A 144,179-nucleotide genomic window follows, 5' to 3' on the forward strand; every position below is an offset into this window, starting at 1 on the left:
AACCCAAAGCATAATAAACACTTGGAGCAAAAACTTCAGTTAAATGGACTATGGGAGGTGCCGGAGTTAGTGAGGAAGAAAATGAAAATGAAGTAAGACTAGATTGATCTAGTCTTTTGGGGGTGCAGATACAGACAGTTTTAATCCTAGACATCAAAGAGAAAAAATAACCTTTAAAAAGTGTCCTAAAATTGTAGAGTGTATTGTCCAACACACAAATAGGATTTATATCTTCTAACTCATAGTGTAAAAATAAGTGGATCTTAGAAAAAATACGAATTTGAAAATACCATGCTTTCAATCTTCCTCTTGTACCTCTGAGGTTAATGCCAAATGTAGTCACTTCTGCCAAGAATGCACTACCTTTGCTGAAATGTTTTCTAGCTATTTGTCTATTAGTATATTATTTTACAATATATGCTACATCATGTCATGATGCCAAGAATTCCCTGACAACTAACAATTCTCTGAAACTAAAGGGGATTATTAAATCCATCCTGGACAGGCTGCCATGTGTCTTTGCCTTTCTTCGAACTGACTCAGTATCATTGGTGACTCCACTAGATGCACTTGAGAAATGTCTAGAAGAACTGCTAGCCCAGCCCTCAGTGGAGTATTGGGCTCTAGCTCAGCATCTTGATTTTGCAAAGGTACGGTTCATACAGTCTAGCATAACGAACTGCAATTGGATAAGTAGCTCATGCTTTTCATAGATGAAGCATCTATCCTGATAGGTAGAAACTAGTCTTCGGGGTCCCTGGGTGGCTCACTCGGTTGAGCGTCTGCCTCTGGCTCAGGTTGCAGTTTAGGGTCCTGGGATCGAGCCCCGCATCAGGCTCCTCTCTCAGTGGGATCTGCCGATCCCTCTCCCTCTGCTTACTTGGCCTCTCTCTCAAATAAATAAGATATTTAAAAAAAAAAAAGAAATTAGTCTTCCCTTATGTCCATTTAGATACAAGAAAAAGAAATTCAGGAAGGGGAAGTCACAGACAGTTTCAGTCGCCTCACATCATAAAATGCAGCGATTTACAAAAGGATCTTGTCTCTCCTTACTTGTCCAGCGAAGGGTTCTGACGAAGGTGGGACAAAAGTGAACTCTTTAGCTTTCCATTCTTTTGTGAAGGCTCCCGTGTACATGTGCAAATTTAATAAAATTTGTATACTTTTCTTATTAATTTGTGTCTGTCAATTTAATTTCCAGGCCCTGTCAGGGACTCTGAGAGGGTGGAGAGAAAACTGTTTCTTCCTTACAGTGTTCATCATCACTAGCCATCAGGGAGATTCAAACTAAAACCACATTGACATATCACCTTACACCAGTTAGAATGGCCAAAATTAACAAGACAGGAAACAACATGTGTTGGAGGGGATGTGGAGAAAGGGGAACCCTCTAAGAGTGTTGGTGGGAATGCAAGTTGGTGCAGCCTCTTTGGAGAACAGTGTGGAGATTCCTCAAGAAATTAAAAATAGAACTTCCCTATGACCCTGCAATTGCACTCCTGGGTATTTACCCCAAAGATACAGATGCCATGAAAAGACGAAGTCTTTACAGTAACTACATGATTCTGTAAAATGCAACACACACACACACACACACACACACACACACACACACGCTCCCGTCTACCTCGCTCACTTCCCTCCAGCCACACTGGTCTCCTTGCGGTTCTTTGGGCAGATTCAGCTTGCTCTAGCTTTCCAATCTTTGTACTGATTACACTCCATGTCTGAACTTTTCTTCCTCCAAGACTGCTGCAGGATTTTTTCTCCGTCGGTGCCCACGGTTCTCTGTCACGCCACTTCAAAGAACGAAGAGGTAGACCAGACAGAGGTGTGGGCAGCAAAACAAGCTTTATTGAGCGATAGCAAAGCGATAGCACAAGGGTCCCAATGAGGGAGGGGACCTGAAGGGGTTGCCACTGGAATGTATAAGTCTAGGGGTTCTTATGGGGCTTGTTGGCGGGCTGTCTCAATTTGATGAGCCCTCCATGCACCTGTCATCCAATCAGGTTTCTGTCACTGATATATCACGTGGGTAAGGGTAAAAGGTTTCTCCAGGGTGGTGTAAAATCCTTTTAAGGGTTTAGGGGTAGACAGTTTGTCCCTTCCTATGTGCCTTCCAACTATCCTTTATCAAGAGCGTTATGATTAAATCTCTCACCACCTTCAAGTCTGTGTTCAAATATCACTTTCTCGAGTTCCCAGTACCTTATTTGTGCCTGTGGAGCTTCCCACCTACTGGGGGCTGAGCTGACCCCCCACCACCCAGTGTAGACTTTCTAATACACATATCCTTTCTTTTCTCCATAACACATAGCATTTTCCAAATTATATATATGGAAAAATGTGAGGCTATATTCAAATCAGAAAGACATGAGGGGTATTTATTATCGCTATTGCTAATCTTTTGTCTCTTCTCCCCTCCTAGAACGTAAACTCTGTGAGGGTATGAACTTTTTATATTAGTTTACTAACGTGTTTCATGAGCTATGTTTGGAATATGATAAATTCATCATAAATACTTGTTGAATGAATGAATGAATTTAAAATTCTAACCATTAATAAATAAAAGTTTTTCAAAAAGTGAAAATCCAGAGGTACATTTTTGTTATTCATTTTGTCATTTACCAAGATCAGGGTCCTGTGTCTCTGAGATTTCCTCGTCTTTCCCTCAATCTTGGTTGCCTCAACAGTTTCCACATGGTTGTTGCTATTCAGGGCATGTTATCTGTGGTTGAAGCAGGAAGGATGAGAAAGCAAAAAAGGGTAGTTCTCCTCAAGAGAAAAAAAGCTTTCTTTCCCTTAATCTCCTCAGTGGACTTCTACTAGTTTATATATCGCTGATCAGAACTAGGTCATAGGCTCAAGTTCAGCAGTAGAGAACCTGAGAAAGGGGAACAGGGTTTCTGTAATTGATTTAGACCAATCATGACTCTCCAGTTTTAGATAAGAACATAGTCAGAGGATCCATTCAGTTGTAAAGGGAAGGGATGGGAGCAACCACTAAAAGGTTGCCACAGTCGTGCTCACGTGAGATCTGCACTCTACTTGCTGAGTCTGGAGTTAATGCAGAGAGAATAAAACTATAGAAAAGGAGACACAAAGTGTTTACTTCATGGAAGTTCAGGGAAATCAAACAATTCACATGAGTTGGTAAATCAATCAAGGTATTGTAAAGGAGGGAGTCCTTGGAGTTCATCCTTGGAAAGGAGAAGCCTCCTCAGAAAGACAGGACGTTGACAGCGGGATTGGGGCTCAGGCATGGAAGTCAGAATATCAACTCCATCATAAACAGAGACAAAATTCAAACTGATACATATGATAGATATATATATACATATATATGAGTATATATATATATATATATATATATATATATATATATATGTAAAATTATGGCAAGATTTTGCGCCAGTTTTTACAGAAACATGGCAAAAAGAAAAACCACAGAGAAAACAAACCATATGGCACTTGACATGTCCTGAGAGGCTTTGGGGCTTTTAGGAATAAGGCTGAACACCAGTGATCTAATCCAATGATTTCATTACAATCACGAAGAAACTGAGGGCCAGAGATGTTCATTGGTTTCTCTAAGGTCATATGGTAGCTTTCATGGCCAAGACAGGACTACAACAGGATCTTTCTATTGCATCATTACATTTCCTGAATTTAATTTTAGCATGAATATCTGCCCTTGAAAAAAATCACCAAATAGCAATTTGTTATCAACAAATAACAAGATCCTATTATTCTCATCCTGGCCTTACTGTGTCTAGTTCTAGCTGAGTTGCATGTAAATAATGAAAATTTGTTCAAGATTTGGATAGGCCATTGTAAAGAAGAGTGCTCAGATGTGTATCAATAAACTCAGGGGGGAAATTGGATAAGAAAAGGTCAGTGTTTACACAACTGAGTATAGCTTTCACTGTTGACTGGACATCTGTTAAATCTAGAGCTTTGTATCCCAGAAAAATATTCAATTATCAAAAGGGCATTCACTCACCAGCTACACATTGTTAAGATTTTCTAATATGTAAAAGTCATAAAGGTTACCATACTTAAAGAGATATTCTTGAATGTTACTGTTCCTTCACAGAAATTGACCCTCTTGTTATTTATTCAACTATTCATTCCATTGAACTCACAGAGGAGAACCTTACTGCAAATATTTAAATGGCTTTTGTTAGAGACAGAGTGTATCAGCCCCCAGTAGGCTGAGGAGCTCCACGGACACAGTCTGAAAACAAATATTCAGAATAAAGAGCCCAATTTTACATCCCGAACCCCAGCCTCAAGTTTCCATTATCAACAAGTCTGAGTCCTCGTTCGTGGTTTATGAATTCAAGATGTGGAAAAGGCCCATTATAAACTTAACAACTACAAGAAAAAGTACTAAGAAACTGGTGCGGGGAGGGGAGGGGTCTTAGGAACAACCCAGTTTTCCTTCCTGACCTCAGGCACACGGTTGACTTTGGAGCTAACAATGACCTGCTCAAAGTTACTTCGAGTCGAGTACTACCTGGTTTCATGCTGCTGAACATTTAAAGCACAGGAACAGAAGGGTTCACGAAAGGGGGGAAAGGCTCATGTCCATTTACATTCTGAAATCTCCATCTCTCTCAAACAAATGTAAATATTTAGATGTATCTGAATCATTCATTTTGAACACCCAATGGAGCCTTTCCTGCACGAGTGGGACACATTAGGGCAACAATAACTCCTGCTTTGCTCAACTGAGCTTTAAGACTGAGCTGACAAAACTGCTTTTGCAGGGGTTCCCGGTGGCTCTGTGGGTTAGAGCTTCTGCCTTTTGCTCAGGTCATGATCTCGGGGTCCTGGGATTGAGCCTCGCATCGGGCTCTCTGCTCGGCAGGGAGCCTGCTGCCCCCTCTCTCTGCTTGCCTCTCTGCCTACTTACTATCTCTGTCTGTCAAAAAATAAATAAAATCTTAAAAAAAAAAAAAAAAAACGCTTTTGCAGAAATCTCCCTTGCTTCCTGCACCTAGAGAACTGAAATGTCCCTCTTGGTTACGGTGCCAGAGAACCACAGCAGAAGGGTCAGGGGAATCCTAGTAGATGGGAAGAACCCGAAGCTTCAAAGCCGGAGATAGGACCACATACCGACTGGTCTGATTTAAGTCTGATGATCATTTTCAGATTGAACTCATCTGCCAGGGACCAACTTCACCTGTAACTGTGGCCATCACCACACTGCCATCAGGCTGCTTAGCTTTCATGTGGTTACACATGTAGAATTAAAGGGCTCAGATTTTCTTGACTTGACTTGATGCATTCACCTGTTCGCTCATTTAAATTCTTACTCCCTCTTCCTTCCCCCATTTTTCCACCCAATGAACCTTTATGAGTAAAACAGGCAGGTTTGATGGTAACTGTTGGAGATGTGAAAGAAAACATATTCTACACAACCAGGTAGTACAGAGACAGTGGGGCAGGCTGAAATTTTGCCTGGGAGAGTTGAGAAGACGCTGCTTGGATCACTGACATTGAGAAGGGGTGGCAAGAAAGAAAGGAATTGATCAGGAGGAAAAGGCATTCTGAGCAAGCGGAATGGTAAGTGCAAAGGAAGATTAGCACAGGTCTTGCTATGCTCAAGAAAGAGCGGAAAATTTGAATGTGTCTGGGAAGTAGAAGGCATAGGCAAGATTGAAAGGGAAGAGATAAAAAGTAACCAGGAATTTGGAAGTTGGAGGACCAGTAAGATAGGTCACTGTCTAAACTGCTTCTCTACCTAGTGATTTCTCAGCCCAGTGTAAAATGGCTTCACCCCCCGCCCCCCGTGCCCGACCACTCCTCTGAAACTATGTCTGCCAAGGTCACCGATGACTTTCTTATGAAAGTCTTACTATCATCCCAATGCACCAGCAATACCAAGCAATGTAAGTATAAAATCCTCCTTCCCAAAATTCTTTTGTTGATCTAAGTTCCATGCAATTGCTACTTTCTGCTTCATTTCAATAATATATATTATTACTATCCAGGTATATTATAATATGGTATATTGTATATATAAATGTGCATGTGTGTAACATTAAAATAAGCATGCTTTTATTAGTTATCCTTTAGCAAATAACATATTCAGGAGTCTGCGGCTCACCTCAGACACATATGGGCTCAGCTACATATATTTATTTCAAGAGGAAATCCATAATGATTCAGAATCATTCGGGCTTGCTTTGGGCATGGTTTTTGTCTCCAGCCATACGGTATACATATTCCCATGTTTAATCAGTAGCTTCAAAATAAGCCATGACAACACGGGGATTGTAAAGACAAAGAAACAGAAATTGAGTTATTTTAATTCTGTCATTTTGTGTTACCACATGTTAGGAGTTTTTATTTGTATTTGAAATTGGGGAGCACTTGACTGGCTCACTCTGGATCTCAGGGTTGTGAGTTCCAGACCCACACTGGGTGTAAAGATTACTTAAGAAATAATAATAAAATTTTCAAATAAATAAATATATAAATAAAATTGGAAACAGCAAAACTGTGCGAACTTTGAGGTGTTACTTGCTTTGTAAGTATAAATTTTAATCTGTAGATGAAATAATTTACTGAGTGTTTTTTTTAATTCTTTAAAATTTTATTTATTTTTCATTTTTAATTTTAACTTTGTTTTTATTTCTGAGTTTGAATAGTACCTTCAAAGTTAAAATTTATTCTTTGAAAATTGTGCCCATTTTAACCTTAACAAATCAAGAAAATAAAGACGATTATGATCTCACCTGATGATGAGTACAAATAATTTCATCATAGGAAACAGGGACTCTTGCCCCAATATTAAATACATGGGATACTGATCAAGGCAACAGTCAGCATTTGGGACCATGGCATCCTTCTTCAAAAACTCCTTTTTGGCTTCCATGATATATACTCCCCCAGTTTTTCTCCTATGTTGTAGTTTCTTCTGCCAGATTCTCTTCCTCTCATCCCATAAGACGTCATATTTCTCAGATTCTGTCCTAGGTGTTCATCTCTTCTAGACCTAGAAAGTTCTCTAAGTATTCTCTGTGGCTCCCATAGCTTCAATAATCCACCGCTTGCTGACAACTCTTAAATCATACCTTTGGCCTGGATCTCTCTCCTGAAATAACTCGTTTATCCAACTCTCTGCTGAACATCTTTCCTTGAACATAACTTAGACATCTCCGATGCATTTGTCTGAAACTGAGCCCATTAACTTTACCTGCCGCTTGGTGAAGTCTGGGAAGCTAGGAGTTGTCCTTGATTTAGCCTTCTCCTGTTTCACCTTCTGCCTACTCAATCACCAAGGTTGACAAATTTATCTCTCCTAAGTATCTCTTGGATCATCCACTTACAGCTGCTTCCTCACTATCGCTACCACTGCCTAGGCCACCATCGCCTCTCCCCGAAATGACTCTGGCAGCCATCTTATATACTGTTGATACAGAGCTTTTCTTAAGGGTAAATTGGATCACATCACTAACCTGCTTAATGTCCTTTAATAACCTCCGCCATCTTTATTTACAAGATCCCTTTGAGGGACTGTAGCTTCAGAGTTCATCTCCCAGCCACTGTGATCCTACTTATGTATTTTAATATACTTCAAATTATCTCCTACCTTCAAGTCACTGCTCAAGTTGTTTCCATCCTCGAAGTTCCAAGGAGAATATTATTTCCTCAGCAAAGGCTTACGACCAGTCAAGTCTGAAGTTAGATGCTTTCCTCTGCTCCCTATCAGGGAACAAAGTGGTGATTGCCATTTGTTTCTCCTGTTAGTTTTGAAAATAATTAGATTTTAAATTCCTTAAGAGCAGACACATGATCAATCTTATTCCTCATTGTGTTTCTAGGAGCTTACACAATGATGTTATAGAGCGGGCACTAATAAATGTTTTGTTAAATGAATAAATATATATATGAACCATTTTTCCCCTAATGAGACTTTCTTTATACTATGGATCATGGCTGCTTTGTCTATGGCTTATAGCACCAGTAGTTCCATTTTGACTTATTTCATTCCTAGAAAACTTTTCCTATGCTTTATTATTTATAATCACATTAATGATTTATTTCAGAATATATAGTAGTATAAAAAATGATACATGCTAAATGAATTCTGGCAGGGTGGGGTTTTTTTTTTTTTTTTTTCACCCTCAGGAAGGAAAGGAAATGTAGATGATAAATACACTGAAAATCCACCATGTGGGGCTGGAATTCAAGGCTTCTGGCCAACTTCAGAATTGTCCTTTCGATTTTAAATCCACATACCAACAGAGATGATCATTTTAAGTCTCTCTTGGTTGGGAGCTTCAAGGGAGACTGTGTAGAGAGCATCTTTTCTGATTTCAAATGAAGAGATACACAAAAACTACCAAAGTCAAGGCATCTCATAAAGAAAAAGATGAACTGTCATCACTACAGAGACCCAACTGAAGTCGAATGCCAGGGAAGAGGAAGAGAGGGGCCTTGTCCTCTTCGCTAGTCAGCACAACCTTCCCTTCATGTTTGTATCCACAGCAGTGGCTGCCTCCTGGTCTGGTGTTTACATAAAGATGAGAGGCAACTTACTCTGGCTCCACGCTGGCCCAAGGCAGAGCTGGCAGCAGCAGGTAACAGGCACCTGGACGGGGCTTCCCACGGGCCATCAGGGGTTCTAATCAGCTTCTTTTAGCCGGCAGATTTTGAACAGTGGGTATGTTCCAAATGTGTCAGGGCGTATTTTTCAAACATCACTGCGGATTCATTTGTTATGTCTTGCCTTTTTTTAGACCTTGACAATAAAGGGACATTTTTAACCAAGGAAGGGAAAGAGAAGCTAGTGCACATTGATGTTTTATGACATGCTAGGATCCACAGTGAGATTAACCTATTTCTTTGAGATCTTTGGGGCCCTATTATCTGCGACTCCTTGTTATTTTCCTTTCCACGACTGCAATTATATCTCCAAAGGGGGAGGATTCAAACTACACTTTCATGTTTATGTGTTCTGAATTCTAACATATTTCAAAGTGTGTACCTCAAGGTGGACTTTGAGAAAACACAGGGCTCTGTACTCTGCTAAAAGTGTGTGTGTATGTGTGTGTGTGTGTGTGTGTGTGTGTGTGTGTGTGTTCTACTTAGAATATATATACCTCAGGCTTGAGAAATTTACCTTTTCTTTATTACTCCCCTCAGGCCAGTAAATACTTGATTCTTAAATTTTCACACACACATAAACAAGACACAGATCTCTCATGTAGTTTGTGCATGTTTACAGGAGTTTGCACCTGCCCTGGAAAGGTATTTGCAGAACATTAAAGTGGATTCCTTTGTCTTTCATTCATTTTTCTAGGCAGCAGGACAGGATTTCTAAATTTCTTAGGGCTTCTGGGACAGATGACTGCAAACTTGGTGACTTCAAACAACAGTAACTTATTCTCTTAATGTTCTGGAGACCGGACATTCGAAATCAGTTTCACTGGGCCAAAATTAAGGTGTTAGCGGGGCTGCCATCCCTTCGGAGGCTCTAGGGAAGAATCTGTTCCTTGTTTCCTCTAGCTCCTGGTGGTTACTGGCATGCCTTGGTTTGTGGCTCCAGCAATCCAGTTTCTGACTCCGTGATCTCATTGCCTTCTCTTCTTCTGCCTGTGTCAAATGTCCTCTCTGTGAGTATATTTCTCTAAGAACTCTTGTGATTATATTTCACACCCATCTGGATAATCTGTGATAATCTTCTCATTTCCAAATCCTAAGCTTAATCACAAGGTGTTTTGGAAAGGAAGAGAAGTTTCTGGGGATGGACTGGTGAAGGAGTGCCCAGGGCCAGGAGCTGTTTGTCAATAAAGCATTTTTATAAGGTGGGTGCTGGTAAATCAGAAATTGTAAGTAAATCCTGAAAACAACCAAACAAAGTAGGTATCTACTAAAGAATTCAAGAGCAATTACATAAATTTACAATGACCTAAACCAAAACTCTTTTGAGTTGAAATTTGCTTCAAGGTATGTTTAGGTTCAAATGAAACATCCCATTTTGGAAAGAGAAGAGAAGATTTAATCATACAAACTGAAAAATCAAATACAAAGTTAAAAAAATTTTTTAAAAGGAGCACCTGCATGGTTGGCGCCATCCATTGAATATCGGACCCTTGATCTCAGCTCAGGTCTGGACCTCAGGATTGAAAGTTCAAGCCCTGCATTGGATATGGATCCTACTTAAAAAAAAAAAAAAGTAAATACATAAAACATTAAAAATCATACAACCTGAAAAAATATCAGTCAATGTATATGAATAGACAGTTACATGATAGCACAAGTGAATATCTCTCTGTTGTTGCACTGAGCCTTGGTAAAAAGAACTCATCCTCATTTGTGCTGAGTCCTGTGATGTCTTCCTTACAGGGAGCCTATAGAAGTCTGTGTTACAACCAGAATACTTTTGTTTGGATTAGTAAATACTGTTTGAACTCTTAAGTTTAATTAATTTTATCTTCTGCCCTATCGCCTAGAGTCTGTAGAGGGAAGGTGAACTTTAAAATATAATCAAATTAAATTCAGTAATCAAAATATTATTGTTCTAAAAAAAGATTATTGTTCTATGTTCACATAAATTGTAAAATAAAAGTTGATATTGCTGAAAGCTCATCAATATTTCTGGTTCTTCTTCTAGCTACAGGATGCAACTATATTTCCTACACCCCTGAAGTTAAGCTGGCAGAAGCTTTGTTTCACGTAGTATGAAGTGTGGTGCTCAGCTCACCATGCTCTTTAGCTCTGCCATGGTAACCACCGACCTTTTGGGACAGTGACGGCTCCACCACCCCAGGTCCCAAAGCAAGCATCACCACAAACAAAGCCCTGTGCCAACTCAAGTCAGACACGTAGCAAGAATATGAAATAAACTGTGGTTATCAGGCACTGAGAGCTTGGGTTGTGTGATACTGCAGTATCACTCAGCCGAGCCAATTGATACATCCAATGAAATCGATGGGCTTGGAATTGACTGTTAAGCCCTGTTGGTGCACAGGAATGGTGGGAAATTTAAATCACCAGAAGATAAGCTCTGTCTCTGAAAACACATACCAAAAAACAAAAGAAAGTGCACACAAACACTTGTGTATTGATGTTTATAGCAGCTTTATGCATAACTGTTAAAACTTTGGAAGTTCCCATGATGCCCTTCAGTAGGTAACTGGATAAGCAAATGGTGATACATACATACATACAACAGAATATTATTCAATGATAAAAAGAAATGAGCTGTCAAGCTGCAAAAAAGACATAAAAGGAAACTTCAATGCATATTGCTAAGTGAAAGAAGCCAATCCACAGAGGCTATATACTGTGTGATTCCCATTTTACAACATTCTGGAAAAGACAAAACCATGGAGACAGTAAAGTGATCATTGGTTGCCTATCAGTTGCGGGGGAAAATGGGGGATGGAAGCAAAGGTGGATGAGGGGGCGAATAGGTGGGGCATAGGGAATGTTTAAGATAGTGAAATTGTTCTGTATATTGCTATTACAGTGGGTTCATATCATTATATTTCTGTCAAAACCCATAGAAGGTATAATAGAAAGAGTGAACCCCAACGGAGACTATGAACAACAATGAAGACTTTATCAATATTAGTTCATCAGTTGTAAAAATGCACTGTATTAATGCAAGGTATTAATAATAAGAGAAACTGAGTGAGGGAGTGTGGTATGTTGATATGGGGGAATGCTCATACTTTCTGATCTATTCTGTAAACCTTAAACTGCTCAAAAGATTCAGCAAGGGGAAAACAAAAAATAAAATTAAGAATAATTTGATTGAACTAAATTCAAAGAGCCATTTAAATTATTATAAGTTGAATATGAAAGTGTTGGCAGGTTGTTGTATTGAGGTTGATCTGGTGGATTCAACTGTGGAACATTTGATGGGCCAGGAATATTGTCCAGGCAGGATATGAAAAAATAAAAAAAGAAAGAAATGAAATTCTTGGAGAAAAGAGAATAGATTTAGGTAAATTATGGACAATGAGAATGAGGAAAAGAGTCTTTCAAAACAGTATGTGCCAAAAATGTGCCATCTTATGGACAGAAATAAAGCTTTAGCTCAACATTGCTTAAGCAGGTGACTCTGAAGAATGTGGCTTTGAATAATTTGGTGATTAGAAATAAGGTCAGTGGTAAGGACCCACTTTGAAAGTGGGAGCATAAGGCACCCTACAGACCCACACTCCCAAGCAAAACAATATAAACTGATGACTTTTTTTTTTTTTAAATACTCTGAAAATTTTCCTAAGGGCAGTGAGCAAATGAAGAAGACATTTGTATAAGAAAAATCTCTGTTAAATCTTGGTAAGAACAGTGAGAGTCTATGGCATTGAACCAAGATCGGCACCTTTTCCTCAGCCACGGTTTAGTGGGATGGAAAGTACCCTCAAGTTGGGTATGGCTGAGAAGATGAGGATCCCCTCCCCAATTCCTCTTTAAAAGTGTATCTCTGGGCTGCCTGGGTGGCTCAGTAGTTTAAAGCCTCTGCCTTCAGCTCAGGTCATGATCCCAGTGTCCTGGGATCGAGCCCCGTGTTGGGCTCTCTGCTCAGCAGGGAGCCTGTTTCCCCCTCTTTCTGTCTCTACGTGCCTCTCTACTTGTGATCTCTGTCAAATAAATAAATAAAAATCTTAAAAAAAATAATAAAAGTGTCTCTCCTTGGAAGGGCCAGGTCACCAGCATTTCTCATCTCCATAATGCTCTGTGTTACAGAAGCATAATTTCAGGCAAGTGCCAAATATCAAGGATCAGTCCTTGACTCTACACAGTCCTTCCTCTACATGGCTTCCACTCTAAGGGAAGAAAGTCTACCCTTGGTGTGGCGGGCCAGGAATGGTGGGCATTGGCTGACCTAACTAACCACTGCTCACTCAGGGGGTAGATGTTTCCCACCAGAAATGGTGACCAGAGAGCCCTAAAGACTATCATTTCTACCCAGAACCCTGCTTTTAAAGCAAGACTGTTAACTGAGAGAAGCAGGCCACTATCTCTGCCCCAGCAATGCAACAATAATGGCTCAGAAATTTTGCCCAGGGGAAGAGGCAAGCCATAAGGGCAGAGAGTTCTGAAAGTCTTCCTTCATTTAGAACAGAGTTAAAGAAGTTCAAGCATCATGAGTTCTTGAAAACAATGAGGATCTTGGTGGTGAGCAACCCTTCGGAGGCTGGTAGCTCCATGAGAACAAAAAGCTAAGCCATAAACCAGCTGTTTACCAGAGAGAATGAGGGCACGAGACTGCTAGGAAGAGCCCTCCCATGGAATAGAACAAATCTCAAAGACTGGCTTCAAAAATTACTCTTGCAAAAGGACCCAAATTTAATTAGATCAGACAATGGAGCTATTTATGCCCCAGGGCATTGTCAAAAACAATAGAGCAAGGATCAAGCAATTAGTGGAGCCTAACAGCTGGATGTGACACCAGAAGAAGCAGACGGTTTAACAGATCAGGGAAAGAGACAGTCCAAGAGAGTCCTGCTCAAGCCAACATTCTAGGGTGCTGGTGCTGAAAGAAATTAAAGCCTGCAATATATGAAAACACACTCCATGTTCATGGATGGGAGGGATTAATCTTGCTAAGGTAATATTCTCCCAAAGCTAATCTACAAATTGAATGCAATCTAAATTCCACCAATCACTGTTGCAGAAATCGACAGTCTTACTCTAAAATTTGGGTATGTAAATTTACAAAACCAACGATAGCCAAAACAATGTTGAAAAAGAAGAACAAATTTGGAGAACTCATACTTGCTTCAAAAATGACCACAAAGCTACAGTAATCAAGATGGTGTGTTACTGCATAGGATAATCATATAAATCAATGGAATAGAATTGAGAGTCTAGAAATTAACCCTCACATTTATGGTCAATTAACTTTATACTGTAACGATGTGCATATGTGGCTATGTCCAAGCCAAATTTTAGTTGGTTGTCCATTTTCTTTTTGAAAGAGTGACTACAGCAACAACTATTGTAGCACAATTATTCATAATAGCTAAAAAGGAAAACAACCCAAATGTCCAGCGACTGATAAATAGATAAAAATGTGGCATGTATAAAATGGGAAATTATTCAGCAAAAAAAAAAAATAATAATAATGCTGTACTGATACATGCAACAACATGGATAAATCTTGAAAACATTAAGTTAAGTGAAGGAAGCCATTCACAAAAGATCATATATGGTTCCATTTATATGAAATGTTTAGGATATATAAAAATCTACAGAGACAGAAACTAGATTTAGTAGTTAATCTAACACAATGGGAAGAAACGGAGTTTGTTTTGGGGGGGTGAGGAAAATGTGTTTAGAGATTATAGTGACTATACATATACTAAAATTCGTTGAATTATATACTTCAGATTGGTCTATTACACAGTATGTGATTGTACAGTATGTATCTATTATATTTTAGAAAGAGAGAGGGAGAGAGATTGAGAAAGCAATCTGATAAATATAAGAATAGGATGCTCTGGCCTATCTCCCTGCTTGAGTGAGTTCACTTGCTGATCACAAGGAGCTCTAAGTTCTCTATGATCCCATTCACCTACTGGCATCAATGTCATCATTATTTTAGGAAGTTATGCTTTGACTATTGCAAGACCCTGGCTTCTTGGAACCTTCCTCAGATGACTATCAGTCACAATTTTGAGGAAAAGAAAATCCTGGAGTGTATAGTGTGATCGCTTCGTCTTGAATACTCTTCTGCTAATCCTTAAGGCCATTTGGACATACAACAAGCATGATTTAAACTGAGACCTTATTTCTTCTCTTGGGGCTGGGAACAGGCAAGGTAGTTTTTCTGAATAAAATGCAATAATTAAAAATTAAAATTTTTATTATGTTAATTTTATATCTGAATAAAAGGAAATTACATGCATCTGCCCAGTTCCACACATGAAAAATGAACTTCTGCTTTCACATCAATATAACACAATTTTTTATTCAGCACCTAACAAATCACTGAATGTATGTATGTATTACTTTACAATACCCTTAAAACATGGTGATTTGGTCTTATACCTAAGTTGACACCATCAAAGCATTCTGATGTATGAATATTAATTTGGATGGACTAGTTCATATGTTGCCCTGGTTTCTTGCATTTCCACGCCATAGGGACCCAGACTGCCTTGAGAACCGGAAATAGCTTAATGCTAATTCCAGCTCCTTCCCTGATGAGGGTTTCAGCATCAAGGAGATAGTTGTACCACACTCCCCAAGACAACATGTTTTGCCTGGCTTTGATTTTGTAGAGTTCGAGAGTTCCGACAAATGTAGCCCTCTGGAACATAAACACATTCATGACTGGCAGGAGAAGCCATGAATTCTTGCCTCAGGCCTATCTCAGCAAAGTGATGCTTGGAAGGGTTGAGAGCTTCTTGGCTACAAGGCACAACTTCTAAGATGCTCCCTGCTCTTTGGAGGGAGGTACAGTACAACAGGTTATTAGACTTTTACTGGTCAAACCCCCAATTTCCATTCTGCTTTCAAGAACCAGTTTCTTTATCAGGAATTTCTTAGCAGGTCACATTTCTGTGGATAGAGAAGGCAGAAGGAAGAATACACGGGCTGGACCACAGAGATCACGAGCTCTGGGGCTAAAGGTGGCTGAGGAGGCTGGACATTGTTTCAGGGAAATGGACCCGTTCCTACATAAATAACTTTGTTCATGTCTCAGACTGGTGCGTGGGGGTCGGGGGGCAGCCTTTCATTTTGTGTGTGTGTGTATGGCAAAAAAATGTATTTGTGTATTTCATTCGTTTTCTGACGAGGTACACCTTTATTGAATTAGCTGCTTTGTATCAGGATTTGGACTTGCTACCGAAGGTCAGACTTAGAAGACACATTTCTCGCCTTTGGAAGAATACAAGGCATGTTGGCAAGTACTCTAAGGATTGCAACAAAGGAGGCCCGCACAAAGCATTATGGGATTACAGAGGCCTGAAGGGGCTCTGCCCTAGAGGACCCGCAGACGAAGGGCTTCTTTGAGGAGGTGATATTTCTTAAGTTGTAAAGACAAGTACAAGTTTATAAAGCCGGGGGTGGGGACAAAAGGGCAGAGGGAGGTGTTTTAGGCAATGTTATATGATTGAAAGGCGCTGATGCCAAGAAGGCAGATGTGTTCCCTGAATAGTGAATTCTTCTTGGGAAGGTATGAACATCATAATGTTCTGTGATGATGGGCAGAAAGGTATTAGCTGGTGGGAGAAGGAGCTAAATGGGAAAACGCAGGCAGGGCCAGAAGTCAGAAGGCATGCTACCAGATGGAACAGGGCTGGGTGGCACACCCAGTGGGGTGCTGACAGTCTTAAAAGGATTCTCGGTTCGATTGTAAGATTAGCTATAATGGCTGCCACAGGCAACGCTTTCAGTCTTCAGAGAAACCTGCGGTTTACTAAGAAAACCATCTAACTATTTTGTCCTTAAATTATTTCATGTTAATTAGCTAAGAGAAAATAAAATCTCCGTGTATTCGCACTTCGGCTCTCCTCTGTGGTCCAGCTGGTGGTTTTAGAAAAATATAGGCTAGGGGCATCCACCCGGGAGAGGCCACATCCTTTTACAGAAGTGATTTCACAGGGGGATGCTGGATCAGCAGATAGGACTACAGCACACAGTCCAGAAAGGTCATAAACTTCTCTCAAAGTTTAGAGCACCTCCCAATGAAACTTGGTAAAAGCAAAGACTGGAAAACAGAATTTGTCTAGGTATATGAATCACTGAAAAGGCTGTAAGACTGCTTGGAATGACTCAAAAATCCTCTTGCTCTGACTGCAGAAATACACGATTTTAAAAAACCAGGTTTGTTTGTTTGTTTGTTTGTTTTTAAGAAGAAAAAGAAAATTAAATAAAACCTTGGTTTATATAGTTATTGTCAGACACTCAGGGGAGCTCTTGAGTGCAGCAGCACTTCCTCAGGACTGATTTATTAAGTTTTCATTTATTTATTTACTTGTTTACTTATAAGTTTATAAGATTCAGATTTTATTTCCAATATTCTGCTAAAACTAAAGAATACATTAATACTGGTTTTTCAGAGGAGTCTTTAACTTACCGAGGAAGATGCACCTTAAAAATGTTGTAAATATTACTTTACCAACCATTGAGAGAAACGTAGTTCATGCTAAATGATACCAATAGCTCCCTCCACCAGCCCTTATGAGGTGCATGTTTGATACCTCTCTTAGCTTCATGGAATAAACACAAAGTGACATGTTTAATAACAAACATTTGAAACCTACTTTAATACATATATATGTATTAAAGTAGTATACTTTAGTAGTATATATAAAGTAGTATACTTTAGTAGTATATATATATATAGAGAGAGAGAGAGAGATAGTAGTATATATATATATAGAGAGAGAGAGAGAGAGATAGATAAAAATTATCTATAGATGATATCTATATCTATATCTAAAACCAAATAGGACACAGTTTAGTGATATCAGTGGTGGGAAAAAATTCTGATAATTAAAGACTTCATATTTAAGTCATGGGCTCTATCTTGTAGTCAAGAATTAGTAATTAGTTCTCTTATTAAAAATCCCTTTGGGGTGCCTGGCTGGCCCAGTTGGAAGAGCATGCAGACTATTGATCTTGGGGCTGTTGAGTTCAAGCCCCATGCTTGGTGTAGAGATTAAATAAACAAACAAACAAACAAAAAAATTCCTTACTGGGCAATAATAATACTCAGTACACTTATTATGCATTTTCAGAATATAAATCAATAAACAGGGCTATGCTTCTAATGATGGTATCTATATATCTGTATCTATATCTATACATCTATATCTATACAGCTATTCATTGCTATACATTATAGCAAAGTATAACTTCAGTGCTTTGATGATGTAGAATAGCTGAATGTATTTCTGCTACTTGGTGGTTTTTCAGAAAAGGCTTATAGACCTGTTAGGAGAGTAGCTGCAACATTTTTGCTGTTGTAACAGACTTATTTTAGTGCCAGAAAATAGACATTCATTTTGGGAAAATGTCTTCCTCCTAAATTATCATTAATAATCCTTATGCAAAAATAAAAGTTCCCAAGCCATCGGTTCACAGGAATTGTTTTTTTCCTAAATAAATTTGTCTACCTTACTTATTACATATTTTGCTTATCATTGTCAACTAGTCATTACCTATATACATATGGTATATATTTACATATGGATGCCTGGGCACACGTGTATATACATTGTTTTGGAAGATGACTGAAGACATTTATTTATGTATTTAAATATTTATGTGGTTTGAGAGAAAGAAAGATAGAGAGAGAGACACCAAGCAGGCAGGGGGAGGGGCATAGGTTGAAAGATAGAATCTGGAGCAGAGTCCTGGCTAAGCAGAGAGACCCACAGGGGACTCGATCCCATGACCCTGAGGATCATGACCTGAGCTGAAATCAAGAGTCGGACACTTAACAGGCTGAGCCACCCAGGCGCCCTGACCTTTTTTTTTTTTTTTAAATTTAAAATGAACATAACACTCATTGAAAATTGGATAAAACCCAATAAAATCTTATTTTAAAACAAATGTTTATCAAATCTTTATTTCTGAACACTTTACAAATTCTTCCACACTTTGAAAATCTACAGTCATCATTGAGTTACACACCAAACAATGGAATCAAGGCAACGTAGGCTGCCTGCCTCTTTGAGCTACACTTCAATTGCCCTGCCTCTAGATACATTAACTCACTGGCCGCCGCCTTCTTCATTTTCTTTCGGAGAAGGGTAAAGTATCCTTGAAGACTTGCTACTTTCGTGACCAGGGAGTTTTATATTTATGGAAAATCTAAAAACCAGAGAAAGCCCACAAAATAACAGTCATTTGAAACCAAAGACAATGCATTTTTTTTCTCATTTATTCAAATTCACTGCAGGAAGTAAACACTAAAAGATTAAAAAACAAAACAAAAAAACTCACACTGCAGTATGTACAGTTCCATGACATCACATGAAGAAATTAAATTTCTAATAAAAATGACAAATTATATTACGAAGCAGATCGCATCAAAATTGGTTGTGTAAACTCCAGAATTCATCTCATGAGTGGTAATGTGCCTGTATTCCAGCATACTGGGATACTCCTGGTAGAACAGTACATTTCCAATGGGATTAAAAAATTCATGAAAGTAGTTGTGTGAACTTGTCATGTTGAAAAGTGGTTGACTTGATTTTAAAAAGTTTTAAGACCCTTGGATTCAAAGCACATTCTTCCACAAAGCTTAAACCACAGAAGTCATATCCAAAAATGGAATACTGTCATGTTGGGATGAACATCTGATCTGACTTGTTAAGACGTTTTGCCAAATGCACAGATGCACAGGGTCCCCCATGCATTTTTCATGCAGCAGGTAATCACAACTTAAATAAAAGGTTTATTCTATACATTTGTCCAGACTTGCAACTGTATACATACATGCACAATTTTTAAACCTGTCTGATTATATTTACACTTATACATGGAATATACAGAAACCAAAGAGATTAAAAGGCTTTTCTGTTGCATTAGAACAATACAAAATATGTATTTTTCATTAAGGAAATCACTATTTACATCACCTTTAAAAACTGATTTTAACATCTTCGTGTAACAAGTCAATATATATATATACATATTATATATATATATATATATATATAAAATATATACTCTCACCAGTTTACTCTTCTGTAACATGTACCAGAGAATAAACAGGCAATGCTACCTTACTGTTGTCAATGAGAGCTGTAGTACCCTTTCACAAATGACTTCATTGGGAAGAAATTATCTAGTATCTAAAATAGTCCTTGAAAATGTGTATATGTGCATCCTTGTATCTACATATGCATAAACAAAGTGAATTTATGGATATGTGCCCTTTCTCACTGTTCTTCTTTAAGATCACCCTAAATTCAAATTGGGGACATTCTCTAGTAAATCAGAACATCGTTTTTCTGGTCATGTTTAGCTACGTATTATATATCCTCATTCCTTTAACTGTGAACGACGACAACAACAAAACCAACCAACCAACCAAAGGAACAAACAAAAATATAGCAATGCTGGCCCCTGATGTTCATTCCCCTGACCTCAATTTCCCTCCCTTGTGAAAGCCCATTTTCCCCCGACCAAAGGGGAATACCAACAATTTTTCTAGCATATCTCTAAGGCTCCAGACCTTTCATAATGTAGCAGGGAGAAAAATGACTTGCTTAAAAGCTTATTTATAGGATGTAGACAATAAGATTGTCACAAAGTCAATATGGGATGGAGTAGAATATATTCACTGGCCAGTGGGATTTTCACTTCAGAATAAGTGTATGCCTTCATCTCTCCATGATGTAGCATAATACTCACTCCAGACTATTGTTTTATAATATAATCCAGTAACTATTTACAAATCATTTTGAGAAAAAATAATCATTTAGGGTTTTAATTCATATTAGGAAATAACGCCCATTTTTAATATAAAAATCTTAGAAACAACTTCAAGTAGAACAACTTCAAATAGATTTCCTTCTAATTAATAGTTGATTATATAACAATTTGTTGATAGGTCAGTTGCAAACCTGGTTCACTTTTAAAAACAAAAATATTATCGGGTGACTGAATTGTGGACAATGAAAGCTGAACTTAAACATATGGACTTGTTGCGAGGTCAAAACCCCATGTGGCTCAATAATAAGTTCTTCCAAGATAATATTCATGTTTACTTCTAATTGCAATTTTAAAATAATAGGTCCAATGGAGTGATCGTGTACAACTCTGTCATGTCTATGTGCCCTTTGAACTTCTCTGTTTAGTCAAGCTGAGTTTAGTGCCTTCCTTGGGTTTGAAATGTTTTCATCTTTGTCAGCAGTGATCTTAGGACAATGATTTCAATAGAAACTAAGGATGTTTCAGGAGAAGTTTCCAAACCATCCTGGAATCACCTGAGTTTGGTAAGTGGCCCTGTTATACCATCCCTAAGGCTAATTAAGTAGATGTTACTCATTAGAACACATAAATAATCATAGATTTTCCTGAGATGCTGAGCCAGATATGAAAGTTGTCCCCTCCACCCAATTTTTTTTTTTGTCATAAAAAGTATTTCGAACCCGATTTTCCAAAGACAGAACGGTTATATATGAACTACAATATTGCAAATTTTGAGTTGATGTATAACTAACTGTACTGGGGAAAATATAGGCATCAAATAGTTGTTTTTTTTTCTTTTTTTTTTTTTTTTACAATCCTGTGTTCTGAGAAAAGTCATAAGCAATGGTTCTCAAACTTCAGCATGCAGAAGAAACATCTAGGGAGTGTGTTAAGATGCAGGTGGGAGATTCCCCGGTCCACTGAGCAGAGCTTCTTGATCTGTAGATCTGAGATGCTGCCTGGGAATCTGCATTTTAAAACAAGGGCTCCAGATGATTCTAATGCAGGTGGTCTGAGTCCAGCTTTTAAGAAACCCTGGTCGTAAGACTCACAGGTACCACAGAAATGGTGAGAAGTAACTTTTACAAGAGATGGTGAAAACTGTCCAAAGAAAAACCATTTTGCTTCTGTTAAAAACAACTTCTTAAATATTCACCTGTTCAGGAAACCACCTGAAGGTAAATTGTTAACTTTCCTAATTCTGTAAAAGGAGGACTATTAATTTAGTAAAGTAGCTAAAATACAAAAATGGAAATCTGCCTTTTTTGAAGGATCTATCAAACTCCCATCAATTGTAACCAATTTTTACTAAGTAGTACAAGGTTTAAAGAAATAGATATTGAAAAGGACTGGGGTAGGGCAGACACATTGGGAACCACAAAACCCCTTCCAAGAGTTAAAAATAAATATGTTGTTTTAGCAAAAGTGAAAAATGTAAGCATTTTCTTTTCTAATTTGGTTCTGAATCAGATAATGAGAAGTGAATTAGGTTTTTTTTTTTTTAAACTCAATAATTAACATTTCAAGAGTTATTTAACAATTTGGATTTAAAAACAAATGTGTTATGCAGGCTGACTTCTGAAAAGCAAAATAAAGTACCCTAATAAAGGCAGCAAAATGCGTTAATCCACTATGGATGGAGATTTACATTTTCATTTATGCCTGTTATCTGAATATAAAAGAATTTCATTCATAGGCTACTCACAGTTGTTGTCCGATGCATACAGAGTGGTAAACAACCAATTGCTAGTTCAGTAGTTTCCTCATGACATCTAACGTAAAGCAAAAAGCAGTATGCATATTTAAACATCACCAGTAACCAATACTTTTCAAAATGAAAAAAGTTTCAATTATACCATGCTTTTCTCAAATCATGCTCTTATTTATACAGATCGCAAGTTCATACTAAGCAGTTTTAAAAAGATCCGAAGCTGGATGGCAGGTACGTTTTATTCTGATTCTTTTTTTATTGTTAGCACGTTTCCCAATAGTCCGTAAACTTCTCCATTGGCGCTGTGTGGACGAGAGGCGTTACTCCCCATATGGCTATTATATGGGCTTCTTAGATTAAAGAAAGAAGCTTTAGTTTCTGTGGCGGGAAGTAACTCTTCTTTGACTGTAACCTGTGAGATGCTTTCGGCAGGTGCAGGCTCCCTCCAAATGTCCTTGTCCTGCGTTTCTCGACTGGTAACAGCACTGCCTCCCTTCTGAAGCATGTAATACAGTATCGGGTTAGTTTTGGTCAGCCTGGGACAGTCCTTCTCATACTCATTCTTATCCGCATCTGTGATAACCCACTTAATGGGTCCCTTCTCACCGGTCACGGAACACCCGTTCAAAAGCCCAGATTCCGGTCTAGACCCTGCACAGCCCAAGTGCTCAGGGAAAGGGGGACTCATGGGAGATTTCACTACTCCTGGGTACGGAAATGTCCTGCTATCCATGCAGCCGCCGGGCTGAGGGGAACCGTACATCAGTCCGTTCAGAGAAGAAATGCTGAATTCAGGTTTGCTATTGGTCACGTTATTTTTGTGTCCTTTCTTTTTACTCTCAACGACAGAGTTACTCCTGTGCTGGGACAAATCTCTTACACAGTTTTCTGAGAGAAGCAGCTGCTTCAGGACATTGAAGCTTTTGCTCTCCCTGGCCCAACTCCTATGTTCACTTTCGGGCGCCGCACCATGACTGGCAGGGTACTTAAGTTCAAGATCATTTTTGCTCAGTTTCAGCTCTTGCTGGTTAAGCAAGGACCCATACAGTCCTTCCGCAGCACTGTGACTGTTTGCCGCGTCGACGATGTTATTTTTCATCTTCTTAAATGGGTTTTCCAAAGGTTCAGTATAGAGCTTCCTTTTCTTAGGGACCATGCAAAGGTTCTTTGATTCTAGAATTGTCAGTTCACTGTTTCTGTGACTGTTGTCCAGATCTTCCGCCAGGTAACTCTCTTGATTTTGTCTTAGCAGTCGACTCAACAGACCGTTCTTTGAGAAAGAAAAATCCTGAGGTGAAACGGGCTCCGATTTAAAGTCCTCGGACACGGGTAAGGCAGCTGCGCTTCTCTGCACCGGGGGCGCCACACCCAAGAATGGGGCCCCCTTGGCGTCATGGGTCAAGTGCACATTTGAGTTGTGAGTATGTAAGTCATCGCAAGGCTCAGATTTGATTTTGACCATCAGTATTTGTTCACTTAAAGCTCTATCCGCGTGTTCCTGAGTACTTTCGTCTCTCACAGAAATCTTCTCTTTCTTTTCGCTCTTCCCTTTGTTGGGGTTTCCCAGGAGCAGCTGGAGGACAGTGCGCCTTTCAAGCAGATTTTCTATTTCAGAACCAGAAAGTCCTGATTCGGGACCTGTTGCTTGGCTGCTCAACGCCTTGTTTTCCTCCACCGTGTTTGTTTTATTTGCCAGCAGAGGACTGTTTAATCTGTCAACCATGCCCACGGGTCTATCTGTGTTTACACTTAGCAGCTGCCTGCTGGGTCTCTGCTCGTCTCCTGAGGTGGACTGCATTCCGCACTGAGCTAAGTTCTGTAACAGTTTACTGGCACTGAAAGTTGCGGAGTTTTGCGCGCCTTCATTCTGGACGGGCTTCTCTCCGTGCAACTCTTTGCTCTTCGTCAGGTCCATCAAGTGGCTGGATGCGGTGTTGGTGGGCTTTTCAGACTGAGAGCCGCAGGCGTATGGGGGGGAATTCCATTTGATGACCAGAGAGTGTTGGGAGAGATTGATAGGAGACTCTGGTTTCGTGGAGCCGAGTAACGGAGGAGTGCTCACGGGGGTAGTCCTGTTGGCACTGGGGCTTTCGATGACCGAAGTCCTCGTGTAATTCTGAGTACTGAACTTGGGCACATCGCTGGGTACTTCCTGAGGACTGCTGTTTCTTTCTACGTTTTCTTCATTCTTATGGCCAAGGAGCAACTGAAGAAGTGTTACTTTCTGGTGTGAATTTAGCTTAGAATTCCTTGAGGTATCTTGATCTTCTTTGATATCTACGGTGGCGGGGACTTTGGGATCCCAGGTATTTAGCAAGGACTGAGTTAAATTATCGAGAGAAACAGGCTGGTCAGGTTCCGGTTTCTCAATTCGATGTTTGCACGACAAGTCTATGGGCACACAGTTGGAATAAGAGCTTTCGTCGCCACTGCTGTCATCTGTAAAACTAGGGTTGTTATCAGAGTACTCATCAATAGTTGTGGGAGTACTACTATCCTCGAAAATGCTTCCTCTCTCACTATGGTGATGTCCGTTCATTGGCTTTGGTATGGTCTGGCTTTTAAGAAGATGTAGTAGCAAACTGTTACTAGCAGCTTGTTTGATATTGTTTCTTTCCAGTGAGTTCTTATAGCCTGCATTTTTGGGGGAAGAAGGAACGACACCCATTGGATTTTGGAAGGCCGTGTTTTTGCTCGCCATTAGTTTGCTAGACGATGTTCTTGCCTGACCATTGAGATGGCTCGACATTCCTTTCGAGAGCTGGAAACTGCCAACATCCTTCTGGCCGTTTTCTTGTAATCTGGCCATGGCAGCAAGTCTTTCACTTGCCGCTTGATTTGCATTTTGTGTTTTTAAAGCATGTTCCCGAGAATACTGCTGCAAATGGGCTTCACTTGAGAGGAGTAACGCTAACTGGCTACAAGCAACACTAGGTTTGGGTGAAGTGGCCGGACTAGCCCTTTTTTCCACCATGCTTGCGACAGCCTGTAATCGGGCAGCACACGACAAGGGTTCACTCATGACCTTTGTCCCGCTTTGTCCAACATGATGTGGCGACTCCACAAACCTGTCTCTGATGAGGTTTTTAGTTACATCGGGAAGATTGGTATCAGGCTTTTGATCTTTAGCTTTACTTTTCTTCAACAAAGTTTTTAAGTGACTTGATGCAACACCGTAGCACCTTAAATCTTTCTCCACTTTTAAAGAATCATGACCCAGTGCGTATCCTTGCTCCTTGAGGCTCTGCCTAATTTGTTGCGACAGAGCAACGGTCTGCAGCCTAGAGCTGAATGACTGAAGCAAAGAGGCCAGTAATGTGCTATCTTGTTTGCCTTTAGGCACATTGTCAACCATGCCAGCTAGCAAAGCTTCCTTCTTCACGTTTAAATTTACGATGGAATCAGACAGCCTCTTCCGCTTCGCGGCATTCCAGTCCTCCGAAGACTGTAAGAGTCTGGCTTTTTTGAGATGCAGCATGCCAGATCCCTGATAGGACTGTGCATTGAGAACTGGACCATTACTTTGACAGGTGGGAAATGCATTACCAGAAATGTTAAAGTTCTGATCCTCTTCATTATGCCCAGCAGACTTTTTGTCAACGGCAGTACCTGATCCCTCTGCTGCCTGATGCATTAGTAATCCTTCTAGGTAAGTTAAAACAATAGAATCCTGGTGCACATCAGAGCCAAGCTCTTCTCCATGAGTCATGTTCAATAGAAGTGTTCACAAGAGCTTGGTTTCTATTCACGTTAAAGAATGGTTTTCTGGGGGTGAGTGAGATGTAACTTTAATAAGTGACTGCCAGTTTATCACCTTCCATAGTAATCAGGCAGAGATGCCCTGTGACATTCCAACCAGGATTTCCTCTGGCAACGACAAGGTGAAAGATAGGCAAATTCCAAAGGAGCCTGACCACAGGGCTGATCAACTCCTAAGCAAGAAGGAGCAGAAGAATTCCTCAATACACAGGTCTGCAGCAGCAAGCACATAGAATCCTCAGCGAATATACTGCTTTTCCTTCTTCATCTTTTGTGTCCAATTAAATGCAAATAGCAGTGTTCTAGAAAAAGAAAAAAATAAATAAAAAAGTTAAGAAGGGGCAGAACTCGTGTTATGCTACTGATAAGCAAAAGAATCTAGTATTTGTAAGATTCTACATGTGTGTGTAAAACATACTTACATACGTAAAACATAATGTACATACACATCTATGCATTGTAGACAGCTCTTTGGTACATATTTTGCCATTCCTATTAAACTGCAACTTGCCACTGGAAATCCCATGAATCGATCCACATTGCAAATCAATTAGAGAAAATACTTTGGCATTATGTAACTGTCTTCCAAAGCACACCAAGTTTCTGAATTTTCATGAGCACTTTGCACAGAGTAATATGAATGCTAAGTCTCTTTTATAGTGATGTAGCTCTATAAGGGAGCTAGAATTAGCCTTCTTATTTTACTGGGAGCTTATGAGGGAACAGAAGCAGAGGTGCAGAAAAGAAAAGAGATCAGGTGACATGGACTCATCTGATGAGCTGGGTGTAGGGTTGAGTACTACTTCTGATAGCATCCTTGAAACATTGCAAATTCCGTTAAGTAATCTGTAGGATTTCTGTTTTCAAAGAAATGGAAGACTGACAAGTGTAAGTATCTTACAGGCCTATGCAAAGTGTGACAGTCTTAGTCATATTCATAAACACTGAAGCATAATCAAAGCTTCGTTTTTACCATGACCTATTAAAACCAGAAGAGAGTGATTCTCTACATGCTCATCAAGTCTATCAGAGGTTTAATGTATCCGAAATCTTCACTCATTGATCTAGGTAAAAATTTTAATGTGAGGTCCATTCCTAGCAGATGAAGAAGACAGGTTATGGATGAACTTGTAATTCTAAATTTCTAGAATGTTCCTCATAGAAAATACTCTTTTCCCTACCAATGCTATTTCTTTTTGTGTGACTTCATTATCAGTATAAATAAAGTATAAATAAACTATTATACGTGATTTGAAAAAAAATTTATAAGATTTTTTAAAATAAAAATCATTAATCTAGAAAAATGTGTCAAGGCACTTGTACCAATTTTTAGTTGAGAAAATGTGGTTACCATAATACGTGTAAACATTACCATGTGTATACAAGAGGCAATCACAGCGCCCTGTAGAAAGTGGGTAGGAAACAAATTTAGAATAGGCTTGAAGGGAAGATGAATAATTGCTTCCAGAAAATTCGAAGTCAATGTGGTTATTTTTCATTAATTTTTTTGTGGAAAGAAAACATATAAACAGCACCATTATGAAACAGGGAGGAAAGACCTTTTTTTAATAGGAAACCTGTTTTTTAATATGATGAATCTGTAAATCAAAGGCTGCATTTCCTGAGATGCTGCTTCAAGAGGCACTCAGTGGCAATAGCTACCATCGTGCTAGCAAAAATGAAATGCCGAAGAAAGGAGGAATTCTGAGACTACTTAAGGCTTGAATTCACTCAGATTCTACTATTAAAAACTCTTCAGGGAATTGAGTGAGCCAAATACTTTCTGATAACTTCCTTTTCTTTCCTTTAAATAAATGAAGCAGGAGAAATCATTAACAACCCTTCCTAGCCTTCCCAAATCTTGCCTTTTCATATTTCCATTATAAAGAATACAATTTAATTGACAAATTTAGAAAAGAAACAAGAGGAGGCAAGGTGACTGAATATGGTACATCTCCCAAACTACAGATATTAGGGTATAATGTAAAGGATTACCACGCCTAATAAATAAACTTCTTAAAGTTAAAATCATGTAGTTAGTATAATATCCCGACTCATTTTCTTTTAGCAAAAAGACAACCACATTTTTTAAAGATTTTTAAAATTTATTTGAGATAGAGAGAGAGCACAAGCAGGGGGAGAAGCAGAGGAAGAGGGAGAAGCAGACCTCCTGCTAAGCAAGAAGCCTCATGCAGGAGTCGATCCCAGGACCCTGAGATCATAACCTGAACCAAACGCAGACACTTAACCAACTGAGCCACCCAGGCGCCCCATCACATTATTTTTGAATCTTTGACATAGAGTTTGTTTGCTTTTTTATTTTATATACAGGTTACTTAAAAATACTGCCAGATGCTTAACACATATATTCGGTTAAAAATAACTAAATGTCAACACACTATTAAGAATTAGGCTTCTTGATGGGTGCCTGGGTGGCTCAGTTGGTTGAGCAACTGCTTTCGGCTCAGGTCATGATCCCGACTTGCAGGATCAAGTCCAGTATCGGGCTCCCAGCTCCTTGGGGAGTCTACTTCTCCCTCTGACCTTCTCCTCTCTCATGCTCTCTCTCACTCATTCTCCCTCAAATAAATACATAAAATCTTAAAAAAAAAAAAAAAAAAGAATTAGGCTTCTTGAGAGATTGGTAAGCAATATATTTTAAAACTGGAATATTTTACAAAATACTGTGATTCAATGGCCTACCAGTGGATCTACTTGCACGTCCATAATTTTGACAATGATTTATTAGAGACTGTGTCTACTTAAAGATACTCAATGGTCTTTTCACAAACACAATAAAGAAGAGACTTTACTTATATGGCATACACTTGCTAAGTGGTTTTGCAAAGGGAACAGAATTTTCCACAACATTTGGATTATGGGAGGTAAAAGAAAACCAAGAGCTTTGTAAAAGTAAGGAGGGGGCAGGGAAAAAAAAGGTAGAAAAAAGTAACAAATGAACAAATGCAGGCCTCACAAGTTTTGTAACTCTCATGAGATTCTGTAAAGAATTTTAGTTTAGAAACTAAAACATGTTATATTAGTATACTATCTTTAAACATTAGGTTGGTAGATATGACAGGCAAAGCCAAGAAAGACTTAATGAACCCTAAATGTGCACATGTATGAAGGAGAAAAAAATTAAACTTACCTAGTGATAGAGTAAAAGTTGATTGAATTGAAACTTAGTTGTCATTTTTATAAGGCGGTGCCACAGAACTTTTAGAAAAACTGATTTTAAAAAAGCTCTCTGTAATCTTTTATAATATATCAAGAGGTGACTTAATCTTCATTTTAGATTTATCATTCTAAATCAAAATCAGCTCTTTGTAATTTTAATGGATTTGTTTAACCCTCAGTGTACCAAGAAAAATAGGCATCACCATTACCATCTAAGTGCAACAAACATTTTACTAATATTTAAGTCCATTTATGAATAGTTAATAGAGTAAGAATGAAGGGATAATATTTTAAAAATCAGAATTTTAAGTAAAAATTTACACATTCTTAATTCCGTATCTTCCTGGTTTTGAAAGATAATGGTAACTGACAGCTCATCAACTGTCCTGCAAGAACCGGGAAACATCCTTTAAGTACCAATTCCAGATTGGTACATGTCTAAGGGGTAAACTTTATCATCACCTCCGAGTCTTCTTTTTGTACTTGTATAATTCAAAATGTGTTACTTTAGAGAACTCTGAAGGCTCATAATGACGCTGACAAGAGGACAGAAATCTTCCTTGTTTCATAATTGCAAAATACGTATTTTTTATTTTTAGACTTACTAACACCAATTATAATGACCAACCTAATGAATTATTTCATATCCATGTCATCTCTTTTCTTCTGATCTCTTTTATTACAAACCAGCCTTCAATATTTGTCTACTTAACGATCATTTCAAATAAATTTGGATGTACCAACATCATAAAAGAAGAATACTGTCATACTTCCTTTGAGCGAAACAGAACAGTTGAGGTTCTTGTCACAAAATAGTGAGTGATGAAGCCCTTCTTATTGAAGTCAACTGACCAGATGAAATACTGTATTTCCTTTTTGTTTTTAGAACTATAGTGTTGTGGGAACAATGTGAGGTGATGGGTATATTAACTAACTTTATTATGGTAATCATTTTGCAAAAATGTGCATATCAATTCACTACACTGTAGACCTTAAACCTTCACAATGTTACATGTTAATTATACCTCAATAAACCTGGAAAAATATAAAAGAACTATAACGTTGGACTATATTGTTCACTCACTGATTCCTGAGTGTGAAAAAATTCATTGAGGATGTTGTCATCTGAAGACCACGTGAGAGCTGTTGCTTATACGGTCAATGTCACCATCGCCATTCATGTGTGGAGTACTACTAATCATTCTCTTTGCAGTCATCCCCTGATTCATCTAATTGGAACATCTTCCCAGGTTAACTTTCTTTTCTTTGACATTATAGATGGAAAATGGAAAATGCTGAATTTTCCGTTGTGTTTACTAAAGGCTTAGAACAGGAAGACTACAAAGACAGTGTCTCCAGACTTTTTAAACATTCATGAAAAATGATACAGAATTAATGGACTATGCGATAAGGAAACTGAAGATGATATAATGATGGCTTATTTCACTACTGCATCATCATTCTAGGCACTTCCATTATTTTCTCTTGGCTTATTCTTTTTAGTCTTTATTTGGCACAGTTGGAAATAAATAATGAATTAATTCTCAAGACCAGAAAATGGCAAAATACTTAATGGTATGGGAAAATTAAGGTCACCAAGGTTCTGTAACATATCTTTGATTTGGCACATATAGTAACAGCAAGATAACTGTTCTTTTCCTATTAAAAACACATTGATTAAAATGTTAAAAGAAGAGTTAAAGACATGCAATATAATCCTTCCTACTAGATAGAAATATTAAAAAAAAAAAAGTTTCAAAAACTAACACCAGATCCAAAGAACCCTGCTTGACAGTATATCAAGGATTAATGCAGTTCCTGATGATTTAATAACATTCATGTAAAACTACTTTATAACATTAAAATTATAAACTGAATCTTCATTTTATTAACTGAAAATTATTTAGAAGCATGCAAATCTTTTAAATTTTATAAAGTTGACATTTTACTGCTCTAGCTAGCATATGGTTAAAAAAATTATTGTTAGATTAAAAAAAAAACTATTAAAGAAGTCCATGGAATCTTGACCATATGCACAAAACTGGGGAAAGATTCAAGTTTCAACACATAGGTTAGTTTAGTTAAATGTCTATCTAGTAAAATGTGTGAATTCAGAGTGTAGTTTTTTAAAGCTACATTTTCTTTAAGTACCTGAAAAATATGAAATTATGTTGAAGTCTAAGGTTTTTTTTTTTAGAACTTTAATCAATAAGATGGTTGTAAATAATTTGCATGTTAAGAGTTCCCAAATGAGTGTTATATTGATTCTTTGAAGTAGTTAAACTATTTTCATTGCAATGCATTTTGTATTCCCTATTTGGTAATGGCTTATTAAGGAAAGGGAAAATCTACTGAATTTTTAAGCACTTTTTAAAATGGCAAAACAGATTTTTATTTGGATAAATGAAAGATGAATCTAATAGAATTCTTGCATGTGTGACTACTTTTAATTGACAATAAATAAATTATGAGAAAGGTCTTCCTCCAGCTGTAAAGGATTCAGTATCTTATTTGCATCAAATTCTCCACTAGAAACACATTTCAATGACTAAACACCTATGAATTCACTTTTTATGGTTTTAAAATTATGTCTAGTGAATACCTCATGACTTCCAATTGTTTCCATGAAATCTCTTCCACTCTTTTCTCCATTATCAAGTAATACCTGCTTGAGTACTGAATTTAAAGGTACTTCTCCAATATCACTCTAATGAGCATTTTAAATTTTGGCTCTGGTTCCTCAAAATGCAAAAGTAACTGAAAGTCTACTGAAATGTGACATTCAAGAGTAACTCCTATTGGACAATATTACCTAATTTCCACTGTAGATTATTTTAGGAATGCTTTTCACCCAACAGGCTAAGAAAACTATTAAGATGTTTCACTAAGCATTTAAAGAAAAATATCTGAGTACTAGGAAGATTCCAAAGTCGTTATTATTGAAACTTCCATTAAATCAATACAAATCGGGCTAAATAATTAAGAAAACTCTTGGTGTTCTCTAAGGTGAGACTTTGAAAGAAAGTTTTAAAAGTTGAAAAGGGAACAAAAATCCAAGATTTATATTTATTAAAATTTATCAAAAGGACATAACACCAAACATCTTCCAAATGTATGAGATTAAGCTTTCTAAACCAAGGGCCAATGAGAAGTTATAATACATGAAACTCAACACTAAATTTCACAGAACAAGAAAGAAAAAAATAACATTTCAGATTGAGGGTCCTGGGACTTCCTTAAGAAGTAAAGACTACAGTCTTTATATATAAATAAAAAATTAGTTTTTACCCAAGTCAACAAAAACTATAAATAAAAAGGGAGATATTGCCATTACTGATACCACAGAAATGAAAGGGATCATAAGAAGTTATTATCAACAACTATACTCCAACAAACTAGGCAACCTATAAGAAATGGAAAAACTTCTAGAAACATACAACTTACCAAGACTGAATCAGGAAAAAAATAGAAAATCTGAAGAGACATTACTAGTAAGGAGATTGAATTAGTACTAAAAAATCTCCCAATGAAGAAAAGCCCAGGACCAGATGGCTTCACTGGTGAGTTTCACTGAACTCTGAAGAAGAATTAACACCAATTTTTGTCATACCCTTACAAAAAATGAAAGAGGAGGTAATACTCACAAACTCACTTTTTGCTGAGTAGTCCTCATATTTCTCCAAAGAAGATGCAGGAAAAAATATGCTTACCATCACTAGTCATTAGGGAAATGAAAATTAAAACCACAATTGAGACATCACTTCATGCCTGTTAGAATGAGAAAGCAAATGCCAATGTGGGTGTAGAGAGAAAAGTCCCTTGTACGCTCTTGGTGTGTTTGTAAATTGGTACAGCCACTATGGAAAACAGTATGGAGGATCCTCAAAAAATGACGAATAGACCTACCATATGATCTGGCAATTCTACTCCGGAGACTATATCCAAAGCAAAAAAAGATACTAACTTGAAAACAGATCTGCATCCCTGTTTAGAGCAGCATGATTAACAAGAGACAAGACAGAGAAATAACTTAAGTGTCTACGGATTGATGGGTGAATGGAAAAAGCTGTGTACACACACACACACACACACACACACACACACACACACGAATATTATTCAGCCACAAAAAGAGGAAATCCTACCATTTTGTGACAACAGGGACGGCCTCTTATGCTAAGTCAGACAGAAAAAGGCAAATATGATATGATCTCACTTATATGTAGAATCTAAAGAAATAAACAAAAATAAAACAACACTGCTGTTTGCTATCTAGGAAACTCGTTAAGAGAGTAAATCCTAAGAGTTTTCATCATGAGAAGAAATTTTTTTCCTTTTCTTTCTTTTTTTTTTTTTTTAATTGTATTGATATGAGAAGATGGAAGTTAGCTAAATCTATTGTGGTAATCATTTTACAATATACGTAAATCAAGCCACTATGCTGTACACTTTAAACTTATAGTAATGTATGTCAATTATTTCAAACTGGAAAAACTAAGGAATTCTAAGTATTTGTAAACATTTGAAAAACTTTGAGTTATTTCATCTAAAAAACTGTAAATATCATTTGTTATTCTTTTGATTATTATAACTATCATTTTATTAAAACTAAATCTAAAAGACTGACCCCCGCTATAAGAGAAGCATAATAAATTAGTGGCAGAAATGGGCAAAAGTCAGTTTAAAAAAAAAAAAATTAAGGAACAAAAAGTGAAAGAAACATTCAATTGCTGCCATTTCAAGGGGGAATAAAAAGGGTATGGTCAAAAAGGAAGCCTGAAATTTCACTTATCAGAATCTATTTCTCATTGAAAAAAAGGAATAAATATTTGTTAATGTCCTTTGCTATAATTTGAATCCCAAGATAGTAATTTTCCCTGTAGTAGTATCATCATCAAAAGACAGATGTGTGGTTGTACAATTTGATGGGTACTAGGAAAATAAGCTTATTTAAGAACACTCTGCGCTACTGGGGGCCTCAACATTAAATTAGAACATAAGAGCTTCTTGCCCTCTCCCAGGCATTCTCATTTTAAATGTAAACAGTCTTCAGAGATTGCTAACAGAAGTCACTGACACTGTAGTGAGGAAAGCAGGTGTCCAGATTGCTCTGCACCGCAACCTGAGGGACTTACATATTTTTGCCCAAGGCCAAATTTGCTCCTAACTTCCAAGTCCATCAGCTTTAACTTGCTGTCAGCTGCTTCCATAAGAGTAAAATAGTGTCACTCACACTCCCTGTTCAAAGAGACTCCCCAGGACACACTAGTGCTTGACTTACTCAAGTGTTTAATAGAAGGACATGTATCTGAGGACCTCTTCAACTCTAAAATTTTATTTCTCTGATTCCAAGTAATTTATCAAATTGTAGTTGATGAACGTGACAGCATTTTAATCAGAAAGATGATAATCTTATCATAAAGTTGTGGAAATAGTCCTAAGATGTGTTATAGTCTTTTTAGTGAATTCTGAGGGAAGGAAATGATTTTCAAAGAGCCATACACCTGGCACATCCAATACCCCCAAAATTATTTATCTTCGCTTTTGTCTTTGGGGGGGCACAGAATTTCAAACAGATATTTATTTAAAAGCCAAATATGAGCTAATGTTCAAACTGGAGTTTTGGCTTATCTCACAGTGACTACATACTACATAAAATGCAATACTAAAGATTTAGGATCCTTGATAACGTAGATAAAAGCATATGAGAGAGAGGACAATTATTTGTCCAGATGACAGAAACAGATATTCCCTATAACTGATACAGCAAAATAAAGAGCTTCTTTGTTCTGAAGGCTTTCAATAAAAGGATTTCAATAAAATCCACTATCCCTTTTACTCCGCCTCTACAGTTTATTAAAAAATTTATTTTAAATAGAAATTAAGATGAAAAAGCTGGAGGTTTTTAAGTCAAAAAAGGCTCACAGAATGAAAGGAGCTAGAGAAAGAGCTGGATTGCCCAATTTCTATACCAAAAATGTAATGCTTTCCTGGATGCTGGGCTGCATTAGCTAGAAAACTAGAATACTTTTAGCTAAAATGAATTCTAACTACAACTTTTAAAAACCTAGAAGAGAATCATTATATGATAAAGAATACATACGATGTTTATTTAGCATTAATATTAATGTCTGTTCACTGCCTCCTACTGTTCTTGAGGAAACAACAGTTTCTCTGAAGAAACACAAAACACTCACTGACACATTATTTTGGTAGCACATCAATGTGGGAAAAAAGTGCTTAAATATAAAATAAATAGAAGGTATAGGTTCTATTAACCTTTTTAAAGAGCTCTTCAAAGTAACTGGTGCTTTCTTTCTATTCGTTTTCAAAAGTATATTTTCCAATCCCTATCAAAATGTAAAGTATAATGAAAAATGGTGCTTTCTTCTCCTAGAATTAAGTGTTTACACTGTGTGTTTGTGTGTGTGTGTGTGTGTGTACATGTGTATGTATTATGTATACACACACACACACACACACACACACACACACCCCAGGACATCCTTTGAGATTGTAGCATAAATCCTATTAAATTCAACTATGGTCTTCCCATCCCCAAAATAGATTTGACATACAGATACAAGCACAAGGTCAAGGTCACAGATCAGTAAGAAAGATTACCAACAGAACTGATGTAACAGCTGGCATTTGATCAAAGCTCCTGAGGTTTTAAGTACACTTACCAGATACTCTGCATTTACTCACAGGGTACACTCTGTTTTAAAAATGTTCCCCATCTATGAAGACAAGATCTTTGTGCACTTTTTGTTATAAAGCATATTCTGCCTAAAATGTTGTACTGATCACAGAACATGAGAAGAAACTTGTATATATCTATGTGCATGTGTATGCTTGCATATTAATTTGTTATTACCAATCTTTGCCATGTGACAATTTGAAATTAATTTAACTTGCAGGACCCTGAATCATTCCCTGGTCCCCGACCCTTCATGCCTTTGTACCAGCTGAAATGGAAATTAATCATATAGTTCTCAATATTGGGCCACTTCTTCCCAAATACACAGATTTAACTGCTAAAAACTGGTTGAACCAGAAAAATTTTAGAACGTATCCAAAGTCTTCCATGATAACTTCCAAATTATAAGAAGAAAATTTTGTTACTGAAAACAGCAATAAAAGTGATTCTTAGTGGAATATATTATCTAACAAAACCATGCCTTTTGTTTTAGCTGTTCAAACAACGTATTGAATTTATATTAAATTACATTTATGAACCAAGAGTTATGTGATGAATGTTCCTGTTCTGATCAAGAAATCATCATTTTTGGGGCGCCTGGATGGCTCAGTGGGTTAAAGCCTCTGCCTTCAGCTTAGGTCATGATCCCAGGGTCCTGGGATCAAGCCCCACATCGGGCTCCTTGCTCGGCAGGAAGTCTGCCTCCCTCTCTCTCTCTGCCTACTTGTGGTTTCTGTCAAACAAATAAAATCTTAAAAAAAAAAAAAGAAAACTTATTAAAAAAAAAAAGAAATCATTTTTAAGGGCACATAGTGGTTTGGGGGTAGATTCATACTATAAAAGCTTTCCTTCTTAAATCCAGTATCACAATTATAATGTATGTACATGTAGACGTTCTCAATGATCAGATTTTCATTTTGCAAAATTATTTTTGATAATTAAATAGGTTTAAATGAAAATACCAGAATTGTACTACGGTAGGAAGACTGGGTTTCTCAGATACAAAGTAGAAAGATAAAAAATATATGTATCCAATGAAATACCACAAAAAGTGGAACTTCCTTTACCAGGCAGAAAAAGAATGTGGGTGTAGTAAAATGACTAGTAATGGATACTAATTAGTATATCAAAATTTGATCACAGAAATCTACTGACATTTATTTTCTTTTAAGTAAAGTTCCTTATAAAATACACTATTAATGTCTATTTAGAGGATCATCTATCAATTAATCAGTTCACCAATTAACATCCTTCTTTACATGCTGCCTGGATGAAAGTGCTGCTTTGCTATGAAAGGTCCATGAACTCTGACTTGATTTTCCAGAAACGGTAAACATCACAATATCACTCTTGCCTGTGTTGGCCCAGAATACAGAGCTTTCCTAATTGAAGATTTTAGTCAGCCTGAGGCAGAGAAACATCACTGGAGACACAATCCCTGGGCAGACAGACATAATGATGGTATCTGTAAGGAAAAGATGTCCATAGCCAACAGGGTCCCACCCCAGGGGATTAATAAACAAAAAACGAGAGTATGCACAATGTACCTGGAGAATTTCTGTCTTTAAATATTAAAGGGTAACATTAAATACGTTCTTCAACTAGGAAGATGGAGCTACTGGCATACCAACCGTCAACAGGCTATTTATTTAAATGGTTTCATTTTTATTGAAGAAATTGCCACCCATACTTTCCTCCAACCTGTCTTGTGCTCACTGGGCACGTAAGCAAATGTTTGCAGCAATCATCTCAGTGACTATAGGCGGTCACTACCAGTGTGAGCTCCAGCTGAGCTGCTATCCAGGTCTCGGGTCTGTTCAGTCCGTTCAGGGACAGTCTACTTGTGGCCTTTGCCGGGGTACCTGACACTCAGCCACAAATACAGACCCAGGTTGGGGGCAGGATAGTAAGGAGGCTTTGGAAGAGGCTCCTCTCGAGCTGGAGAAGAAGTGAGAAGGACAGCAGTAATAGAAGTCAGGGCTTTTCTGACTTCGCTCATTAGACCAAAGACATTTCAGAACAACTCTGACTTCAGCAATTAAGATCCTAAAAAACCACCACTACTATCTACCATTAGCATTACTTAATGAAATTAAAACATTTCTACATCAAAAAATCACACACTCTAGCTTTAGGAGATTCTCAGGGTATCATGTATATCATTCTTCTTTTTTTGACAGAATGATGATATGTGGAGTGGCACATATGCACTATTTCGATCACTTCTATGCTTAGTAGTTTGTTCAACTATAACATCAACGATTGAAATCCTTACATCAATACTTTCTACTATTTATATTTTGCTTGGTTGTTTGGTCCTTATAGTATTTTCAATTATGGCATTTATAAAATGAATTATTTGTTTCATATTTAAATTCTTGTCATTACACATGAATAAGACATAATAATGGGAGAATAATGGATAGAGAGTCAAGAACCTTCTACTCAGTGCCCCTCCCCCATTCACCCACACAGTCCCTACAATCAATCATCCTCGTCTCGTGAAATGTATCAGACATTATAACGCATCAGGTAATACATTTTTGAATCATAAAATAAGCCCCATTTGCCTACTCTCAAGCTAAAGGAATAAGACACCTCTTTTATTCTGTAAGCCTCAGCTGAGGACGTACCCCTTCCTTTTACGGCCTTCCCCGAACTCTGGAGGCTGAGGATAGTTTTCCATTTCTGGGACTCCACAGCACTCAGTAGATCGTTCAATCATCTCATTGCAAAATTGTATTTTATTTGTTTATGCCTGGTCCTCAACTAGAGGGTAAGCAACTTAGAGACAAGCATTACATCTTTGTCATCCTCATGTCCCAGCACCTGGCAGAGGTAGTGTTACTAGTAGAACATGCAACAAGTCAGCCTCTTGGAATCTGAGTCTGTAAAATGAGGGGCCCACTGTCATAACTTTAAAGTACTTTAAGATTTAAGATGATATGGGAGGTCTAGTTTGCTCAGTTGGTTAAGCGTCTGCCTTTGACTCAGGGCATGATCATTGGGTCCTGGAATGCAGTCCTGCATTGAACTCTGTGCTCAGTGGGGAGCCTGCTTCTCCCTCTGCCTGCTGCCCTGCCCCCCAAGCTGATGTTCATACTCTCTCTCTCTCTGACAAATAAATAAATAAAATCTTTAAAAAAAATGTTTTTAAGATGGTATGATAATGCTATTTATAATGTTTGGTTCTGAATTCAAGATATCCTTTTCCCCTTCATTCTGGATATAAAGTTATAAAAAAATAAATCACAAAATTACAGAGTAATAAAGTATTTTGTCCTATGCAGAAAGTTCTATGTTTGGAAGACAGTGTGACTAGTATTCTGTTAGAAAAAAACAACTTTTAAACATTTTAGAAATATATATCTATTTAGAAGATTTTAGTTTTCACAGGAACATCTTTTTCAACATGTTTATACATATGTATATATAAAAACTGATCATACTCATTGAATTTCCTTTAATTAGTGTCTCCCCAGTCAAGGTTTATAAGATCTAATATGCCCACAGACTATATCTAGAATGGGAAAATGTTTCAGAATACTGGTATCATAAAGCTTTTTATCATATTTCCCCCTTCAAACTGTACTCTATACTTGACAGAAAATTGATTAAAACCTATTTAACATTATAATATTATTTTGTTAAATTTTCAGATGACGGAGATATGTGAAGAAATGAAGTTACTACATTGAAAGATTTATTTCCCAAAGCCAGACATACCAAATCCTAAAAAACAGTTATGACAAACTGGGGAAAAGAAAAGGTTTTATGAATTAACCTTAATTCACAGCTGTATCAACCACAATTGAGAAACTGTTTCTCTATGCCCATTTTAAAGATCAATCACTGAAACAGATAATCATCATAAAGAACTTGAACCCTTTAAATGATGTGATAAAGATGAAATCAAATTGTCAAAGCTATTCTTAGGATAATCTTTTTCATTTGAACCTTTAGAGCTCTAAGTGTGAGATTTTACTATGTCTGGCTAAATAAAAACAATATCCTACCAAAGTGATTCAATTAGAGGACATAAAAGTAATTGAATTATTTTTTGAAGACTTAAAAACTAAAGAACTAATAACCAATTCAATAAAAACAAATATTATCCAAGCAGGTCTTGAATACTGATGCAGGAGATCAAGCTGTCACTGCTGTGCCTTTTCTACTTTTCGCCCTGTCTGCATGGTGCTGTTGGTAGTGATATAAAATCAGGACATTGACTCTTCTGACCCATGCTGAAGGGGTAAACTTCAAGTCTCTTCCTGCTTCCTGGTATAGTGTTAAAGCCTAAATAATGTGTCTCAGGTCTGAGGAGGCGAGGGAGTCACATGGGTCCAAAAAATTAACTTTGACGTAGACAGATAAGGTTTTGAAAACTCAAGGTTTCTAAAATGTACAGTAAACCACTCCTAAATATATGTTAAAAACAAAACATACCTTAATGTATTCCAAAAGCTATTTAGTCATTGGCTTTAAAGATACAGAGCTTTCTAATCAAATTCTCGTCAATTCATTATAATTTTTTTTCTTTTCCTGGCACTTTCTTCACTTGGACTCATGACTTCTTTTTAAAGCTAAACTGACCAACATCATAGTCTGCATAATATCGGGAAAACAAATTTATAGAATTTGTATAAAATTGGTAGAAGAGCTAATTTTTCTAAAGAGAAACCTATTTTCTTGTAATGACTCTACCTCTGGCTATCATTTCCCTAACAGTACGTCTTGCAAATTGATTCTACATACACTACAGGATGAGAATTTAATGGTTGAAAGAGAAGTGAAAGGTCTGCCTAACCAATCATTCCACAGAATGCTTAAGCTCCTTTATAACCCATTTACTAACTCTGATTGTCTAGTTTTTTTCCCCAAAACCTTCGGTGACCATGGACTGTCTTCCAAGGTGCTGTCTTTTGGAACCAGACAGCTCTCTGGGTTCAATTTCTAGCTCTTCCACCTACCAAACTATTCTTATCAATTCGTTAGTAAACTGTCTGACTTTAAGCAAGTTAACTACTCTTGAAAGTTTTATTTACAAATGTGCAAAAACCTAGTCGGAGTGCACAGCGCAGTGCCTGGGCACAGAGCAGGCACTCAGTAAAGGTTACCTATTACGTAGAGAATTTGTTTCACATTTGCACAAGTGCAACAGTATAAAAATTCTTCCCTACACTGGGCTATCCTCTTGTCTCCTTTTAGCCTGAGGGCTGGTCCTGTAGAGGCCTCAGAAAACTCGGCTAAGCCTGCAATTATCCTTCAGTCCGGAGAAAAGAACTGCCATATTCCACTAAGTCTAGCACTTCGTTAAGTTCTAGGTAAGAGAGTTAAAACTTCATTGTAGACAGGAGTCTAACAAAAAAGACAAACAAAAGAAGACAAAAGTTCTCAGGCTCCAGTCTGTGGTGGGTGCTATAAAGATTCAAGTCTTTTTTTTTTTTTTTTTAATATTTTATTTATTTGACAGAGAGAGACACAGCAAGATAGGGAACACAAGCAGGGGAGTGGGAGAGAGAAAAGCAGGCTTCCTGCTGGGCACGGAGCCCAATGTAGGCCTCAATCCCAGGACCCGGACACCATGACCTGAGCAGACGCTTAACTGAACGAACTACCCAGGTGCCCCAAAGATACAATTCTTTACATATTCCGGCTGGCCAAAGCAGTGTCTAAAAAGCTCCTGGGGGCTTTCTGCTACAAACTGTGGACTCCTTTGCTGTTTACTCTAAATTAAAAAGGCCCTGATTTTCCCCAAGTGCTTTAAGCCACATCTCCTCCTCCAATGAAATACCAAGATATATTTCCTTCATTTCTTCTTACGGGGTTGGTTAATAGTATATTATCCTCATTCACATTTTAACGAACAAAGGTAGTAAAGCTAAGAGCAATTGAGTGAGTGGTTAAACAGGCCATTAAGTAGCTCATCCAAACCTAAGTTGGTTCTAGCCTTTCTTATTAGCATGTAAAACTGCCAGCCAGTAGAGCGTAAGTGAATTTGGAAACATTTTGGTAAGGCAAATACATTTACAGCACTCTGAAAACTTTGGATTACTTTTTCTACTCCCAAATCTTGTCTCTATTGTCCTGTCTCTTGGTTTTTATTATAAGGGCCATAAAGCACAGTGGTTCTGAGAATTCTGTGGATTCCTGACTCTGTCATTCATCAGCAGGTGACTCTGGTCGGTCACCTATCCATCCTGGGGCTCAGATTCTTTAGCTGGAAAACAGGAATCACAGTATCTACCTCATAAAGCTGGTGTGAGGTTCCAAACGTTCATGAAGCTGTTGTCTTAAATGAAATACGCATGTAAAACACTTTAGTATAACATCTTTTTTTTTTTTTTTTAAGATTTTATTCATTTATTTGACAGAGAGGAACCACAAGCAGGCAGAGAGGCAGGCAGAGAAAGAGAGAGAGAGAGATGGGGAAGCAGGCTCCTCAATCCCAGGACCCTGAGACCATGACCTGAGCCGAAGGCAGAGGCTTAACCCACTGAGCCACCCAGGCGTCCCAACATCGGGTATTTTTTAATGTTAACTATTCTTTTCGTCATGGCCGTAGCACCAGATCTTTGCAAAAAGAAGAAAAATTTCTTTATTTGCCCGTCATCACATAAAGTTCCTTGAGAACTGAGATTGTCTTTTGTGTTTGTATCCTGTGCCTAATAGATTAGAGACACTCAAAATTATCTGTTGAATGCTTTAACATACTCTCTAAATATCCTGGAAAACTAACTAACTAACTAACTAAATAAATAAATGCTGTGTATCTATAAAATAATTGAATAACCTAGCTAATTTATTCCTTAATTTTCTAATATTTTATAAGACATGTTTTCATAAACCAAAGAGTTAGTTTAGGTACAAAAGATAGCGCTCATTTCTTTCTGCCCTAGACCTTTTTCGTCAAGTATCTGTTCCCAGTCCCCAGGGCACAGGGAAATGTGGGGACGTTTGGAACCTGCCTAAACTGGATTGATTCATTTCTTCTCTTGGGATGGGAAATTCAGTGAGATGGAAAACCTTCATTTTGGGTTGCTTTAATGAGGCCACAACACACAGATGACAATGCCGAGGCATCAGTATGCTGAAAAGAGGAACGAAGGAGGCGCATACAGAGAAGCAACGACGAGGAAAGCAAAAGGAAGAAAGAAGAGACAGTGCGGAGTTGTTGAATGGCTTTCCAGTTTCAAGGAGGTGCAACGCACTCTTGTCACTGGGTTCCTGAACTGACTGCATGTCTCTAGTGAAGCCTCCGTACATGTGTTGAGTGGGCCTCTGCCCTGTGCAACCAGGACATAATATTATAATAATACTACATAATTATACTACACAATTATACTACATAATACTACTGTACCTTTTTTTTTTTTTTAAGATTTTATTTATTTATTTGACAGACAGAGACCACAAGTAGGCAGAGAGAGAGAGGAAGGGAAGCAGGCGCCCTGCTGAGCAGGGAGCCCGATGCGGGGCTCCATCCCAGGACCCTGGGATCATGACCTGAGCCGAAGGCAGAGGCTTTAACCCACTGAGCCACCCAGGCGCCCCTACTACTGTACCATTTTATCGACAGTCTTATCTGCAATATACCAACACTCTCCCTTACTTTTCCTAGTGCCTTCCCCTCTGGAAGGTCTGAGAGCAACATGTATTTCCAATTTTCAAATGGGGAAATGTGATGACACGAAGAGGTAAGTAAGTTGTCCAAGGTCATACTTGGTTTGTAGGGGCAGAGCTGATAACAGAATTTCAAATTCCTTATTCCCAGGAGCTTGAACTCACCCATAAAGCAGCTGCCTCCCTTGATGGAAGTAAAGTATGCCAATTATCCAAACTGTGTAGGAAACATTGACCAAAACAGGGGTTAATTGGACATTGGTTGTTTTAATTCCATAATCAGCTCTTTCCCTGAGTTACCCTGGGAGTGAATAACATATCTTTTGCAGGAATGGGAAGGAGGCCAGCGCAGGCCATCTGGCTGAACATGTCCTTTCGTCAAGTTATCCCTGCAGCTGTGTGAAACTTACTGATGTTGAGGAACTTTACAGTTTAATTTGTTTTATCATTTTCCCTCCACTCTATTAAATTTGAAAGTAGATAAATATTTTCATATCCGCCAAGCAGCTTAACTGACTCTGAAGTTACTGAATCTACATGAACTTACATATTGTGTGTGTGCATACATGTGCGTGCGCAAAGGGGACTGATATTTTCTGACATTCAAACTGACTTCTCATATTCGAAATGAAAGCAATTCATCTAAAACATGGCCACTGGAAAGGAAATAAAGACCCACTGTTCTTTTCACAGGCAACAGAATACTGGTCTTCCTCTCAATCAAGAAAAAAGGGAACCATGAAAGAACACACGTAGCCCATTTCCTTCTCCACGATCCCGACTTCTTCTACTTTGTAATTTTGCGAAGATGACAACAAATCTGGACTATTAACCTCAAGAGCAGGTCCTAAGACCTCAAGGTCAGATTCACATCCATCAAGTCCGTTCAAATCCTGGTTCTAGCACCACTAGCCTAAGGCTTAATTCTCAAGTCTTAAATTAATTTTACTTGTTTCACTCATCAATGTTGCAGGTATTCACAGCGACAACGGTTCCTGGGGTTCACGGGAAAGTCCCATTCTCTATGCTGGGAACTGGATGTGGGAGTGGGACAGGGTGGGTTATTCGTAGTTAACACTGCAGATATTAATGCCTAACTATGACTAAGACTAGGGTTGTCCAAGCCCTAGATGATGGCCCCTGAACCTTTTAAGGCATTGAAAACGAATGTTTGGAAGGGGCGGGAAAAAAAAAAAAAAGGCAAGCTTAGAGGGAATATCTTTAATCCAATATACAATCTGGGTATTTTCTCTTAATTGAAAGGTAAGGGTCTGTGCCAGGGAATTACAGTAGGAATCAGACAAAGGTGATAAAATCTTAAGGAAGACACTTGTATTCAAGCTGTATGTGTGAGTGGATATGGAAAATGAATTCCTAAAGTAGAACCAAGCACGAAGGGTGGGTAGATGGGTTATTTTGAAGTTGGCAAGCAAATAAAGACCAGATGGTTCTTGCTCAGAGGGCTCGATAGCAAAATATTAGATGAAGGGATCTCGATTCAGCTAACCTCTACCATCTCTAAAAACATACGCCCCTATTTCTAATAGGGCATGGGTACAGCATCTAACAGTGGGCAGCCTCACACTGGGTAGTGCCTGCAGTCAAGCTTCGCTAGTGAAGTCAGGGTTACCCTGGCTCAGGCAAGCCCAGGCTGCACCTAAGGGCTGCAGATGCTGCTCTTGTTTCATCTGCTGCTGTCAACTAATGGATATCCACCTGCCTCCAATTCTTAAATAAACTTTGGTGGCTTCTGATCCTAGATTACAGCCTCGGCCAAAATGTTTTGACACTAACTGTCCAAAGGAAGAGTCAGAAAGAACGATTACTCCATGGTGGGATAAATGAGAAAAGAGGCAGAAGGTTCCTCCTCTGTGACCGTTCTCTGACTACTTCTCCCTCGATTCCTTCCTGCACATCACGTAGAATGCCTCTTCCTGTTAACAGGACCCGGGCACGATCAGCTGCAGAAGATACTGAATTTGGCCACCGGGACCAATTCCTGGAACCCTGGAGCTACAATGGATACTGAAGGGGGGGAAAAAGTGACCTCGTGTTTTTATCTCTTTGTGCCTCACTCTACTCATTTAAAAGGAGAAGGCTCAACAAGATCGGGTTTAAGATTCTAGCTCATCTCCCTCGGCTCTAGCTATTTTAGCTTCTTATTTTAAAGCCCTCCTTGAGAATGTTCTTAGTACAGCTAAGCCCAATCATTCTGCCTTTCTTTCTCTTCTCCATCTTTTAGGACTGATGCTCCTTTCAGGGGGTAAGTATATATGTGTTCCTACTCTAGATGGCATCAAATATCTTCTTTCATCTTCCTTCTTACTCACAAAAGGGAGACTTTTGTAAGTGTCACTCCAATTGTTTTGCAGTTGAGCTTTAGAGATAATTACCCTGGATTTCAAAAGGAAGTACAAATACTTGCATAAAGGGTACCAAATTTTCAAAAAGTGACTAGAATAAAAAGGTGATGTACTCTTCTGTGTATATCATAATCAGAGTAAACATGGTATGCATTACTTTCACTCTCCCCACAACACACTCTAGAACCCAGGCATGTGAGAAAGATTTGCCAAAAGTATTTCCAGTATTAAAGTGGGAGAAACTATAAATATTGTCCATTAACATCTGAGACGGTAAGAAACCGCATCCAGGATTCTTTTCCTGCAAGAATTTTTCCTCCTCTCCCTTGCTTTCCCCTGTTTCTCTGACGAATGTTTTCTCCTCTAGTCCGAATGCACTACTGTACCCAAAGAGACTCAGTCTATTTTGGAAATAAATTCCAGAGGCAAGGTTAACACTTAAACAATTTAACTTAAAAATTCAGCTTGAGTGAGGACAGTGGTTTAAAATCCACTCACAGAAATGGCTGATAAGTTTCTGTACGCATTTACATAAGAGAATACCATTCAAACTTTTAAAAGAAAAGACTCAGTGTTTCCAAAAAAAAAAAAAAAAGTCTAACTGCAAACACAGGTTTGCTGTAAAATAGTTACCAAAGTTGTCTTCCTAAGTACAGTGTCCCCTTCACCCTTTGAAGAGGTATGCACTATAGGAATACTAAGAGTATTCCTTCCAGAATTCTAGAAGAATGACACAAAGCAGGAAAGGGAAGGGGAGGGGACCCTTCAATATACTAAAAATATCTACGATGTATTAAAAAAAAGTCCCCAAATTGAACCATATTTTGGTTCTAACTGTATTATTCAAGAGTATAAACATTATGAAGTAAAACTGGTTGGAACACATGTCAGAATAAAGGGACTAAATGCACTTGTGTATAACCAGCAAAATCGAAGAATAAAATTATACATTAAAACCTGCATACTGGCACAAAACTGAGTAAGAATGTGCCCTGAATTTCTACTTTTAACTACACAGTCAAGAAAAACGGTCATCAGATAGTGGCTACTAGTCAAATCTTCTTAGTACACAATTATGACTGAAAAGGGAAAAAAATTATTAAACCTCCTTCAAATCTGTTCAATACCAGTTTTTAGTTGCTAAAAGAAATGCCAACAGGAAAAACACTTCTACAATGGCAGAAGATCACCTCTGTGTTTTGCATTATGAAGTCTTTATACTTTTGCGTTATCTGTGATGGGCCTGGGACAAAAGATGGTTGGATGGAACCAACAAAAATGGAGACCAGGGGGCGCCTGGGTGGCTCAGTGGGTTAAGCCGCTGCCTTCGGCTCGGGTCGTGATCTCAGAGTCCTGGGATCGAGCCCCGCATCAGGCTCTCTGCTCAGCGGGGAGCCTGCTTCCTCCTCTCTCTCTCTGCCTGCCTCTTTGCCTACTTGTGATCTCTCTCTGTCAAGTAAATAAATAAGATCTTAAAAAAAAAAAAAAAAATGGAGACCAGTAACAACAAAAAATTAGGACTGAGAAACTTAACTCCATGAACTGTTACACTGCCTTGGCTACTCACAGGACTAGATACCACTTTAATCGCAAAAGCTTTCAATGCCAATCCTTTAAAATGAAGAAAATTTAAGAGTCAGATTCTCCGCAGTTCACTTTGGAAAGAGCTTGTTTTACATCTTCAAATAATTCGTATCATCAAAAATTCCTTCCAGTTTTCATTTATAAAACATACTGCGAGCTTCAAACACAGGGGCACTGGGGCTCATCCACTAGCTCTGCAACTATGGGTAAATCTGTCTGCACCTCAGTTTAATATGTAGGGTATCAACTCATCGAAAGGGACAGTTGTGAAGACTGAGTAATGTATATATAACATCCAACACAGCGAGTCCTGAAGAAATGTTAACGTAGTTTCCTTCTTTGTGCTACTTATCTCTCTAGTAGATACTGCTGATAATTTATGTAATTGTTTTAACATAATTTTATATTAGTTAGGCAAAACCTGTCCTTTCCAAAACCAATCAATATAGTGGAAACTAAAGTAAGTTAGTACTATACTGTAAATGTTTTGGATACTCAAGTATTTTCAAGAACCTTTTATAAAATAAGACATAGCTATCTAACAGAATCTGAAATCTAAAGTAGAACCACATAACATGTATTTATTGTGACTTGGTATGTTAAGTGATAGGAAATCACTTAATCACGTATTGGTCCTACTGACTCCACTATCCTATTCTCTGTAAGATCATCCATTAAAAGCAAACTTCTAGATTTTTATGCTGTACAGGGAGAACATAAGTGCTGCCTTAACTGTTCCCCCCCATTTTCAGTTAATTAAAGGAAATAAAACCTTTAGTTTACTGAAAAGTATCAGCCTTTTCAGTGATAACACCTGCATCAACTTCAATTTTCTAAAAAAATGAGATTAAAAAAATATTTTATTTATTTGAGAGAGAGAGAGAGAGAGACAAACCACAAGCAGAGGGAGCGGCAGAGGGAGAAGCACATCGAGCCTGATGGGGAGACCGACTCCAGGACTCCAGGACTGTGACCTGAATGAGGGCAGACGCTTAACTGACTGAGCCACCCAGGTGCCCCAAGAACTGTGATTTTTACAAACTTAAGTTTAATTGACCTTTGCTTTTTACAGTGAAAAATACTGTTGACAGTGTAAATGCTTCATAACAGGGATACTGAGAAGATAACTGTTTCAAATATACCTAAAAAATGGGTAACATACTGAAGCTAAGAATTTGGGCTTTGAATCTTAGTTCAGATAGCCACTTTTCTGGGATTCTGGGAATAATGTTACCTATTAAATAAGGCTGTAAAAAGGATTTAATGACATAAAACAAGCAAAGTACATAGTATTGTGGCTGGTATCCTGTAAGTACTCATAAGCGGAAGCAGATTCTATGGTAAATAAACTGTATTCTTTCCCCAAAATTAGGCAAAAAAAAAAAAAAAAAAACCCAAACAAACAAAAAAACAAAAAAACCCCACCAAACCCAAAAAACAAACAATGACTAAAACCCCGAACTATATTGACAGGTCTTACATTTTTTCAAAACTATGAAAAATAATCTAAAACCTGTGCCATCACAGAATAACAGTAAAAAGCCAAAGTTATGAATCATTCCCATGTTATTATGTAAGTTGAACAGTGGTCCTTACAAATGCAGCTTCTGAGCCAAAAAAAAACGAATGATGAATCGAACTCACATACACACACACACACACACACACACACACACACACACACTACAGAAAAGGAGCAATCAGATAAGAGGAAATCACAACCCCTATCTGAATGATCGGAGGTTCAGGCCAGAAACTTACTTACTACCCTCAAACCTTGGCAGCCTGCTTAATTACTCTAAGTCTCCGGTGTCTTTTTGCACAAGAGGGAGAACAAACTCTACCAGGAGAATGGTCCGGAGGATTAAAGGCCATCCAGTCTGATGAAGCTTCTTAAGCCTGAGATCGAGGCTGCACAGACAGACCTGCCCCATCCACGATGTCAGCAGCTTCCACCATATCAGCAAGTAATTCCTTGAACCACAAAGTACTAAGAAATGTTTCAGGTTTGTCAAAACTCTTAAAAATCTTTAGAGCTATACGTGATTTGAGGTATTACCGTTTCCATGAATTACAGTGCTCTGGGAAGCTGGTAGAGATTTAATTGTGTAAGAATTTTAATATTCCATGAACATGGAGAAAAGAAAACTCTTACACATATAAACCTAAACCCATGTCTAACATCTACAGCTTTCTAAATTCCATCAGAAGGACTGAGAAACTCACTTATGATTACAGACACGACTTCTTATATAACATTATCTGACAGCTGTTGTGATAACTGCGTTAGCTGGGTGTGTGTGTCCTACTGTAGGAGCTTCCTAATTGGCTCCCCTCCAATACAGTCTCCACGTTGGAGCCAATGCTCTTTGTGAAAGGTAAATCCCCTTGGCTAAAAACCCATAATGGTTTCCTATTTCACTTCAAATCAAGTCTGAATTCCTCTCTGTGGTCCACAAGGCCCCGTATAACCTGGCTCTGGTGAATCGAACCAATTTTATCTCAAGCCATTTAGTTCCTTGTTCATTATACCCTACTAAGCCGCTGTCCAACAGAAATATAATGAGAACCAAAAATGTAATTTAAATTTTTTTAGTAGCCATACCTTTTAAAAAGTTAAAAAAGGTAGAGCCAACCTGAATAAATTTTATTAACCCAATATACCCCAAATATTTTGATACCAATAGAAAATTCTTAAGCTATTTTATATACTTTTCATCACACCAAGTCTTCTAAATTAACATATATTTTACACTTGGAGCGCATCTCCATTTTGACAAAGCCTGAGTGGCTCGCAGCTACCATACAGGACAGCATCACTTGAGCTACATGGACTTCCCTTGGTGCCAGAACAGGCAGTTCTCCCCGCCCCAGCTTCATGAGGTTCCCGTCTCCTAGAAGGCTCTTCCTTTGACAGCCTTCCCCAACTCTGTGTGTCCCCTCTCTTTCCAACGGCTTCACGCCCTAGCATAGTACCCAGAAAACACAGTTGTTTTAAGATTTCTCTCATTCTGTAATTTTTTTTTCTTGCTTGCTTTTCCTTGCTTTTTAAATATTTGTTTAACGCCTGTCTTTGACCACTATGCTATAATTATTGTTCCAGGAGGACAAGGATTAGTTTTATTCTGTTTGCCACAGGCATGTCGGAGACACTGAATTTTTGCTGAGTAAGTGGGGATCTATACATATTCTTAGTTTCTCTCTGACCACACAACTCTCATACTGAATAACAAATTGCAGCATAAGAAATACATATACAATCACTTAAATAATTTATCATGTAAGACAAGTAAAGACGTTTTAAAAAGTATCACTAAGAAATTCTTTGATTTTTATGATTTTATAAAGATCAAAAGAAATAATCACTTTGTTTAAAATTATAAGTACTACCTAATGAAAAAGTTAAATTTTAAACTCAGATCGATCATGAAGGATTTCTAATATTTCTCTTTTCTGTGCCTTCCAGAGAAAGTATCGTGTTAAATGCAATTTATTTAGCATTCATGTTGGTACACTTAGATCCCCTAAAGATCTACAAAAGCCTTAAAATTGCTAGGTAGATCCTACAACTAAAGGGAGAAAAGAAAAGTGTGGAAACTACAAGTGTCACTGGAAGAACACTAAACTTTTTAGCTAAGATTGAACCAAATTAAACTTTATCTCCTCTAGCTTCTCATTTTCTAAATTATTTGCTGTAATTCTAAACTGAGATCCATGATTTACTTCAGCATTTTACACTGTTACATTGGAAGGTGGTCATTGAAAATTATGCACAGTTTTTAATACATATTTTAATACAGCCAATGCAAATAAATACCACATAACTAACCAGTATGTATTTTTGAGAGGGAATAATATAAAATTACAGACCTTTTTTTTTTTTTAATGTTGAAATCTGAGACTAAGTGGACAGGTTAAAAAAAATGGGAATAAGAATATTTATACAGCTTCACTATACTGCATATAAAACACTATATCATTTATTTTAAAATAGCCAAAAGTTCTATCACATTGTATTATGGTTATCTTGTCAGGGCCTCTGTTATCAATAGTAGCATAAAGAATACATCTTCACAGGGCAAGGCTGTCTTATGTTGAGACACACAAGCCCCTATACACAAAAAATGATCAGATAATTTTATAATGGTCCAAGCACTATTCACGAGTCCTTTCATTTCACTATAATAACCTCAAAAGGTAGATATTTTAATAATGCCCATTTTGAAGATGGGCAAACTGAGGTTTAGAGATGTGAAACAGTTTGCTGGTAAACTTTGCTCTGTCCAACTGTTGAATCAAAGAGCTAAGAATGGAGATTCCCCACCCCACTCCCTGCCACCCCACTTACGGGAGAGAAAGGCTTAGGAACAGTTTATTGCAATTCCTCTGACTTGTCAGCTTTATATAAACTTGAATTTTAAGCATGAGACAGCCAAGTCCTCAAACCACACCTCCAATGCCTACTAGTTTTCCACTACTTCCATGTTTGGCCAGTTTGGTTTCCCATCAGTTCTCTAGTTCCTCACTTATTTCTCTGCTAAAAATAAAATGAGGTTATAAATCTCAGCACAGGTAGATGAAGGCGAGTCTACTCTTATCAGGCACACATTTTGGACAGACTTTCTCATTCTATGACTTGGATACTCATCTGACATGCACTGCTGGGACCGATCTGCACACCCTAACTCCATCCCCACGAGTCCGATATTTCCAAGAACAATCAGAATATTTCGCAAACTTGTCAATTCAGCATTTAATTATGCTTCAAGGAGGCCATGTGAGGCTGGGATCTCCATCTTGGAGGTTCCTATTACCCAACAAGAGTCTCTGTTAGCTGTTCTCTTTCTCTGCTCAGCCATTATTACACTATTAAGGAAAACACTGCCATAAATTATTATATAACAACAGATATTACATGTTTGAGACTGTACCTTTCACAGATTTATTCTACTATAGACACTATAATTTTATATAAAGGTTTTCTCCCTAGTTTTTAATGTCTTTTTTAGTAATATCAATATTTTCTCACTCTTTCTGGTATAGAAATATAGGGGGTCCACATTCATTGGGAGCAATCCACAAATATGTGTGTATAAAATGATATAACAGTTTGCTTTAATTTACATCCTATTTGGAAATGAATTCAATTTTGTTGTGGCTATAAGATTTCTCATTTGTTAAATGTATGCTTTATATTAACTGATTTCTAAGGTTCTTAGAACTCAAAAACTCTGGTCTAAGCTGAGCTAATGGACACCAACTAATGAAAACATTAACTCATTAACTGAGCTTAGAGAATTGTCACCCACATATTCAAAGTTGTCCTCATGAATGACTTTTATTTTATGGCCTAAATTAATAGTCATGATAACATGCCAAATGCTTGTCTTCTCCATATATTTCATGTACCTAGAAATCTCTGACCCAAGTTAACATGCAGTTTCCTTGGATGTTCAGTGTAATTTGTTGATATTGATTAATAAGCATAATGTACCTAGATTCACAAAATGAATCTAAATAAGAAACAGATTTCATAGTTTTAAAAAATTCAACATCACGGATCAGTTCTGATTTTCGTACTTCCTTGTCCTGTGTTCAGAGGAAGAACAAGATAAAGCAGTCATTTGAATTACTCTGACCGTCAGATAATTCTATAAACACGATCCCTAGGTTGGTTCTAGAACAATGAGTCCCTATTCCTTCAACACAGAGTACTTTCAGAAGAGAAGCTGAGGGACGCCTGGGTGGCTCAGTTGGTTGGACAACTGCCTTCGGCTCAGGTCATGATCCTGGAGTCCCGGGATCGAGTCCCGCATCGGGCTCCCAGCTCCGTGGGGAGTCTGCTTCTCCCTCTGACCTTCTCCTTGCTCATGCTCTCTCTCACTGTCTCTCTCTCAAATAAATAAATAAATAAATAAATAAATCTTAAAAAAAAAAAAGAAGAAGAAGAAGAAGAGAAGCTGATGCTAAGTACTCATTCTAGTCCGCACTGTAAAAACGGAACCGTAAATAGACAAGAGAGGAAAATCTAAAGTGTGTGTGCTGGGGCGGGGGATGGATTGGTTAAGCATTTTTTTTTTTTTTCATTTGACCAAGAAATATTTACTGAGCAGTTATTATGTGCCAGATACAATAAGAATTTCGGGTACTTTGGTAAACAAAAAAACCAACCTCCCACTCCACCAAAAGAGGGGAAGAACAACAACTACAAAAAGAAAAGAAAACGTAAAGACCAATTTCTTTTATTGGGTATCCCCTTCTCTATCTTCTCATTCTGAGCTGGCTGAACATTATATATACACATGCCATGAATTTCTTTTGAGAAGGTGAAAGATTCCAAAATTTTTAAAGTTTGTGAAGTAATTACAAAACTAAAATTAGAACTAGAGAAAGTTTAAAAGATGTTTTATTCTGGAATATATTCTGGTTCTTAGTGCCATGGTTTATTTTTCCTCGACGTTATCTCAATTTACATTTTTTCAATAGGAAAACAACTACAGAACTAAGTACATAAGAGTACAGCAGTAATCATTTGGATGGCTTATATTCCTCTGAAAACATCTCTAGTCGTCTTAAATTTGCCATCAAGTTTAAAAGTTCTTTGAAAACAGCCCTTCCCTTCATGGGTAATAAAGCCTTACATTAATTAATCACATCAGGATTTGGTATATTTGTATTTGTTATTTAACAAATGCTTAAAAATATTTCTCCATTTACCCATTATCTATAAAAGTCTCTGAGAGCAAGTCTAGACCAATGTCCGAGACCTCTGATCTTCTGTATCAGGATGTTTTTGTGATATAAAACTAAAATTAGATATGCAGAACAATTACACATTTAAGTGGAAGTGAAATGCAACCTAAAAACTGTAAAGCTATATACTAATTTCAGGAATGTTGTAGTAAACAATGGAAAACAACTTTCCTTTCATCTCTGAGCTATTCTGCTTCCTCTCTGACCGAAATCAAGGTTCTGATTCTAATCGAAGGATCAGGATGGGGACAGAGGCGGCAAAGGGCACTTGCAGTTCACATGTGGCAAGAGGCTCAGACAAGAGGAATTTCTCCTCTCCCCTTCACAGTACAGATTTATACGTAACCTCAAAAGTACAGCCACAACATTTCAAGAATGCCTGAAAATGGCAAGGGGTCAAATTCCAATCACAGATATTTCAACCATTTTGTGAAATATTAAAACATTTATTGAATTCATACCAAACAACCCTAAATTTTACACTATAATTATCTGACAGTCACATAATTAAAAAAAACCCTGAAAAAATGTTTCAATTTCCTACAACAGAATCAGTCCAATGTTCATATAAATGAATGAAATCAGTAAAAGAATAAAGTAAATAAAACATTTCTTAATTTACTTAATATAGTTAAGGCTGTACAGTGATTACCTCTTTTTTTTAAAATGAAAATCTCTTTTCTTATTCTCTGCACCACGTTATGTAGGACCTTTAACAAGGTAATATACTGAAAATAATTAAAAATCATTTCCTAAACCAACTAGGTTCTCCATGACTTCTCCCATTCATTTTGTGGTTAAAATCTTACAATATTAGCTTGAATTTCATCTCTGCCTGACACGTTTCAAGCAGTGAAGCAGATTAGTGCCTCAGAACACTTTACAGGGTTTCGTTATCAATCAGGGTTTGTTCCTCGTGACGCTTTCAGCAAAATTATCTTACTCGAATGGACTCTCATGGATGGAAGTAAACAAAGCTGTAGCCCACTGTTCTTGCATACTTTCCATTCATTTATTTCCTTTTTCTTTACTTACACTTAAAGCACGTGCCACAGAAAGAGCGCATGTTAAATATTCCTGGAGTGTCACAATATGTAATACAATAAAACAGATTACAACCCTACCTTTCCTTCACAGCAGTGGTGCCAAGCACAGGTACACCGGAGCAATCAATTTGTTCTGCAGACAGTAAGGCTTTCATAGAATACTAATGTAAAATCTCTTTTCTTTCTCCTTTGCCTTGACTCCCCAATGCCCGGGTCCCGACCAATACTAGGAGGAGGGCGGTATGTCTTCTGCTGAGATAACCACAACTACTAATCAAGTCTACGTGTACAAGGGCACAGGATTAAACCTCCACCAAGCTTGAGTCAGGGTTTGAGAGCAGCTAACACATGCACAGCACAGTCAAAATGAAACACACACACACACGCACACCCACCCACACATACCCACCCATGCACATGCCATGAAAATACAGATGTGTCTACTTCAGTGAACTAATTCATCACACTTTACCACTGATAGTTTCTTTTCTTTTCTTTTTTTTTTTTTTTTTTTAATTTCAGGAGCATAAAATTACCTCCTGTTGGACTGGGGGCTTAGATCCAACAGTACCCAACAATAATTACGTTTTTCCAGAAACGAGAATCATGATCAGTATTCTCTGCATTATACTGTTCAGTTTTTTTAAACATGGCATTTTTCTAAATTGGACTATTCAGTACAGTTTACATGGACTTATACTTTCAAGTATTAACAGAGGGTTAACGGACTCAGCAAAGATTCTTAGAATTTTGCACCAAAAAGTAATAGCTCACATCCACTCCTTCAAGAAAAGTATGTGCATTACCAACAGTGAAGAGATGTTCAAAAGAATTTCATTTATCTTAAAGTTTTCATATGAAGTATAAACACAAGCTATTTAAAAAAATTTTTTTCAGGTCTCAAAATTATTTAGAAAACATTTTTAACAAAACTTTATAATTATGGTAGTAGCATAGTGGTAATTTTGAGCTCCTAAATTCAAAACACTGAGGTTCCTTTCTATGGGGCATTTTTACTTGGCTTATTCTTCTTTTATCCAAAATGTGAAAAGGTAAGCCAATCATTGAGTAGGGTGATGACAGTAGTTGATAAATATTTTTTTAACAACACATATTACCGTTTTAATTTGCCTGCCTTAATTTTCAAAAAACTCCTCAAAAGTACTGACAGTCGAGGACTTGCAAACAAAGCAATAATTAGGGACAAAACACTTTAGATCATCAAAGAAACTTAACAGGAGGCTTCCTAAACCAGATCTATTTTCATGTACACAAATGCTTTAACACTGCTAGAAAACAAGTCCTATTCTGCACACTTTTCTTTAAAAAAAAAAAAAAAAAAGGCAGCAGGAACAATTAAGAAATACTAGGGCCTTCAATGAAGTATTGCAATAATGTTTGCAATAATGTTTAATCAATACTGATGCATTTGTCCTTGACACACTGACCATGTCATCAGGCTACTGTCATGTGATATCATGTCATTTCCCCACCTGGCTCATGACCTTGTCCTCTAAATGACCTAAAGCTTCCCTCAAGTAGCAGGAGGCCCCTCCCCGCTGTCTCAGCAAGGTCGAATGGGTCAGCGTGTCCTCATCTATAATCCACCACCATTTGTCAGCAGGGAGGCTGGAGGAGGCAGGCTTGCTACAAGGGGAGAATGCCCAATTAGGCAGCTGTCACACAAAGCATAGGCTGCAAAATTATCCCCTGTCAAAAGAAAGAGCAGCTGCGGGTGCCAATTACAGCAACCTTTCAACCCTTTAGGTACTGGAAACTACACAGAAGTAAATGAAGAACAATTAGTGATAACAAATCGATGAATTAGGACAGTGAATTAGAAATTACTAGCAGGTGAGCCTGGGTCATACATGACATAAGGGCACAGCAGACTCCAGGCAAGGGCAGGGACAGGAAGAATCACGCGGACCATCTTCTTGCATATAGATTTTCCCTCTAGCTTTTTCTTTCTGTAAACCTAAAATCCTTTAAAATACCCAGAACCTCAAAGAACACATACCTTCTTACTTTTCAGGGAAGACCCAAAGAAACTGTTTCTTGACTAGAAGAAAATCCTTCAGAACAGTAAGTCTAGTTAACTCTAAGTTGTTCTTAAACAATCTGTCACGCTATTGCCTCAAACTTCAATTTAAGTGTGGCCCACAAAATCTAAAACATCAGTTCAAATAATCACCCTCAAAACATCAGCCCTCTTCACCTAGTGCTTGCCCTGATTCTACTTTAATCACACTCACAGGGAAATGTCTCCAAGAGAGTAACCGGGTATGAATTCTGAGAAAACTGTGATGTGGCTATCATTACGCCGATGTTAAATTTCTGTACAGGGTGTGATTCTGTGTACAGAGAAGTAACTGCAGGGTGTGCTTCTGTGTAGGATATGTATCTAAAAAACCAACTATAAATTACGCGGCTTATTCTGCATTAGGTGTGATATGCATTAAGTCCCAAGCATAGGAAGCTAATTCACTTGGATCTCTCCAAGGAATGTCTTTGCTACTTCACACTGCAAGGCAACAAAGGAGGAACAAAATTGGCAAACAAGCCCCACAAAGGAGAGGGAATCCAGTATGGCTCAGTGTTCATGGACATGGTTTCGTTGTGCCTCAAAAAAGTTCTGTATGGTTAGAAACAACTTTCTGAAAGTCCACTTTAAACTGACACTATTTTTTTTTTCTTTCCCTTAGGAAAAAGCATGTAACTTCCCATACTGATTCTTTGAGAGTTGAGAAACCTGAATGAATCTGTGCTACGATTTCTAAAGAAGCAGGGACCAATTGCTCAACTAGAATTCTAAATCACAAATGGGCAAAAGTGAGGGAGACAAGGTGAGGCAATAAAAAGCCCTTCGCTCATCCCCTCCAACACATTATAAATAAATCACGGTTGCCAGAGGGAAAAGTTCATAATTCCTGGCTCCTAAATCAAGTCATTGGATAAAATTTCCAGGAGGGAATTGTCATGGGAAGAAAACTTCTCCATTAAAAGTTTACCCAAGAATTTGATTCGTAAATTACATTTCACCTTGTTAAAAAGTGGGCATTTACACATTTGCTTTAGTGCAGAAGGCAACCTTCTCAAGTCAAACGTAAGAATTCAAAGAAAGAAATGGCAAGTAGACTGGAATGAAGGAGTTAATGCCTTTAGAATTCAGCTTCCATCATACATGGGTGACTATCTCTTTAAATAATTTAAATCCTCTCCATCAACTACAAAGCTGTTTTGAAGCCATTTAGCTTTGTTCTTTACATGTGTTCTAATTAAGAAATGACCTTGTCATCACACACACCATAAATCCGGGATTATTTCCTACAGCAAAAAATTCACAGAGTCCCCAAAAAAAGAAAAAGAGGGGGGAAAAAAAAAGACTTCTTCCTCAGTTCCTCACTAAAGGAAGTTGTTGGTTGGCTAAACGCTGAAGCAGTTTCACCGCATAATTTTTTTTTGTTGTTGAATGTCACAGGGCGGGTTAGTGTGACCTTGAGCTGCATCAGCGGCACAGCAAGGGTCGAGATGCCTGCAGGCGCCCTTGTACTGGATTTGCAAGACAAAAACCTTCAAACTGGCTGAAGGACATCTTAAATCTCTTCAAAGGTTTTCCGAACTAATCTGGGCTGCTCTTAGCAGGATCTGTGCCAGTGTGAGAGGCAAAATTAAAAACAAGGTCTTTGACAGGATGTTGTCTCCTCTTAACCCTTCCCGAGCAGAACAGAACAAATCACAAGCTTTCTGGAGAAATGGTTTACCTAGAAGCATTCTTTCATAACAAATTATGTAAGCAAGCAATCACAAAGGATGGGGCAGCTATTAGCCCTCAAAACTAAACCTCCCCACTGCACTTATTTAAGAATTTGGGTCAATTTTCTTCTTGCCTGCATTTTAGTGTAGTGAATGTAAAACTTAAAGCTCTGTTTGTTTGCTCTTAGATCTGCAGAACAGTCATAGGTTAAGAGTAAGGAAGTATTTCCATCAACGTTAATCTCTAGAATTTTCTTTCTTTCTCTCTTTTTTTTTAAGAATAAGCTTCTAGCTGGTTAAGTTGCAAGCTTCATAAGTATTACATATAGCTCACCACAATTACAACAGGTAAAGAAAATTACATCATACATTTACAAATTTCTTATATCTAACATGATGGATACACTGCTAAAAGGAAGAAATCAGAATAGTGAAAATGAACATACTTTAAACAAAGCAATGTCAGGCTTGTTACAAAAAATCAGTATCAATGCCAGCACAGGGTGTGAGTCTTCCCTGGCAATGCTCTCAAAGTTTAATTTAGTAGCTATGCTCCCAATAGTCTAAGGGAACAAACACTGTAACACTGATTTTAAGATACTGCATTTTAAGTATCTCTGCACCTGTAACATGTCTGTTTGTCATCATCAGATATAAGGTATATCATAATTCGTTGTAAAGAGCATTTAGTAAAAGGTACAGAATTTGTTAAGGTTCAATAGATTTCAAATCATGCCCTTCAAAAAAAAAAGACTAAGTAAACTGAAGATTATGCTGAGTAACAAGGACACTTTCACTAACTTGAATTCTTTTTTTTTTTAAGATTTTATTTATTTATTTGACAGAGAGAGAGAGATCACAAGTAGGCAAAGAGGCAGGCAGAGAGAGGGGGAAGCATGCTCCCTGCTGAGCAGAGAGCCAGATGCAGGGCTCTATCCCAGGACCCTAGGATGGGGACCTGAGCTGAAGGCAGAGGCTTTAACCCACTGAGCCACCCAGGCACTCCCACTAACTTGAATTCTGATAGGCTTTCCTGAATGGGACAGGAAAAGGGTAAAGCAGTACCTAGGTAAGTAGATAACGCATGAGAAAGTGAACCATACATATGAATTTCTTTAGTACCTGTGCAAAAGGAGAAAAGAGTATATATACTGTGCTAAATGCTTCAGCTAGAAAACTGGTGTTAAAAAAAAAAAAGAACTCTAAGGATGCAGAGTGAGCAGTAACTAGGTTTTCCATTCACAGATACGTGTGCCCTAGGTGATGGTCCGTGATCATTAAAAAACAAGGAAGGTCTGGCCAGGGAGAAGAGAAAGGCGCCACTCTGGGTTACATAAATAGGCAGGGAAGAGCTGAGTGTGATACAGGAAGGGGGTGGTCCAGTGTGACTAGAGATTAGGCTGAAAATGCAATTGGGACCAAGGACTTTGAATCAAGGCCATGCCAAGGAGCTAGCCTTTATCTGGTGGGCAGTGGAAGGTTTACAGGCAATGGTATGATTAAATGCATGCCAAAAACAAAAACAGAAGTTGTAGAGTCGTTGATGGCTTGGAGGGGAGAAATTGGGATGAATTTGTGCAGAGAAGAAAATATGGTCAAAATATGACAGGGGCAGGAATGTTGAAGAAAAAAATTAACTGAAAAATAAATAAAGGCTGGTCTGAATATTTAGAAAGCAATTTATAGAACATAAATAGTGCTGTAAAAAAGGGGTTGTTTTTTTGTTTTTTAAAGATTTTTTATGTATTTATTTGACAGAGAGAAATCACAAGTAGATGGAGAGGCAGGCAGAGAAAGAGAAGGAAGCAGGCTCCCTGCTGAGCAGAGAGCCTGATGAGGGACTGGATCCCAGGACCCTGAGATCATGACCTGAGCCGAAAGCAGTGGCTTAACCCACTGAGCCACCCAGGCGCCCCCAAAAAGGGTATTTTTAATAGTAAATTCATTAAGTCAAAAAACAATGAAAATAATTATTATATCTGAAGCCCACATTTGTAAATCATCTTGTTGACATGATTTGTACAAAGTTTCATGATAACTAAGAACTCCTTTAGAGGAATTTAGGGAACAGTCAGAATCAGAATTCATTGAGATTTGAATTTTGTACATTTCAAACCATAATCTTCATTAAGTATCAGGTAGGGATTGTTGTTTATGAAGGCAGCAATATGTACCTTTTCAGAATAGTGTGAAGGCATATCTCCCTTGGGTATAAGACAGAGATGTCTGGCTTAAATCATAACGTGGTTGATGAGGCTACCATATTATGAAGCATTTCATCAACACTAATGAGCACAAAATTAACTCTGCAAACATTTATTGAGTATGTACTATGTTTAGAACTCAGAATTAAAAAATAAAAAGTCCCCAACATTCTATCAACTTTGTGCTTCTAGTGTGTCACTTACAATGATAAGTCCCTAAATTATAGTTCACACCATCACACCATTACACAATAAAAAGCCTATTAGTAAAAAGAATATTGAGTTTTCAGGGAATCAGTTCTCAACTAGCAGCCATCTTGGTATTCCCAGGCAGCTGACAAGGTATACAGAGAAATCCCAGAACTCTCTGGGAAGACCCAGTACCCATGCAATTTGAAGAGAGTCGTCAAATTCTCTGGAGACTGACTGTCCTGCTAAGACCTCAGAAAGAATTTAACAGAGTATCAGCCAAAGTAAGAGGGTAGGGAGTAAAAAAGAACAGGAGTCACCAGGGCCAAGAAACTATCTGCCAGAGAGCAGACTGTACTCTCAGAAAAGGAAAGCCAGCATCAGGGATCAGGTTGAGGCAAGTGGAGGGGAAGGTCAAACAAAGGAGAGAAGAAAGATTCTGAAGGGAGTACTTCTCACTTCCCTGAAGAAGAAGCAAACTTTACTCTGTGAACTCCTTAAGAAATGATGAAGTCTCCAAACCCTCCGGAGGAAGAATCATCATCACAGGAGATATATTTGGAGATTCACAAGTCATAAAAAGGTCTAGCAATTGAAAGCCAGTATAGTGAGAGGGCACAACTAGAAATGACCTTCCCAAGTATCTACAAACAAAATGACTTCTTGACTGAGCATCTCCACCCTAGCAGTAATAAGTTTCCAGCACACTGGATGTTTAGTTATTAATATGGGGGTGGGTACTATGTTAAGACTTGTAGATACTAAACAAAAAACAAACCAAAAAACAAACAAACAAAAAAACCCACACAACTTATTAACCTACAAATGCAAAAGCTATGATACATTATTGAAGTAAAAATACAGAATATTCTGTAGGCAATTAGACAGTAAATTCCTATAAAGCAGTTCTTAAACCGTGGTCCAGGGATCCCCAGAGTCTCCATGATCCATTTAGGAGGTGCATGAGGTCAAAACCTAATCTGATACCCATTTTGTCTCTCTCATGAGTGTGCAACAGTGTTGTCCAGGGGCCATGAGATGTGTCATGGCTAATGTGTTAATGGCTCATGGAGTGTAGCCTTGTATATTCTTGTGCTTTACAAATTTTCTCAGTTTTAATTTCTAGTATGGTAAAATATTGGTTGATATGACTCCCATAAAGAAAAGCTCTCTTGGGTCCTCAATAATTTAAGAGATTGAAGGGGTGCTGAGAGGGAAAAGTTTGAGAGCTGCTGCTAGTCTACTCTAATAAAGTTAAGAACTTCCATCTTGGTTTCAATGTTCAAACAAAATCTCTACTTTCTAATTTTCAAGAATTTATGCTATAACTATGCCAGATAAGTACTGTTCTCTATGCAGAAACGTCTCGGAGAGCTGAGTAGGGGGGAGAAAAAAATGACCTTTAAAAAAGAAAATTAGTAAGCTAGAGACGCACAGTTACTACTCTTCTGAATTCACCACGCCAGAAGTAACAAATCCACAAATATTTATAAATAAGCTGGTGTGTGCCGAGAGCTGAAGACGGGACAGGAGGATAACTAAGTAACAAACGAGCCTTTGGTAGGCCCACCCTGTCAGGAAAAACGTAATCCACAACCCAGTGAGATACTAGTGTAAGAAAAGGCCTGCGCAAAGCCAAAAGAGCATGGAAGGGCAAATTCTTGGGAGGAAGACAGGCAGGGAACACGTTTGTTAGTGAAGGCACTCTGCCACGGAGGTGGCATGAACTGACTAGCAAAAATCAGGCTTTGCCAAATGGAACAGAAGTTAAGGAGCACTCTTCAAGCAGGGGGAGGTGCGTCGGTCCCAGCGGGAAGAGGAACAGCACACAGATGTTTTAGAGACTTGTTTAACTAAGTTTCTAGTAACAGATAACGGACCTCTGTTCAAGGCACAGAAATTGTGAATAATGACACTTTCTAGAATTCGATAATGTAATATGATATATCAGTTGAAGTCAATGATGGAAAATTTGGACTTGTAAATTTGTAGGCCTTTTTCTTCATTTCCAATCTGTCCTAGATAGTGGCTTTTTAAAAAAATACAATAACAGTAATTTGTTAAAAAAAAAAAAATGGAGTGTAAACAAACACTGGTCCTTTGCCATAGGCATTTTGAGAACCTTAGAGAACAAGCTGCAGGATGGTGGGATGGAGGCAGGACAACTGGAGATAAAAATTTCATCATCTATTTTGCTTAGAAAAAGAGAGGACATGCTCATATAGGGCAGGGCAGGAAGAGGGCAGGGAGAGGGAGAAGGTGGGAGAGAACGTTGGTCAAAGCTCCATGCCCAGTGCGGGAGCCTGTCCTGGGGCTCGATCTCACAACCCTGAGATCATGACCTGAGCTGAAATCAGGAAGAGTCAGACACTCAATCGGCTGAACCACACAGGTGCCCTATTAATAATCTTTCTATAAGTAACTGCAAATAACTAACTAACTAAATAAATAAATAGGGTTTGAAAATTACTCTAGTATATGTAGTATATCTCTGATCTAGAATGAGATAATTCTGGTTATCTAAATAACATGCATAAGCTGTACTGTTAGCATCACACTAACTTCAAAGTGCAAACCTCAGGCCGTGTGGTTGGAGGGCAAACATCGCAGAGAATCAAGGAGAGTATCAGGTTCACTACAATTATTTTAAGTGAGAAAAACCAGAGTGTGAATAAGAAGAGAAAGTGAGTGGACACTCTTACCAAGACATTTTAAAATTATTTTAATTATTTCATTTGAAAATTTTCATGGGAGAGAAAAAAACCTGAGTTGACATGGAGGCTTGGTGTAGTGGGGAATTTCCCTCTCAAAATGATGCTGGTTGTATCAACTAAGGTACTAAGTAAAAGACTTTAAAAAAGCCAATTCTTTAATGACATCAATTTCAGCAAAATATTAATTATATTAACAGTTCCCATTGTAACAGTGAATTAGGATTAAGGAAGGCCTGTCACTTTCCTATGGTCATTATATTATTGGGATCACTGAATTATTTTATCAGAGAAGTAACAAGCAAATTGGAAGTTTTAGGAAAATGTGGTAGTTGTGGAGACAAGGCCTAAGTAAGCAGGCTTCCAGCACAAGCATTCCAGATGAGGTATGCACTCGGAGACAAGATGCTGGCTGTGGGAAAGGAAATTAAAGAGTAGGTAGAAGCAATGCTGGAAATCAATACTTCATTTGAGCCCATCACCCAAATTTTCGTGCCCAGGTTGTCCACAAAGCCAGGGAAACATCAGCTGAGAAAGACAACTTAGTTTATGGGAATTAATTCCAACTAAAATAACTCACCTAGATTCTGGATTGATCTTGGTTTCACCAGTACCACAGTCTTCACTGATTACCTTGCATAAACACTTTTTCAAAGTGTTATTTCCTTCTTTCTTTCTTTCTTTTTTTTTTTTTAAGGTTTTATTATTTATGTGACAGAAGAGATCACAAGTAGGCAGAGAGAGAGGAGGAAGCAGGCTCCCTGCTGAGCAGAGAGCCCAATGTGGGGCTCCATCCCAAGATCCTGGGATCACGACCCAAGCTAGCGGAAGGCAGAGGCTTCAACCCATTGAGCCATCCAGGCGCCCCTGTTTTTTGTTTTCTCAAGTAGGCTCCATGCTGGGTGTGGAGGTGGGGCTTGAACTCATGACCCTGAGATCAAGACCTGAGCTAAGATCAAGAGCCAGATGCTTAATTGACTGAGCCACCCAGGTGCCTCTCAAAGTATTATTTCTTAAATTAAAAACATGACTTTAAGAAATGCTTTATAAAGTTTGGGGAAACCATTTCATGGAGATGATTAGACTCACTTTACCACCTACTAAAATAGGTCACTTTACTGGTGACCTATTCTGTTAGAACCAACTGAGTAATGGCCATTGTCTTTTCATACAGATACTTCTATCACTGATCGAAAAGTTCTAGCACTTAAAACTGTTTTGAAATAGTTATGTGCATTGAAATAGCTATCACCAATGTAATCAAACTAGGGAAAAAAAAAACATACATTAAAGAACTCTTCCCAGTGAGAACTCATGAGATATAGTAATAAAAACTCCACTTAGTGAGAAAAGGAGTATATTCAAGTACTTAAGGTAAATTGATTTATGGCCAATTATCTAATTCTACCGGAGACAGTCACTGTTTTTAATATTATCAGTATTTGCCAAAATCAGCTAACAAATGCTGCACTCTGAAATAAACAGAAGACAGAAAGAATATGGAGTTCTAAAAACCAAAGAAAAAGGTGATTTTATTTTATGAGTTATGTGGGATGATTACTTTTTCTGTTCCAAAGCAGGAGCTGACAGGGGAGCAAAGGAGATCTCGCTTCAGGCCCTGAGAAGCTTCAGAAACGCCGCCTGCTTTATATGGTTTGCAATATTCATTTAATCCGATTCTTCTCCTTTTTTCCTAATCACCCTCCTTGGCCTCTCATTCAGGACATTACTCTACTTAAAAAACACGATGTACTGGGGCGCCTGGGTGGCTCAGCAGGTTAAGCATCCAACTCTTGATTTTGGCTCAGGTCATGATCTCAGGGTGGTGAGACTGAGCCCCGTATAAAGCTCCCGAGCTCGGTGTGGGGTCTGCTTGAGATTCTCTCTCTCTCCCTCTCCCTTCTCTCTCTTCCATTAAAAAAAAAAAAAAAAAGTGACCATACCCGTTCTTGGAGTGTAGCTGTATGACAGACAAACCATAGTAAAACATCATGGAATATATTAATTCAGAGTCTTCAAATGCTTTTCTATCAAATACTAGTCTAAATAAGACCCTCCTTTTGGAAACTGAGAAGTCAAAGGCTGGCTCATGGAATGCCTACTGAAAAGATATTTTATATAATGACAACTTCTCCCAAATTTATTTGACCATGAAGTCTCATTCAAAACACAATTTGGAGTGCTCGCTTCGGCAGCACATATACAAAACACAATTTGGAAAACATATACTTAACATATTCCCTTTCAAATCTTGAAAAAAATTTAAATATACATAAAAAATGATCACAAATAGCTCATTTGTATATGCTTTCCAAACTATTCATTGTACATTCTAAAAAATCTGTCTTTTCTATCTGGGAGAAAGATCTAAATCTGACCATTTTTCAAGGACAACTTATTGGCTAAGTAAATTTCTCAGCTGGCTATGTATGATTTATTTATCCAACTGGCAAAGTGGTGGTCGGTACTTGGAACAACAAAGGCGTTGACAAAGAACAACAACAAACTAATTGTATCTTGCAGGTCACAAGAATATGCATGATTATAATTTTCATTTTAGTGAAATTAAAAGTTGGAGATTGGGGTGCAGTAGCAACTTAGCTCATCAAATATAAAAATAGATTTCAGACTATCAGTCATTAACACATAATTATACCTGAATGAAAGAACTCAGCATTGAACAAATAAAAGTCTGGCTGATTTAAAATCTTGATTTAGGGGAAAAAAAACAGTATGTGAGTATGTGACGAATGACGAGCAACCAAATAATTATGAGTAACTAATTTTTATTAAGTAAATGTTTTAAAGATTTTCTTGCTTAAACTACAAGAATAAACAGAATTAAAATAAGAAAGAGGTAGAATGCTTAAATAACTTAATTACTAGGTTTTCTGAATATAATCAGAAGAGTAGAGAAAAAGGAATTTGTATTATCACTGAGCCAACCATATGACACCTTAGATAAGGAACAAATTTGATTCAAAGTTGCCATTCTCCTTTAGAAACATCAGGGTCCATTAAAACACCATGAAGTTCAGGATATCCTATCTGCTTTCTTCTAACAGGAGTTTTCAGCTAGCTAATTGAAAGTGAACTCTTCACAACGAATGATGAGCACAATAATTAATCACTGTGTCCTTTCCCAGTTTATTTGGAGCGCTTCTCTGCCCAGGCGTAAGCAGGCACAAAGTCCAAGAGCTTAAGATATGACAAATTCATTTAGGTTCTAGTTCAACTAGATAACAGGAGTGTTAATCCACATAGAATTAGCCACTCACCCATCTCTTTCTGTTGTGCTGTCCACTTACTAGTGTTAATTTAATCAGACCATTTTATCGCTTCTCAGAAATTCCAATATACTATTTGCCTTATAAGAGGTAACCATTTTACCTAATTCAAAAAGTAATCATTGACTTAGACTATAATAATCCCACAATAACCAAGCATGCTTCTATTTTTCCTCAAAACAATAATTAACTTTTTATCTGAAATCAGATTGCTATTTCGGGTTTTATATTAACTGTTCATTTTCTCTGTTTTTTGGTAAAAACACATTATCATCAACACAAACACTATTTTTAATTTCAAGCTTCCCAATACCCCACTCCACAAGTAATCTAGTCCTTTGAATTCTATAGAATTTTTTTTTGTTGTTTTTCTTATGGCGTTTAAGCTCTTTCTACTACTTGATTAAATTTATCTCTACTTATCCTTTCTCAGTAAGTTCCTTAGGATTGTATCTTATTCAGTATCGACTTTTTTGTTGGTTTGTTTTAAACCACATTGTGCCTAATGAAATAATTTGCACAGATAAAACACAAAACATAAATCTGGTGATTACAAGCTAATTTATCACTAAGAAAGGATTCTCTAAAATATATTAAAATCACCATGATTAAGCCTTAAGAAATCAGGAAGAATATTCTCACCATCTGTCTCTACTTTCTGAGAAAGGAAATGGAGAAGGCTGTTGAAAAGGAGCTCTGGTGTCATCTGGAAACTTAAAATTCCCCGTTTCTCCTCCGGTCTAGTGTGCACCTGAGGAAAAGGAAAACCAGATTCTGGAATATTTTTTGTGGAGTTCTGTAAACTTTTCCCAGTATATTTTCTGTTCAAGTTCAATGTAGAAGTAGTCATTTAACAGAGGAATATAGTTTATGAAATAGGGATCATTCATTAAGGGAAACTACGTAACTTTTGCTTTCTAGACAATACATTGGATAGAAGTAGATGTTTCAAGGCAAGTGTGAGTAAGGTTTACAGTTGCTAGCTTGTGCTTATTAACCTCTGTTAATTTCAAATTTCTGTCAAATTATTCCAATTAAGTTACATCTAAAAATTCTAAATCCTCCCAAAGGTATATTTCAAAAAAAAAGGAAAGAAATTAAAAAGAAAACTAAAAAGGAAAAAGGAAAAATAGATGTTCATATTAAGCTTTTCCTGTTACAAAATACTCCGTATGTAACCTTCTAGCACAAAATTTGTAATAAATATCAAATGCCTTATGTCCAGAGACAGACTTGCACACCAATCTCCAAAACAGCTTTATTTTAAAAAGTCAAAAATTGGGAATAACTCAAATGCCTTTCAGTAGGTAAATGAATTATGGTATACTCATACAATGGGATATTTACTACTCAGCAACAAAAAAGGATGCACGATTGATATAAACAACAGCACGGATGAGTTTCAAAATAATTATGCTGAGTGCAAGAAGCCAGACAAAAAGGAATACACAGTTTGTAATTCCATTTGCATAAAACTGTAGAAAATGCAAAGTAATCCACAGGGAAAGAAAATGTTTCGGTGGTTATCTGGGGATCCAGCGGTGGGATGGTGCAGGAAGGAAGGATTACAAAAGGACGTTACCTTAACTGTGTTGGACATGGGTGTATACACATTCAAAATTGATCAAGCTTTAAACTTTAAACATGTGCAGTTTATTAGATGTCAATTACGACTTAATAAAGCTACAAAATATTAAATTTCCTCAAATGTTGTATGCCCCTTTGTGTAGCAATGCCAAGTCTAGGATTTATCATAATGAGAAAAAAAAATGAGGACATATACAAGTATTCAGCCATAAGGATGTGACAATATACATTATTTCTAATCATTAAAAAAAAAAAGAAAGAAAACAGCCATTAAATGTAAAATAACAAATTTGGGACAGGTTTAATAAATTCTGGCATATTACATGGTAGGATACTATGTAGCCACTAATATATTATATAAAAAAATATAGGCTATCATTCCATAAAACATGCACTGAGTGATAAAAATAGGAAACAGAGCACTAAGTTCAGTATAGCTGAATTTGTTTCCAACATATATGAAAATAAATGTAGCAATTATTTCTGTATTTAGAGGTAATTTTTATTTTTCCTTTTTGCTGATTTATAGTCCCTAGTTTCTTTTTTCTTTATAATAAACACACATTACTTTGGTAAAATAAAATGAATTAAAGGATAAAAATACCAACAGCCTACAACTGTCCACTCCCTATACGAGTAAAAGACTCCTCAGAGCTGTGCCCATTACAGAGCTCTGAGCTATCATGTCACCTCCACCAGTGACCTACCAAACAGTCGTGAGAAAAGGGCAGGTCTGACAGGATAAACTGGAGTAATAATTAGTAAGCTACGTGCTTTACAAAGCGCTTTCATGGGCATGACCTCATTTGATCTTCGTAACTCAGTGAAACGAGCAGAGAAGGCATGATCCCATTCTACTGAGGGGAAACAGACAACTGAGCAAGGCCAATCAAGTGTCGTGTCCCCAAATTACAAATCTTGGATTTATTTATTTATTTATTTTTAAAAGATTTTATTTATTTATCTGTCAGAGAGAGAGGGAGAGAGAGCGAACACAGGCAGACAGAGTGACAGGCAGAGGCAGAGAAGCAGGCTCCCTGCCAAGCAAGGAGCCCGATGTGGGACTCGATCCCAGGACGCTGGGATCATGACCCGAGCTGAAGGCAGCTGCTTAACCAACTGAGCCAGCCAGGTGTCCCCAAATCTTGGATTTAAATTGAGCCTTGACTATAAATTCTGATAGGAATTCTAAGAGAAACAGGGAATAATCACTTCTGATTATTTATAACTAGAAGGCAGTGATTTATATGTGAATTTTAAAATAACCGTATTTGCAATCATATTAGTATTCCTATTAGCATCTGCTGGGGGCCTTAGGGATTTCCAGACGCTAGACCCTGGCAACCCCATCTTGCCCCTTGTCAACATTATTTACTAAAGCTCTGAAATTCAAGTAGAATTTAATCGTTTATTTTTCAGTTGCAATTCTTTCCTTCTTGAAAAATAAAGAAAATGTATTACCTTTTATTTTAAAGAGGGTAAAAGAAAGTAACCATAACTATATACATAAATTAATGAATGCTACAAACATTGACTTACAAGAGGTCAAAAGATCTAACTTAATGGTATTTTAAAATACCACCTTTGGGGCCAAATCTTTTTGGGGACACGTGCAGTCAAGAAACAGTCTCCAGATGACTCCAAGTATACTCAGTGAAGAAAATGATCAATTCCTCACAAAAATATCAGTAACCATCTTCAGAGGCACAACATTAACAAGCTGGTTAGCATCTGCTAATGAGGCCTTGAAGCATTAGGAACACTTATAGCTAGCATTCCTACCAACACGCCCACGACTACCAGAGACTTAAAAGGTAATTAATGGTAGCCTTGTTTTCTGGGTGCTTAGTGTGTATCAGACACGCTAGTGTGTCATGTGTATCAGGTTATATACATGATCTTTAAAACGACCTAATGAGGTGACTATCATCAATCCCACTTTATAAATGAGGAACCTGGCCCCAAATCAAAATACCAGTAAAAGCTTAAAGTGGAATTCAAACTCTGGTATATTTTACTTACAACAAAAATGGGGCCTTGGCAGTTCTCTGGAAGAGACATCTGACTTTTCTCTAGAGTAACCCACCTACAGTGGTCTCAGTTCAGGCAGTACAAAACACTTGGCAATGGTATATGAAGTTCATGAGTCTATACTTTCTATATAAAGAGAAAAATACCCAGAGCCCAAAATTGGTGTCTGATATTTTGCCACATTCTACAACAGTTTAATGGCTAGTTTCTATTAAAGCACTATTTAACCTTTTTGAGCCAACACGATCACATGAAAGATAAATTAAAAGAATACTTAAATAAAAGTTGGCAAAAGGTAATATTAAAGAAACTACTCTCATAGATTAATATCTTAAGACTGTTTTATATTAATAAATGAGTAAATCAGTCTTAAATACAAGTCAGTGGAACTATATTTCCCAGAAGTTTGGGATCATGAAGATAGGAAGCATTTCTATGAATAAGAAAGCATTTAAGTAACTGTTATAATTATAGAAATATAGTATTTCCGTACAATATTATGTGATCATCAAAATACATAATTTCAAATAATATTTAATGACAGATACAGCAAAATGAATGTGATGCTAAGAAAGCAAGACACTCAACTACCTGTTAAGCTGAACAAATTGTAAGGGGCTAGGCACTGTGCTTGGTGTCGGAATTATAAAGTGAATAAGACAAGAACAATGCCAGATGCTGAACTACCCTTCATGTATATTCTCTTTGCCTGATTAGGACCTTCAGGTTGTCTAGATAATCAATTTCAATGTCATTTCCTCAGAGAAGTTTGTCCACATCACTTTACATAAAGTAGCTTCCCCTCTACCTCTTCTTTTGTTTAAACTTTTTATTTTGTTATATTTCCCTGATTTTCTTTTATCTGCATCTACTGAGGTACATAAAAGGCTCTTGTCCTTTTATTCTATTAATAAGATATATTACGTAATTGATTGCTTCAGAGTGAAAACAACCCTTCCTTTCTGAGACAAACATCTACAACTAATACCATACTTCATGGTGAGAGACTGAATGCTCTGTCCTACTGCCCTATAATCCTGGTTAAAAGGCAAGAGGCCTGCTCTAGACAACACTATTCACCATTGAACCAGAAAGTTTACTCACTGCTCTAAGACCAGGAAGAGAAAGACACATAAATTGGGGGAAAAAAAAAAAAAAAAAGGTTAAAACTCTTTGCAGGCAACGTTATCTTCTATGAGATAATTCTAGGAAGTCTACCAAAAAGCTACTAAGAAAGTTTAGAGAGGCTGCAATATATAAATCTATATATCTACATATAAAATATAATGAAATTCCATATAATGGAATATTATTCAGTCATAAAAAAGAATAAAATCTTGCCGTTTGAAAAGATATGGATGAGCTACAGAGTATAATATTAAGTGAAATAAGTCAGAGAAAGACAGATACCATACAATTTCACTCCTATGTGGAATTTAAGAAACAAAACAAGTAAGGAAAAAAAAAAAAAGAAGAGAGAGTTGAACAAGCCAAGAAAAGACTCTTAACTACAGAGAACAAATTGATGGTTGCCAGAGCAGGGGGGGGGATGGGGATTAAGAAGTGTGTTTGTCGTGATGAGCATGGGCTAATGTATGGAATTGTTGAATCACTACATTGTTCACTTGAAACTAATATAACATGTATGTTAAGTATTCCAGAATTAAAATTTAAAAAATTAAAACATTCTTAGCAAAAAAAAAAAAAAAAAAAAGATGGCAAGTCTCCCCATACTGATCATCATCAAAATACCACCATAGCTATTTTTTTGGTAGAAACTGATTCTAAGATACACATGAAATTGACTCTAAGATATATATGAAAGATATATTTATATACATGCACACACACATATATATAAAATATTTTATATATCATATATAGACATATATAAAATCTAAATAAAGATTTAGAATATCCAAAACAATTCTGAAAAAGAAGATTAAAGCTTTAGGACTTACATTACTTAACTTCAAACCTTTATAAAGCTATAAAAACCAACACAGTGTGATATTGGCATAAAGACAGACATACAGATAATGAAATTGGATAGAGCCCAGAATAAACTCTCACATTCATAGTCATTTCAACAAATGATGCTGGGACAGGTCAAGAATCACATGCAAAAGTAGATAAGTGTCAATCTTTCACAATATACAAAAAAATAACTTAAAATGGACCACCGCAGGAATTATAGAACTAAAACTTCAAAAATTCTAGGAGGCATAGAAAAAAGCTTGTAAGCTTAAGTTAGGGAAAGAGTTCTAAACATGACAACAAAGATGCAATCTATTAAAAAATGAACAAGAAAAATGGAAAAATTAGACTTCATCAAATTCTTCAAAAGTCATAATTTAGGTAAAAGACAAGCCCTAAAATAAGAGAAAATATGTGCAAATCATACAAATGATAAAGAAATGGTGTCTAACATATTAAAACCCTCAGACCTGAAGAATAATAAAACAATTTTTTAAAATGGGCTAAAGTTATGAAGCTATTTCACCAAAGATGCATTAATATTTAAGTAAACATATAAAAAGGTGCTCATCATCATTACCTAATAGAGAAATACAAATAAAACCACAATGATATTCCACTACACAACTCACTAGAATAGCCATAATTATCTTTATAAAATTGAAAAATTCAAAGTTTGGGAGGATAGGAAGAAATTGCAACCCTCATACATTGCTGATGAGAATATAAAATGGCCCGGCCACTTTGGAAAACAGTTTGGCCGTTTCTCAACAGCCTACTCAGATACTTAACCATATGACCCAGTAGTTTCACTCCTGGGTATCTAACCAAGAGAAATGATAACATATGTCACTGTATGTAAATGGTCATAGCAGTATCAATCATAACAGCCAAAAACTGTAAACAGCCCAAATATCCATCAACTGGTAAAGGGATAAGCAAAAAGTAGTAACAAACAAACAAACAAACAAACAATACCCCAGAAAGAAATTAATAATTCATGCAACAAAGATAAAACTTAATGGAAGAAACGTAATGCTTAGTGAAGGAAGCTAGATATAAAGACATATTTATATGATTCCATTTATATGTAAAATGTCTAGAAAAGCCAAAATTAATTAAGGAGAAAGTAGATCATATCCTGGGACAGGAGAAGGGAACAGAAATTGACTGCAACAAGCATAAAGGACCCCTTTGGAGTGAGGGAAATGTTCTACAACTGGACGGTGGTGATGGCTGCACATCATCATGCTGAATGCTAAGGAAGGGTAAACTGTATGGTATGTAAATGACACCTCAATGAGGCTATAAAAAATTAAAAGGATATATTCTAAATAGAATCATAAATGAGTGTTTCTCAATTCATTTAAAATGAATTTTAATTCACTTAAATTCACTTAAAATGAATCCAATGTTAAAATAAATTGCTATTTCTCCCATTATTTAAAATAATAATCACAATTAAAGATAAGCCTAATGTATAGCAACTACTCTTTAGAGAATGCAAAAGTAGTTTTAAGGCGACTATTCACCTCTCTCATCTATTGCTGGTGGAAGGGTAAAATGGTATAACTGCTAAGTAGAACCAGTTTGGCAGTTCCTTAAAAGTTAAATACAGAATTACCATATGACCCAGAAAGTCTAACCCCTAAGTAGAGAAATGAAAGCTTATGTCCATATAAAAATCTGTATATGCAGGCTCATAATTGCATTATTCATGACAGCCAAAAACTGGAAACAGTCTAGTGTCTCTCAACAGATGAATGGGTAAGCAAAATGTGATACATTCAGCAAGAAAGTATTATCCAACCACAAAAAGGATGAAGTACTGATACAAGCTACAACACAGATGAACCTTGGAAATTATTACGCTGAGTGAAAAAAGCCAGTCACAAAAAAACATGTACCGTATGATTCCATTTATGTAAAAATGTCCAGAACAGGCAAATTCAGAAACAGAAAATAGATTCGTAGCTGCCTCAGAGCTGGGAGTGGGGAAGGATAAGAATGGGGAGTGACTGACCATGGGTATAGGGTTTCTTTTTAGGATCATGAAAATATTCAAAAATTAGATGGTAGTGATGCTGCGTACACGTGTGACTATAAAGAACACTTTTAAATGGGTGAATTTTATTGTATGTGAACTGTATCTCAATAAAATCTATTCAAAAAGATGATTACTGTGCTCACTTAGACAGCATATATGCTAAAAGTGGAACAATACGGAGAAGAACAGCATGGTCACTGCACAAGGATGACACGCAAACTCGTGAAGCGTTCCATATGTAAAAAAACGATGACTGTTAATGTACGATTTATTAAAATAGCAAAAGTAATTTCAGAGTAAAAATCTGGGCTTCTAATCTTACTTTCTTTTGAGCATGTCTAACATTTATCTAAACAGGTATGTTAGTGTTCAGTTCATTGTGGCTATATAGAATTCATTTTTAAAAAATCAGCTGCAGGCACCCGGGTGGCTCAGTTTGTTAAGTGCCTTTGGCTCAGGTCATGATCCCAGGGTCCTAGGATCTAGTCCCACATCGGGCTCCTTGTTGTGGGGAGCCTGCTTCTGCCACTCCTGTCCCTCCCCCTGCTTGTGCTCATTCTCTCTCTCTATCAAATAAACAAATAAAATCTTGCAAACAAAAACAAACAAAATCACACTTAAAAAAAAAAATCAACTGCACTTTTACTCACCAGTAACAAACAGAAAATCACATTTAAAAAATATCCAACAATAAAATGTACCTAAAGAATAAAAGTTAACTTGAAAATTTATCTGAAGACATTAAATATGACCTAATAAACAGGAGGACATACCATATTCATCAAAGAAAGACTCAGTATCATAAAATGAAAATTTTCCCCCAAATTCAACTGATTTTAATGCAATGCCGATTGAAATTCAAAAGGTTTTATGAGTTGATATTTGACAAAAGTCACAACACTGCAGATCACTGAAGGAAGAAGGAATCATTCAACAGTGCTGAAAGAATTGGTTATTCATTTGAGGGATAAAAAGAAATTGAATCCCTCCTACACAACATGTAAAAAATAAATTCAAGGGCGCCTGGGTGGCTCAGTGGGTTGGGCCGCTGCTTTCGGCTCAGGTCATGATCTCAGAGTCCTGGGATCGAGTCCCGCATCGGGCTCTCAGCAGGGAGCCTGCTTCCCTCTCTCTCTCTCTCTGCCTGCCTCTCTATCTACTTGTGATTTCTCTCTGTCGAATAAATAAATAAAATCTTTAAAAAAAAAAAAAAAAGAAAAGAAAAATAAATTCAAGAGGGATTAAAATTTTAAGTTGAGAATACAAGTTCTTAATATTTGAAAAAAACATAAGAGACTATCTTTATGAATTCAGAGTACGGATGATTTAAAACTTAAGACACAGAATAGGGCTAACTATAAAGCATATGATTAATAAATTCAAGTACATTATAATTAAAAACTTTCATTCATCAACAGACACAACAAGGAAATTTAAAAAAAGATTAACTACAATACCACAAAGCACATTGCCTAAAAAAAAAAAAAAAACGGTGGCTGGAATATGTGTGTGTGCACACGTATGTGTATCCTATAACATTTTATTTAAAAATAGGCAAAAGTCTCTGCCATTGTCTCAGGCCATGATCTCAGGGTCTTGGGATCAAGCCGCGCATCGGGCTCTCTGCTCAGCTGGAAATCTGTTTCCCTCTCTCTCTGCCTGCCTCTCTGCCTACTTGAGATCTCTCTGTCAAATAAATAAAATCTACAAAAAAAAAAAAAAACTTTAAAAAATAAAAATAAAAATAAAATATTAGGCAAAATGTAAGGGTGCCTGGGCAGCTCTGTTGGTTAAGCCTTCCGACTCTTGACTATAGCTCAGGTCATGATCTCAGGGTCACGAGAGAAAGCCCTGTGTAGGGCTTCTGGCTCAGTTGGGCGTTTGCTTGAGATTCTCTCCCTCTCCTGATGCTTCTCCCTCTGCTCATGCTCAGGTGCAGTGCCTCCCTCTCAAATAAATAAATAAATAAATACATAAATGAGATCTTTAAAATAAAAATAAAAATAGGCAAAATACAAAAACGTATCCCTGATTAGGGGTGTGAGAGTCTGAGCAGGATGAGGCTGGTACCATGCTGGAATGGAGGGAAAAGTGAGGTGTGGGAGTCAGAGTCCAAGCTTTGGCAGAGCGGTATGGGTTGGAGCAGGACCTGCCCACCAGCGATCTAACAGCAGATGTGAGTGACTGATCAGGGGCAGGAGGGTGCCCATAAAATGATGCACTGTGCGGTGCATGTAGGAATGCAGGAATCCAAACAGGGTGAAGGGGGCCTCCACATGAAGGGTCTTCTAAGCTTAAAGAGAATTTGGGCAGGAGGGTGTGATGGATATGGCAGACTGAGGACACCCAGTGGAACTGGTCAAATTAAGTAAACACATTTAGGCTAATTATAGGCAAGTTTCTTAATGTTAGAGAAGGGGATATTAAAAAAGAAAAGGGAAAAATGGGACTAAACTTTCGTGTAGGAATGAAATTGGAAGTAGCAGCATGATTGATGAATGACATATCAAAAGAACACAGAAGCCAACTTTAAAGGAATCCCTCTGGCTAAATTGGGGCAAGGTGAGCATCAAAATAAGGAACAACAGTTACTGATCAGAGCTCACTGAATAAAAGACAGAATCATGAACTCATACTAATACAAATTAATTAATTAAATGAAAGCTTGATGGGGAAGGAGACAGTCACTTAGTTTTAAAGTACCTCTGCACAAAACAATTATTAAACACAGAGAAAAAATGAGTAATTTCACAGTAGAGAAACATGGCAGACACCATCTTAATCAAGTAATCAAGTAAACATACACAGTAATGGGTCACAATGAAAATGTGTCACCTGACAAGATACAAAGAGAAGACACAGCATAACATCCGTGATATTCCTGCAAATATACATTAACTAGCACGTAATCATTAAGAAACAGCAGCTGAACCTAAAGGTAGAGACATTCTACAAAATAGGTGGCTTATACAGCAGAGTCTTGAAAAGTGCCAAGGTCTTGAAAGCCAAACAAAGACTGAAGAACTGTTCCAGATTGAAGGAGACTGAAAAGATGTGACAAGTAAAATGCAAGCTGTGCTTCTGAACTAGATCCTTTTGCTATAAAGGACATTATTGGGACTACTTGTGAAAATTGAATGAGATCTGAGGATTAGATGGTAGTAATGCATCAATGTTAATTTCCTGATTTTGATGGCTTTATTGTGGCTTATAGGATGATGTCCTTGTTTGTAGGAAATATACACTCATTTATTCAGGGGTGATTAAGCATCACCCCTGAATGGGTGATTGGTTGGGGAAAAATTGGTTGGGGGAAATTTTTCCTCCTCATTGTGTTATTTAAAAATTTTTTAAATTTTATTTTATTTTTTTTTAATTTTTAAAATTTTAAAAATATATATATTTAATGCATAGTTTTGAGTATGTAATGGATAAAACACATAAATGAGAAATTCATGAAAGAAAAATACCAATGTTGAGTAATCACATAAAAAGAGGTTCAATCTCACTGGCAATCACAGAAAAGCAAAATAGTAAGATGTCATTTTGTTGCTACTATATTCAGAAAAGTTAAGCAGCCTGAGATTTCCAAGTTTTGGCAATGATTTGGTTCACTGGGAGCTTCTGGTTGTTATTCGTGGTATTTAAACTGGCCCAATGATATGTTAAACAACTGGCATTAATTTGTATAATTGGTTAATATATTCATATAATGCTCATAATTCTCTACACCTCTACTCCCAGGTATGTATTCTAGAGTCTTACACGTGTGCTCCAGAACACATATAAAAGAACGCAGACCTTAGCAATGCTTTTAATAGCGAAAACATATCTGTATCAACGTACAGATATACATCAAACTCAATATAGTTGCCCAGAAACAGGCAAACAAAAATACCCAACAGCAACAATAATCCAGATATCTACCAACAAGAAAATAAATACATTCATACAATGAAGTATTACTCAGCAGTGAAATATATGAACTACAAACTACATATGATAATAAATTTCAAAAAAAAACACAAAGAACAAAAGCAAGTCTCAGAAGATGCAGAATGCTAATGCAGAATGCTACCATTTTTATAAAGCTTTAAAAAAAAAAGTAAAATTAAATAGCATATTACTTAAAGACCCATGTGATAACAGCAGTATTATTAAAGAGTAAATGATAAACACGAACTTGAAGAATGATTGGGGGGTCGGGGGGTCAGGGAGGGCAGTAAGGGCAGCACCACAGGGAAGAAGAGGCGTATGCTGGTAGATGTAGACTTTATTAGTCAAGTTCTGGTTCCATGTCAGCTGGTGGATTCTTGGTAGATCATTTCAGTATTATGCTTTAAAATATAAATATATTCCTGATTGCATAATAAAAAATAAGCTGCCACGCTGTAGCAAAACAGAGTTTTACTTTGATAAGAATATTGTTTAGGTAAGCATCTTAACTTGCACACATGAACAAATGCTAAACTGTGGGGAACAGATTTTCCTAAATCTCCTCTTCAAAAACAAAAGCAAAGGAGCACATAAAGAGATACACTCCACGGAAATGGAAGGTAGATTTGTAGATAAAAACTTAGAGCTCGGTCAACCAAAGAATGAGGCTAATTCATATCTACTGTCAATTTGGTCTCAAAACTAGCATAAATGCTTGCTTAATTACTGCAAATCTGCAGAACTCTTTCATGGGAGATGGTCACGTTGCAAAAATTACTTAACATGAGAAACAGGCAAACTGAAGTAATTCAATATACTTCAGGTTCTGACTAGACAGTATTTCCCCTCTAATCCTAAGCATTTCCCCTCATTGGTCTTATAGGCTAATGGTTATATACTCATTCTGATTGGCCAAAAGTTTGATGAGAAAAGCCTAACCCACCTTAAAGCAAAATTTGTTTGCCCAATAAACAATTCCTTATACTCATTATACAATACTTTGATCTGACAAAACCCATGATAATTCAATTTTCTCAACAACCTTGCATTAGAGGTAAGGCACGTATTATCAAGCAACACTTACTTCATGCAGCATAGGGTTTTTAAAAGTTTAAAAATAAGTTAGAAATGTTAATGATGCTCTAAATCAAATTTTCTATCTAAATATTTATTATCTATAATATAAAAGGTATTTTATAAGGTGCTTCTCAGCACTTTATGTGATATACACAGACTGAAAATCTGGTTAAAGGGCATCTTGGACTAATTCCTCTTCAAAAGAAAAACCACTCATCCTGATACATTATATATATAGTGTGTGTGTGTGTGTGTGTGTGTGTGTCTGTGTACATAATAGCAATTATTTCTCCTGGCTTGGATCACTACTGAATATTACGCCTGAGTCTTACCTATAGTTATATAGTTATAGTACAATACTGAGGAAATTGGGCTGGGGGCGATAGCTTCTTGGTTAAGAGACGTCCTTTAGAGGAAATGTTGCATCATGTTATAAAGGGAACAAGCAGAAACTAAATCCATGCACACCACTGGTCCTTGTGGTGCATTTTACTTTTCATGCATATTTTTGACAAAGGTTGGGGTTTCAGGAATGAGGTACTGATTGAAAGAATAAGTATATTTCTTGTGCAATTTCTGAAACTAGAATATATTGGGCACTAAATAAATGCTCAGTGCATAATTTTCCCCCCCATTGGTCTATCCTAAGATTCCTTCCAATATTTCCCTGTATTTGGTCAACAGAACATAAAATATCCCTCCCCATATACACTTTACCCTTACTCTCGTATGGTTTTTGTTTTTAAATTTATATTCTTTTAAAAGACATTCCCTATTTATATTAATGACCAAAGTTACCCTATTAAAAATATATATTGAACCATCTTTTAAAAATATGTACATATCCAACTGTTTATTTGACATCTCCATTTGACATCTATAAATTGTTTATCTGACATCTCAGATTTAACATGTCAATGACCAAGTGCCTGTTCCTTCTAATCTCAGATAATATTAACTCCATTCTAAAAACCTGGCTGGCATCCTAGATGCCTGTCCTCTCCTCACAGGCCACATCCAATTTGTCAGCAAATTCTGTAGGCTTTGCCTTGGAAATATCTAAAATCCAACTATTTCTCACTGCCCCTTTCAAGTCACCATCATCTCTTCTGGATTATTACAACAGCTTCCTGCTTGGTTTTTCCCCACTTCTGTTTCTAATGCCCTTTGCTCTCCTTAACACAACCGCCAAAGTGATTCGGTGAACACATAAAATGTGTTCACCTCTTGGCTCAAAACCATCTAGTGCACCTCACTCTGACCTCACTTCCTGTGACTCTCTCTCATTCACCCACAGGGGCTTTGACTAGAATACTCTTCTCCTCAGAGAGCTGTATGTACCACTTCAACTAAGCCTTTACTTAAATCATCTTCTGAGTGAAAGGTTCCCTGGACATAATCTAAAATTTCATACATCCCTGCCCCAAACCTTCCAAGTTCCCTTCTCTGGTTCAGCTTTTTCTCAGCACAGTTCATAGGAAGTTGAATGGTTGTATACTCTTTGTCTGTTTCATCAGGAAAATGTAAGCTTCAAAGGGACAGTGATTTTTCCCCTTTTTGGTCACTGCTCTATTCTTAGGACAGAGAATAACTAGAATACAGTAGATACTCAATAAACATACATTGAATGAATCAAGGCATACCTGTCTATATTTTGTGATCCCATAAGGAAGCCTGTAGAAATTAACAGAACTCTGAACTTCCCTAGCTGTGTCATCCACCGTGATAGCCCTCTCAAAGACACACCTTCCCCTTCTCACTTGCTGGCAGAACACTCACTCTCTTCCTCTTAGGAACTGAATCCTGATTAGGTCAAGCCACCATGACAAGTAATCTTTACTCTGCCAGTCAGGAATTTAGGCATAGGTATATGAGGCAATTATGGCCAATGGGGTTTACTAGAAAATGTTTTTCTCACTTAAAAAAAAAAAAAGTAGTATGGAAAAAATGTCTACCTCGTAACCAAAGATTGCCAGAACATTCAAGACAACAGAGTAGAAAAATGGAAAATAGCATGTGCGTTCCTGATCACACTATTATGACAATTAATTAGCTACCTGTATTTTAAACTTCATGTTTGGTATGATATTTATCCCTCATTATTTAAGTTATTTTAGTTAGGTCTTTAATTACTTTTATTTTAATTAACACAGAAAAAAAAGTTTTTAAATAGTCACAGTTTCCGGCAATGTGTTAATCAAATAAAATGAAGATGGATGTCAGGTGTTTTTCGCCTTTTTTATGCTGCATGCCTACAGAACATGTCATATGATAATAAAACAAGATCTCTCAATATGAGTCATATTTTCTCACAGGAATTTAATTTATAAACAGTGTGTTCTTAATTAAGAGTTGAAAAGAAACATATGACCAAAGCAAAGGCAATCTAAATATAGAACTTTGAAATAATTTAAGTAGGGAATTGTGCTCTAAACCACTATCTGCCTAACCAGGTTCTGCAGCACTATCAGTACTCATCCAAAGGAAGGAAGAAAGGGAAGGAGAAAGAGAGGAAGTTACATGGTAAGGAGGGGCGCTGGAGGTCTCAAGGCCACACAAAATCAGGACATGATGAATTAAACATAAATAATTACACTTCCTTTGTGTGTGTACACACACTGGACGGCAGCTGGGGGACCCTTTTATCCGTGAAGTAATTGTAGATTTACAGGGAAGGCGGATCTGGTGATTCAGTAATGGTTTGAGTACAAGGGCTAATAGTCATCAGGTTTTGGTTTTTAACTCAAAGACAAATCGTTGGTAACAAAGCCAAAGTTTTATCTATCCAAAACTCTCAAGTTCTCACTCTAAGAACCTACCAAACTACAGTGTTTGCTCATTAAGGTCTTATAAACTTAGAAAATTCCTACAAATGTAAAATCCCTATGCCATTAAACAACTTTCTTTAAACAAAAAGGGCACCAAACAGAAGATTAAAAAAAAAAATTAACTTTATATAGGATAAACTTAACTCTATACTGAATATTATGCCTACAATATATGCTAAGTATTTATTTTTTTCAAGATTTTATTTACTTATTTGACAGAGATTTGACAGAGACACAGTAGGCAGAGAGGCAGGCAGAAAGAAAGGGGGAAGCAGGCTTCCCGCAGAACAGACAGCTCGATTCAGGGCTTGATCCCAGGACCCTGGGATCATGACCTCAGCTGAAGGCAGAGGCTTTAACCCACTGAGCCACCCAGGGGCCCCTATGGTAACTATTTAATTGCCAATCTTTTATTAGCTGCCACTTGGAAAAATTACTGGATGAATCATGGCTCTGAAAAAAAATCACTGAAGGATGGTGGGAAAAGTAGAGATTTCCTTTAAAATCTTGTCCACATATTCCACAATAGTAAAAAGGCAATAACAATTATTCTATTGGTAATACTTCAAAAAGTATACATGAATCAATTTAGCCGAGGGCTTTAGTCCTGCGAGTACGTCTGATCAAGGTAAGGCTGACCATCTACTGACGCTGCCTCCTCCTGCTTTCCCTGCTTCTCCTTTGGGTCACTCTCAGGCAATGATGCAGGAAGGAAAGCAGAAACATGATTAAAGACTGGATTATAAGTACAGAGCCATAAAATTGTTCCAAAAAAGGGATACTGTCTTAGTCCATTCAGGCTGTGATTATAACAACAAAAACTGATTTCTCACAGTGGTGGCTAGTAAGTCTAGGATCCTGGTACATGCAGATACGGTATCCAGGGAGAACCTACCTTCTGGTGCAGAGATGGCCATCTTTTCACTATACCAAAGATGGCAGAAAGAGAAAGGGATCTCTCTCAGGCCTTTTTTATATGGAAACTCATCCCACTGTGAGGGTTCCACCTTCATGATCTAAGCACCATGTTCTACCTCCTAATGCCATCTTTTTGGGGGTTAGGATTTCAACATATGAATTTTAGAGGGGAAAATAAACATTCTGACCACAGTAGATGATATATAAAAATGTGTTTTTCCAAATATAAATTAAGTGCTATCTGGACAATAGGAGATTCAAAATATTTTAGTATTTTATCTTAAGTCAACTAGATAAGCATTATACAAATGGGAAAAAAAAAAGCATCAATTCCAAAATTCCAACATTAACTATTACTCCAAAAAAATTTAGCCTATACTTCTCACAAGTACTAAAGGCCATGTTTAAAAGGTATCTACGGACTAACAATAACTAAAACTTACTGTGCCAAGAACAACATTAAGTGCTTTCCATGATTTTAGTCTTTCAATTCTCAAAACCAACCCTACTGAGTTATCCCCATTTTACAGATGAGAAAACTGAGCCTTAGGAGGTAAGATGGTTAGTCCAAAGTCAACAAAGCAGGTGTCAAGAGTCAGGATTCAGACTTGTCCAAAACACACCACCAGTGTCTCAATCCTTCTCAAATTCAGTCTATTAGTTATAAACACTGATTTTTTTTTAAGATTTTATTATTCATTGGACAGAGAGAGAGAGATCACAAGTAGGCAGAGAGGCAGGCAGAGAGAGAGGGCGGAGGAAGCAGACTCCCCACTCAGCAGAGAGCTCGATGCAGGGCTCGATCCCAGGACCCTGAGATTATGACCTGAGCTGAAGGCAGAGGCTTAACCCACTGAGCCACCCAGGCGCCCCATAAACACTGTTTTGACTCTAACATGGCTTCCTAAAGATTTTAAAGAAATCTTAAATATATTTCCATACTTTAATGACTCTCAACATGCAGTGCAAGTTTTTTAAGCAAGTTTTTAAATTCCAATATAGTTAACATAGTGTTATATTAGTTTCAGGTGTACAACATAGTCATTCAACAATTCTATACATCACTCCGTGCGCATCATGGTACGTGTACTTTTTTTTTTAAGATTTTATTTATTTATTTGAGACAGCGGATGGGGGAAGGGCAGAGGGAGAGGCAGAGGATCTCAGTCAGAGATTCCACACTAAGCCGGAGCCCCACGAAGGGCTTGATCTCACGACTCAGATCATGACCTGAGCCGAAATCAAGAGTCAGATACTTAACTGACTGAGCCACATGGGCAAACAGAAAGTGTACTCGTTAGAGAGGCAAGTTTTTGTTTTTGTTTTTGATTTTTAAGATTTTATTTATTTGATAGAGAGAGTGAGAGAGAGCATGAGAGGGGAGGAGGTCAGAAGGAGAAGTAGATTCCCCGTGGAGCTAGGAGTCCGATGTGGGACTCAATCCTGAGACTCCGGGATCATGACCTGAGCCGAAGGCAGTGGCTTAACCAACTGAGCCACTCAGGTGCCCCAGAAATGCAAGTTTTTAAAACTACTATTTGGAGGGTTAAATCCCAGACATTATAATGAACTTTTATTAATTAGATGGCAAGCAGATGCCAGTTTTTATTTTTGTTTTTTAACAATCATACTAAGTCATACATTATCTCACTTAATCATTATCTATAAAACAGATACTATTCAACTTTACAGATGAAGAAACTAAGGCTTCAGAGCCATGGAGTGACTTGCCCAAAGTCATAAACAGTTATGGGGTAGACCTGGGATTCAAATTCAGTCAGTGTGCTCCTATAACACATTGAACAAACCATGACTGAAGGAAGCCTCCACAGTGTCAGACCAATTGCCTTGGTCAACCCATCTGCTGATCATTTCATGAAAGACTAACAGTATGTTTTTAAATCACATGTCAAATCTCCTCTGCCTGGAGCTGTACAAATATAATTACTAGTCCCTTCCTCTTTAAACAAAAATACATCTCTAGGATAGTCTGGCCATTTCTGTAAACAAATTTACCAAATATACTGCTTTTGTTACTACCATGGCATAAGTACCCTGAATTTTCCTTGTTGGAATAAAGTCTGTGAAGCCTTTTTGCAGGAAAATCTCTAGGACTTTTTAAAGTATCAAAACGTTGAGGAAATGTTGATACATTAAAATAAATCTTGACCCAGTAAAAACTGGCACTAGGCCTTTTATTTTCTTGCAGTCAGCAAAACTACAAACCTATAAAAATTCAAATAGTAGTTAAGGGCATGCATTTTGAAGTGCTTTCATACATGGTGAGTCACTTTACAAACTAATACTTTATACTGAAAACTTTTTTAACCTGGATATGTAATCAGAAATCACTTTACAAACTTCTAAATACTATACAACGAAAGGAAAAGCAAGTCCATTTGGGGTTTTATCCATTGTTTTCTCTGACAACTGTCTTCCTGAGGGGGAGAAAAGAGTATTATTACTTACGGGCCCCTCTCTATCTTGCTTTATAGTTCACACACATTCGGGAGCTGCTGTTTATAACCCTGTATTAATCTAGATCTTGGAAAAATCAAATGACGGCCAATTTAATCACCCAACAAAAATAAGCAAGTCTGTATGGGGAGAGCACAGTTGAAGGAAGCAGAGAGAAGTGGGTCAGTAGGTGGCAGATGGTAACGGGTTCAAACTTGAAAGGAGTTCAAAAGCGTGGAGCAGGGTTTGTGAAAACTCCTCAAGTGGAAGAGAAGCAAAAAAAGAAGAATGCATAATGTGTGGAAGAGAGGTCCTAATTTAGAAGGGTGTGCTATTGAGTAAAACAGTAGTCATCCAAAAACCTATTTTAATTCTTTTGGAATATACAGAATTAACAGTATTGTCAATAAAACATTATCTTTCTAGAACATTTCACTGGGTGACAACAAACTTACTTTCTCCTTTACTTTTTGCATAATATTCCTCTGATGTAGGTTATGTCCTTATTTTACAGATAGGGAAGCTCGAGGCTCAAGTTAAACAGTCTCTTTGGTGAGCTACAGCTCAAACGTCAAACTTGAGACTCTAAAACCAGCATTTTTCATGTCACTGTATTAAACTGTGGCCATGACAGGACTACTCTTGGGATCTGCACAAGGAGTAAAAGGAATGCCACTGACCCTTGAACAAGTTTGAACTGTGTAGCTCCACTATCTTTCAGTAAATATATTGGAAAATTTTTTGGAGATCTGCAACAATTTGAAAAAACGGAAGAACCATGTAGCCTAGAAATACGAGAAAATTAAGAATAAGACTATAGTATGTAACACACATAGCTGTTCACGGTTATCAGGAAGGCTTCCAGTAAACAGTAGGCTATTAGCAGTTAAGTTTTGGGGACTCAAAATTACACACAGATTTTCGATTCTGCAGGGACTGGTACCCTTAACCTCCATGTTCAAAGGTCAACTGTCTATCCTTTGGTGTATATATATATATATGTATATATATATATATATATATACATATATATATATATGACAAAGAAACAGCTACTTTTGCCTTCTCTCAAGTTACACTAAGACTTAAAAACTAAGAAAATAGCATTCTGTGGTCACCGGACTAGGTTTAAATTATATGCAACTTTCCAACAAATACTATTCACCCTAATAGAAACCCATGGAAGTACTTAAATAAAATGAAAGTGTTATTTATCTATTTCTTATTTACTGAAATTATTGTGAAAATAGCAAATTAGCATGGACTCATTATTAATATAAACCCCGTGCACATATTTTTAATACACTTGTCAAAGTAACATTTAACATTCACTGTCCAGAATTCACAGCCATTCACTGTCAGGCTTTATCCATTTCTATTAGGGTAAACACTTGGACTTTCCTTCAAAATCTTTGTCTGCAATATAAAAAACAAAAACAAAACAAAACAAACAAACAAACAAACAAAAAAGACTGAAGGATCAAATATTTAGCCACCATTAAAAAATAAAAGGCTATTTCTTATTATGACCTAGATAATAAGTAAAGGCTTTGTATACTAACCACCTAAAATATACCTGGATGGCCTGTAAGGTTAACTTCTCAAACCTATTCAGTTGCCAAAAGAATAGTATCCAAATTGCACATCACATTTTACCACAAGTAAGGAGGATTTAGAAACCATAATCCCATAAACACAAGACCATACGGGCCCCTATTTTCAGGGTCTACGGTGGTGACTGTATTCATGGTTCAAGATGCTGGTTCTATAAAACCGTTTCCTCCCTGGAACCTCAACCTATCTCTTTCTTTGAATTAATTCCACAGCTATAACCCAGATATACATGATATCCAGATTTGGGGGGGGGGGGGGAAGAAATCCCTGAAAAATCAGAAACTTACTCCATTTCTAGATGCTGTTCTGAGCACCAGAACTATATCCCCATAAAAAAAAAAATTCATCATTCTGATTTCAGTCCCATTTAGAACGTCTACTAGCCTAGTAAGCTATTTAATTTTAAATACTCCTAGGAAATAGAATTGACAGGGATGGGGTCACCTTTGAGAAACTTAAGGAAATCTGTGAGATGATGCCCTTCAAAAATTTTTTTTACTCCATGTAATTCAATATGATGACTTAAAGATCAATTCTGGGAAGTTGTTAACAAAACTTTCAAATTCATTCATCTCTCAAATTGTTGCATTCACCATGCAGGTAATTTATTACTTTCCCAAAGGCATCTCTATTTTCTTTCTTGTTTCAGATGAATGGTAAAGAGACTTATTACAGTAAACATTCAAGCTAACATACCAAATCAATCTTGTCATTAGTCAGGTAAGGAACATTAAAACAACATTCTATGTATTCTACATGAATACAAAGAAACTTAAAGTCCACAAAACACAGTTTGAGAACTATCACAAATGCTCAGATTATACTTTGGAACCTACAAATTTCTAACCACATGTAAAATCTTCATAGGAGCCACATGTAAAAATTGTTGCACCTTAAGCACTGTACATGATGAATTTGTATCCTTTTCTTAATTGTATCTAAAGCTCCAGGATATACCCTCGAGCTGCTGTCTCAATAACGTTTTATCATCCCATACACACAGGGCTTGAAGCAGGGTGCTTTATGAATCGCAGATTTATAAAACATATGGTCCCTTTCCCTCAGAAGTTTACAATCTTGCAGAAGAGATGAATAAAATAAATGCAGTGTGAAAGGTACTCATCAACTACTAAGGGAGAAGAGAAGAGGGCACTTCAGGGTGATGATTCAAATCACAGGACAGGTAGCGTTTTTTGGTAAAAGAAAATGAGCAGAGATCACAAGACAACGCAGAAGAAATGTGCGTTAACATCTCTGAGGCCCAGGCAAATGGAATACAATGTTGGGATAAGAAGTAGGAGCCAGATCAAAATAGAACTTGACCTTTATCTTGTTAGGCAAAGGCCTTTGTTCAGAGTTATTAATACTTTCTTCTGAGAGGTTTACTGTCCTATAGTATGGAGAATGGGTTGAATAATAAAAAGGAAAAGGCAAAAAGACCAGTTAGAAAGCGACAGCAGTAACTGTCTCGCAAGCAGGAAGCACGGATGCTTGAATTTGGAGAACAGCAGTGGAAAAAGAAAGAAAGAAACCAAAACTTATAATTCTTCCTGTTCTCATAAAAATGACTATTGAAATGGTCAGATATATCATGGGTTGATAAATAAGGGCATAAAATAAAACCAAACACTGTTTACAAAACAGACTTGCAAGAAAAACTGCTTAAATTACCACATAAAGTTACCTATTCTACTTTGGAAAAAAAAATAAAAACTTCTTTTAATTTTAAAATTTTTAAAATATTTTTTACATCTTTTACAGCCTTATTGAGATATAATCACATACCATACCATTCACCATTCTGGAAAAACCACTTATAACAACTCCTTTCAATGTATTCTAAGGTAGGATACACCATTTGTTAATGTAAGTCTTTGATTACATTTTTGTACTATTTTAAAGATATTTATTGTAGGTAACCTAAATATAAAACTTTAAAAACTACAATTAGAAAACGTCTACTAAAAAAATAGAAAAAAGAAAGAAAACATCTAATAAGTTGAAAAGTAATCTATACTCTGCTACATATAAATTATTTCTTAAAAACTATCAAGGTCTGTTTGATTCATACTAATTTTAAGATGCCAAAATACGTGTGTCTCTATATTTCACAAGAAGAAGTATCTTATAAATATATTTCTCTGATTACCAACATTATTTTTATGACCCAAATAAAAAATACACATATAAATACCCAAAAGATAAATTACTTGGCCATAATAATTTACATGTTACCTTTCAGTGGTATAATACATGTATCAATTGGATGAATAAACTATTTTTGATGAATTCAAATTATCAAAATGTATTATTATATATACAACTGAAGATCTTTGTTTTTTTCTTGCTTTAAATATTCCCTGCCCCCAGAAAATTCCTAAAGGCATATTTCCAGGAGTGGAAAAAAAGTGTAGTTTGTCCACAAATTCAAGAAATACTTAGTCAATAAATATTTATGAGCTCCTTGTAAATCCCTGTCATCAAGCAACAACAATTTTTAAAAGTATAACTGATATACAATATGCTATACAACTTGATGAATTTGGAAGTAATCACACACTCATGAAATCACCGCCACAGGCAATGCCATAAATATATCCAACACCTTCAGAAGTTTCTTTCCGCCCTCTTTATTTTTTGTATGATTAGAACACTTAACATAAGACCTACCTCTCAGCAAATTTTTATGTATAAAATACAGTATTGCTAACTACAGGTGCTGTGCTATACAGCAGATCACTAGGATTTATTCCTCTTGCGTAATTTAAGGTTTACACCTTTTGACCAAAACCTCAGTTTCCTCTTCCTCCCAATTCCTGGTAACCCCCATTCTATTCTCTGCTTCTGTGAGTCTGACTTTTTGGAGTCCTCACCGAAGCGAGATCGTGTAGTATTTGTGCTTCTGGTTAGCTTATTTTACTTAAGGTAATGTCCTTTAGGTTCATCCATGTTGTCACAAATGACAGGATTTCCTTCTTTTTTAAGGAATGGAAATACTACATTTTCTTTGATGCATTCACATGCCGATGGACCTCTGGGTTGCTTTCATGTTTCGGTTACTGTGAATACTTCTGCAATGTACACAGGAGTGCAGACAGCTCTTCAATCTCCTAATTTCAATTTCTTTGGCTATATACCCAGGAGTAGGACTCTGGATCAGACAGTAGTTCTTTATTTTTTGAGTAAGCTCCACACTGCTCTATAGTAGCTGTACCAATCGAAACCCGGCATTATTCTTGCTTCTTTCATATATATTAGTGATGAACACAACATAAAAAGATTCCTGCCCTCGGGGAGCTTTCACTTTAGAAGAGGAAAATAATCAATAAACAATAACTTTAAAAAATTTTATGTTGGTAATATTCAAGGTAGTAAGTGCTGCAGAAAAAGAAAAGTGGAGAAAGCAAAGAGGGAAGGCCTCCACTCAGGGTGGAGTGGTCGCCAGGTTAAGGCCTAATTAAGAAGATGTGATGGCCTGGTCAGCAAAGACAGGACTTTAAATTTTACTACAACCAAAGTGAGGGATTTTCAACAGAAGGATGATTTTCATCTTTAAAAAGCAGCCAATACCATGTACTGTTAGAACTGGATGTCAACTGATTTCTTTTATAAAGGAAGAGGTTAAGTACTCTTAAAAAAAAAAAAAAAAAGTTAGTGAGTAGAACTGAACTGTAAACCGGCTACCTCAGATCTAGAATCCAAAATAACAGGTAACATATACAATTACGGCCAGTATTGCTCAAGGAGCCCTATCCCTCACAACAACTCCACATGTGACCATATTCAAAGGTCAAAAGAACCTTATCCACATTCTGAACACTAAAAAAGCTTAAAGCAAGGCATTTGGTAGTAAAATTCGACCTAAGTTCATATGAGGTAGCATATGTCTTGATTTATCCTACTTGGCAAATATATGCATGAAGAAACATTAATTAACCCTCATAATGTAGGTAACCTTTAAATATCCTCACTGATGAAAGTCACAGGTACACCAATATGTATACATATAACCTTTTTTTAACTGCCCTATTTTATGCGGGAGATAGTGGAATTACATTGCTCAGTTTTATCACATTCAAATTGAACCAGCCATGCTTTTAAAAAAATAAAAAAAAAAAAAAAGGAAAAAAGAAACATACAATAAGATTAAAATTCTATCCATCATATAACCTAGAGTAAGATGGAAGCTATGACTCATCTGCTGTTACAGATTTCGATTCTGCGGTTTAGAGATATGTATTTTTCATACATGTTCCCTAAACATGGTGAATTGCTTTATCTGATGTTCAACCAAAGAAAATGTTAATTATTTCAACAGTGAAGGAAAAACTGGCAGTTTGAGACCCACTCAATGATGGTATATTAGCTTCTGATAGCACAAGCAGGAAGGTCAGAAAGAGAGAGAATCTGAAGCAGTCTACTCGCTGGCTGTGGAGCCCAATGGGGGGGTTCGATCTCAGGAGCCTGAAATCTCGACCTGAGCCCAAACCCAGAGTGGGCTGCTAAAGCGACTGTGCCACCTAGCGCCCCTAAGGGATAACTAGATATGAATTTGACTAAAGCCTTGTCTTTTAAAAACCCAAGATGTAATTCTATAGCTGTGCTGTCCAATATGATAGCCACTAGATAGATACATGTGGCTATGAAGCACTTGAAAAGGGACTAGTTTGCCTTTTCAAAATCTTTTCAATTTTAATTTTCAATTTTACTTTTATATATATTTACACACACACACACTTGCAGCAAAAATTACTATAACACTCATTGACTGGGCCAAACAGAGCCCCTTGTGAGCAAAAGACTTGTCCCTCCTCATGTAGTACTACCCACACTTGCAAGGTAACTCAACTCCAAGATCTAACAATGTAGAGGAAAGATGACTAGTTTTAACTGAGAAGTGACATAAGTGAAAATATACACTGAATTTCAAAAGCCTACTATAAGAAAATAAATGTAAGATATCTCATAATTTTATATTAATTATGCAATGAAATATATTTTGCTGATACTGGGTTAAATAAAATATTTTATTAAATGTTCAGTTTCTTTTTCCTTTTTTAATGTGCCTGCTGGGCAATTTAAAATCACATGTGCAGCTTACATTATACTTTTTTTGAATGAATATCACTGCTCTCAAGACTGAGAAAAAGACCTGACAAAAAATTTCTCAAGTACTGATGTTCTAGAATGAATAATTTCACTTTAGATCACCAAAAAGATGAACACAACACAGATAAAAGTAGAAAGAAATATTCATCACAAATGCTAAGGTAAGTTTTTTGTGACTCTAGAGTGTATTATTTTAGATATTCAAGAGGTATCCCAAAATTCAAGAATAAGATAAAAGCTTCATGTTTAAAATGTCTGATTTCATTTAAAATTTCAGTATTTCTACAGTAGTAAATATATACGGGAGGGTTTTACGTCCTATTTACCTTCAGTAGGGTTAGAAGAGATCTAAGTTTCATAGATCAAATACATGCCATAATGGCATCAGAAAACAGGCAACTTATTTTTAATAGATGGAAAAATTTCATTCCTCCTAAAAAAAAAAAAAAAACAACTTTGGAGTTTGCACAAAATTGGAGAAAAATAAATCTGTATCACAGTATAATCTGTTATTACAAAAAGATACACTGATTGACATTTCCCAAATATCCCAAAATATCCCAAAGAGCAGTCCAAGTATGCATTCTACTAAAGTCAGACAAACACATGCTCCACAATTTAGCAGTTCGGCTCCTGTGCATACACTCATCAGAAAGGAACGCTTATTCCTACCAAATGATCTAAAAAAAATTCATGGCAGCCTTATTTGTAGCCCCAAACTGGAAAGCTATTCAATGTCCATCTAAAGTGAATGGAAAGGAGAAACAATGGTGTGATCACATAACGGAATACAGACAACTGAGGGAACACAGGACACACACATGATGACGCTCAGAGACAAGATGTTGATGAAAAGCTCCGACACAAGAGTTCACATTACGTGATTCCAGCCATAAGAAGGTCAAAAACAGGCAAAATGAACATGTGGCAAAAATGTCATAGATTTGTTTCTGTTGAGTAGAGGTAGTACTGACTAGGAAAGACAACCTTCTGAAGTAGGGTGTTAGTTACGCAGGGTATGCTTATGTGTAACAAGAAAAAAAAAATCACTGAACTACCAAGTAAGAGTGTCTATTTGACTACATGAAGTTATACCTTGGTAAAAAGTTGTTTTGTTTTGTTTTTTTAAAAGTAACTTTTTTTTTAAGGGGTCTTAAGTATCATTAGTTTCAAAAGAATTACTTAAAACCAATTCCTATTTTGAATTCACATTCTTATTCTGAATTTACTTAATCCTACAACTAAACTGAATTTATTTGCATTTTTAATAAAATATCGTAACCAGTTCAACTTTATTCAAACATCCTCTGAATTTTGAGATTACATGATAAACTTTCATAAATGGATAATTCATGACTTGAAAAGTGTAACAAGCCTCTGTATAACTAATGAACTATTTGAATGTCTGTTTCAAAAATTTAATTATAATAGTTCATTCTTATCTTCAATTTAAAAAGATAACTTTCCATGAATGAGAAGAACAAATATTGTTAAAAGGTTTAAATTACCCCCAAGCAATCTATACCATTAATGCAATCCCTATCAAAATACCAACAGTGTTTTTCATAGAACTTGAAAAAAAAAATCCTAAATTTTTAAAAAAGATTTTATTTATTTATTTTAGATAGAGAGATAGAGCAGAAGCCTAGGGATTGGCAGTGGGAGAAGCAGGCTCCCCGCTAAGCCAGGAGTCCAACGTGGGGCTCGATCCCAGGACCCTAAGATCATAACCTGAGCCAAAAGCTGATACTTAACCAACTGAGCCACCTGGTACCCCCCCAAAATCCTAAAATTTGTACAAAAGACCCGAACAGCCAAAGCAATTTTGCAAAAGAAAAGTACAGCTGGAGGTATTATAAACCCACACTTCAAGTTACAGTACAAAGGTGTAGTCATCAAAACAGCCTGGTATTAACACAAAAACAGACACACAGATCAATGGCACAAAATAGAGAGCCCAGATATAAACCCACAATCATATGGTCAATTCCTTGACAAAGGAGGCAAGAATATGTAATGGGAAAAAGTCTCTTCAACAAATGGTGCTTGGGAAAACTGGACAGCTACATGCAAAACAATGATACTGGACCACTTTCTTACACCACACACAAAAATAGACTCAAAATGGATTAAAGACCTAAATGTGAGACCTGAAACCATAAAAGTCCTAGAAGACAGCAAAGGCAATAAGATCTGTGACATCAGCCATAGCAATATTTTTCTAGATAGGTCTCCTGAGGCAAGAGAAACAGAAGCAAAATAAACTATTGGGACATCAAAATGAAAAGCTTCTGCAACAGTGAAGGAAACAATCAACAAAAAAAAAAACCTAAAAGGCAACCTAGTGAATGGGAGAAGATACTTGCAAAGACATATCCAATACAGGGTTAGCATCCAAAACATATAAAGACGTATACAACACCCAAAAAACAAATAATCTGATTAAAAATGGGCATTTGTAAGACATTTCCCTAAAGAAGACAACCTGATAGCCAACACACACGAAAAGATGTTCAACATCAGTCATCATCAGGAAAAGCAAAATCTAAGCTGCAAAGAGGTATCACCTCACACCTGTCAGAATGGCCGAAAACAAAACACAAGAAACTCTCAGTGTTGGGGAGGATGTAGAGAAAAAGGAATTCTCTTTCACTGTTGGTGAGTGCAAATGGAATTCAATGAATGCCAATGGTACGGCCACTGTGGAAAGCAGTGTGGTGGTTCCTCACAAAGTTGAAAATAGAACTGCCATATATATACATAGGAACATATGTCTGTATATATATATATATATATATATATATATATATATAAAATAATATATACTGGAATATTATTAAGCTATAAAAAAAGAATGAAATCTTGCTATTTGCAATGGCATGGATGAGCTAGAGAGTATAATGTTAACTGAAATAACTCAGTCAGAGAAAGACAAATACCGTATGATTTCACTCATATGTGCAATTTAAGAACAAAACAAAAAAGTAAGGAAAAAAGAGAGAGAGAAAAAGAGGGAGAGGGACAAGCTAAAAAACAGACTCTTAACTGTAGAAAATAAACTGATGGTTACCAGAGGAGAGCTGGGTGGGGGGATGGGCGAAGTAAGTGATGGGGATTAGGGAGTGCACTCGTGTTAAACATGGGGTGATGTATGGAATTGTTGAATCACTGCATTGTATATGTGAAATTACTATAACACTGTGTGTTAATTATACCAGAACTATAATAAAATTAAATTTAAAAAAAATAAATACTAGTAACCCCTCCCCCAAAATAAAAAGGTAACTAGATGTCACAAAATCCAGAGTTTCTGATCATATCATTTCTTTCACTGGTAATAGTCAAAATTAAAGTTAACATTTGGGGTTCACTTACAATTTCTTTTATAGTCCTAATGTGCTTATTTAAATTTCTTACTCACTTTTACTCTCCCTCTCATAACTGACAAGAGGAAGGAGAAAATGCCACTTTGCCAATGGTGAAGAATTTTAAACACATAAAGTTACTACTTTTAAAAGTTCAATATATTGTACTAGGAAACATAAAATACTGTAAATGTAATCAATCCTAGGAATTCATGTGGTTTGGCAAATGATTAAGAAACTCTATGACACTGATTTCTGTGTCATCTCATGTGAATATAAATAATAAATATCCAATTAATAAAGAAAATATGTATTCAAAGAAGTAGGCTTATTCACTACAACTTCAAGAAATGCATTATTTTATTAAATATTTCTATTCCAAGCAAGAAAGCAGGCAAGTTTAGGAAAACACAAAACTTAGGGGAGGTTTAAAGGTGGATATTAAGAAGGAAACTTTGGATAAGGCTGAAGGGAACTGCCTTCACCACTGACTTTTAGTCTATTTTGGTGCAATCACATGGGGTCTTGGGGTCACAAAAGACAAAAACATAAAACGGGTAAGTTCCTTCCTTCCTAGTAATACATTACATGTCTGAGACTCAGGCTTTGCAAGCAGATGAATTATTATGCAACACTGATCTAACCACGTGATAACGCAGATAGGGAACTTAGCAGATGGACAGAGGCAGAGTCAGGTGTCCAGGGATCCTGATGAAAGACTGGCAGAAATGTAGACAGCAGCTGATCCCTATACTACAAGGTGGAGTTGTCAAAGGCAGGAAGGACTTTAGCCCTGCCTGATTAATTTAATGTCTATTCCATACTGTCTTAGATAAATAAGTGCCTTCAATATCTCATTTTCAAATGAAAACATTCTTTAAAATAGTCCTGTATGAAAAAAGGTAAAATGTAAATACTTCAGGTGCTTAAAATAGGCAACGCTGTTTCTATCTAAGCCAAAAATTTCTTTTTTTTTTTTGGAAGATTTTATTTATTTATTTGTCAGAGAGAGAAAGAAAGAGAGCGAGAGCAAGCAGGGGGAATAGCAGGCAGAGGGAGAAGGAGGCTCCCCACTGAGCAGGGAGCCTGACGTGGGGCTGAATCCCAGGACCCTAGTATCATGACCTGAGCTGAAGGCAGATGTAACCGACTGAGCCATCCAGGCATCCCACTAAGCCAGATTTTTAAACAAGATTTATTTATTTATTTTAGAGAGAGTGGGGGTGGGTAGAGGGAGAGAATCTCAAGCAGATTCCCTGCTGAGTGAGGAGCCCCACGAGGGACTTGATCTCATGACCCTGAGATCACGACCTCAGTGGAAATCAAGAGCGGGATGCTTAATGAACTGTGCTAACCAGCCAGCCCCCCAAAGCAGCTTTTTTTTACTGACTTACACAAAATTCAGAATTACCAACACTGAAATATATCCCTCTCCTCTGTTACAAACATCAAACAACTAGTTAATCAATATCTGAAACTTAAAGAAAAACAAAGAACAAAATGCAACATAATATTCTTTCTATAATTGGAAAGGCTTAACTCTACTTTTTTTAAAAAATGGAGCAACAGACAAAATACAATACCTTCCGGATGTGTGTCTCCTGACTGTTAAAATAATGGGTCCTGAGAACAGAGGTCTGAAATAGCTCACAGTCCAGAAACTCCCTGAAAATTAAGAAAAATAAATATTACTTCAAGCGCCTCTTATCTCAAAGAATTTCAATGGTATGTTTTACAATGGAATCTTAATCATTGACTAAAATAAATTATCTCAAAAAATAGCAAAAAAGATATAAGATAAGAAATATTCTTCATTATACATGCTTTCCTCTGCATAGCTGTTGACTGTATCTGATGAACAATCTGCTTACAAAATTATTTACCAAAATACACTGTCCTTATACTACATAAACACCATTACCTATTCTCAAGGTGAGAAGTTAATGATGATGAAGATGAATTCTGAGAGAAAAGCTACTAGGAGTATTCTGTAGTCAATACTGAGTTGAACACCTCTTTTCTTCCTCTCTCTTTCTCTCTAGACCACTAGGAACAAAAAAATGCTGAGCTGAGATTTAGAAGCCTTCTAGATACAGAATGACATCAACGTGTGGGCAAGTGTATACCCTCAGGAATAGAGGAGCGGGTGAAGACTTTCTGACCATCAAGAGACACAGGCTGTACTTCAATACTGCGGTAGCTGAGGGGACTTTATATTGATCAAAAGGCTAATGGACAGTGAAGTTAGTTAGTCCTAAAGAAGGTGTGACGCAGACACCCTGACCCCACTACGGCAATTTCAACTTCCGAAAATACAGTAGCTACTTTCCATCATTACTTTATTTTACCAGTGTCTGTAGTTACCCTAAAACCACATAGAGGTATCAGATTTCTTTGAGTAATACTTTCTCAACACCCTATCCAAGCAGGCTCTTTGACCATTATGCTTCCAGATCACTTTCTGGGCATCGTGCTTCTTCTTACTCTCACTGTGACTGTGAACCCCTCATTCATCTTTGAGTCCTCCGACACCTAACACGGTGCGAGGCCCAGAGCTGACCGGCTCCACTAATCGGTGGATCTTCCAGACTTCCTCAATAATATACCATGCTGAAGTAAAAATAATACCGTGAAACAAAGAGGGTAATTATATGGGCCAACTACAATGAGGAATACTTGCCTTTTAATTACTTTACTCACACACACACACACACACACACACACACACTCCTTCATCAGCAAAACTCTTCTTTCTAATCTATATTAATGCTCTCCCATCCCTTATAGACAATCAGCCTGGTAGGGTGGTGCATCTCCTTTCTGAACTAGGACTCCAATCCTGCTGTCCGAGGTCCTGCACCAACTGGCCTGGTAATTGCACATGAACACAAATTCTCTACGCACATACATCAGCGGCTCCTAAGCAACCCAGGAAATGTCACCTACATGTATGAGTCAAAGATACCCAGAATCATAACTAAGGGCAGAATGTTCCCAAAATTTTAGAAGTAGACAGACGGTATCATCTTTAAATAGAATTATAACTATTAGAGACAGATAACAAACAAACAAACAAAAACCCTGAAAAGACCTCCCAGGGGTTTAAAGACAAAAGAAAAAAGAGCATTATCATTTCCTATTAGGACATTACTTTTTCAGCAGCTAAATAAAAACATTACCAAATCATTTTATGTAATAAAATTTAACCTTATTTTGACCTTCCTCATAAAGCAAACAATCTCTCTATCCAATAAGGTTCCATCTGAACTATGTAAGATGATAAGCAATACCTTAATTGCATTCATTTACATGACTTTGAAACTATTCTGGGCTGAAGTCACTGACTGCAAGGTCACAGAATACAAAAAAGTAAAATGTATACAATTTACTGAGGAGGAATGATCCGCTTAGAGTTTCAGCACCTTCTCCCTCCTCATTAAAAGATACCAAATGCTTAATGCAATCAACAGGTGCAGAGTTCTCTTTTTGAAACATATCACACATATGCACACTGATTTTATAACTATAAATACATAGATATACTAAGAATATATATTAGAATAAGTTCATCATATATTATGGCTTGCTTGTTAAAATCAATCTGCCTGAGTGGAGGTAAAGCACAATTCACCAGCATTTAAAACCAAAAGATGAAACAGAGCTATTATTTTTTCCATTCTCTCACAAAATTTCTAACAACTAAAATTCAGGTTACAAAGTTATAACAATTTTTAGGACAAGAACTGCAAACACAGGATCTTAAGTATATTAAGAGTTTCTGCTTTCTCTTTTTATAACCTTAACAAGCATACATTCAATTATTTGGCTTAGAGAAGCAGATTTTAAATGTCTCAATGTCAGTAATGCTGTATTAGTAAAAGGAGGGAAATACAACAGACAGAAATTGATTACCACAGATTATAAGCCAAGGCGTATCTTTGAAAACTTCAGAATATACCAAACCACACAAAACCAAGGTAACCAAAAAAATATTTCCCTTTAGTTTTGTAAAATTCTAATACAAACTAGATAATATTGGCACTTGAATTTACTGGAGAAAAGAGAAGGAGACGAAGATAGGATCTCAAGGGTACCTTAAAAATGTTTATTAGAACAAATGTAGAGTATCAGATATTTCTTTTATGTTTAACATAACATCACTGGAATACTCATTTAAGAAATTCCTATCCAGGGTTGCCTGGGTGGCTCAGTCAGTTAAGTGTTCAGCTCGTGGTTTGGGCTCAGGTCATGGGCTTGGGGTTGTTAAGATGGAGCCCCATGTTGCGCTCCGCACTGGACTAGGAGCCTGCTTGGGATTCTCTCTCTCCCTCTGCCCCTCCCCACCCCCTCTCTCTATCTCTCTCTTTCTCTCACTTAAAAAAAAAAAAAGTTTCTGTCCATTAAATTAGATAAGCCTCCCACATTTCATTAACTAACCACGTACTTTTATACTCCCCAAGCCAATGTTTTGTAATTAAAACTGAGTTAGTGAAAGAGAAACAACCTTATTATAAAATCTTCACCTTCTTCTCTACCTTCACAGAAGGGCAAGACTTTTTTTCATGTAAATCTGTTAGATCCAAATAGTTTCAACCGATGCTACTCCACAAAGAACACAGGATAAATACATATTTATTTAAGTACTATATTCCTAAATAAACTCCAATACCATAATGTCATTTTATTCTTTTTAAATGAGAAATAAAATATCTCATTTTTTTCTCTATAAGTTAAGCCAATTCACTTTGGAATAGCTTACTAATAAAATTAATGCATACAGGTATTTCTAAAGGTACTAGTTACTATTATGATCCACATGTAACTTTCAGTGGCCATTTCTTCTTTAGATAAATTTCCTTCTGTAAGAAGCAACTCAGGGTCTAACATAATATACATAATTTGTATAACTATGTAACAGGCAATTCATGGTTCATATCCTTTGACAAGGATAAAAACATGGGGGCAGATCAGAATCTTCCAATATTTTTTCCAGTGTTCTTGGTCACATTTTTTTTTTCTTGGTCACATTTTTACTTAAACTCAAATCTCAGGTTGACAATATTAATTTCCTATTAAGATGACAACTTTTTGTTATTTCTGAAACACTTCCCTCTGTCCACCCAAGTGACTAAACAAATGCCTTATGTTCCCGCAGCTCACTGATTACAATCACAACATCTGAAGTTCTATTCCATCCACACAAATTTAGGATTTTCCTTTCCTTGGATATCAGAACACGTTAAAACCAATTTTTGTAGCCACAGACTAGCCTTTGTGTATCTTTAAATGGGCTACAACCTTGAACTGAAAACGAACTGTATTAACGGCATCACTCCTCCAGCTCTCGAAGAAAGAAGTTAAGTCCGACTCCAGGTTTAGATACACTTATTTTAACAGCATCAATCTCAGGTGAGCCTAGTAAATCCTACCCACAAAGCAAGTGTGCACGCGTGTTCAAGTATGTGTGTGCCTCTTTCCATTTTCTCTTTACTTTTTTCTTTCTTCTTCCCCAGAAGGTTAATGAACAAATTATTATACTTTTAAGTATATATAATGATCCAGAGATAAACTACCCATGTGTCAGAAAAAGAGTTACCTAAATAAACTTAACAATTGTGTATGTAAAATTAAATCCTGGACTGACAGGGTTGTTCAGATAACACTCAGAAAAGCACAACGTGACTTAAACTGTAAGGAACAGGCCAAAAACACTCCATAAAAATCAAGTCTGCCTAGAATACGCCGTATCTCCATTCGAAACACCTGCTAAGAATATGTGCATTCACAATTCTGTCTAGGAAATATTTTTCTTCCTCTCTCACCTGTTCCCCCGCCCAGCCTGCACCCACCTCCATAAACAGCAGTAATCCACCATTATAAAACAGTTGACGGTTAAAACAATGAGCCAACGGAGAAAGTACAATATTCCATAACTGACATTTACTGCATTGGCCTTGGACTTCTAATCTTTACCAGACGGGCACACAAATCAATCCATCAGCTCATAAAGGTGTGCTTTTTTAACCTCTAAAACAGATGGGATTGGCCAGAAGTGTCTGGCATGTCAAACTGCTAATCACTGCTGCCCTTTGCACAAAATAACCCACTTAAGTTGAGGCATGGTTGCACTGTAACCGACATTAGTCTGTGGGAAACCCATTTAACTGTCACATACTCCTGCCACTCCTGCTCTCCCTTAATTAAGCCTAATGCCTTATGCTTTGACCTTTTGTTCTAGCCTATTAACCCTATCTAGTACAAGTTCAATTATGTTAAGCTAAAAACTTTGCTGTAAAATATTAAATGCCAAGCTCAAAAAATCATAAGGGACACCCTCCCAGCCCTTAGTTCTATGCACCCTGTTACTCCACGCATGCAACAGTAAAACCTCGTTTTTGAAGTGATACTGACTCTTACGAAGTTGAGAAGAACCAAATTATGATTCTAGCCCAACCCCCTTATTTTACCAACCGAGTCCAGAAGAACATTAAATGACTTGTCCCTTTCATAGTTTCAGCTGAGCCATACTGAAACCTGTCTCTGGCTCTAGTCCTTTATTCTCCACTGTATCTCTGATTAATAGTTAAACCAACTGATAGCATGTTAAGGATACTAATATTTTCACCACAAATGTGGATCGCTCCCCATCCTCTAGAATGCACTACACATGTCGCACTGCACAAACTGGCCTAAAGGAAAATATGTGGGCACGTGAACGGACCTCAGAAATAATTTCCCCACGCACACAGGACTTTCTATCCCCGCCCTATTTCTTTTCTTCTTTTTAAAGGCTAACAATGGTCATCAAGAACGGCTAGCTTCTGCAACACTCGAATATAAGGCAATATGTATGAATACAATTTTTTCTTTCTTTCCTGATGCTTCATTTAAGTATTCAACAGAGAAAATGACTTAAGCCACACTAAGCAATTACAACTCACAACTTCTCCCCAGCAGACGAATTCATAGCTGAATATCTTTTGAAAATACCTCTTTTTTACACCCATAAATATATGGATTTCTGTTCCCATATATCAGAATTTCAAAATATATAGACAAAAAAACCTTGTTTTTTTGTTTACAGTGAAAAAGAAATTCAGTGTAAAATCAAATCAGATATAGTCCAAACTAACATGCTGTCATCACTGGGGTACTTGTAACATATAGTAATGTGCATTATTATTCCTCTTCCATTCTCTTCATACCGCTAGAAAACGTTCTTACTACTCTCACTGTAACACATGGAAACAATGTAAAGATCAGTAACAGATAACAAATTTTGGATTTCATCTGGGATTCTTGTGAAAAAATGCATATTAATTTTCAATTTTCAGAAGATGAGTCATCAGATTTTAATTTTGTCCAAAGCCCACTTTACCTATTTCCAGTATTAATCAATGCTGTCATTCCACCAGAACCTTACAGGTGAAGGTAATATGCCTTTAATTGGAACATACCATAATTTTTCACAGAAAGATCAGTGTTGTACTAAAATGATGACTAAATCCAATGACAGAATTTATTATGTGTTAAGGTGTAAGAAAACACGGCATCAAAGTTTAAAACTCAAAGTAAATGTGGTCATGCTATTAGAATGACACCTTCAAAGGAAAGTGTCAGTTGGCATTATCAGAAGGCATAGGAGGATGTATAAAATGTAAAATACACGGATGGATGAGTAGTCAGAACTAAAACAAACACTGGTAGCAGAGAAAATTACCAGCGAAATAATGATTCAGAATCTTATTCACCCTTTTTACTGTAAAGGAAAATGTTGTTAATTCAAACGATACATCATGTCTTCGTTACAAGAGTCAGTTTATGAACATAGAGATTAAGTTTGAGTCTTTGTTGAGGAATCCTACTTTGGAAGATTTATACCAATGTATAGAATTCATGCATTCTCTTAACATATTGACTGACATTAAGGAACAATGAAAAGCAAAGACAATTCAGTTAATCAGGATAAAACAAGGTTGAAAGCACAAAGTAGAATATATCACATAATTAGTAAATGTGCTAATTTTTCTACCCTCTTACTTTGGACAATCGTCCAGTGGGGCCTGCATATCTTTTTTACTATGATTTATAAGCATGTGACATAAAAAATATATATACGAGCCATGAGAGAAGACATCCCTTGCAAGCATGCTTGAAGTTTAGTAAAAACACTTTTGTCTTCACAAAGCAAGAAACTGGATTAAAGTTATTTTAAGAGCATTTGTGAAATCTCAGTGTTGTAAATATATATATCCCTGATAATCTACACATTTCCTTTTGCATTTGAAAATGGCTAGCTTAGAAATTTCTGAGCTCCATTTTAAAATAAATTTCTTCTCTACCTTAGCATTATTAATCTAGTTGACTATAACAGTATTCTAACAGAAGATTCACCTCCAGAGAAGAGCAGTTACTAGTTAAAACAACAGCAAAGGGGCTTCATATACTACGTAAGTCCTCCAACTTAGTAGGTTTGAATCATCAAATCATTCTTGATGGCCTCTAACTTTTAGATTAATTAACACCAAAATTAATTCTAGACATGAGATTTCAAAATGCCTCCCTCTTCCCAACCAGTCAAATCCAATGCGATTAAGTGTCAAGCTGGTGGATTTTACATTACCATAACCTAAAGAGACTATCTATAAGGCTCTATAAAAAAATTTGTTTCCTTAAGAAATAATTAAATGTTCCCCCAAAGGTTTCGCTAAATGTGTTTTCTAATATATTGTCATTTGTGTATTTTTGAAGAAACCTAGCATTATAAAACAATTTTAAGTGCCAAGTAATTATAATGTCACCAATAGTTTCACATTTTTCTTCATAATTAATATGCCTAGAAAGATGATGATAAATTTTAAGAAATATTATCCCTTTTAGAAGTCCTAATTTAAATAATCTAAAGAAAAAAAAAACCCTGTAGAACAGTAGCTACTACGAATTAGTTACAGATAATAATTAGCTGCCATTATATATAAATACATAAAGACTCCATTCCTGACCCCCCCCCCCCCACAAAACCAGATTTTACCAGTAACTGGGATTGGTACGGTCCATTTCAACAAATGTTTATAAGAGCCTTCTCTGTGCCAGGCACCTATGGCACCAAAAGTACACTGATGAAAAGCCCCTATTCACAGAGCTTAGGGTCTACTGAGAAACACAATCACTAAACAAGTGGGACTATTACAATCAGGAAGGAGTACAGAGAACTGTGAGAGACAAATCTGATCTTACTGGAGGCCTGGGGACTGTAGTGAGCATCTACACACTCTTGCCCACTGTCCCAGGAGTGAGAATATTCCTTCTCAATCTGCTTCACCAGGGTTAAAATGTGGTCAGTCTGGGCTACCCTTAGGTTTCTTCTCTTGCTCTCGTTCTAGAAGGGTGGATCTAGACACACTTGGCTCAGGGCATCATCACCTTCGTCCACACAGTGCCCTCTCATCTTGTTACCTTTTCATAGGAGAGCACTGAAACAGGGGCCATAACCTTACCTTATATTCCCAATTGAACTGAGACACCCAACTATCTGCACTGATGATTTTAGAACATGACTCTTCAGTAATAACCAGAGCTGACCTGTGAGTATTTTGATCCCACTAGCCAACTAAAGGCACCTGGCTCTGTTAACCTACAAAGAGAAGTTTCCCTACTGGTTTTTAAGTAGAACTCAAAAATGTATATAACATGTAGGAACAAAGCTGCCGCATGAATAGATGCATAGCTCCACTGTAAAACTTGTTTTAAATTCTCAGCCTAGAAAGTAACATTCCAACTACTAGAATACATGAATCGTATGACTGTTCTGAAGACCATATTTCAGTCCCAGGAGAAGAAAATAGGCTACAAAGACGTTGGGGGGGGGGGGTGTAGCTGGCTCTGCCTCACTGTGCTTCTCAAGACCGTCTTTCTGATTATCATGAGGTCAGCTTGGACTTTACTGCTAGATCCATCACCAAAGATTAATAACTACTTCTTAACACCTGGTACATAGCCCTCTTGCTGAGACTGCCTTAATAAAACAAAGTGTGAAATAAATTAAGATTTGATTTCTTATCTGGGTTTACTCAACTGCTATCCGTATGAGTTTTGTTTTGTTTTTTAAAGGAGCTCAGGATTCCTTATTTTATTTATTTATTTTTTAGGTTTTCATTTATTTATTTGACAGAGAGAGATTACAAGTAGGCAGAGAGGCAGGCAGAGAGAGAGGGGGGAGGAAGCAGGCTCACTGCTGAGCAGAGAGCCCGATGCGGGGCTCGATCCCAGGACCCTGAGATCATGACCTGAGCTGAAAGCAGAGGCTTAATCCACTAAGCCACCCAGGCGCCCCTGCTGTCTGGATGAGTTTTAAAATTTACTAAAATTCTCAGGGGTTCAATTTCCTCCTCTGTAAAATGCAAGCAACTGTTTTGGATATTTTATTTTATTTTTTTCCAGTTTTTATTTAAATTCCAGTTAGTCAACATACAGTGTAATATTAGTTTCAGGTGTACAATATAGTGATTCCACATTTCCATACATCATAGCATTAACAACAATGTTGGAAGATAAGCAAGTAATTTTACCCCATTGCACCACAGGTATACCCTGGCAATAAAGAAAAAAGAAAAAAAAAAAAACAAGGACAAGTTAGAAATTGAGAAAACAAAAGGGAAAACAGGAAAAAGAGGAAACAAAAAAGAGAGAGAGAGAGAGAGAAAGGAAGATCAAAAGAAAAAGGTGTGTAAGGGCTAAACAGTAGCATTTACTACTGTTTGATTTATAGTTTATACCAACCACCTATCCTATGTGCTTTTCCATTATGATGCCTCTATAAAACCAACTTGTTTGAAAATGGGGAGGACAAAATACCTCTAGGACAAATATACTTAAACCTGGAGCATCCTTAGGTTTTATCAAATTCCCTTCCAATCTGAAAATCTAAGGATTCTATGAAATTACTTCAACTCATAAAACCTGAAAACCAAACAAAACAAAACAGGAAGAGGAAAATATGACGTTGATTCAGGTCAGTCAATAATTACTAGGATAGGTAAAAGCAATGTTTTATTAACAAAGTAAACAATGCAATTCTTTGAGTTTTGCGTCAACACCACCAAACATCTGGATATTGGGAAAGAACCAGATGGTGAATACAAAATTTCTATCTTCAATCCCTGGCCTCATGGAGATTCAGTCTATTTCAATTAAATATTTTTTAAAGGCTTCTCTCTATTTCAAAGTTTTCAGGGAATGGGGCATTAGGGAAATATGAAAATATGTATCTGAACCCTAGAAAGTTTGCCCCCCTCCAATAGTTCACTTATGTAGTTTCTTTCTTACCTGGCCAAATACAATACATCCTCTTAATAAAACATCATAGTAAAACATTCTTTCACAGGTTTTATAGAAACCCTTTTGTTTATCCAACATTTACTTGGCAATTCAAAATCTAAAGCACACTAGAAAATATTATGTATATGAGCGTTATTACTCATCCTTGTGTCTCCAATGTTGTTTGAATTTGACTGTAACTTTTAATGTAGAGGGAACCAGTCGGGCTTTTTTTTTTTTTTAAGATTTTATTTATTCATTTGACAGAGATCAAAAGTAGGCAGAGAAGCAGACAGAGAGAGAGGAAGGGAAGCAGGCTCCCTGCCAAGAAGAGAGGCTGATGTGGGGCTTCATCCCAGGACCCTGGGATCATGACCTGAGCCAAAGGCAGAGGTTTTAACCGACTGAGCCACACAGGCAACCCTCGGCTTGACTCTTTTGGGTTCAAAATTCTATAAATTTTAAATGAGGTAAGTAAAAAGAGGTAAAGAGGTTTAGGACTACATTTCTCATGACCTCAACAATAAAAGAGCATGTCTAATGTACACTTAAAAATACACTATATGCCACAAACCTCCCTAAAATCAAAAATCTCTTTCCTGACAATAGTCTACTCCCAAATGAAGCCAAATACTCATCTTTCTATCTGCTTCCTTCTGGTAAATTCACAAACATATTATTAATTTCCTCTTTGTATCAAAGAGCCTAGTTTATTAGCATAATTTAGTCTTTAAAATAAATTATTGTGGATGAACATAGGGCAATGAAACAAAATTCATGTCAAGAACCGTTATAGTCAAGAATTTTAACTTTTCAACCAGGAAGAGCTCCAGGTTTGAATTTGTGGCAACTGCTCCTTGAAGTAGACAAACATAATTAGCCTTGGGAATATCTGGATTAAGACCATGACAAGGTGTTCTAATGAATTAAATCGAGAAACATAGTTGCTTTCTCTGCTTCAAAGAACATTATAGTAACTCTGTGGTATACTTTCCAAGGGTTAGCATTTGAGGAGGGAAAAGAGCTTGCATGGTTGCCCTTGGTGCTTAGTTTTCAGGTAAGCACAGGGAATGGGGCATTAGTTCTCCAGAGAATTAACAATAACTCCTGCAGAATTATCAACCAGAAATAAGAGTGCTTTCCTCCTAGGACTGGTTTTTGAGAATCCAGGCTGGGTGGACTGGATGTGCTCCTTGAGTTCTCCGGCTCTCTGGCTATCAAGTTTGGGAGCAGGATCGTTGATGGCATTCTAGAAATCAAATAGAGACTGGTTTTCTCTTATAAAGATGGCATATTCCCATGATAAAGCAAATCATTATCAATGAAATTAGGTGTGTGACCTCGAGAATTTTTCAGATTAGGTTTATCTCTATAAGTAGAGAAAATGATAGCATTATACTACATGGAACTGTAAAGGGGCCAGCTCAATGCCTGGCCAAAGCAGGTGCCCCCCAATCCTCTTCCTTTTCCTGATCTTTCTCTTAATAAAAAAGGACAATGCAAAAAAAGGTAGCTTCTCTCTATTTCAAATTTTTCCCCTTGTCTACTCCTGTTAAAACCATAGGCTTGAAATCTTTACTGTTTACTGACAACAGCATACATCGATATATAGAACCAGAATTCCAGAATTTAGAAGTCAAACGAATCTCCCTTGCTCTATAATCTAATGATGTTACCCAGAGAAACAAAAGGACTTTCCCATTATCTGTATCATACATTGTATTAGTAGCAGATCCTAAGCTTGAAAAAGTATACTTGGGAAAACATAACAAATACTTAAAAATTAATTTTCCAAAAATCAAACTTGAGCCTACATGATCCATTGTGCAAATACTCCTTTTACAGGAAAAAAAGTGAAACTGTGATTAATTCCTTTGAGGATGTTTCTTATTATATCCTACCTGGGAGGGTTTCACAGGTTTTCTAGTACTTTTTCTTGGTGTTCGTCCCCTTCTTCTATCTACCCTCCTTCCCTTAATCTGTTTTTTTTTTCCTAGTGTATACATCCACCACTCTGTTGTAGATTACTATAAATTCATAAATTCAAGAATCAAAAAAATATCTAAGAAATTATGCTTTTCAAAAACCAGTTACAATCCCTTAAAGACTTCCTGTCTCTCAAATTCTGAAGAGACGCCTTAAAAGATAAAACCCTTTTTTTAAAAAAGATTTTATTTATTGATTTGACAGACAGAGAGCACAAGTAGGCAGAAGCAGGCGGGGGTCGGGGGTTGGCGGGGGGTGGGGGGCGGGGGGGGGGGATGCAGCCTCCCCGCTGAGCAGAGAGCCCGTTGTTGGGCTACATCCCAGGACCCTGAGATCATGACCTGAGCTGAAGGAGAGGCTTAACCCACTGAGCCACCCAGGCCCCCGAGAAATTTTTTTATCTCGAACTTCTAATTCTCAAATTTTGATTATGTTCTGTCACATGCAAGTACTCTTATCTACATTATGTTATTAAATCAACACAATTATAATACTATTTTCACTTTAAGACTGCATATAAACATGATTTCCTAACTACTGCAATGCTAAATTATCATCCGACTTTTTAAAATACGGTAACATATTTAAGATGTTCACATGTTATACACAGTATGGGCAAATTCAACAATTAAAAGCCCACAACTACAAAGAGAAGCTAGTGTAACCACTATGTGACTTAAGCTTTCCTCTTATCTATCTAAAACGAATCCCCTGACTTTTCACCCAGTAACCTCACATTGCTGGTACAGGTAAAATAAAGCATCCCAATAACAAGAGACACTCCTAATTCCTTAGTTCCTGATCTGTCCTCAATTCATCACCAAATTACAGATTTGAAAATAAGCCCTGTCACTTAACATGTGACTGAAAAAAGACTCTCTTAATTAGAAGTCAAGGGCAAGAGACTCCGTCCGTTCCACCAAAGCTCTGAATAAACACCAGCATCAGGTCAGTAAGAGTGGTCCTGGTCCTAGTGGTATCTTAAGCTGATGACTCAAGTTCCCAGCAGACTTCTAGTTTAATATTTCTTGAAGCACTAGGCTTAGTCACAGAGTGACCTGGAATTTAAGGCAAATCAGGGTCTCTTCCTTTCATCCTTAAAGACATTTGTTATAAACATGTTTTTATCCCCAGGGGTACAGGTCTGTGAATCACCAGGTTTACACACGTCACAGCACTCACCAAAGCACAGACCCTCCCCAATGTCCATAATCCCACCCCCTTCTCCCAAACCCCCTCCCCCCAGCAACCCTCAGTTTGTTTTGTGAGATTAAGAGTCACTTATGGTTAGATGGGTTTTAATTTAGAGTTTTTATTCCCTGAGGTACACCAAGCCAAAAAATTTCCTGGGGAGAGTGTAACATGCTAGCTTTGAATTTCAAACACAACTATTAACCCTGTCAGAGAAGAAATTCTATTTCCAAATTTCTTAACAAAATGCTCCCCCCTCCTCATTTATTAAAAGAGGAAGGTAAGACAGAAGGAAGGGTGGGTAAGAGGACAGGTGGATGGAGAAAGTTGGGGGGGGGGGGGAGAGAGAAGGACGGAAGGATGGACGGACGGACGGACGGATGTCACAAGCATCCTCCTAAAATTTCAACATATTCGAAACTTTAGTTTCAACATATTGCCGAAGTTCAACATATTCTGGAATTATCCTTGAATTTATTTCAACCAAAAAAAAAAAAAAACCAAAACAGATGATTTATCCAAATCAGGTAGTTATCCATAACATTATCTTCAGGAACAATCTATCTTAAAATCTGGTAAAGACAATAAGAAAAAAATCTTACTACTACTTAGTAAATAGAGTATAGTGGTCCTTTTTTTTTCAGAACTACATTTTTGAGTTGCCAATCTCCCAATGAATTCTTTAAATCTCTCTCTCATTCTATTGCTCCTAGAGTTCTAAGCGAAATGTTATCCCTAGCATGGTCTAAGGTATTAATTTTAACAAAATGCAAATACGGTGGTAAAATGTATCACGTTTCCCTCTTTTCTGATCTTCTCAATGTTCTATGAACTTGAAAAAAAAATTACGTTGTTTCGGATGTATTGACACCCTAAAATATCACAAGGTTTGTAATGCTTTATCTGTAATATTTGCAATATAGTGCAGGAATCCATTTGAATTTCAAGGTTCTCGGTGCAGAGAATGTACTATTATAATGGCAACAGTTAGTATAATGTTATCTCAGTAGCTGTATTTATTATGAAAAATTAAAACTGCCCTTGATGACTGTAGTAAAGTGAAAGGAAAGGTCTGTTCTAAATGACCTCTAATTTTTAGAATTCTAAATATTAAGTATCCATCAAATTGAATGTTAAATTTCAAGGAACAAAAAAACAACACATGGGCATTTATAACATAATGTGTGAAGAAACCCTGATAAGACTTCAGATGTCTCTTATTTGCAGTTTTCCCCTGCCCCTGATAATGTGCCTAAAGGAAACATTCTTTCTGTAGTAATTGACATCGAGTTATCTTCTTCAGTAATCCTATAAAGGAAGTCCCTAGTTCACTACCCAAATGCAGCACTTTCTTCCATGTTCAGGAAGACCCTTAGAAGACACAAGTTCTTAAAACACAAGTTCTTAAAAGAATAAAGAGAAGGTGATCTAATATGAATTCATTTTCTTCCAAACAAACTGTAAGTCCTGGTTCTATCCTGGTACCCAGTTTTCATCTTCCAACTTAGGTAGATTTAAGAGACACTCAAATGCAAAGTGTGCACAGGCACAGATGGGGCATTTGTCATTTCCCCCCTCCAAACAACCACTATTTATATAATATTGCTGCCCTCATAAAAGGGAATCCATTACCATCAGCAATTCATGTCCCTGCTTCAGCATCAGATGCAAACAGGATACGGAAACAAGATCTCTCTCCTCCATTTACTTTTTGTTCATTCCAACCTCTGGACATAACCCTCAGTCCCATTCCACTGGTCTGCTCCATCATCTGACACTCCTGATTTCTACCTTTTCAAGTCTTAGTGACCATCCTGTTACATTTCGGTGATTGTTCTGGTGTCTAAATCCTACAGAAGGAGTTTGCTCATTACCCTCCAGACAGCAACTTAAGGAAATGAATCTTAAACAATTCAGTTCAGGGATTCAAGTGTATTATCCTGAGGTCCCTCCCCCTGCCCTATTCTGTTGAGAATGTTTGACTTTTCAATAGTAATCAATGTGCTTTTTGGTGATCAGTACACTTTTCATAAAACTATTTCCTCAGTTGGAAGATGTGGGTACAGGGGCTTTGTTAAAAGAGCAAATGCTTCTTTCCCTTGTCTTCACCCACAGAACAGTAAATCAGTATTAAAACAAAACGAAATGCACCCGGATGGTGTATTAGCCTCCTGAAGGGGCATATGGAAAAAGCACCCGAGTAAAGAAACTGCCCCTCACCATAATAGCTGAGAAGGGAAGCTACAAATGAAGGCATTTTCATGAAAGAACACATCCCAAATTGTAGAAGCTGTTTACTTTAGAAAAGGGGGCAAGAGAGGAGAGAGCAATAGAGAGAGAGGTGTAGCACTGACAGATAAACAAGAATTCTTCTTTATTAACCTACACTCTAAAAACTAACGGTATCTGGCAATCTAAAGTCTGAAAAACAAAAGTGATCCTATCACAGTTTAAGCTGAACAACACTTTCTTGATGAAAATTGGATGTTTTGAACTTATTTTGGCAGAATTATCTTTTAACCTGATACATAAAACTACTTTTCCAAAATAACACTTAAAATAGGAGCTTTCAAATGTCTTACATTCTGCAAGTCTTAAAATTAAAGTCTCATCCCTTTACCATCACATATCCTAAGCCACTTTGATTTAACATCACCTTCTGTATCATTGCCGCCTATTATTGGTTTGCAATGAAATCTGTACAATTAATAATAACCTTCTTCCCTCTCATCTTTCTAGAGAGCCAAGGATGACATATCTTCTTATCTCCCTACTTGTTCCATTAGATTGACATATTTTGCCTCATCTGTCACCTTCCATAAAACTCTGCTTTCAGATATGAGTTAATTCATTTTTAGTTGTCCTCAATGTTCTAAAATAGTGATGTTTGACAGAATTAATACAGTGCTCTAGTTCTCTCTGTTCAACGGGTACTTAATTAAAGATCTTGGAGGCCATCTTTCTCTCAGGTTACACCATTTAAAGAAGGAACGTTACTTCCTCCAGACAATGTGATAAGCCACATGGCACTAAAGCTGCCATCCCCAGGTCTCCCATTTAACAGATTGCTTTACCAAGCATAAACTACCAGCAAGACAGATTACCACTTTACTTCACACTGATTTACTTTTAACATCTCTGAAGCCTCAGTCTACTTTGCCTACACTCTCTCGTACCTTGTGAATCTCCAGAATTTCTGGCGTTTTAACATTCCTTTATACTTTTATCATTGCTTCTATTTGAAACAGACCTCAGAAAGTCTTAATGACATTTAATCTGTAACATTTCTTAAATTTCTGGTTAATAATGCATTAAAGTCGTGAAGCCATCAGAGAGAGCAAACTTGGAGCACAAACTGAAAATTCCCTGTTTTAAATTCTTTTGAATTAGTACCTTTTGGAGAATAGCCACTCAACTGGATATGTCATAATTTTCATTTCTAAAGGCACCATGGATAATTTAAATTGGCACTTGTTATTTATTACACAAATAATTGTTCTCTCGGATGGCCTTTTGAAAGCTAGCACTTCTTCATCATTTTTTGGCCCTACTGGAACCACAAGAGACATGTCAATTTAAGCAAACTTCAGGAGCAATAAACTAACAAACAGACTCTAGGTGGTGGTATAGGTTATTTTTTATCATGATGTTTTGCTCTTAAAACTGCAAGAGTCAGAGGAGCCTTCAGCCTCTTCTACAGACACTTCTTTCTTACAGACCTACAATCTTTTAGGATGTTTCAATTAGTAAACTCCAAGTTCTACAGAGTTTTGGAGACAAATGCAATATATGGATCTAAGTCAAGTTTTCCCACAGATATTAAACAAGGTTTTCAATTGCTTCAAAAGCACTGCAGAGATTTCACTTGAGTAAAACTAACAATGAGCAGACCTTTTTTTTTTTTTTTTTTTTCCAAATACGTATTTACTCATAGGGCACTTTCAGGGGTAGGTGTGGAAGGAGGTGTTTCCCCACCAGAGTGAATGAAGTGGACCAGAGAAACAATCCCACAGCTGTTTCATTGACTGACTGTTCTTTGTCTCTAGGAACTAATTCCAGACAGAGAAAAGTTGCTACTGGTGATGAAGCCTTATGATCAGAACCAGCTAAACCCACTCAACATCAATGAACCCCCGAGCAAAACCAAAGCAACTTATTTCTAAGTTGAAAAACATTTCAACATACTCCAGGCAGCAGCCTAGTTAGGTGCCAGGCAATGGAAGCACTAGATGTGTTTAAAAAGTCCACTCATTGCAAGGCCTCTTCCACGAAGGTGGCAAACCGGTGATTAAACACTGAATAATCCATCGGGAAGATGCACCCACTTGCTAAACCTATGATTCACTAATAAGTAGGTTCAATGCGATTCACAGCTTTAAAGAATGAGTTACCAAAGCCCTCTGCTTCACAAATCCCACTCCCCTCCCCCAAAATGTAAAGAGCATTCATGGTATAGAACCCAACACCTATTTTCACTCTGGCCACCTATACACAGTCTTTCTCCCTCTGAAGACAGTTTTTCAGCCCCGGACCATCTCACAATTTAATCATTTACATGACCGGAGACAAACTCCAACTTCGTTCCACCGACTGAGAGAGAAGTCCTTGCAGGTAGGAACGTCTTAATTTTTGTCTAAAATAAGATGTCCTATTAAGAAACTGAACGCAAAAGTACTTATCATTCTGTTCTTTGACTATCTTCAGAAACCCATGCAATCACTCATGAGATAGATGGTAAGAACCGCCTGCAATGCTTCAGAGATCAACATGTGTCAGAGTCCGGGCTTGCTCGCCTCGGAGACACAGTTGATTCCTTTGTTCCTCCAGACGGAACACCAACTCTTGGTTAAAATTTGGAAACTACTTTGGAAAGGATGGGAGGGTTTGTAGACTACTTCCAGGGAAACCGTTCATAAAACAATATTCACTAGTAGTAAGGAGGGCAGAGATGTAAGAGGAGAGGAAAGAAGCCTCCCAGGACCTCCACGGGGCTCATCCCAAACGAGAGCCCCGCTCCGCGCTCGGGGGTTGAAAGTGATGGTTGAGGCCTTGGGTCCAAAGAGCCTCGCCCTCGGGGAAGGTGGGGGAGTGCGGGGGGAGGACAAGGACCGATCGGCCAGGCTTGGGGGTCGGGTGGGGGGGCCCGGAGAGCTGTCCCCAGTCCTGTTCACTTTTCTCGACCCGGAATCCGGCGAGCGCGGAGCCGGGAGGCACCGGGCGAGAGGCGGGTAGCAGCGCCCGGCGCCGCCCAGGTCGCCCCGGGCAGCAAGACCGAGAGCTGCGCGGCCAGAAGCGCCCGGACTCCGGGCCGAGGGGGCAGCCGAGCGGGGGCGCGACCCGGGCCGGGCCAGCCGTGCCCGGGCCGCCTCAGGGGACACGCGGCGGCGGCCCCTCGGCCCAGGACTGCCACAGACCGGCCGGTGAGCCCGGGGCCAACTCCACAACTTGCCGGCCCGGCTGCCCGGGCCCCCCGAGTGCCCGGGAAGGTGCGGACGCGGCAGGAGGGGCGCAACGTCCCCGGAAACGCTTCCTGCCCGCCGCCGTGCCCACCCCGCCGTCCGCGTTCGCTCCTGCCGGCGGCCGCGCCATCCCCGCGGCCCCGACGCCCCCGCGGCCCTGCCCGCCGCCGCCGCGGGCCGCGCTCCCGGGCCGTTTCCGGCGGCGCCCGCGGCCGCTCCCGGAGCCCCCGGCCGCGGCCGCCACTCACCCGAGGCCGCCGCGGCTCCGAGCCTCGGGCTCCGTCAGGCTCCCTCCGCGAAGGCGCCCCGCCGCCCCGTCCTCCCCGGCGCCCCGGCGAGCTCTTCCCTCAGGTCGGCGGCGCTGCCAAGCGCAGGGGCGGCCGCGGGGCCACCGGCGGGCGTGCGCGGGCGGGCGGGAGGGCTCGGGGCCGGGTCGTCCCTCCGCCTCGGCCGCCGCCGCCGCCTCCTCCTCCTCCTCCTCCTCCTCCTCCTCCACCGCCGCCGCCGCCTCCCGAGTTCGGGGCTCTGCTGCAATGTCTGCGAGGCTGACTTTGAGCGCCTCGCTCGCCGCCCGCCCGCAGCCGCGCTCCTCCCTCCGCCGCCGAGTCCGCCGCGGCCCAGTCCCTCCCCTCGCCGCTCCACGCCATTCAGCTCTTCAGCCAAGTTTCTTAACCCTTTTTTCCCCCTCCCTCCCATTGTCACCGGGGCTGGAGGAAGCCGCTCGGGTCCCCGCGGCTCCCGGGCGCTGGGGAGCCTCCCCCCCCACACACACACACCCCGGTTTTGCTGTTTTCCTCCGTGCCCGCCCTCCGGATGGCCGGGCGGGGGCTGCAGGGCCCCCGAGGCGGCGGGAGGACCGCGGCGGCCGGGAGAGGTGGGTGCTCCACGCGCCCGAGCCGGCCCCCTCCGCTCGCGGCTCTGTCCAGCCGCCCCTGACCGCCGGAGGCGCCTGGACAGCTCCTCCCGGGCCCCGGGGGCTCGTTCTCGTCGCCCAGGCCGAGGGCTCGCGTTTGGGACACAGTCTGGGGGCCGGGACGCCCAGGTCCCGCCGGGGTGCTGGCGCCTCGGCGTCCCCCTCCCATCCCCCCCCGCCCCCAAGACGCGCGTTCTCTCGGCTCCTTGTCACCCACCCCCAGCTTCCACCACCTTGCAATGTATGTGTCCTGCTTTGATCTTGGGGGGCACGGGCACTAACTCCAGGTCACTTTGACCCCACGCCTTAGCGCGTAGCAGGCGCCCGGGAATAAATGTGGAGTGACTCGGAGAGGAACACTGGGGAGGAGACCTGAGGAGTGCCCCGTTCAGCTCCTTGGACGGACGTAGGACCCAGAGGCAGGGTTTGTCTTCAGCTGCTTTGTCACTGCGAAGTCTCCGGCGGAGTCAGTCGGCGAATCGACATCAGGCCGGGAAGAATTTGACCCTACCAGGCGAGGCAAAAAAGAGCAGGGCTGCCACTTCTTCGGCAGCTCTCCTCGGTTCTGTCTCCGAATAAGAAATAACAATTACATCACGAGGCCGGGGCGGCAGCGCTGTGGAGCCTCTCGGTTTCCTGCAGCTTAATCTCGCTGCACCCGCCTGTAAACTGGGGGGCATATGGATTGGTGGCGAGAGAAAGTGGAGAGGGGAGAGAGTCCTACGAAACCATAATCCACCACCTCCCCCCGACCCCCGCCCCGACCTTGCATTTGCTGTTTTAAAAATCCTATCCTCAATGCTCCCCCAAACATCTAACTAGAACTATTAACACCCCTTCAACACCTCCCCAGATGTCAGGTTTCTTTTTGACTCTAGCATCTAGCATTTAGTAACTCGCCATGAAAAAAAAAAAAAAAAAAAATTACCAGGGGAAATGAGTGCTGTTGCTGAAATTGTTTTTGCTTGATACAAAAACGCTGAAGTATGGCTTAGCCTCACCCTTAACTCAGAAATGGCATGCCCGTGTTAAAACACTTATTACACAAACAAACGAGTGGGTGAGGCACTCCATTCTTACATGGAGGTGTTCATATCCTTAAGAATTCTATAACATTTGAAAATAGAGTTGCTGGTGCACTTAAACACCCTCCCCCCCAAAAAACCCCAAAACTCACTATCCTAGTCATGAAACAGTATTCTGTGCCTGTTATGTAATGACTATATTGTACATTTAAAATCTCATTTAACCTTTAAAAATATGAATGAAAGTTCTGTAATACCTTCAAGTCTTAATAATGAAAGCAATGGTTAATATGCTTAATAAATCCACCACCTAGCACCGTGCTGGGCCCATTGTAGAAATAGTTTGCTTAATGGTGATAGTGCATTTTAGAACAATTATTTTACATTACCTTAGTGACTCAACTGTGCAATCTGTTGCCATCTTATATTGTTTAAACTTCATATGATGGCTTATTGTGTGTATACACCAGTGTGAAATCTGTTCAAGGCAACTTAGTAAAACCTTCTGTTCCATAGTATATCATTTATCCAGGATTGATGCAAAACAAACTGTTCCAATTAAGTGATGATCAGCAGAATTGGAATCTGGCCCTTTAAAAGTCAAACTTCTTTAAAAAAAAAAAAAAAACTGTTAAGTATTATACAAAGATTTTCTAAAATGGGTTATATATATTTTTTTCCTTAAGCAGTTTATTGGATTTCTTTCTTTCTTTCTTTTATTTGGCTTGTTCTTTAAAAAGTCAGGGTTAATTATATTAAAAGTGTTTATTGTGGTAGGTTGTAGTGGATTCTACAAATACATCAAGTTTCTCTTCTGTATCAGGCTTCTTCCCACGTGTTAAGAGATGCTCCCAGGAGGTGCATAAGCTATCAATGGCTGCGCTAAAGGACTCTAGAATGCTATGACTTCATGATTTGTTCTGCCTTTTGTAGTTTCTCTCTTCCCCTTCACTCACTGAGGATCTGTTGGCCTTATTCTCTATTGCCACAGCATGCCTGCCTATGGTATTTTCCTCCTCTTCTGATCAGCAGCTTCTAGTCTGGTGCAGACTGGGAATCTAGATAACTTCACTTCCCACAATTCCGTACAGTAAAACTAAATAGATCTTATGTAAGAAGCTGATGTGCTCACCAAGGAGTAAAACACTTCAACCTCAATGCCTAGACTCTGGGACAGCTATTCAGACCACTCAAATGTTGCTTTGAAAAGCATTGTTTTTGCTCCTTAACTGGGTTTTGGATCACTGAGACCTGTAGACAAACAGCCTTCTAATAATAAGTGAGGTTACACAGTTGACCCAACCAGCAGAGTATCTGTCCTGCCCTCCAACGCTAGTGTTAAAGTCTACAACCATTTGTCAGATGACTTAACAAAGGTGCTCAACTCTTATTAATCCATCTTCTATACCCCCCAAAAATCCAATCACTGAAATCCTGAACTCTTTTTTGATAGTGCCTTAGTGAAAGTAAATTGAGCACCTTTTGTGGAATTCATTTTTACTTAATCATGCTAATTGTGATGAGGCTCCTTTGTTGTTCTTTGTTTTTGAAAAATCAATACCTAAGTTTCCTGGCTAAGAGAGACATTGCAGTGATACGGGGCATATATATAATATCAGAATGCCTATTCAGTAATTTGTATTTTGAAGACAACACTCATTTTAACCAATTGTGATTTGAAAAAGATGCCCTTCAGTTTATATACTTAAACACAAAAGTATTTTTATAAACCCAGGGTTCCTATGGCCTCAGACGTTCATAGTTCAGGCTTAGTATGATTATCCCTCACGGAGAAATAGTCTGGGAAGGGTATGTTTATGAGGTGCTCCCTAATCTCCACTATCATTAGCATCTTTTCACACCATCTTGTGACTGTACCCCATTCTAAATGCAAGCACTCCTGGCAGTCAGGGTCCATATCCCTCTGGTTCACACTGGTATCTCTCCACCATCTATCCCTGTGCCCAACAAGCAGAATTCAGTAGACACTGGGCAAGATTCTGTTCTGGCCCAGTGGACAGTGTTTAGCTCCACCTGGGGTACAGATGTGGGAGGAGGGAGTTGAGGGAACATTTTTACAGAGAAGATAATGCTTCCTCAAACTATTAAAAGGTAAAATTTGCCACATAGGCTAAGTAAACGGATTCTCAGGAAATGAGAAAAGACTGTTGGACACGAGAGAGGTATAAAGAAAACAAAAATATACATTGAGGGGTATTGAATCTACATTATACACTATGAATTAGTGACTAACGAACTATGACAACCGACAAAAATGTTTAGTGACGGGACTGCAGTGTAGCTACACTGTTATGCTCTCCTTAGCCTCCAGAGAAAGCACGGCCCAATAAAAATATAAATTGAGACACAAATGTGAGCTTCATATAGACTTTTAAGCTTTTTAGTAGCCACATTAAAAAAAATACAAAGAAATAGGTGGAAGTAATTTTAACCCAATATATTAAAATATTATTATTTTTTTAAAGATTTTATTTATTTATTTGACAGAGAAATCACAAGTAGACTTAAAATATTATTTTAATGTATGTACAACATAAACATTATTTCTTAGATATTTTTCATTATTCACACTACATTTTCAAAAATCCAATGGACATCTCAATTTGAATAAGTCATATTCAAGTGTTTAAAAGTCATGTACAACTAATGGCTGCTGTACTGGACAGAACAGCTCTAGAGGACACAAGAAATATTTAACAATACAATTAAAAGAAATCTCTTAGGGGCGCCTAAGTGGCTCAGAAGATTAAGCACCTGCTTTCTGCTCAAGTCATGAGCTCTAGGTCCTAGAATCATGATCTCCAGGTCCTGGAATCAAATGTGGTGTCTGGCTCCCAGCTGGGCGGGGAGTCTGCTCTCCCTCTCCTTCTCCCTCTGCCTCTCCCCCTGCTCGTGCTCTTTCTCTCTCTCAAATGAATAAATAAAATCTTAAAAAAAAAACTCTTAGGATGAAAAATCTAAGTCTTATTAAATCTAAGATTTTATTTGTGTTGATTACTGGTGTTTAACTATACTGTGTTATAAAAACCACTTTCTTGTATCTAGGCTTTTATGCCAATTAGAAAATCAGCAAAGTTTACGTTTTATGTACTGTGTCTTCATTAACCATACAGTAGTTACAACTACTGCTATTTCTATTAACTCTGGTGGTGGACTGTAAACGTAAACTGGCTTTATGGCAGAAATAAAACACTATAAATTTGGGGTTGAATAAGCTTTAAAGAAGTCTTCTGTGAACTACCTCTGTGCAAGTTACCGTCAAGCACGTTCTGTGCAAGCCCAGGTTTTGCTTTTCAGTTCCTCCATGCCCAGTTAGTTACTTGTGGACTCTAAAGTCCAGACCAGCCTTGTTTGAGGCAGTCACCTGCCTGAAGCCGGTGGTAAGGTTGTGCCACAGAGTCTTGGGTACCGGAAAGGTCTACAGGGCTCAGATGAAGATGTTCAGACATCTGTCTGCAGGCTACTGTGAAGTTTTCCATAATGACATTGGAGCCTTTATACTTTTGGTGGGGCTTGAATGTCATGGACTGGCAAAACCAGGGCACTCAATTTTTACACTTAAATGAACCCTGAAAACTGGATCTTAAAAAAAAAGTCTGAAAATGATTGTGTGCCAGCAGCTTCATGATCTTAGTTAAGCAAAACCTTCTTAGATATGGTACCAAAAGCACAAGTGTTGAAAGAGAAAGTAGGTGTATTGGACTTAAATAAAGTTAAAATCTTTGGTACTTCAATGGACACTATAAAGAAAATGAAATGACAACTAACAGAATGAGAGAAAAAATTGCAAATCATATATCTGATAAGGGAGTTGTGTCTGGAATGTATAACTCTTACAACTCAATAATAAAAAGACTATTACTCAATATTTTAAAATGAACAAAGGCTCTGAATAGACATTTTTCCAAAGATATAAGTTAAGCACATGGAGAGATGCTCCTTGGCAGTAGTCACTAGGGAAATGCAAATCCAAACTACAATGTTTTACCACTTCACACTTGCTAAGAATGTCCATAAACAAATGAAACAAAACAAAACAGTTAAAAACAAGTGTTGGGGAGGAAGTGGAGTAATTGGAACCCTTCTACATTGTTGATGAAAATCTAAAGTGTCGTGGCTACTTTGAGAGTCTGGCAGTTCCTCAAAAGGTTAAATATAGTTACCGTGTGACCCATCAATTCTACGCCTAAGTAGATTCCCTGAAGAAATGAAAACTCTATCTCCACAAAACAACTTGTATATATGAATGTACACAGTGGTACTCTTCCTAACATAAAAAAAGAGAAACAAAGGCAAATATCCAACTGATGAATGGATTTGGAAATGTGGTCTATCCTTACAATGAAATATTACTGAGCAATAAAAAGGGAATAAGCTGACACATGCTACAGTATGAATGAACTCAGAGAGATTATGCTGAATAAAAGAAGTTAGTGCCAAAAGACTGCATAGTGTGTAATCACATTTATATGAGATGTTCATAATATGCACATCTATAGAGATGGAGAGTAGAATAGTGATTACCTAGGACAGAGGCAGGGTTTGGGAAGAAATGGGGATTGACTGGTAATGGGCATAGGATATCTTTTTGTCGTGACAAGTGTGTTCTAAAATTGTGGTGATGTTTGTACAACTCTGAATATTCCAAAAACCATTGAGTTATACACTTTAAATGGATGAGTTGTATGGTATATGAATTACATCTAAATAAAGCTATCATATATTTTAAAAAAAACAAATCAACATGAAAGAACCTTTCTATCTTCTCATTTTGAAAATAAAACTTTGACATGTATCAAACAATAAAGTCTGTAAATGTTTAAAAAATGTTACAACTCAAAATTATTTTTGCTGGTTACGATTTGCCAGAAATTAGCAAAATAATGTATCTATTTATAAAACCAAAAAACTACACATTGGAAATTAACTTTGGCTGCTTTACAATTCTTCAATGACACAGTACAGAAGGATAGGTTTTATTGGGACAGCCCAAGTGTCAGTAATTTAGTGTGCACTATATTAAGTGTGTGTGTGTGTGTGTGTGTGTCTTTCAGCAACACTAATATTAAATTCTGGAGGTGACTTAGAAGAGGATTCTGGATAAACTACATTATACTGTTCATGTCCCACAAAGCTGGCTTATATGATATACATAACTCAGTAATTTATAGTAATAACTATTCCTACAAAGCTAAATGATTACTCTTATTAGGTAGTTCACTGTATTATATTTCCCTAATAGTCATATCCAAGAAATCTAATTCTAAGTTCCTTCATCTAGTAACTACATTTGGTTGCTAGTATAGAGATAAACACTAACAGCAACTAAACCAAGATAGAAGTTTAATTTCCTTCCAATGTAAAAATAAAAATCCACAAAGGCATTTCTGGGACTGGTTTGATGATGCTATCATCTTGAAGCATCCAGATTCCTTCTATTCTGTTACTTTTGGCTCTTTCTTGGCTTTCACCCTAAAGATTGCCTCATGATGTTGATTGGCTGCTGCAGCTCCAGTCATCAAGTCTGCATTTCTGGCAGAAAGAATGTGGGTGACCTACCACCTTTTTAAGGAGTTTTCCTGAAAGGACCATCCAATAATTTCGATTGGCATTTCACTAGAAGTATCCAGAAAGAGTATGGGGGTATATAGTGTTTTAGTTAGGAACAATTCTCAGAGAAAATCAAGGTTTTGTTTCTAAGAAGATGAGACTCCATATTGAGTGGGTGTATTAGATATCTCATGCTGCATAACAAGCTGCCACAAAAATTAGTAGCTTAAAACAAGAAACACTATTATCTCATGGTTTCTGGTAGGTATAAAATTCAGGAACAGCTTAGCCAGATCATTCTGATACAAGGTCTCTCATGTGGCTGCAATCAGGATATTGGCAGGTTCTGCAATCATCTGAAGGCTTGCCTGGAGCTGGAGTATCCAATTTCAAGAAGGCTCCTTCACAAGGCTTTTGGCAGGAAGCCTCAGTTCCTCACATGGCTGTTGGCAAGAGACCTCGGGTCCTTGCTACATGAGCTTGAGTATCCTGACGATGTGGCTGCTAACTCCCCCCAGAGAGAGCAATGATGAAGTCACAATGTCCTTTGTGACCTGGTCGCCCAATTCACACAGAGTACTTCCATTTTATTGCATTAATTCCAGGTAAGTCACTAAATTAATTCCACTCTTAAAAGGAAAGTCATCCTGAAGGGAAGGGTATCAAATAATTTGTGGGCATAGCTTAAAGCCAAGGCAGCAGGCTATTAGCATTTTCTGTCATGGTCTGCCTCTTTGGTTTTCTAAACCAGTATATACACCTTTGTTTTCAGAGGCTCAGCAGTCTCACTGTCTCTTCCAGGCATCCAAACACAAGTCTTTTTTCTGAGACTTCCTCAGATCTACTGCCTAAGATTTCTGGATGATATGCAGCCCTTTCCACGGATCCCAGATGTGACTCCCTGTAGGCTGGCAACCTTTAAAACCTTTAGTATTAAAGACATGTTTTCAGCTATCAGCACGTTTAAGTTTTGGAGAAGGAATGTATTATTGCAATAATCCAGTCCATTTTGAAAAGGGAGAATGAGAAACATTAGTCATTATTCCATAATAATTATCAAAACCTACTAAGCAGGAATAGCCAGGACTCCCTGCCCTGCACCTCAGGGAATTCCTTGGTTGGCCAACCTGACAGCTCCTGGTTCTTTCTCTTGAATGTTTCCCTTCATGTTTTATCTCCTGCTGCTCCTGGATCTGCCCCTAGAGGTTCCTTCTTGCCAATTTTCCTCAATAAATACATATGAGGTGGACACAGGGGAGATTGCCCTTCTTGAGACCACATGAACTTTAAAATACTGGGGCATAGATTGTTTTCAAGTTTCAACAATCACAGACTATTATAAACCAAGTTGGGGTGTCTTTGGGAAGATAATTCCTTCAAACGTCGAATAGACTTGATTTACTTCCATTCTGTTCTATGTATAAACTACCATAGCCAACCAAAAGTCTTGTCTAGACATGATTTTTCAGCCTGTAGATGCTCCTCTTTTATTTACTAGGCTCTGTACTCTACCCATCCCTTTGGCCCTTAAATTAAAGGTGGTTACCTTGAGAGCATCTGAAATAATAGTCTTAGTTGGGGAAGCAATACAATTCATCACCTACTGCCAGCAATACCACTGCTGCTTTACGACAAAGCAAGAGTTTTACCTCTTGCTAAGACTGTAGGTTCATGGCCACAGCTTAAAACGTCTTCAAGGTCAGGTACAGAGGCAGATGACTTTTTCAACACTACATGGCCCGAATCAATGGACTCTTCATCGGTGGCATTAGCATGCAAAGGCAGGGAATACCTCTCTTAGTAAATCTTTGCTTTCTTCCATTTCTGCTTCAAGAAGGTTTGGTTCTAGTCTGAGTTCATCTAATGCATTAGATTTTGCTAAAAATAGCAAAAATGAACTAACCCCTACCAACACCACAAATGTGTTTTGTTATTTCTTTTAACATTATAGCCTCAGCCAGCAAATAGCCTGGTTTTTAAGGTAAAGAAGTGACAGGTTAAGCAAATCTTTGGTGAGCACATTAAAATTAGACCCTCACCACTCACTATCCAACTGCTTTAACTAAATCAGTGTTATTTGTATTTTGTGGCATCTCATTTCTGGTACCAAAATGAGGCCATGGTTCTTGGTTTCAGAAAACAAAATCAACTCTTGCTAGCTTAAGCAGCAAAAGGGTTTATTATAATGTAATATAATAGATAATTTTACAAAATTCTGTTGGGACCCAGGAATCAGGCTTGGATCCAGGAACTGAGCTTCCATGATGCATAGGAGGAGGGTCCAGCTGCATAATGGGAACAGCCAAGTAGAAACTCCATCCACCACCTGCCACTTAAAACTAATGAAGATACAGACTAAGTATTAGAACCGCCATTGCAGCTCTATCGAAGAACTAAACACTCAGCCACCTGACTTGCCAAAACAGCCCCATACATTCTGCTTACCATGTTTATACCTACCTCTCATGTCTCATCTGAGTGCATCCTCTGGCTGGCAGAAACCAGGTTACATGTGAAACTCTAGCTTCACCTGAGCCTGAGAAATGTATGAAACATTCAGCATTCTAGTCTCTAGTAACCAGGAAAGCATGCTAGAAAGAAGTTAGAGTGGTATTTAGTGTGTCATTCGATAGCATGGCCAAAGGGTTATTTCTGGTAGGGAGCAGACCCAAACTTTCCGAGGCATACCAAATACTTCAGATGGTAAAATAAACAATAATTCATCCAAGGATCATTAAGTTGGGGTACATTTTGCATTAATTATGTTTCATTGTAGTCCAGCTCTTGGAAAGCTTGCCAACCTGTGTTAACCAGTATACTAGATCTTGATCTCGATGGGATACAAAAAGTGTACCTGCACTTGGATAGGGTGTCTTTGGCTTTAAGGAAGAGAAACATACCAGTTAACTTGAAAATAAAGGAAGCTCTGAGGGACAAAACACAAAGAATCTAAAAAAATGTTGCCCCACTAGCCCTCAGAAGACCATAGAACTTCATCGTGGTGCTCCACTAATGCATCTTCATTCTCCACTTGTTCAGACGGTCTGTTGGTCCAACTCTCCAAAGAGAAAATTTGATTGACTATTAGCCAGGCAAAGGACTACTTTGATGGACAAGTATCTACCCTTAGTCTAATCAGCTATAGCCATGAATGGAAGTGAGGGAAAGTTAACTTAATACAAGGGATTAGGAAGCCTGGGTGGCTCAGTTGGTTAAATGTCTGTCTTTGGTTCAGGTCATGATCCCAGGGTCCTGGAATAAAGACTTGCATTGGACTTCCTGCTCAGTGGGGAGTCTGCTTCTCCTTCCCCCTCTCCCCTCACCCCTGCTCATTATCTCTCTCTTTCAAATAAATAAATAAATAAAATCTTTGGAAAAAAAAAATATGAGATTGAAGTTCCCAAGCCTGTGAATAGAGCAAGTAAAACTAGAAGGGTAAGATGGGTGCAGTAGATCAATAAACTAATATTTGTAGTACAGTCATTATCTTTTATACCACATAAATTAAGACTTGTAATATTGTAACAGCATCATTAATCTTATTTACAAACTGTCTGCCTACAAATTAATGCCTGTGAATCTTATACAAAAAATACATTAAACATATTCATTCTTTCACCAATTATGTATTGATTGCCCACTAAGTACCCTGTAGTACATTATATCAAGTTCTCTGGATACCAGATGAACACACTATGGTTACTTGCTTTAAGGTACCAATTTGAAGAGAGAGCTAATATTTAGTTTGTTATGTTCTTTTATAAAGATGTGATTAAGATGGGTGTTACTGGAGAAGGAGGCATTGGTTTGTATTTCAAGAGTTCAAGGAAGGGTTTTTTCCTTTGAGGAAGAGATTACTGAACTATATCATAAATGATGAATTTACCAATGTGTTTTTTTTCTCATGGCCATCACTGATTAGCTTTTTATAAAAGCTACTTACTATAATACCTTGTCATCAAAACACATTTTGCAGATGTTATTATGCTTCCAGCAATTTTCATTGATTGTCAACGTGTTAACATAGGACTAGATTGGTATTTTATCAATTGCAAGCAAATTCAGATTCCTCCCGGGAGCTAAAATTTGCTTTTCCAATACCCAGATGGCTTGCATGCACATCAGAACTTTCCAGGTCTCTTTGTAGTAGTGGTTGTTGTTATTTCCCTGATCTCTTCCTCAAACAAAGTTATGAAATGCACCAACCTTACTTTTGGTGTCAGTACATGACCTTTTTCCAACTCACTACAAATACATAGTAGCATTCTGTATTTATGTACCAACTTTCTAACACACCATCAATTGCTTCATGTACTATTAAGAAAGAAAATTTCAAACAATGACATGATGCCTCTTCATCCCATAAAATTTTAATTTTACACGTATTGTAGGAATGCTTTTACACTTAATACATTTTTAAAATATTTTATCACTTTTATGCACAAGTTAAAGGAAAATATAAGTGAAATACATTCTTTGAAGTATTCCTAAAATGTTTTCACCCCAAGTCTGTCCGTCAAGGATCCTTTTTTGACCCAATCATTGCTGTCTATATTTTGTTTTGTTTTTTTAAACACAACTTAATCTTCTGGGCCACCAAGAAGCATTTGCTCTGTAGCATTTCTTAAAAGAGTGTTCCATGACTATCTCTGGGATTTTTTTCCCCAAGCTGCTGATATTCCCTTAGCATGTTTTGACCCAGATGTACTGGCAATTGACACCCCCAGACAATGAGTGTAAGATACATTGCCATTTCAGAGATGTTAGACATCAAATGATGAATCAATGTTATATGACACAGAATCAAAGACATACGGTATAACTTGATAGTTCCTAATTTTAGGATGGCCCTACCTGTGATCAACACTTTTTTCCAGTCCATTTTGTGGGGGAGTAGCTCAATCCTGCATGAAAGAACCAAACTTATAGGTTCTTTTTATCTAGGGAAGAGCTGATGCACTTAATTAATCTTTTCAGGAAGCTAGGCTGACTCTCGCTACTTCAACACATTGTATGTGTAAAGCATATATAATTTAATCCTGTTTGAATGATGTGTGGAAGAGAATCAACATAAAATAGCAAGAAAGCTCTGAAGTGAACTGAGCTATATAATTTGGGCATAAGCATTCTTAATATCACCTTTAAAGGAACTTGAAATGTGTTTGATGGTGGGAAAAATTTTGGTATACATTTGAAAACTATCAGACGGCATCTGCCGGCTTCTCCATTTTGATTAAAACATGCTCAGAGGGAAAATAGTGGTGTGTCTGTTAAGTCAAACACTAATGAAACATTTGCTAAAATAATCTCTTTAATTTGGACAACATTCGGCAATAAAGTGCACTCATTGGATCATTTGCCTCTGTTTTGATCCTTCAGAGTTAACTGAGCACAGCTAAGTCTAACATGGTAATGGGCTTTTTGTTAAAACCTGGGCATATGCATTTCTCACGCTCTATTGTCTTCTACTCTGGTGAGGAGAGATAAGAAACTGTATTGCGATGGCATTGAAGGTTTTTCATTGACATATCTAAATACCATGAGCCTGAACTGTTTCATTTAGTCATATCCTGTTTCTGTAGATCTCATGGATCAAAGGTATCATGATTCTCAGTCTCAGGTGAGTAATGAGGATTAGCGATATTAATCAAGTCATCACAAAAAAGAGCTGGTAATTAATGTTCAGATACTCTGGATATGCTTTTTGAATTAGCCTATGATAGTTACAATACTTCCAGTATGTGAAACAAAATAAAGCCAGTAGTTAATACTAGTAGAAAATAAAAATACTCCATATTACCACTATTTACTGTCTTTTAATTTAATTTTTTTATTTTTTAAAGATTTTATTTATTCATTTGAGAGAGAGAGAGAGATTGAGATCACTAGCAAGGGGAAGGACAGAGGGTAAAGCAGTTTCTCCGCTGAACAGGGAGATCCGTTCAGGACTCTATCCCAGCACCCTGAGATTGTGACCTGAGCTGAATGCAGATGCTTAACCAACTGAACCACCCAGCAGTCCACCACTTACTATTGTTTCATAGAAATTGGACTACTTGCTTAAAAATTCAAAGGGTTTTTGTTTTCAAATTATTATTTTCCATTTTATGTATGTATGTGCATGTGTGTACACATCCCAGTACTCATCACTCCCCAGCACCCACACATTAAAACGGACTCAGTGTTAACATCTATCACTTGCAGTATGTTATCAGGCAAGAAACTAGTGGACAAAAGTAAAACAAAAACAGCTATCTTTCTGTTTCTTCTGGCATCCTGCAAAACCAGAGGCATCATTCACACATGTATACTTGGAAAAACTGACCTAAATATGCCCTTCCAGAAGATATAAGTGATTAGATCATCGTGTTGAAAGCCTTCACTGGTTTTGGGTTTTTGTACTATTAAAAGAACAGCAAAGTGATGACCTTTTTAGAAGCTTATGCCATTACCGTAGTCTGAGATGGTCTTCCTTTTATTTTTTTTGTCCATCAAAAGCCAGAGTCAGCTCAAATGCCACTCTCTTCATAAAACTTGCCTTTCTTTATAATGTTTCTTCAACTACTTTGTTAGGACTTAGTTCATCTAGGCTTGAATATGGTTGAATTTTCAAATGCCCTACACCATGTTAGACTGTGAGCTTCTGAAAGGCAGGGGCCCTGTCAGATCTGGGAGCGACCGGAGGCGGTGTCCACAGAGGCAATGTCGAAAGTTGTTCAATGGAGATGACAGGACATGTGGCAGAAGAGACAGGGCCTGCAGCAAAGGAAAGCTTGCCAGCAGGCATACCAGTGGCAGGAGTTGCAGAAGCAGAAGAGAGGTAACAGAAGTGAAAGCAGAGGAGAAGTCAATGTGACCGGCCTCAGGTTTGTCCATCAGGAGCAGACTCGGATGTGGCAATGTGTTTCCAGGTGCCACTCCCATCCTGGCTACCACCTAGAATTAAATTTTTGATAAGAGCATGTAATTATAGGACACATTCTCTTTTATTATAGAGGTGCCTATAATAAAACATTAACATTGTTTCTCCAGATAGATCCTTTTTCATCTCGAACACTGGATGTCAGAAACATAGCTTCTCAAAGATCTTCTTAGTCCAGGGTCAGAGAATGGAGCAGTTAGGTTTCAGACGATTAAAATGTCAGAGATGATCCCTACACACAAGTTAATTGTTAAGAGACCATTTCTCTTTGTGGCCGAGGATTCCCAGGGATTAGCATAGGGCCTGGCCCATATTTAGTCCTCAATAAATATTTGTTAAGTGAATGACTAATCATAATATTTATTTGAGACATATATGTTGGACATGCTGCGGAATACTTTACAAATGTTGTTTCATTTAGTAACAGTTACTATTATTCCTATTTTATACAGGAGTAAACTTGAACTTGACAGATCCAATAATTTGTTCAAAGTCATACAGCTAATAAATGACGAATTGGGATTTGAACCAAAGAAACCTACGCCCAGGATATTATACTACCTCTCTATACTGAAAGCATACGGGAAGGAATGATGAAACATTCTACAGTTGCATGAGAGACAATCATTCTCTAGGTTGATGGTGTTCCAACAGTACAAAGAAGCTTAATGCATGTGCAAAGGCTCAGGGCACTGCCCACCTTTACAGCTCATTTACAAAACAGTAATTAATTTTTGCTTAATTTTTCCTTGAAATGATACAGAATGTTCTATCAAAATCTTCTGACTTTATTTTTAATCTTAACACATCTACATGATAAAAGGAAACCCAAGATGACAACTACTTCAGCAAAGAATGATAAACGAAAGACCAGATGCTACATATTTTCAACTGCAAAAATATCACTGGAAGCCAGCTGTATCTTCTAAAATTTCATGATGTCATCATATGGCTTCAGGATCTATTTAGTCGGTTTATAATCTTATTAGCTTATCTCTGCTTCCAGTCATGCACCAGGCTTTAATTGCATAGGTTTGTTTATAACATTGTTAGAATTAGAGCTCTGGTCTCATATTTCATGCAAGAAGCGTATTACTGGATAGCGCACAAAAACTTGCCACCCTGCATAATACCTAGTGACCCACTGTAAACTGATGTCACTGTCCCATTATTCCGAGGAGGTCATCACTTCCTGGCATCAAGCTATCCCAGAAGTGACTCAGAGTTTTTGATCTTATTCAACTTTTCCCAAAAGTTCAAGTCTAGGATGATGATTTCAAAGTGTGATGGCAGCAAAGGGTTTCAATTCAGCAAGTTTCAATGTCACGGTGAAACTGACCATGTTTTCCAGGCATCTGTTCCGCTGCCAGCTCCAGAGAGATTTCCATTATATTAGGGATGGAAATAATTTTGCATTTCCCACATTTCTACTCTGAACTTCACTGTTCCATTTCTTTGCTCCCCAATTTTAGCCACCTTTTTATTCAGTCTCAGAACCTCATTCTTTCACAGGTCAATATTTCCTATTACAAAATTTTAGGTAAGCCACTGTCAGAGATTATCTCAGCGATCCCGTATTGGGGTCTACCACTCTCTAAATTTCTGAAAGGGAAACCCCTAGCCTATTGTCCAGTAGAAGAGCATGCTCCCTATGGCTCTGCTAGACCTGGATTGGGTCTTTCTAGTGCATGAATGGCAAGTTATCTCCATGAGACAGGACACCTACCTGTAAACTACTAATTAGCCAGGCAAAAATGAACCATCTTTCTTTCCCTCAGTGCCTTATATGAGTAAAACCTATTATTCAGGGCTCTTTTCTATGCAATGGAAACTCAGTCCAAACTATTGTAAGGGCAGAGGTAAACTTGAATTAATTAGCTGATGTAACTGGGAAGCCAAGATCAGGTGGATTCAGGTGGTGCTGGTTTAGGCAATAGCTCACTGGGCGTCCTGCTGGTTTGGATTTGCCTCCGTCCTCTCGGCAGGATGGGGATCTGAACTTTTGGTGTGTTTGCTTCATTTCAGCTTTATTCTGAGCTTCACTGGCAGAAAAAAAAAAAAAAAAAGATGGTGGAAACATTTCCTGACTTTAAATTTCCCAGTTCCTAGCCCAACACAAAGAGACAAATCTGATTCCTCCAAAGGGCAACAAAAATTCACCCAGATCGGCATCATGGTCTCTGAGGCGGGCCGTGGCATCTTTGGAAACAAATTACTGTTGCCAGAGAAATATGATGTTTTAACTGGCCAGCTCCAGGTGGCCTGTTGGTTCTGGAGTCAAGATAACATTTTTTTCACCAGAGACCATAAGAACTGAGACTAGTGGCCAAGAACAGATTTCCAAATAAATTGGAAACAGTTATCAGAATAGAAAGAACAAATATTGGGCCCCTACTAAACAAGTCATGGCCCCTGGAGTGCCCTTTCAGTTATCTGTTCTACTCTTATCTTTAGATTTTGTTCCATTTCCATGTCTTTTTCCCATTCTTTTAATAAGCACGTTAAGGGCGCCTGGGTGGCTAAGTGGGTTAAGCCGCTGCCTTCGGCTCAGGTCATGATCTCAGGATCCTGGGATGGAGTCCCGCATTGGGCTCTCTGCTCAGCGTGGAGCCTGCTTCTCTCTCTCTCTCTGCCTGCCTCTCCATCTACTTGTGATTTCTCTCTGTCAAATAAATAAATAAAATCTTTAAAAAAATAAATAATAAGCACATTAAATAGGTGGTCTCTGTTTTCTGTGGGACTGTGTGTTTCTGAAAAGTCATCTCACATCTGGCCTTTCTATATCCATCTTAAATCTGTCCATACTATTTCACTTTGTCTTTTTACGGAATTCTTATTTTCTGTTGCTGATTTCTTCGATTACCAGCCTGGCACAGCTCATTTCAACACCTGCTATTGTATTTGCAACTTCATTCTATACTCCCCAGTGTGGGGATAAATGCTGGAATGTGAATGAATGAATGAAAGAATGAACGTCCAGTAAGCAGCTAAAGAGTCTTTTATGCAGATAATACTTTTTAGTTAGCAGAAGAGGAAAACCAGTAATTAGTAGTAAGTAGAATGTATGGATGTCAAAGAATCAAGAATTAAAAAAAATTAAAATTTTCAAAACATCTCATTTTAATCACCAAAGTCAACCTTTTCCTCATAAAGTCTTTTATATGAGCAATTAACAATAACAAATACATTTATTCGAGTTTTGCCTCCCCTTTACGACCATGCCCACTGGAGCTGTTAATGAGCAGGAAAATGATTAAGAGGCAGGTGGCAGAGGACCTAAGGATGTGAATCAAAGAGTCTAGATAATACACAAGCTCTATAGTGAGTGTTAAGATAATTGATACCTGGTGAAGATAATGCACAGGAGACAATGATACACAGAGCAAAATACTATTGTTACTAATGGTCTCAGGTTACTGGCTACCATACGCCAAGAATGGCTTTACATTCAATTCTTACAGTGATACAACCCATGCTTTTGAACCAGTGTATTTGAAAATGAATTCTCCTGGAGGCCTGTGGATGTATCTTGTTCATTTGGTAAAACAGATATGAGGTGACAAAAGAATGGTTCTTGAAGTCTGTCCCCTATTTACTTCAGCAAAACCATCTTACATATCTATTGACTTGTAAGTAGAATGTTTTAAAACTGATAATAAGGAACTAAATTCCACAGGCAGGCAAAGTATATGGGGAACGTAAGTCTCTCTCTGTCCCTCAGCTATCCAGTTCTCTCCAGAAAAACCCACTATTTCCAGTTTCTTATGTTTTCTACTATAGACAACCTAAACCTTTACAAACATAGATACCTCTACGAACATAAATTTATTATATACCCACTTATGAACACACAGTTATGCATCTTACTTTTTCACTTCTTATGTTGAAGGCTTATAATAGTAAAATTACTAAAAAGATCTTAGACCACAGGATGGGATCGGGAGGGAGACAAACCAAAAGAGACTCTTAATCTCACAAAACAAACTAAGGGCTGCTGGGGGCAGAAGTGTAGGGAGTGGGTGGTTTGGTTATGGACACTGGGGAGGGTATGTGACACTGGGTAGGGTATGTGAGTGCTGTGAAGTGTGTAAGCCTGACAATTCACAGACCTGTGCCCCTGGGGCAAATAATACATTATATGTTAATAAAAATAATTAATAAAAAAAGAAGATCTTAAAGACCAAGTTTCTAATACAAAGTCTACCATTTGGAAGACTGCTATGACAGTAGGCATAAAACAATTAAACCAAAACACGTCCTCTCGTGAGTGAACACATAAAAAGAAATGCAAAAGGAGAAGCAAATGAGAAAATGCTTTGTCTCTATTGAAGAAGCAAATAAGAAGAACAATAAAATAGCAATAATGAAACCTAAATTTTCTATAGTCAGTTGCTGAGACCAGAAACTTGGGAATATTTTCTGATTTATTTCTCTGCTTCATTTACATTTAATCTTTCACTAAGACCTGCCCTGTCATTTTCTCAAATCTACGTACTAAATCTCTTCAGAGGATACAGCTAGGTTGTAACTAGATTCCTGACCCACGAACACTGTAAGATAAAAAACGTTTGTTGTTTTAAACCACTATAGTTTGGGGTAATTTGCTATGCATCAAAATATAACCAATACACATCTAATAGAAACTTATTTTTTACAGGCATGGTACTTTTAAACTTTATAATTGATCATTGTGATATTTATTTAATGTCCGGACCCCCCACGCCCCACCCCGCCCCGCCCGACCCTGCATACTCAGGAGAGCATGATCCTTGTGTGTTTGGTCCCAAAAGAATCTGTTGAGTTTATTGTAGTTCATGAAATTCGTTTGTTGAATAAAAGAATGAATAAATGAATTACCATTCTGGATATGCTACTGTTGGGAGAGCATAAACCGGGATAAGCTTGTCTTCTGCAGGCAAGTTTATCATTTCATATGAAAGGTTTTAACTGTGCAAATTCTTTGACCCAGCAATTCCACTGTTAGGAATTTATCCCGGAATATAAAAATTTAAATAGGCTAATGTTTATTCTAGCTGTGTTTATACTAGGAAAAAAATAATGTAAACAACTTGTGTCTAACAATAGAGGATTAAATTATGGTGCGTCCTCTGTATTTATTAAAAGTCGTGTGGAAAAAAACATGGATTGACATGGAGAATCTTCATTACATGTTGCTGAGTAATGTAAGCAAGTTAAAAATCAAATATGCAAACAATAGTTCATGTTCGCAGAGTGGTCTAGTGTGCGACAGGCCCTGGGAAACAGATTGTTCTTGTAGGATCTCATATGTGCGTATCTATGCATAATTATCGTGTGTAGGCATGTGTGTGTAAGGATATAGTATGAAAATGGTATTTCAGTATTTATCCCTGAAAGGAAAGGTGGAATTCTTATTTTTTCTTTTTGCTTCTTTCTCTCATGTTTCTACAACAGGAAGAAAACTAGGGCCCCAAATGCCAAAGGCCAGTTGCCAAGGGATAAGGGTCACAGATACTGAAGCTGGAAAATGGATCCAGATAGACAAAGAGCAGAACAATAGATCTGGATTTAGGCAGGGATCCAGGACATGCCTAGAAGAAGGCACTATTGTTAATGGTTCTGCTGGGATATGCTGCCACTTTTTTAAGATAATAGGGATCCTGTAAAATCTGGGAAAGACTCTGGCTAGTACCTTGGTTAGGCACTGACATGACCAGGCATCTGTATTCTGTTCCAACTGAATTGTCTTGGTCAGTTACAGTATGGTCTGAAGGTCCTCAGGTCAGAGGAGTTCTCAGAGAGTTGTCTGCTTTTCTCTACCCTGCTGTATTGTGTGACCTTGTGTCTGCTGGTGCCCACTGCCCAAGATTTAGACAATGAGCTGGTTGAAATTTAAAGAACACAGCCATGTCCCCTGTCTACTCTGGTTGTCTTGGCTTTTCTTGGCCGCAGTGTTTAGATGACTTGTCATCGTTTGTCTTGGAGACCTGGCTCAAACTTGGCATTGATTGCCAGAATTTCCTGTTCCATAAGCAGTAGGGATTTCAGGAAGGACCAAGTTTCTAGAGATGTGGGCACTGAGATTTCTCCTGCAAGGATGCTCTTGTAGCACCAGCTTTGCTCGAGGTGGAAGGAACTTTGCTCACAGTGTCAGGAGAAGGGTCATTTTCCAACTGTTGGAATGCTGAAGGCTTTTCCATGGGTCAGATTACCTGTTTCAGTTCCCGAGAAGGTCTTTTTGGGATGGTCCGAGTGAAAAGGTAGGGCGTGAACCACTGTTTGTATCTAGAAAATCATAGGAATTGGTGGATATCCTTGACTGACCTTTTCCTCTATGATTAGTGAAATTTTAGTTGTACAAATTTCATTTTCAAATTTCTCAGTATGTTACTGGTATCAATGCCAAGATGGTCTATTCACACTATGTTTAGAATAGTCCCAGTTAGATAGGAAAGGGTGAAAAGGAGCTTCCTGATATACAACAAAGGACAGTATTTATAATTTGCTTTGGTCCAGAACCCTTAGACTCAACTCTTGGAACACTTAATGGAATCACAATGCATCCAGAAGTTTGAAAACCATCTTCCATTTGTCACCCTCTCAGATCGAGGGGTTCAGTCTGCAGATGCTGGATTCAGATGGAGTTAGGTGACCCCCAACTCCCATGCAAATGATTCAAGTATAGGTAAGGGTCTCAAAAGGGAATTTCATGTAGGCTATGGCAGATGCAGATGGAGAAAAAAAACCCCACAACTTTTCCATTATTTTCCAGAAGGGGTGCCATGGAGTATAATGAACTTTTATTACGTGTCTTTATCTATATATCTTTGAATATGAACAAAGAGAAAGTGCTTGCTAAAAAAAAAAAAAAAAAAAAAAAAAACCTGTTTGATGGGCAGGAGCAGCTGCATAAAATAGTTTCTGATGCCCAGTTTGTGTTACCAAATGCCCCAAATTTGAGGTCTCATGGCATTGCCTAATCCTATAGGAATAGCTTCTTCTTCTTCTTTTTTTTTTTTTTAAGGAAAATGGCTGGGTCCACTGGATCATTGCAGGGTAAAGCCGTTATTCGATCCCTCTAAGTATATCAGGATTAGAATCAGATGTGGGTCCCTTGTAGCTCTGAATCCATGGGACAGAGTCTATCTGTCTGTCCTCTTCAGCTAAGGTGTGATGAAGGTATGAATGAAGTCCCGGCCTGCTTCTGTCTTCACTGCAGCCAGAAGGCACTCTTTAACCTTTAAGTTTTGTCCTTTAGTGCCACAGTCTACAGGTACCAGGCATGAACATGAGCTATAGCTTCAAGTATCTTGCTTGGAGAATAGGAAAGAGGGAGAAAGGGTAAGTCCACAGGGTTCCCTGGTCATGAACAGAGTGGGTAAATGGTGCTCAGACAAGAATGGCAGAGATGTTTAACCACATTGTCAATAGAAGCGCTGTTTATATCAAAAAGGGGTCTTTAGTTAAGCCTTTCAGTACTAGTGTTTTAACCCTTCCAGGAGAAAACACTATTCAGTGTAAAATTGCATGTGTCACTAAAGAGCAGGTCAACAGACCGCTTGAATTTCTTATCCTAATCTGAGTGGAAACTGGAAACAAACAACCATATATAAACACAAGTGTTTCTGGGACACTTGGTTGGCCCAGTCGCTTAAACCTCCAACTCTTGATTTCGGCTTAGGTCATGATCTCAGGGTCATGAACTTGAGCCTTGCATCCACATCCATGCTGGGTGTAGACCCTGCTTGGGATTCTCTCTCTCCCTTTGGTCCCCCTCCTCATGCTCTCTCTCAAATAAATAAATAAAATCTAAAAACAAAAAACAAACCAAAAAAAAGCAAGTATTTCCTTTAGTCAACATGCACGTTTTTTTCACAAATATGAATGATAGCTAAAACCTAATAGTTTATTTGTGAAGCAATTAAAAGTTAAATGACTGTTCCACAGAAAATCAGTGTGTCAGAATTAAATCTGAAAGTCAATTCCCAAATATCTAATATAGATTCTTCTACCTGGCTAAAATATTGACCATCGTATAGCTTAAATTTGTCTTATTGATCTAAGTAGGATAAAAAGAGATGAGATTTCCTGGAAAAAAATTGGCTATTTCTTTACTGTCAATATTTTTATTTGACATCTGTCAACTCAAACCCACATTTGTTTTTAGTTATTCCAACTTACCAAAAACTATTATTTTTGTGCCATTCTTTTAGAATGCAAAATCATCAATCTTACTGAAAACATTACAATAAAGCATGTATGATCCACCTTTCCCATGACCCAGATGTATCCATCTGGGGGGGGGGGGGCGGAATCCTGTAAAAAAGATCTAGGTCATTATCAAGAAAAATGGTTCTTCAAAGCTGTATTGATTGCCAAAAAAACTATTACTGTGAAAAGAGAAATCTTCAACTACTCCTAAAATAATTGCCTGGACATATGTTATGTGTGACCCAATGGCACTAAAAAGAATTTCATTTAATCAACAAAATAGATCTTTCACATAAAAATTGGCCTCCTATAATGACATACAATAATCACCAATTTTATAGTGGACTCTAGTATTAAAGAAGCCCTTCTGAAAGCAATGGGCTTTTAAGTGGTCTCTCTCTCTCTCTTTTTGACATCATTAGATTCACCTGATGTCCACACTAAATTGTCTTGGTCAGTTGCAGTGTGGTCTGGATGAGCAGAAGGTCCCCAGGTCAGAGGTGCTTTCAATGAGGCGACTGTGCCACTAAGCCCTGATGGTTTATGAGATGAAGCTTCTGCTGGTGCTGGCTGCCCAGGATTAAGACAGTGTGCAACCAGAACCAAAAGATGACCACATGGAACTATCTGGAAGAAATTTTAACTATTTTTTTTTTTAAAGTACATTGAGATTTGGGAAACACTGGCTACAATCTGAACAGGTCACTTTTTATTTTTTATTTTTTGGCTTTGGTTTTCTTATCTAAAAAATGAGGGAGGACTTGAATTAGATAATGTCTAACTCCCTTTTCACCCTTAAGACACTATGCTTTTATTAACGCACGCTAATGCCTGTTCATAATGTTAGTGGATGACAATGTGTTTATGGGTGTTCATCTCTTGAGACATTTTCATTTGCACCCAAGGTGAGATCTCTTTTATTGTGACTTTCAACCTAAGTTCCATTTTAGGAAGAACTCTTTCCACTCAGTTTTAGCTGGTCTTGGTCTCTCGTTGAAAGGAGTCAGAAATTAAATTTTTCTGAGCAAACATTATGTCAACAACAATCAAGTGAAGAAATGTGGGATAATAGTTTCTGCCCTCTTCACAGAAAATTCTTTGAGAACAGGGCATTCCTGAGTCAGCTGAGATTCCTGGTGGTTTGTGTAGTGAGGGAAGACAGAAGGAAGGGACACCGAGGGCTTAGAAGTGATTGGCAGTCCACAACCATCCAAAAGCAAAGAACCCAACATTGGAAAAGCTGTCACAATGAAAACTATAAAAGCATATTGTCTGTCCTCAAGCATTATAAACAAATAGTTTAAAAAGAGTACTCCCTGTCGGGCGCCTGGGTGGCTCAGTGGGTTAAGCCGCTGCCTTCGGCTCAGGTCATGATCTCAGGGTCCTGGGATTGAGTCCCGCATCGGGCTCTCTGCTCAGCAGGGAGCCTGCTTCCTCCTCTCTCTCTGCCTGCCTCTCTGCCTATTTGTGATCTCTCTCTGTCAAATAAATAAATAAAATCTTTAAAAAAAAAAAAAAAAGAATTCTATAAAAAAAAAAAAGTACTCCCTGTCTCAAAAATCATGATTATCTATTATTGTTCCTAAGCATATTTGAATAAGTTTTACAAAACAAGTGTTTACCTTATTTTCTCATTATCTTGACCCTGAAATTGATTCTGTGTCTACATGTGGCTAATGGATCAATTATTTTTAGTCGAATCTCTTTCTTTTTCTTTTTTTTTTTTTTATCTTGGTGATTCAGTTATGCTTAGTTGATCACATTGGTAACTTATTCAACCTGACTGAATGAAAAGAACACTGAAATCACAAAATCAGGTTGTTGTTTTTTTTTTTACAAGTAGGTTTTCCTCCACATAAACCCAAATGGAGGTCCACTTTGCATCCATTCATTTAAATTTATTAACATTTCTCTAGCTTTCATGACTGCACACAGTGGAGCAGAGCTGTCAGGTTGGTTTCTTTGAAGATGGCCAAAGGAATGCAAAAATGCCTTTCCTATTGAATGAAGTTCAACATATCTCTAATCTCATTGTTTTCTTACATGCACACACAGACATACACATACATTAGGTAAAGAAATACCTATACAACTCTAAAGAAAATTTGCAAAAATAAAAAGAAAAACAAAATTTACTTGTAATCCCATCACTCAAACATTAACATTTTAATTCACTTTTATCCTAGTCTTTTTTCTAACATGTAAGCATAAACACATATACATGCAAATACAAACAAAATGGTTGCTATCTGTCCTATCTCTCTCTCTATCCATGATTCTATTTGCATAGATGGATATGTATACACATATATACATAGTACTATGTATATGCTTTACATTTTTCCTTTTTTATTCCTTGTTAAAATTTCAGTATGGTCATGCACATGTCCCTATCTTTATTAAGTCATCTTCAAAAACAAGGTTTTATAGCCTGTATAATATATCATCAAAATATTGACCATATTTTGTTTATATATCTCTTTGCTATTGAACATTAAAGTGTTCATTCAGAATTTATTTCCTGGGGGACCCTGGGTGCCTCAGTTGTTAAGCATCTGTCTTCGGCTCAGGTCATGGTCCCAGAGTCCTGGGATCCAGCCTCCCATCGGGCTCCCTGCTCAGCAGAAAGCCTGCTTCTCCCTGTCCCGCACCCCTGCTTGTGTTCCCTCTCGCCATGTCTCTCTGTGTCAATTAAATAAATAAAATCTTAAAAGAAAAAAAAAGAATTTATTTCCTTTTTGAATACTGTTCCAGGTTTGCATCTCTAATCAACGAACTATTTACACCCTGATATTCATATTTTTATGTTTAACGGCTCTATTGTTTTCCTGACCATGATCATCTGACTGAGGCCAGTGGAGGAGCTTCCTTCCTGTCATTTCATTGTGATGGCTCCATATCCATGTAAGAAAACAACTCTTCTCTTCCAAATAAACAGTCCTTTTCTCTTTAGTGCCCAACTCCGTCCCTTCAAATATGTAAATGAGAAGAAATCTGGTACCCAGAAAAATGAAGAAGAACTGGCGATTTCTTGGATTTACCTGGTTTATAGAAGGATCCACACCACCTTAAGCTTGTAGTTATCTCTGAGGAAGGGGGAGGAAAGGGAATAGCATGAGGAGTGGTATAACATTCTATTTCTTGGAAAGAAAATGACAGCGGAAGCACATCTGGCAAAATGAACATATTTGTTACATTGGGGAGGTGGCGAGAAGAGCATTTGCTTTATTAATCTCAATACTTTTCTGTAAAATGTCATGGAGAGGAGACTAAAGTGTTTTGGTTTGGAGGGCAGGTAGGGAAGTGGGAACAGAAAAGACTCAGTGGGTGGTGTGGGGCTGGCCAGTGAGCCTGACTGATGGCTTGGGAAATTGCCCATAAAGGGAGCGGGCATCTGCCTGGGAGGGCCGAGTGCGCGGATATCCACAGGATGCTGGGAGGGCACTTTCTTTGAGTGTCCAGCCTCTGGTGGTGCAGACTTCCCTGAAGGAGAACTTCCTGCTGCTCGCCCCGGGCCCTATGACAAGTGCTCCTCTTCTCAGGACTGGAGAAGGCTTATAGGCTGACCCTTTTTGTCCCAAGCAAGGTGTGAATGGCACAGACTTCGGCCTCTGTATGATCTGCCAGGTGGACATCTCCCACAGTAGTCCAGGATGGCTGGAAATAGAAGGACTCTTGTCATTAAATGCAAATGTGGTTGGAGAGTGCATACAGTTGTCACTCGCATGTCTGCTCCCTTCCTCTGCCCCTGGCTCAGGGCCCTAACAAGCATACTATTCTTAAGGAGTTACAGCTGAGATACATGTCCTCTAAAGTTCGTAAAGAATCAAATACAAAAGCCATTTGTTGCAAAAAGAAGTTGTTTGTCTTCTGCACAGTGTTGGCAATGAAACTGGCATTTTGCTCATCTCTAGTGGGATGGCAAATTGGGACAAATTGCCAGGTAAGTGTCAAGTGCCTTCGAAGCCCTATCCTTTCTGACCTAGTGATTCCTTATCTTAAAGAAAAAAATCAGAAATGTGAACACGTTGCTCATGGAAATGTTATTCATAATACAAACTATTAGAAACTGCTTAAATGTCCCACGGTAGTGAAATGGACAGACTGGTGTGCCATTAGATCCATAAATGGAATATTCTACAATGATTACAAATGATAGAATCCTTTGTGATCCTTAAAAATCATAGTATGGAAGCATATTTATTTGCAAGAGGAAAATATTTACAATAGACTTTAGATCAAGGAAAAGAGCAGGAAACAGGTTACTATATACCTATCAGTTTCAATTTTATAAAATATATATACATATATATTCATATATGTGTGTGTGTGTATGAGAGAGGAGATATTTTGAAATGTTGTTACCTAGGATTTTTACTTATTCTTCATTCATTTTTACTTCGCAAATGCCCTACCATAAACATGGTTTAATTTCTACAATAAAAAACAAACTTTGGGGAAAAATTGGCCACCAAATTGTAAATACTTTGCAATCTTCTCTTCACTTTTGTAACAGATGTGTCATGTAAAAGAGATTTGGTCCAGGAGTCAAAGGACTGGAAATTATCTTTCTTCTAACATCCGATTTGTGTGTCTCTCTGGCCCGCAAGTTTGTCATCTGTAAAACTGATGATGATACAGACCCCAGCTAGGGAGTTAATGCTCAGTTGATAAAGACCTTCAAAATCTGTGCTTATTTTCTGGTTTTAGCTTTCTCTCTACCCACTCCCCCGACTCCCCCCAACCCTCCTGTACTGTACTGTGATATATTGACCCTGTGGTATATTGAATCTCATTCAGGGTCTCTTTCCCTGCCAATCTGCCAGTCTGCAAATCCTCCACCCACCCCTTGTGAAAAAGCACTGCCTCCTTCCCCGTGCACTTACCATTTGGCTCAGAGTTGTTCCCATTGCCCCCAAAGACTGTGAGCCTCCTGAGGTCAGTTATAACATCACATTCAGCCCTTTGTCTGTAGTGTCATTTCTGAATATCTTCTCCCTTTTCCTGGATTGCCTCTTTGTTTTGTTGACTGTTTCCTTTGTTGTGCAGAAGTTTTTGATCTTGATGAAGTCCCCAAAAGTTCATTTTCGCTTTTGTTTCCTTTGCCTTTGGAGACATATCTTGAAAGAAGTTGCTATGGCCAATGTCGAAGAGGTTACTGCCTATGTTCTCCTCTAGGATTTTGATAGATTCCTGCCTCATGTTGAGGTCTTTTATCTACTTCAAGTTTATCTTTGTGTATGATGTAAGAAAATGGTCGAGTTTCATTCTTCTACACATTGCTATTCAATTTCCCAGCACCATTAGGGTCTTTTCCACTGTGTATTTCTTCCTGCTTTCTCAAAGATTACTTGACCATAGAGTTGAGGGTCTGTATCTGGACTCTCT

General features: G+C 37.8%; 1 protein-coding gene and 1 non-coding gene across 5 annotated transcripts; one reads left to right on the forward strand and one right to left on the reverse strand.

Moving 5' to 3' along the window:
* Nucleotides 1-19,646: 19,646 nt before the first annotated feature.
* Nucleotides 19,647-116,551, reverse strand: NRIP1 (nuclear receptor interacting protein 1). 4 transcript variants are annotated; one of them, XM_059392166.1, is made up of 4 exons: nucleotides 116,419-116,551; nucleotides 97,802-97,883; nucleotides 67,915-68,023; nucleotides 19,647-26,178 (listed from the first exon to the last, which is right to left on the reverse strand). In XM_059392166.1, the coding sequence occupies exon 4, from the start codon at nucleotides 25,824-25,826 to the stop codon at nucleotides 22,356-22,358; it is 3,471 nt and encodes a 1,156-aa protein (XP_059248149.1). In that variant the 5' UTR covers nucleotides 25,827-26,178; nucleotides 67,915-68,023; nucleotides 97,802-97,883; nucleotides 116,419-116,551; the 3' UTR covers nucleotides 19,647-22,355. The 4 variants fall into 4 exon arrangements, with proteins under 4 accessions (XP_059248149.1, XP_059248150.1, XP_059248151.1 ...); XM_059392167.1 differs by lacking the exon at nucleotides 67,915-68,023; XM_059392168.1 differs by lacking the exons at nucleotides 67,915-68,023; nucleotides 97,802-97,883.
* LOC132012675 (U6 spliceosomal RNA) lies at nucleotides 75,050-75,156 on the forward strand. The gene has a single exon (XR_009402677.1). It is a non-coding gene; the product is annotated as a U6 spliceosomal RNA (small nuclear RNA).
* Nucleotides 116,552-144,179: the final 27,628 nt, after the last annotated feature.

Source organism: Mustela nigripes, chromosome 2 (genome assembly GCF_022355385.1).
Source record: "Mustela nigripes isolate SB6536 chromosome 2, MUSNIG.SB6536, whole genome shotgun sequence".
In the NCBI taxonomy this organism is placed as follows: domain Eukaryota; kingdom Metazoa; phylum Chordata; class Mammalia; order Carnivora; family Mustelidae; genus Mustela; species Mustela nigripes.

What these genes read in the sequence shown, in the direction of transcription:
- NRIP1 (XM_059392168.1), bottom strand. Translation starts at nt 25,826, where the DNA reads ATGACTCATGGAGAAGAGCTTGGCTCTGATGTGCACCAGGATTCTATT.